Genomic DNA, 107,083 nt, shown 5'->3' with positions numbered 1-107,083 from the left:
CATCGGGCTCTCTGCTCGGCAGGGAGCCCGATGCGGGACTCGATCCCAGGACCCCGAGATCATGACCTGAGCCGAAGGCAGCGGCTTAACCCACTGAGCCACCCAGGCGCCCAATAAATAGAATCTTTAAAAAAAAAAAAAAAAATGTTTAAAGGAAAGGGCACCTGCAGCAGTGCCCTTTTTGCAAATATGCCAGGCATATATGAAGAGAGGTGGATTCTCATTCTGCTCCTGCGTTCGGTTTGTTGGAATTACAATATGCAGTTTGGGTTGAAGTATATGAGGGAGACCTGGCCTCACCTAGATGTGGAGTTGGGAAAGGGAGGAATGTCTTCACAGCCTTCTCAGGTAGTTCTGAGACAATGGGGGTTTCATACTGGTGAATTGCAGTGAGAAATCTGCAGCCTTAGCAATGAACTTTTTTTTTTTTTAAGATTTTATTTATTTATTTGACAGAGATCACAAGTAGGCGGGAAGGGGGGAGCTGGCTCCCTGCTGAGCAGAAAGCCCAATGTGGGGCTTGATCCCAGGACCCTGGGATCATGACCTGAGCTGAAGGCAGCAGCTTAACCCGCTGAGTCACCCAGGTGCCCCTTGAATGGATCTTTTTACCCCTGCACAATTTTGTAAAAAATTGGTTCATTGAGTTATAAAGATTTCCTAAATGTTTATCTATTTTATTATACAACCTAAAAAACCCACTTTGATCATCAGCTTCATTAGGTAGGTAAGTCTTTATTTGGAAGCTCATAGTGGCAGATACATGTTTTTAAAACTAGAATTTGCTTAAAAGCTCCTATTTTCATTGGCAGTGAGCACTGTCCGTTGTCTTTATTGACATGTAACAGGCTCACCCCGTTCGTTTTTGAGAAAATGTCTGCTGAACACCCAAATCTAAGTAACCATAATTTGTGTGTCAGTCATTCAAGTAAAAACGGTGTTTTGTGAAAAAGTGGCTGGTTCTTTCCCCACATGTGGTGGGAAGGAATACAGTAATTACTGATACAATTTGCTGCCACCGCCTGGTTTATGCTGAGTTGTCAGTTTTACCCACTGTGTTTGCACCATCAGTGCAACGTGGTATTTCAGTGAGAAAGACAAATAGCGTGTTAGTGTTACTAGCAAAGTAATTTTGACCTCATGCACTTCCTGAAAGCAGTGGCCTTGATGAGTAGCTGCTGCTGATAAAAAGGGTCATCTCAGTAATCTCAGGTGTCTTGGAACCAACCAAACAAAAACCTGCCCATCCCCCGCCCGCCCCCCCCACAACTCTTGGTAAAAGATTAGTGTGAGGCCAAGGATACCTGGCCTGTTAGTCGGTATGGGGGTTGTGAGTTCGAGACTCATGTTAGGTACAGGTTACCTTTTTTATTTTTTTATTTTTATTTTATTTTATTTTTAGGATTTTATTTATTTATTTGACATAGAGACAGAACACAGGTAGGCAGAGAGAGAGGGAAGCAGGCTCCCTGCTGAGCAGAGAGACCGATGCAGGACTCAATCTCAGGACCCTGGGATCATGACCTGAGCCAAAGGCAGATGCTTAACCCACTGAGCCACCCGGGTGCCCCAGGTTACCTTTAAAAAAAAAAAGGTCAGGCATGCTGCTTCTGGGTAGTCCTCTGAGGGCAGTTAATCCCCATTGCGGGAAGCTTCAGAGGCCCGTAGAAGGTGGAGAGTCAGCTGAGTGGTATTCGGGGATTAGGCTCACCTTCCTTCACGTGTCCATGCTAGAATGGTCACAGTGTCTGTTTCTCTTAGGTGACCCCGAGAGTGTGGCTGGCGAGTACGGACGGCACTCCCTTTACAAGATGCTTGGGTATTTCAGCCTGGTGGGCCTTCTGCGTCTGCACTCCCTGTTGGGGGACTACTATCAGGCCATCAAGGTGCTGGAGAATATTGAACTGAATAAGAAGGTGATTACCTGTTTCCCCCTGCCCCCCCCTCCCCGCCCAGAGCCAGAGTGTGCGTTAAGAGAATGATCTTGAAGGACAAATGTTAGGGATCAGAAAGAGGAGTCTTCCCCAGACCAGTTGAAAATTGAGACATGGAGGGAAGCACTGTAGTGAACGTCTGCGCATAGGCAAGGTGCTTTCTCTTTGTTGCTTAGTAACACTCGAAGTGTTTGGCAGTCTTTGGTTCTGTTTTCAAGACCGTGATAATGGCAGATTTTTACTATTCACATCTCACTACTTAAGGAGTGAGATTTAGTTCTGAGGTGGTATAGACAATGACGATTAGCTGTGGTGGTTTTTCTTAGCCACAGAAAAATCGGTACTTTTTTGTTGTGTGTGTGTGTGTCTTTTTTTTCAGTCTTGTTATCTGTTCCTTTATCGGGTTTATATGGAAAAGGAAGGAGTAGAAATCGAGGAAGAGTACACAGCTGAGGTGTGGAGGGATTTGGAGTGGAAAGAAATGTTAGGGTCACCTGGTCTAGTCTCTTCCTGTTATATCTAACAGTGTGGAGCTCTCGGGTCACACGACTTAATCGGTGACTGGTGTGGTCTGCGCTTGGAGCCTCTTAACTCCAGAGGGCAGCACTTTCCTGCTGGGTAGTTCGGGGCATCTGTACGGGGCTTCTGCTCGGCTGACACTGGGCCCTGCCGGCTTGCAGATTCTCTCCGGGATGACTTGGTTTTGGGACTCACGGACGCTTCCATCCACAGAGCATGTACTCACGGGTGCCCGAGTGCCAGGTGACCACCTACTACTACGTAGGTTTTGCTTATCTGATGATGCGTCGCTACCAGGATGCCATCCGGGTCTTTGCCAACATCCTCCTCTATATCCAGAGGACCAAGAGCATGTTCCAGAGGACCACATACAAGTATGAGATGGTAAGGAAGCCTCTGACCAGCTTGAACCCTTGGCACATGTGCCGACAGTTTTTGGTAAATGTTCTCCCAAATTTTGCTTTTTGTATGTCTTTTCATTAGGGCGATTTCTTAATGGCTGGACTACTCTTAAGTTTCTTTTGTTGTGCCTGTTACTTCAGATCATTAATTCCTTAATGATAAAGACAGTATCTTTTGTTTTACTTTCTCCCTCCAGCAGTGTCTACATTTATTCAGCAAGTTTGCTGAGTGTTCACTGGGCTCTGGGTAGTTAAAACTGAGGGAGGTAGAGGTACCACCCTCAAGCAGTTTGCCATGGAGGAGGGGAAGGGTCCAAGACGTGCCTAAAATTGGGAGGTTTCTAGCAGAGCAAAGTTTCTAGGCAGAGACTTGGAAGCGTGATGATGTAGCAGCACAAGGAACAGCTGAAGGCTGTAGGGCCGTAGAGTAGTCAGACTGGGGTGCTAGGTTCTGGGGTAACCTTCACTGTCTGGCTCAAGTATTTAATCTTTATAGGCCTTACAGTGCCATCTAGAATTTCTGGGTGACTCAGTCATGACGGTGTGAGAGGATCGATCTGCCGGTGAGGATGGGGTAGACCAGGAGGAATGAGGAGGCCCTAGTGAAGAATCCAGAAACCAGCTGAGGAGGCCCTGGAAGTGGGCTGGAAGTTCAGTAGAGCTGGAGGGCAGATGCGGAGGGACTTCGGGAAAGTTAACTGACGGGTGCAAGACCAGGGAGAAACCTGAGGCCTATGCAGCATGTACTTGGGAGGGTGGTGGGGACCTCAGAAAGTCCATCTCGTTTGACCCCGCGCCAATTGGTCTCATGCCCGCAGATTAACAAGCAGAATGAGCAGATGCACGCGCTGCTGGCCATTGCCCTCACCATGTACCCCATGCGCATCGATGAGAGCATTCACCTGCAGCTGCGGGAGAAGTACGGGGACAAGATGCTGCGCATGCAGAAGGGCGACCCGCAGGTCTATGAGGAACTTTTCAGCTACTCGTGCCCCAAATTCCTGTCGCCCGTGGTCCCCAACTACGACAACGTGCACCCCAACTACCACAAGGAGCCCTTCCTGCAGCAGCTGAAGGTGTTCTCGGATGAGGTGCAGCAGCAGGCGCAGCTGTCCACCATCCGCAGCTTCCTCAAGCTCTACACCACCATGCCTGTGGCCAAGCTGGCCGGCTTCCTGGACCTCACGGAGCAGGAGTTCCGGATCCAGCTGCTGGTCTTCAAGCACAAGATGAAGAACCTGGTGTGGACCAGTGGCATCTCCGCCCTCGATGGCGAATTCCAGTCGGCCTCCGAGGTTGACTTCTACATCGATAAGGTACGGCTGCCTTCCGGCCTGGGCGGCTGCGGCCTCTCTCTCCATCTGTTCAGCCATCAGGGTTTCCTCGGCGCCCACCACTTGGAGCATTCGAGACTTGGTGGTGCACAAAACCAGCAGAGGTTTCTGCCCTCACGCTGATCTTCTCATGTGAGAGTAGACAGCGCTATAGTGAAGCAGACCACGTGGTAGGCGTCAATGCAAAATGAACAAGCCTTTAAAAACACTTAAAGGGCGCCTGCGTGGCTCAGTGAGTTAAGCGTCTGCGTTTGATTTGGGTCATGATCCCAGAGTCCTGGGATCCAGTCCCACATCGGGCTCCGTGCTCAGCGGGGAGCCTGTTTCTGTGTCTCCCTCTGCCGTTCTTCACCACCCATGCTCTCTTGCTCTCTCTCCAATCTTATAAATTTATTTATTTATTTATTTATTTAAGAAAAAGAGTTTCATTCTAGTCCGAGTTAAGAGAGCTGCGTGGGGTACACAGTCAGTCTTCACAAAGAGAAGAGCGCTGCAGGGGAGGGAGCGCTGGTGCAAGAGTCACATACGGTTTTGCTTTTGTATTTGTTCTTGTTTTACGTAGAGTTACAAGTTGTGATGAAAAACTTTCCAGAAAGGCTGTAAGACTGGAATCTTACGGGAATCAGTGAGGTTTTTTTTCTTAGGTTTCTGTTTGGAATGTTCTTTTTTGGTGGGTTTTGTTTGTTTTTTAATGAAACATGTACAGTGTGTACTTGGGGCAGGAATAGAGCCCATGTTTGAGGTTTTGCCAAAGTCCAAATGACTTCGCCAAGTCATTTTGACCTTGAGTAAATGTTTTGCCAGGAGTGGGGCCTACAAACACGAAAAGTGGAACGTTTTCTTTATCATAGGTTAGAAATTGCCAAGTGCTGTGCAGTTAAGGGTAGTGGTGGTGGAAGGCAGAGGTGGCAGTATTGCACAGATGCTCAGGGTAGCCTTTGTTGAGGAAGTGAAATTGCAGCTGAGACTTGAAGCAGGTGAAGAAACTAGCCAGACACACGTTTGAGGGAACAGCGTTCCAAGGAGTGGGCGCTATAAGGGCAAAGACCCTGGGGCAGGAGTGAACCCAGTATGTTTGAGGGACAACTTCATTGTGGCTGCAGTGACCTCAAACAGGAGGCTGTGGCAGAAGAGAGGATCAGGGAAGAAAGTGGGAGGGTGTGGCGTAGAGTGTGGGACATAGTTTAGCCAGTGAGAGCCATTGTCCTGACTTGTCGCACTCTGGATGAGTGCTGCCTACTTTTGGACTTCATGTAGAGGACTGACACTTCGTGTCTGGCTTCTTTTATTTGTGTTACATTTAAGACCAGCACCATCCAGCATTTTCGTGCACAGCAGGAGTCCCCTTAGGCGCTGGGCCAGCTGCTGCTGCAGGAGTTGGCTGTGATTTTCGCATTCTAATGCAGATGCGCTTTTCAGTGGTTTTGTGTATTACAGAAAGTGTCCATGGTTTTGGAGAGTGGCTCTCAGTGGTTCATTGAAGTTTTTCTTTTTTTTTTAAGTGATTCATTTATATCTGCTTGTGAATGCAGAGTTATTTCTGGAAGGAGGCACAAGTGACATCCTAGGCTCCTCTCAGGAGGAGGGCTAGTGTTCGTTTGCATTGCTGGATTTTAAGTTTAAGTTAACATTTTGGTGTCCTAATGAGGTTTTTAAAAGAACTAAGTTCTGTTTTTTAGGTGAGTTTTTTTCAGATGTAAAATATGCTAGACTCCTAGAATTGCTTTTTCCTTGAAGTCACGCCCTCTCATCCTCCTTAATGTGCACACACTCAAAGATGATGTTCTACTTAATATACCTGGAATGCTGATAGGGACTTAACAGCAGTCTGTTAAAATGAATAGACTGATGTCTTTCATCTCTTCTGGAATGTTCTTGGCTAATATCTTTTACTTTATGTGCTTTGTTTTCCTTCTGGAGTTCTTACTTGATGTATATCAGACCTCATTCTGTTTTCTGTGTCTCTTAAACCCTTTCTCCATCTTTTTTAGTCTCTGTTCTGGGTAATTTTCTTTTGATTGATTATTCTATCCTCGTTAATCTCTTCAGCTATGTTTTTACTTTCTCTGATTTTTCTTAAATTCATGGTGAAGTGTTTCCATAAACATCCTTCGTTCCTTTTTTTTGTTTGTTTACTACATAGTTTATTGTCCTTGAAAAACTTTGTTGACATTTTTTGAAGTGTAGGATGAATATTCATTCTTCTAGAAGGGATTTGCTTTTGCCTCTTCAAGGTGCCTGGGGAGATTACTGGTCTGGGACCACCATAGACTCAAAACTTCGGGTCCCCTGGACCAACCAGGAAACAAGCCCAGGCTATGGATTGTCAGAAGAATCACCTTGTGTTTATAACGTCCTGGGAATGTGTGTCTTTCCTCTTGTATGTCCCTCCCGCAACTTGGTGAGCATTGCTTGGTGTCTGGAGTAGGGTGGCTGCCCAGTCCCCCTTTTGCCTTCAGCTTGAGGGTATAGCTCAAGGGATCCAGCAGTGCAGGGAGCATCTTCTGTAAGACTGACCCTGGCCTTGGTTTGTCCCTCTGTGCAAGTGTTCTGGGATAGAGGAGCGAACGCACTCCCTGCAGAGCAGGCTTCTGTGTTGCGGTTGGAATGGTTTATTTTCTCTTAAAGTAGCTCTTTATTCTCTCATCAGCTCTTCGATGCGATGAGGAGATGTTTACAAACTATTTATTTTGTATTTCTAGTTGCTTTGAGAAAGTATTGGTCTACACATACTAGATTTTTTGGCATTGCTTTAAAGGTATAACCGGGTAACATAAACTTCACCATTTTAAAGGATGAAATTCTGTGGTTATTGTTATATTCACAGTGTCACACAGTTGGTTTCCCCTACTTCCATGACATTTCCACAGCTCCCTACCCACGGGCAGTCATTCCCAGGTCCCCTTCTCCCCTCATCCTTGGCAAACCAGTAATCTGCTCTCCATCTCGGTGGATTTGTCTGTTTTCGATATTTGCTATGATAAACATGTGGCCTTTTCGTGTTTGACTTCTTTCACTGAGCACGTTTTCAGGTCTCGTCCAGGCTGTGGCGCATATCTGTCCGTTTTCGTGGTGGCAAAGGACCGCGCTTGTAGGGGTGCGCTGCTTTGTTGACCCAGTCATTAGGTGATGGACAGTCGAGTTTCCACCTTTTGACTATCGCGGGTAATGCTGCTATCATGAATTTTTGTGTACAGGTTTTTGTGTGGATGTCTTCTCTTGGACATATACCTACTTGGGGATTGCTGGGTCAGTTTGGGTAGTTAGTTTTGAAAGCTCATCTTGCTAAACCGAACCCTCTCATTTAGAGTGGTTTTTGGAAGACTTGATGTTTGGCAGAAATTGGCTGTCTCTGACACGAACGGGCTCACTGAAAGTAGAGTCACTAGGGAAGTTTTCCAGTGTTGTTTTAAAAATCAGAACTGTCCCTTGTAGTATCACTTCTACTACCTAAAGTCCTTTTCGAATTTGTTCTCAGTGCGTGCCTGATATAATGTTTGGCAGTATCGGTAACCTGCTCCGTCCCCTGTCATCACTTTGTAACCCTGCTGAACTGGTCCCAGTTATCTGGATGGTCTTTAACAAAACACTTCTGGGAAGCCTGGTGGGTGCAGTTGGTAGAACATGAGATTCTTTTTTTTCTTTTAAAGATTTTTATATTTTTATTTATTTACTTGACAGAGAGAGAGATCACAAGCAGGCAGAGAGAGTGGGAGAAGCAGGGTCCCTGCTGAGCAGAGCGCCTGACTTGGGGCTTGATCCCAAGACCCTCCGACCTGAGCGGAAGGCAGAGGGACAACCCACTGAGGCATGCAGGTGCCCCAGAACATGTGATTCTTGATCTCAGGGTCATGATTTCAAGTTCCACCTTGAGGGTGGAGTAAAAGCTTTACTTCAAAATAAATAAATAAAACATTTCTCCCAAGAATCAACAACTTAGTTATTACAAAAAACTTACATGAAGTTACAGTAATGTATTAATTAAATTATAACATAATTAAATACTTATAATATGATTTAAAGTCTGTACATGAGAAAGTGTTTTGTTTTGTTTTTTAGATTTTATTTATTTATTTATTTATTTATTTATTTGACAGAGATCACAAGTAGGCAGAGTCAGGCGGGGGCCGGGGAGCAGGCTCCCTGCTGAGCAGAGAGCCTGATACGGGGCTCGATCCCAGGACCCTAGGATCATGACCTGAGCCGAAGGCCAAGGCTTTAACCCACTGAGCCACCCAGGCACCCCTATTTTTTCTTTTAAAGATTTTATTTATTCATTTAAGAGAGAGAGAGCCAGGGGCAGAGGGAGAGAGGGAGGAAGACGCAAGCTCCCCCCTGAGCAGGGAGCTCGATGTAGGGCTTGATCCCAGAACCCCGGGATCATGACCTGAGCCAAAGGCAAATGCTTAACTGAGCCACACAGGCGCCCCATGAAAATGTTTTTGATTGCATCTTTTTGGGGCTTTTTAAAAAATTATTCCTCTTACTGGTTCACTTTTGTCTTTGGCAAAATGTTGCTTTCTGGGTAGTGGTGGTGGTTCTTTTGGTAAACATTGCATTTTTATGTAACTCATGACCCAGGGATCCAGAGTCGCATGCTCTGCTGACTGAGCCGCCAGGCATCCCTGCTTGCTTTCTGGCTTTTCTTTTTTCATCCTTGACTTGAAAAAGTCCTTTCAAAGAGATCCAGAAAATTCTTAGGCCTTGACCTAGATTATGCAGGAATTTACGAGTAAAATGGTGTTCAACCACATTTGAGTTAAAAAACAAAGTTTAGAATCTGGATTCACTTGTAGCTTCACACTCCTAAACAGTGTGTGAGAATAAAATGCTGTCTGAAATGTTTCTATTGCTGAAAGATTCGTGTTCGTTACAGAAGACTTGAAAATAAAAATGGTGCCTGGGTGGCTCAATGGGTTAAGCCCCGTCTTCAGCTCTGGTCATGATCTCAAGGTTGGGATCAAGCCCGCTTTGGGCTCCATGCTTGGCGGCGGAGGGAAGGTCATCTGTCCCTCTTCCCGCCTCAAATAAATGAATTAACAAGGAAGCAAAAATCAAGCATCTAGAAAGAGCGAGCTGCCATCAGCTGGTAATGCTCTTCTGTAGGGTGCCCCCCCGCAACGTTTGCATTTGGAAGGCAATGGGGGACTTTATGTACTTGCAAGTCTAAGTGCCCCTGCCTCCCTGCTCGTCTCTGACTCTGCTTTTCTTCTCCCATAGGACATGATCCACATCGCAGACACCAAGGTCGCCAGGCGCTATGGGGATTTCTTTATCCGGCAGATCCACAAATTTGAGGAGGTGAGAAGTTGGGGAGCGGTGTGTGGGTTGGAGACAGAGGTTTGGAACTGGTGGGGAGTTTTTGCTTTTTTTTATTTTTCATTTCAAGAAAGCCCGGAGTTGGCCCTTTAAAAAGTTTTTGAGCAAGACTGGCTGGCTGCTTGGGGTTTGGGGAATGGGGTTGGGCCTGTAGCAGTTGCTGTGTCAGCCTTCTCCAGAGCATCTCTGTCCAAGATCTCTCTCTGCGGGTGGCCAGCTCTCCTCTCCCTCCCTGGTATTTCCTAATATGGGTGGCTTCACTGCCTGCTCTTACCCATCCCTCCCCATTTGGCAGTTACTCTCCGATGTAGACAGGTCTGGCCGGTTCTTGCAGGCAGAGGACAGGAAGCTGGGTTTTGACAGACTTGGTGCATTTCACATCTTGCCCTGGGAGAGGTCCTGGGGGCTGGGGGTCACGCCGAATACTACGAATACTACGAGGATGCAGGGTGTGTGAGGATGCAGGGTGTGTGCGTGCTTTCTGCGTGTGGCCGTAACTGGAACCGCTTCATCCTGGTGTTCTGAGTTCTCCAGCAGAGGTCACTGCTCTGCTCTGGGCCAGCCACAGGGCTCCTCCTGCAGGAGGAACGCAGCCCTGTGGCAAGTTTGGCTTCTGTGAGCCGCGTGTCTTATAAAACGGACAGAGCAGTGTGGGTGTGGCGTGTGAAGGGCAGGTGAAACAGTCCGTGTGAATTGTGCAGGGCTGTGGGAGTGTCGGGGGCGGGCACCTGACTGGGGCTTCCTGCACACAAGGTGGACTCCGGTGCCTGCGTCAGAGAGACCCTTCCCGGACTTCAGAGCGGTGGCCCAGGGGTCGGACCTGGGGATCGTGCACACTGGGGACATGGGTTGGTGAGATCTCCGTATCTAACTTGGCTTTTCTTTTTCTCGTAGCTCAATCGAACCCTGAAGAAGATGGGACAGAGACCCTGAGTACCTTCACACTCTCGTTAGGAGCCAATTCTGGGGTCTCTGCAGGCGGGGCGTATTTTTGTCACCATGAAGCCTTTACCTAGATCAGCCATCCAGCTGAGTTGAAGTTTATTTGTATTAAGGACTGAAATGTTTTAAATAGGTCTCAGTAAAAGATCCTTGGAGCCAGATTTGTCATCTCATCATTGTTGGGGGTGGTGGGGATCTGTAGTCGGGGCGACAGTGTGTGATTTCCTGTGACACTTTTTCCCGATGCATCTGATCGATGTTGGTGTTTCATTTGAATTTGCAGTTCGCAGGACATTCTCACATTAAATATCTTATTTATACCTCACCAGAATCCTGTGAACATTAAGTGACCTGCCGTGATTTCCACGCATGTTAGCAGAGTGCTGGGTCTCAGGCAGAAACTTGAACCCCTCCTGCAGCCATGAGCTGCGCTGGGAGGAAGCCAGGTGCGCGCTGACACCTCCCGGCCTGCGGTTAGCCGTTGGATCCCCACTTGCTGAGGAGGAGACGCGCTCAGGTTATAAAGTGACTGCTTGAGGTCATATAGTTCTTTTTTTTTTTTTAAGATTTTATTTATTTGTCAGAACGAGAGAGAGTTCTACAAAAGCCAAGACTTGGCTCCCAACAACTACTTACTTTTGCTGCCCGTGTCTGCGATGCCTCATGCTGACAGCTTCACGAGGCCAGTCACGACAGTTGTGTGCTTCCCACTCTCTGCTACTCCTTCCATAAACGCCCCGAAGGGCTCTGCCATCTTGGGGACTTCCCTGGGAAGAGCCACCTCAAAACCTAACAAACCCGCACTATGTACTGTCACAGCCAATTTCTAACCTTCTAACAAAGCACAGATGATCCGGATCTGTGATGCTCGAAGCCGTCACTGACGCTGGTTGCCTCAGGCATCTCGCCGGCCCTGCTCGCCCACTCAGCACGTCCGCACATTCCTGGTGCTGCAGAAGCTTTGTGTGCAGAGGTACGTCCCCAGCAGGGTCTGCATGAAGTCTGCGTGTTTCCGCATTTGTTCTGGAGCCTGGTGGACTTGGTATCCTGATTTTATGGATGAAGAAATCAAGGCTTGGGCTAATCACATAGTTTGTCCAAGATCAAGGTAATAGTGAAAACAGTTTCCCTGACCTACTTGGACTTTAGAAAGTCCTACCCTGAAACTGTCAGGAAGAGACAAGGCAGCTGTGGATGGCCTGCACAAATCCGCACGGCTGTGAGCCCTAAAGCGAAGGTGTATTTCCTGGAACTTGGCAAGACGGGACTGGCAAGGCTGCTCCAGTTGCTGCTGCCAGTTGGAGTGAGTGAGCCAGGGAGGGAGGGAGAAAGGGGCCAGAGACTGGTGAAGCCCCCAGTCATCTGTAGGCTACAAGGACTGTGACTGAGTCTGAGTCAGGGGAGAGACCAGGCAGGTCATAGAACTTGGCCAAGAGCTAGAGTGGAGCCAGGATTGGAACCCAGGTCAGCCCAGTGTTTGAGCCCGTGCTGTCTGTGGGACAACCATCCTACGAAGGCGGAGAAAACAAAAGCAGCCTCTGTTCGCATGTAATAAGTCCAAACATTCACGGAGCTCTTGGTAGCTTTCCAAGCACTTATGCATCTCTTACCTTGCTGGAACCTGAGGAGTGGCAGAGTCAGGATCCTGCCACACGTTTTGATTGCCAGGCCGGTGCCAGCCAGACCGTGTCCCTGTGGTGCCAGTCTGTGGTTCCCCGGCCTCCCAAAGGCTGGTCTGTCCAACACCTGCTGTTAGGCTGTTCCCCTACCGTGAGTCCTGAAGTTCAGCTCTGATGGCTCAGGAATTTAGACCCACGTGGGCGGCCCCCTGGGCTTAACTTGTTTTAAATCCAACTCCAACGTCTCCTGGTTCGTGTCAGTCTCTTGTCTCCATCATTCAAACCCTGCCAGGTCAAGGTGTGTTGTGTCTGACACAGCCTCTCAGCATCTCCTTACTGTGCCAGAAGACAGGCCATTTCAGAAGCTCAAGGTCACACAGACCCAGTGTGTGAGTGCCTGGCTTGGGGCCACTTCCCAGTAGCTTGGTCCAGGCCCAGCAGCAGTGCTGGGCAGCCAGCAGTCCCCGGGACGGGGCAGGCAGAGCTGAACTCTGCCTGGTACGGCTCGAGGAATGCCGGGCATTCAGCAGCTGCGGCCAGCCTGCCGGAGTTCTCATGCAGTTTGCCTAGAATGGAAGAAGAGAGGTTACGATCCTCCCACACAGAGAGGGAGTGCAGGTTCTGTGAGGGAATGGGCAGCTCTGGCTGGTGGCCGTTACCAAGTTCTGCACCCACAAGACAAGGCGGTGCAGCAGAGTGTGTGGGCTTGGGCTTGGATCTGGGTTTGAATCCAAACTCCACATACGGGCTGTGTAGTCGCGGGCCAACTTACTTAGCACCTCACTGTCTCAAACACCTGCCTGAGGACTGTTCTGTTGATTAACTCATACAAAGTTCTTAGCACAGCACCTGGCCATAGTGTGTTTAGGGATTAGTTGGCCGTGATCTTGGAACTCAGGGTGCTAGATGACAGATGCAAAAGGTCCTGTGTCAAACAGCGTGGCTAGTTCGGGGCGGAGCCGAGACTCCCAGCCTCCAGATTCACCTGGGGATTTTCTCCACTGCCTATTCCTCCGTGCCCTCAAGGGCAGGCCTGTGTACAGACACCCAAGATAGGTTCACAGAAAGGCTGAGGCATTTGTCTAGAGGAGCAGGGACTCGTGCAGGGGCAGCAGCAGGCACGGGGGTGGGGGATGGGGGGAGTGGGAGACTTCAAGAGCTAATTGGGAGGTCACAGACGACAGGACTTGGTAGTTGGCCAGAGGTGGAGGTGGGAGAGATGCCCAGTCCTCTGGCTTTTGCAGCTGGGGTGATGGTGGACTCAGTTGCGGGGTAGCAGGTGTAGCAGGTTTGGTACAGGAGGCAGGTGCAGGTAGGTAGGGAACTGGGTTTGGACATCAGTTCAGGGGTCCTGTGGGGCATCCGGGTGAAGATGGCCAGGGTGTAGGAATTTGGGCAGAGGTAGTGAACAGCTGGGCCTGAGCCCTGGTCTTCAGACCCCAAGGCTCAAGCTGGTTCCTCGGTACAGAGACCATCCTCTGGCGGCCTCGGCTGCTTCTCCACGGTGTCTCTGTCCGGCTTCCTCTACGCTGGGCTGCAAACCAAAGATAGGGCTTCTCTTCCCAGCCCAGCCTTGACCTTGGGTGGCTACTGATCCCCTCCTCATCTGCCAGGGGAGGTAGTGAGACCAGCTGTCCGAGGGCTGCGGCATTCTGGGTAACAACCTAGGATCCACACGGGCCAGGAGTCCCAGGAACACTTGAGGCAGGAGAGGCCGCCCTCAGGTGCCGTGACCTTGGCAGTAGAGAGAACGAGCTGCATGAACGATGAGTGGCTGAGGGAGGCGAGTGAGAAATGATTGAACGAAACAATGTAAGCATATGAATAAGTGCTGCAGTGGGCCTAAGTCCTTTCTAGAATGGAGAGGCAGAGAATGAATAAGTGATGAGTGTGTGCACTATCTAGCTGGTGAAGAGCCGTGGCTGGGCCTAGGCTGGCTCCTCACGGCGACCTCTCAGCCCCTCCGCCAGCCAGTCCACCCCGCAGCCTGGACATGGGCTGGAGGGAGCCACGCTCAGGATCAGGGTGGCTCCTGGGTTAGGAGTGCAGCTGGGGGAGGGGGGCGCTCTGGAGGTCCAGAGCCTAACCAGCAATTTGCTGATGTTTTCCGGAGGGCAGGGGCTATGGGAAGCTTGCAAGTCATCCTGGTTCCCGTGGCTCCACATTACGGTCAAGCCGGCATCTGGAAGTCCCAGCTTGTCTGGCCCCATCCTGTCCCCATCCAGCCACTCGATTGAGATCAAAGTACCTCCTTTCTGCCCTCACCGATACCCCCTTAGGTTACCCTAGGGCCAGTGGGCAGGGGCTCTGGTCATGGTTTGGAAGTGGCAGGGAGCCTAGGTCCCAGTCCTGACACCGCCCGCCCCCCCTTACAAGAGGAGACATTTCTGGCACGTCACTTAATTTGTCTGAGCCTTGGCTTCCTTTTCAGCCAAGTGGAGAGAGTCACTGTCCCCCCACCTGCCTCCCTGGCGCTCTGTCTTAGCATATAGAGCCGGAGCGTGTGCCAGAAGTGTTGGGTGTTACTCCTGTCGCCGGGCGTGCTGTGCTGTGTCACCTGGCAGAGAGGTGCACCCTCTCCAACCCCTGTTCTAGTCAGAGGAAGAAGCAACTGGTGCTCAGAGCTTCAGCGGCAGTCTCACTTTCTGTTTCAGACAGGAAGAGCTGCCCTGCTCGCAGTTCTGCGTAGATAGTCAGGTGAGCAGGAGACCAGCAGTCCTTCTCAAGGGTCCTGCAGCCTTGTCAAGTGGTTTGACCCCTGGTCAACCCAACACTCTCCAGCTGACAGCCCCTCCCTTGTTGCTCGGTCCTCAGAGGAGAGGTGACCGTCCAGTGTCGGAGAGGTGACCGTCCAGTGTCAGAAAGGCTCTGAGACCATTTTCTGCTCCACTTTTCATGGGCGGAGCTGGCCTGGGAGATAAAGCGGGGTCACGGGGAGGGTTTTGGCGTTCCCGTACCCACCCGTACCCTGTCATCCTGGGAGAGTCAGGGGATAAGCAGGGCGGGATTTGCAGACTCAACCCTGAGCCAAGCCCTCTAGTCTTCCTCCTGCTCCTCCCTGTCCGCTTTCTGCCCCAAGCCCCTCCCGCAGGCTGTTAGGATCTTGAATTCTGCATCAGCAACGGAGCATGAACCCTGCTAGAAGAACCTCAGTACCAGTCATGTTGATCACAGCTGGAAGTCAGATGGGAAGTCACAAGTGCTGCAAGGCCGGAGGCCCGGGGGCTCCCTGTCCAGGGTTGGCCTCCAGCCTGGTGGACAGGGCCTCTGGAGGCTGCAGAGCTAAGGCCCCGGGGAGGGTTCCTGCTCACCCAGCTCATGGGGAGAGAAGAAGGAGCGAATCTGTAGTACAGACGAGGTGTGCGGGGGTAAATGGAACCCATGGCCTGCTTCAGGATACCGGTGACGCATCTTTGTGGTGAGAGGTCTTTGTGAAGTCAGAGCTAGGCAGAATGGCTTCAAACAGGCTTTAACCTTGCAAAGCCTTCTCTTTATCAGTAAATGGGGATCCAGTGACCGTCCCTAGCCCACGGAGTTGCTGCGAGGAGTCAAAGAGGTAATGCACTCTAACAACAAAAACGTGTGTTAAGGATCTCACAATTCATTGGGAAGGGTCATAGATACACAAATAAATGCCACACCACCTGAGCAACTGTTCAGATGCCACCTCCTCCATGCAGCCCTCCAGGATACACCCTGAATCCCCAGGCAGAAGATGAGAAGTTCCTTCTGGAAGCCCTGTTGCCCTTTGCTCATTTCTCCTTAGCATCCCTTGTCTTTCTGTGAATGTTTATTGCAATTGTTTACATACCTGTCTTCCACACCTGCCAGTCCCTCCAGGGGAGGCATGTGGAAATTCCTTCCTAAAATCGACAAGGATATCCCCTCTAGGTTCAATCTAATGGCAAGGGTGGGATTCTGTGAGAAGGCCTAGAGTTGTGTTTTCTATCTGGACCTATCATGGAGGGCTTCAGGGAGGAGGTGATGTCTGAGCTGGGCCTTGAAGCCTGTGCAGGATTTAGAACAGCAACCATTGGCATTTCAGGGGCAGCTGAAAAGGGTGAGGGACCGGGTAGCCACCTGTAGCACAGAGAGTGAGGATCAGGGAGATGGGGTTCAATCCGTTTCCCCTCTAAGTGGAGCCATCACCCTGAGCCAACACCTTGTCTCCCTGGGCTCTAGTCTCCCTTGTCAGTATTACCAGGGGGCTGTGCTAGCTAACCCCAACAGTCCTCGCCAGCTGGGACTCCCCTCCTGGGATAGCCCCAGATGGCAAAGTAGGAGTATGTCCTGGCTCGGAGAGCACCCTCCCAGTGACAGGCAGCTTGTGGCCCTGTCCCGAACTCTGTTTGGGAGACTTTAGTGGGAAGGTTGTTTGGTTTTAGGGTAAGAATACAAGTTCTTGTGCCCAGTCCCGGATGGGTTTTGCCATACGCGTGTACGTGGGGAGAGGCACAGCCTTTGAAGAACGATCTGGGAGAGTTGCCTATCCTCAGACATATCTGGGATTCCAGGGGACTGTGCTCACCCTGGCGAGCCAGGGTCAGGGCTCAGGATGCTGTCCCGGCTTGCTCAGGGCAGGCTTCTGGCCCAGTGGGGATGAAGAGCAGGGAAGCAGCTGCCACTTCTGCCACCCGAGCCTCCCACATGCCTCCTGCTGCTCCCAGGCCCCAGCTCTGAGGTCCCACAATGCTCTCATTGTCCACCAGCCCTGCCAGGCTGCCCCCAGGGAGCAGCTCGGAGCCAAGGGCCTGGGCAGGGCCCTGATTCCTGGGGGCACAGCCTGGACAGAAAAGCACAGCCGACAGACCTACATGGAACTTGGAGAATCATAGGATCTGGCAGAAAAGCTTAGAAGAAGGAAATCCTAGAGTGAGAACAGCATGGGGGCCGAGGCTCTGCGCTCAGGGAGGGATGGCCCGGTTCCATCACCTCACTCCCGTGCGTTATTTTAGTTGTTCAACTCTAAAGGAGACTTGCTCCACCTGACCTACCCAGATCTCTCATCTCTCCTGTGATCTGCCCTGTGGCCTGGTGGGCAAATTTCGTCTTGCTCACCTGTTTTGCTTTAAAATCCGAGCCCGATTTTCCTCTGGCAGGGTTGATCCCATGGCAAACAATGTTGTGTTGGTATGAGAAAGTTAAAGTGAGTTTTTCCAAGTGATTGGTTAATACTGTGACCAGAATAGAAGTTTAAAAATTAACCCATGTCGTATGACCCACTTATAAGAGGTACCTAGTGCAGCCAAACGCGCAGAAAGTAAAATGGAGGTCGAGTGCCAAGCGGTACAGACTTTGGGGCATGATGAAAATGTTCTAAATAGGGACGACCTGGCTCAGTCAGTTAAGCACCTGCCTTTGGCTCAGGTCATGATCTCAGGATCCTGAGATCGAGCCCCATGTCAGGCTCCCCGCTCAGCAGAGAGCCTGCTTCTCCCTCTCTCTCTGCCTGCCACTCTGCCTACTTGTGCTCTCTCTCACTGTCAAATAAATTTTTAAAAATCTTTCCAAAAAAATGTTATAAATAGTGGTGATGGTTGCACAACTCTGTGAATGTATTAAAAACCACTGAACTGTACAGTTGAAGAGAGTGGATTTTATGGTATGTGAATTCTATCTCAGAGCTGTTATTTTAAAGTTATACTGGCGGTTGTCATAAATTCAAACCATAATGATTTATAAAAAGTGAATCTGCCATACCCCCAGTCTCACTCCCAGAGTTAACAGCCCCAGCATTTGGGCTGGTACCCTCTCTTCCTGATGTTGGCAAATTCCATAGGTAGGTTTATGTCAACGTTTCGATATGTAAATATACACGATATGAAATATCTATCACATGCATATGAATTTTGGTTTGCAAAAATGAGATCCTTTTATACCTACTACTCTGCAGCTTGGTTTTTTCATTTCTTTTGAGAATGTATTTCCAGGACGTTCTTTTTACCAGTTGTGTGGTTTTCTGTCCTGTAGCTGGTGCTGGAACGTAATTACCCAGTCCTTTACTAATGAGTGTTTAGGATGTTTCCAGTGCTTTGCTGTTAGCAAACAAAGACCATATTTGTATGTGCATCTCAGGGCCCCTGGGATAGTATTTTGGAAGACGGAATCCTCCACCTTTTATAGGTGTTGATGTTGAACTTGGGCAGATGACATCTTTGTCCAGGATCTTCTAGCAAGTCTGAGGCGGAGAGGGGTGGGGTGAAATGGGGCCAGCCAGGTCTCCTGTCCTACCCCCGGGAACGCACATACATACATGGAGCTCTCTGGCTCTGAGACAGAAGCAGTCCACAGGCCTCTATCCACTGGCCTCTGAGCAGGTGCAGAATCAGAAAACTCAACAGCCAGAGGTGCCTCGTGGTCCCGTCTGGGGCAGTCCTTCTCCTTTTTTCCTTTTTTTTTTTAAATCTCTCTGTCCAACATGGGACTCAAACTCAATCACCAAAGATCAGGAGTCTCAAGGTCGAAGGACTGAGGTAGCCAGGGGTCCCCAACCCCTCTCCCTTTTGTCTTTCTGAAACTGACCTTGAGATCTGCGTGGGAAGGCAAACGTAAACCTTAGGTCCTGGTCAGTCCCTCACTCTTTCATTCCCACCAGTGTTCATCCTCTGTTAGTGTCTCCTACCCCAGTCAGTTCTGGTTTTCCATCCAGTGTTTACCTCATACCTCAGCCTATTGCAAGACAGCTTGGCAGAAGAATGGCCAGTGGAGAAAGCAAGGCTCTCTTTTTCAAAGGAGCCCAGGAGCTCCCTTGGACACCTTCCTTCCCCTTGCCCTTTATCGTGTTCACTCACCAGACTAGTCTGGCCCTACCACTGGGCTCCCTGCAGCTGTTACCCTGGATTCAATCAGAAAAGATTCCACCTCTGCCTGCAAGGACATCTCTCAGCAGCTTGCATTCAATGTGCTTCCTGGAGGGATGGTTTTTTTTTTTTTTTTTTTTTTTTAAGACTTCTTAAAATTTATTTGACAGACAGAGATCACAAGTAGGCAGAGAAGCAGGCAGAGAGAGAGGGGAAACAGGTTCCCTGCTGAGCAGAAAGCCTAATGTGGGGCTCCATCCCAGGACCCTGAGATCTTGACCTGAGCCGAAGGCAGAGGCTTAACCCACTGAGCCACCCAGGCACCCTAGCTTTTATTTTTCAATTTTTGATGAGAATGTGATCCCTTAATTGGTAGTTTAAGAAAAGAAAGAAAGAAAGAAAGAAAGACAGACAAACACTGAATTAAGGGCCCCAACCCCTCAGTCCTAATCCTGAAATTATTGTAGGATTTGGGGTCAGTGACTTGACTTGCCTAGCTCTCTGTGGCTTCTGACCTCACTCCACCTGTAAACACAGTACCAACTCCCTGTCCCTTCCCTTCCCTTCCCTTTTATAAAGCCCACAAATGGGCTAATGGGAATGCTGAGGGCTGTGCCATTTAAGTTATTATTATGGCGGGGCACCTGGGTGGCTCAGTGGGTTAAAGCCTCTGCCTTCGGCTCAGGTCATGATCCCAGGGTCCTGGGATCGAGCCCCGCATCGGGCTGTCCACTCCGCGGAGAGCCTGCTTCCTCCTCTCTCTCTTTCTGCCTGCCTCTCTGCCTACTTGTGATCTCTGTCTGTCAAATAAATAAATAAAATCTTTAAAAAAAAAAAAAAAGTTATTATTATGGCAACAGGGATCAAGGTCTGATCAGGAACTGTCTTCAGGGACCTGAAGGGAGCCCCTTAGGCTATTGAGGACAGAAGTATAATCCCTCTTGGGTTTTAAGGAAAGAGTCCTGATGGTCTTTGAAGGCCAAGGTGGGTCCTGAGGCTGAGTCTTTGATTTAGAGAAAGAAACCTTCGTTTCCTGGAGTGGCTTTCGCTCCAGAGACAGGCCGGTGAGGTGCCAGGAGGGCTCACTGGGCCACTTGGCCCTTGGCAGCCACTTCCTAGGTGGCCGGGGAGAGTCCACATTCTGGGCCAAGAATGTGCCTTCATGCCTTGAACAGATCTAAGGTGGAAGGCTGGCCCGGTTGGGGTCATAATGGCATTCTGGGCTGGGGCTTGGTATGTCCTTTAGGAGGTGGGAAGCCCCAAGTGGGCTTCTCTCCTCAATCATTTCCTCAAAAGGCCCACGTGAGAAGCCGGTACAAAATGTTTTCAATCCATTTTGCCTCATGTTTAAATACCAGGTTACCAGGTAACCAGAGTTAGAATTTGTGGAGGATGACTTCAAGGTCAGGCACATTATATCTTAATCCTCTCAGCCACTTCGTAAAGCTAGAATTATCCCAATTTTTTTAATTGGAGAATAATTAACATGCGGTGTTATATTGGTTTCAGGCGCACAACAGGTCAACAATTCTATACATTATTCAGGAAGTATCCCTATTTTTAAGGCATGGAAACTGAGGTTCAGGGAGCCACAAGATCCCACCGCTGAGGGAGTGGGGAAAGCCAGGATTCCAGTCTGGGTGCCTAGGACTCCCAAGATCCTGCTCTTTCCGACCTCCAAGGGCTGAGGGGTGACAGAGGTGACTAAGATCCTGCTACTTCCCTCCGGGGAGGGGGAGGAGGGAGGTGGAGCTACAGACCCATCCCAACTAACTATTCCATCGGTCAGAGTGACGTCACCACCGGGAGAGTGGAGTGGAAGGCTGATTCATCTGAGGTCAGGAGGGACCTCTGGGAGGAGTGGCTGACCCAGGTCTTGGAGAGGGGAGCAGAATGAGGCTTGGGGGTTCAAGGGCCTGAGTCTCAGATCCCCAGCAGAAAAGGGCTGCTTCCTATGGGTTCTGCCCCCAGGGGCCCCACCCACCACCATTCTGATGGGGAGATCGCTGAGCCTGCAGTGGGGGCAGAAACCTCTGAAAGACCAGTTAGCAGGCTCAACACTTCAGTGGCTGCACACCTGGACCCATGGGGGTGGGGTGAGAGCATGAAGTCTCCCTGGCAGTAGATGGGGGAGGGGCTGGTGGCAGAACTGTGGAGGTCAGGGGCGTTTTGGAGTGGTGAGACTGGGTCGGGGAAGCTGGTGGCCCTCTGGGGGTGCTTTGGGGGTCAGCGGGGGAACTACCTGATTGGCCTGAGGCGCGGGAAATGCCTGTCCAAAGTTTCAGGCAGGAGAGGTGAGTGGGTTTAGAGAAGTCAGGGTGGGGGATCTGGAGGTCCTTAGGCCAGAGTGGGAAGAAGGCGGGCTGGGAGAAAGGAGAATTCCAGGTGGGCGGCGTGGTGGAGAAGTCATTGTGGGACGGGCGAGTTGGCAGTGGGTGAGGGATCCCGGGGCTGTCCCGGAGTTCTTTGAGAGGTTCCAGAGGGAGAGCGGTGACCGCGATCGCCCAGCAGGGGGGCTGCGCGGTGTCTGGCCCTCGGGCGGGCGGGGGCGCGTCTGGGGGCGGAGCCGCCGCTGGGTGGGGCGCCAGGCCCCCGCTCCCGGCGGTGGCGGCGGCGGCGGTGGCAGCGGGCGGGGACCGAAGCCAGCGGGACGCCCGCACCCGCGCCCGCGGCCGGCCCACAGCGAGGGGGGCGGGCGGCGGTGAGTAGGCGGCGGCCGGGCCGGGCCGGGCCGCGCGGGCGGCGGCTGCTCGGGCAGGTCCGGGCAGCGCCGGGCCGGGAGCTGCGAGCCCAGCCGGGACCCCGCGCCGGAGCCGGAGCGCGGACACCGAGGCCGCGGCCCCGCCTCCTCCACGCCCTGCGCCCGCCGCCCGCGGGTCGGCGCCTACAGCTCGGAGCGGCGCAGGAGTCGGAGCTGGAGCCGCCGCCGGAAACCGGACGGAGCCGGGTCCGGGGGTGAAGCCCGATCCCGGCGGCGCCCGGAGCCGGTCCCGAGCCCCGCGCGGCTCATGGCGGGGCCGCGGGGCGCGCTGCTGGCCTGGTGCCGCCGCCAGTGCGAGGGCTACCGCGGCGTGGACATCCGCGACCTGAGCAGCTCCTTCCGGGACGGCCTGGCCTTCTGCGCCATCCTGCACCGGCACCGGCCGGACCTGCTGTGAGTGTCGGGGGTGGGGGAGAGGAGGGGGGAGGTCGGGCGAGCCGGGGCGCCGGGGGGCGCGGGCCAAAGCTGGGGACCCCCGCCCCCCTCAGTGACGCGGAGCCCGGGCTGTGGGAGGCGCCGCCCCCCGGAGACCGAGACGCCCACCCTGAGGACGGGCCCTCAACGACTCGCTTGGGTCACCGAGCGCCCGTCCCCCGGGGGACCCCTCCCCCACGAGGCCCCGCCCCTGCCCACTGGGACACTGAACCTGCCCCCCATACTGGTCCATGCACCGAGGGCCCTGGCCCCGCCCACAGGGCGCCGATTTCCGCCAAAGGGACACCTAGCGCTCCTTGGGGACCGTGGGCCTTTCCCGCACGACGGTGCTCTTAAACAGGCGCACTGAGCAGCCTCCTCCTCGCGAGGCATTGAGGCCCGTCCCTCTGTGTGCGTGTGGGGGGGGGTCCTCTTGCTGACTTCTCTGATTCCCCCATGTGGACTGGTCTCCAGGGCGCTAGCATGGTGCCTGACACAGAGGAGATCTTAGGTTAATAGTGGTTGGATGAATGGATAGACACCCCCTGCCAACCTCTCACCCCAGTTAGGATACGAACCTGCCCCCCAAATGTGTGCCCCACAGCCCTGCGGTCCTCAGTGGGCCACGGAGACTGAGTGAAGGGTCCCAAGGTCTGACTGACAGCCAGAGTGCCCCCCCCCCCCCCCCCGCCCCGCGTGTCTCCCTGTGTGAAATGGGCCCTTCTCGCCGCAGCTACCCAAACAAGTTCTCTTGGAAAATTTTATTCAGACCCCAGAGCAGTGGACTTGGGGCTTCTCTCTCAGCTCCCCCGCCGTGGGCTCTGGAACCTCTCACTCATTCACTCATTCATCCAACACAGACTGAAAATTAAGCGGGGGCCCACCATTCCTTGGGTGCCTGTCTCATTTGCAACTTGAGACTCAGAGACCTGGTCCTTGCCTCTCTTGCCAACAGTGCCCCCGACAGGGCTCCAAGCCTGGCTGGGTCTGCGGTCTTTGGGGGTCTATACTGTGTGCTAGCATGTCTGGGTGCTGGGGCGGGCTCTGTGTGGGGCCGTGGAGGAGAGGGTTTTGGAGGATGTGGCTGCAGAAGAGAAGGGGACAAGGTGGAGACATTCCCTGGGCTTCCACCTGCTGTGGGGCAGGTCACCGGCACGGGATGGGGATAGGACAGCCCCGGAGTGGGAGATGGAAGAATGGAGAAGGGTGCCCAGGTTGGACCCCTGCTTTGGAGCAGAGGGCTCAAGGGGTGTTCTGTTTCGCCTGGGGAAGCAGGCAGTGAGGCAGGAGGCTGGAGGCAGGGGACAGGGCCAGTGTTTGAAGGGACCCCCGTGTCCAGCTAAGGGGATCAGTGGGCCTGAGCTCACCAGGCTGTTTGGCTTCGTTCAGCTCCTTCGTGTTCTAGATGTGCGACCTGGGGTCAGTCACTGGGCCCCTGCAGACATCAGTTTCCTCATCTGGTCAGTGGGGTTAATAATAGGATCTAGGCCACAGAACTGTTGTGAGGGTTATATGAGGCAACGAGCATTCAATTAACCTGAGTTATTGTAAGTTGTGTGATTAGACAGTCGGGTGTGATGAGTGTATGTTAGCCCTTTCTTTATTCAGCAGTATTTACAGAGTGGCTGCTGTGTGCTGGGCCTGGCACGGTAATGGAGAGAGCAGGAGCCGGGTGCTGCTGGAGGAAAGGGTGGTCCCGCGGCTGGAGGGGGCCACCTGAGCCGAGCCCTGGGAGGGAGCACTGCTGGGGCCCATGGCTCAGGGCAGGGAGGACTGGGAGAGGCCGATGGCCCGGAGCTACTAGCCCATTGTACAGAAGACAGACTGAGGCCCAGCTGCCACAGGAGGCATAGGGAGGCTCTCTATGAGGGCGGGGACAGCGGCAAGAATCATCTGAAGAGGTTCAAGCTGTGGGAGCTGGGGCCTCACCTCTGCTGGAGGGGTGGGGTTTGCCAAGCTGGAGGGCCTGGTTCATTGTTTGCTGGCCCTCCCACCCCCAATCCAGGCCTGTTTAAGCTCCCTTGAGGGCAGCGACCATATGGGTTTCATTTTTGTGTACTTCATCTCCCCCAGGGCCAAACAGAACTTCCCCGGCTTTTGAAAACTCTCAGAAAATATCTGTGTTACCAAAGCCCAGATGTCCATTAGGGACAGGGATGGGGGAGGGGAAGAAGCTGCAGGAAAAACCAGTGTCTCTGGGGTTTTTGCAGTTTTCACACTGTTTCTGGAATTTATTCATTCAATCAACATTTGTTGAGCACTTACTAAGTACCAGGAATTACATAGGGTGTTGGGGGCACTGGCGAACAAAACGTGACACCCAGCCTTCCAGAACACTGCCGGGGAGACTGAAATTATCTGCTGAGACAAGTTGCCTTTGTCTCCTTTGGTCTCCAAACTAGCCTTTGTTGGGGCTGGGCTTGTGTCCCCTCATCTGTTCACAGTGTCACAGACCAGGAAGCTGAGGTTTAGAGACTAAATAACTTGCCTGTGGTCACACTCTTGGGCAGTGGCAAAGCGAGAGGGCTTAGGGTCCCAGCTTCGGGTGAGGTAGGGGCGGGGGTGGTGGTGGGGGTGTGTGTGGAGTGGGGAGGGAAGCAGCTTGGCCAGAGGTGGCAAAAGGGCTCATACTTAGTCAGCTCCTCTGTCCCGGTCCATCCAGCCTTGGGGCACCTCCCTCTAGGGTTCTCAGGCTACCCCCTTTCCTGCTTCTGCCCACCGTTCCTACCTGGACCATTCCTGGAGCAGTGTGGGGGCAGGAGGAGGGCAGCGAGGCCTGCCCTTCCCCAAGCCCAGACTCAACCAGCCCTCCCCACTAACCTGGCGGTGGGTGCTAGAGCTCCTCCCAACTGACATATGGGAAGATGAAGGCAGAGAAGACTGCCGGCCTGTCTAAGGGCGCACAGCCAGGCCTGGAAGAGCAGAGGCTGAGACCCTGACCTTGGACTCCATTCTGCCTGCTCAGGCCTCTGGGCCCTCCAACGATGTGGGAGGGTCAAGGCTTCAGTTTGCAGCCATAGAAGGGCAAGGCGTTGGCTGGGTGCACCCAGCAGGCTGCCAAGCCAGAAAGCTACCTTCAGGCACTTGAGCAGCCTGTAGCACTGGGGTGGGGGGAAGGGGGTAGGGGACTAGGGGTGAGGGTAGGGGATTAGGGGATGGGGGTGTTCGTGGTAAATAGAGCCAGGAGGGGAGTCAGCTATCTCTGGCTGGGGTTCCCTGCGGCAGGCTCTGCTGCCTCTCACCTGTCCCAGCTTAGACACTGGGAAACCCTTTACTGCTCCCCCAAGGAAAGTGGGCCCCAGGAGCAGCCGAGCTGGTTGGCCAGAGGGTTAGTGTCCGTAGCTCTAGAATATGTACAATTGCCAGTCGGTTTCAAACTTGTTCCTTCTGTTCTTAGCCCCATTAAACAACATTCGTCTCTGTGCTGGGTTGGGGATTGGGCAAATCGGTAACCCGGCTTCTCTGGGTTTCTGATATGCACTGGAAGAGCCAGAAATGCGGATTCTCAGGGCTAAGTGTCTTCCCCTGTCTGGGTCTCAGTGTTCCCATCTGTGAAATGGGGTCAGTACCTCCCAGGAGAGTTGCTATGAGAACAGACTCCTGGTAGGAGCTCAGCACGGCGCCCAGTGTGAGGTCAGCAATCCAGGGCCGTCCCTGTCATTACAAACCTTAGTCCTGGTCTCAGTCTTGTCTCTGCCGCTGACTCAGGACCTGGCTTTCTGGCTGCTGGAGAGAAGGGATCTTAAACTTGAAAGCTTGGACTTGAGTCCCGCCCCTTCAGAGTGATTTCGAGCCTCTGCGAGGATGCCTCAGGGGGCCCTGAGCTCATGCTCCTTCCTGCACCTGGCAGACCCGGCTTGTTACCTCAGTTTCCTCGTGGGCCGTCCACAGACCCCTCCCCCAAGCCTGCTGAGGGGCTGGGATGAGGTCAGCTCCTTTCCTCCCAGACTCCACACCCCTGCCCCAGTCACCTCCTCAGTGTTCCTCCCTCCCTTTACCTCTTGCAGAGATTTTGACTCGCTTTCCAAGGACAATGTCTTCGAGAATAACCGTTTGGTGAGTCCCCAGACAGAGGGAAGCCTTGGAGGCTGTGAGTGCGTGTTGGGCGGGGCGAGGGGGCAGGGGTGTTGCAGAGTAGGAGCTGAGGCCAGAAGCTGCTTTGCACTGGGGCCTTGGCTGCCCCTCTCCCCACCCCCCTCTTCCTTCTGGCTCCTTTGTGCCTGGAACATCAGCCCACCCCTTCCCCGGAGTCACCCTGTGGCGCCAGAGCTGAGGGAAGCCCCTAGACCTGGACCCTTCATCCCACTGCTGGAAGCTGGGCCTCTGCTAAGGGCCACTCACCCTAACCCTGCCTCCTCCTCTTCTCCCTGTTCTGACTGTTTTTGCACCCATTCCTGCACCTTCCCCACCCCTGCACCTGCTCCCCTTGCCCACCCCTGCCTCTACCCCCCCACCTTTCCCCACCCCCACTCCTACCCTTGCCTGCCCCCCACCCCTACACCTGCCCTCACCCCAGGCCTTTGAAGTGGCCGAGAAGGAGTTGGGGATCCCCGCTCTCCTGGACCCCAGTGACATGGTCTCCATGAGTGTCCCCGACTGCCTCAGCATCATGACCTACGTGTCCCAGTATTACCACCACTTCGCCAGCCCCGGCCAAGGTGAGAGGGGGCAGAGCTGTTCTGGGAGGCCGGCACTGGGGGTGGGGCTGGGAGGTGCCTGGCTGGGTTCTGAGCTCCTCAGCCCAGGAGGCAGCATGGCCTTTATTCACTGGATCATTCATTTAGTCCTCATAATACCTAGCGAGGAAGACAGCACTGTGCTGGGCCCCCGGGGGTGCAGCTGGGGCCTTCGCTGCGCTTGTGCCACCCACAGTCTTACTGGCACAAAGCCCAAAACCCATCACTGAAGGAAATACTTGTAGGGAGACAAAGCGGGCAAGTTCCCCTCTGGCGCCCACCCCCTCACTTCCTGTGTACAGACACTTCCCTGGGGCTTTTCCCCCAAAGCCAGCGAGTGGCCCTGTGGGGCTGTGGTGCAGCGGTCTTCCCCAGAAATGACCTTCAAGGTCTGAGAACTGAGAGGCTGGGGAGCGGGCGGAGGCATTGAGGGAGCCACAGGGCGCTTCTCTGCTCTGAGTCAGGTCACTGGGTGGCTCCTGAGCCTCCCGCCTGGGGCATCCTTCTGCAGGAATCTTTCTTGGGGATCTCCTTCTGCAGAGAAGAAATGGGTCCAGAGGGGAAGCAAGAAGGTCAAGGTCACGCCACAGGAAAGCTGAATGGTGGGGCCAGAATTCAGGTGTCCTGACACCTGTGCTGGGTCCCTGGGGGCCTTACCGCTACCCTGTCCCTTTTCGGTCCTCCCTCCTGCCTTGGCTCTCTACCTGTGGACAGTCTCCGCCTGTCTCTTTAAGAAAACGTGTTCTACAAAGTCATTTTTTTCTTATTAAGGGCAAAACATGCTTACTATAGAACATGTAGAACATAGCAAAGAGCATAAAAATTAAGATAATCTGTTACCTGCCCCCCCCCAGTGATACAGGTCAGTATTATAGTTGAACAAATAACATTATATGTGTGTGTGTGTTTTTTTTTTTAAGATTTTACTAATTTATTTGTCAGAGAGAGAGAGAGAACAAGCAGAGGAAGGAGCAGAGGGAGAGGAGGAAGCAGACTCCCCACTGAGCAGGGAGCTCCATGCAGGACTCGATCCCAGGACCCTGGGATCATAACCTGAGCTGAAAGCAGACACTTAACGGACTGAGCCACCTAGGCATCCCACATTATGAGTGTTTTTTTTTTTTTTTTTTAAAGATTTTATTTATTTCACACAGAGAGCACAAGTAGGCAGAGCAGCAGGCAGAGGGAGAGGGAGAAGCAGGCTCTTCACTGCGCAGGGAGCCCGATGTGGGGCTCAATCCCAGGACCTTGAGACCATGACCCAAGCCAAAGGCAGCCAATTAACTGACTGAGCCACCCAGGCACCCCACACATTATGTGTTCTAACAGAAAACAAAAATGAAAGTATTTCCCATCCGCTGATTCTTTGGTGAGAGGCAGTAAGGTGGAAATTAAGAGCATAGGCTGCTGTTGACTGTCTGGGTAACAGTGGGCCACCGTGGTCACCTGTCTGCCTCAGTTTCTCCTTTGTGATGCTTTGAAGAACAGTGCCCACCTCTTAGGGTTGATGTGAGGCATAAGCGAAGAGATGTGAACCTGTGTCTGGCCCTTACTTAGGACTCAGGGTTAACATTATTATGACTTCTTTATTTCATTGGTTAGAATGTAGCTTGCTTACCTAGAATCATGGTTCAGTCTTACCTTCAGGAGGGTTGCCTGTCTCCAAACCCTGATCTCTTCCAACCCACCCTTTTTGGAGGGCCTACCCTTCCGGGGGCCTGTGAGGTGGGAGGGTTGGGGAGGGGCCCCCACAGTACTGTTGATGGTGCCCGCTCTGTTCCTGGGTCCTTGTAGGGCACCCTGGGATGAGGGTGGCCCTGGTGGGCCCAGCTTCTCTAGCCGTGCCGGGGAGGAGGGGGCACCCCCTGGGCTTGCGGGGGTTCTTATTGATAAAGGTACAGTCTGTGCTTCTCATACAACTTGGCTTCTAAATACGAACCGTTTGTATTCTGCCTGCTGTTCCGCCAAAGGAAACAGCAGCAGTGCATTCCCACCCCGGAGGCAGAGCTGGCTGTTAGACTCCCCCAGATGGTCCTGTTCTGTGCTTTCTGGGCCACTAGAAGGATTTCAAGGGCAATTTAAACCAGACTTGAGTTTCCCTGGACTGGGTGGCTCTGAAGCCTGACCCTGGCTAAGACACAGCACTGTGCTGTGTTCGCTTGCGCCAGGCTCCATGGTGCCCGTGACCCTGGGCCCAGCAGCTGACCCTGCCCTTCAGGAGCCACAGCATGGTCTGGAACCAGAGTGAGTGAAGGATGCCCAGCGGCTGTGTGAAATCGGCCATCACAGGGGCAGGGCTACTGTTACCTGAATAAAGTCCAGCTTTTTGTTTTTGTTTTTGTTTTTGGGTAGGCTATGTGCCCAAGCTGGGGCCCAGCGTGGGGCCTGAACTCACAGCCCTGAGATCACAGCCTGAGCTGAGATCAAGAGTTGGGCGCTTACCACCCCCCAAGTCCAGCTTCTTAGTGGGGCCCCTGAGGGTCTCTCCCCACTTAACCTTGAGCCACTCATTGCCCCAGCTGTAGGCATACTGAATTTTTTGTGTTTTGAATATATCTCATTCCTTCTGCACTCAGCCTTTCTCCCTGGTGATCCTCTAACCCCACACTCTATTTTCTGCTCCACGTCTTCCACTCACAAACATTCTTTCCTACCCATCCTCTAATCTTCACATTTTGCCTCCTCTATGCAGCCTGCCCTGATTTACCCCAGGTGTTCTGGTGGCCTCCTGCCCTGTGGTGAACACAGGTCATAGGTGTTCATATGACAGGTCATATGACAGGTGACTCTGGTCATAATATTTGGATCACTCTTCCCTTTTCCCCTGCAGACCATCTGTGTCCGGTTCCCAGCTACATAACCCCGGCACCTGGTCCTTACTCATTTAACAAATATTTATTGAGCCTCTACCATGTGCCAGGAACTGTGCTAGGTGCTGGGGAGAGAGCCGAGAATAGGAGGGAGAGAGCGAGCGAGCACAGATGAAGAGGTAGTATAGTTTCAAGGGAGTCCAGTGAAGGAGACAAAACAATGGTGTAAAAAGCAGCGGGAAGGTGAAGTGGCTGTTCCAGGTGAGTGGTCACGGAGGACCTCTCTGAGGAGGTGACATTTGAGCTAAACCTTGAATGAGGAGAAGAAGGAGGCCATTTGAAGATCTGGGAAGGAATGTTCCAGGCCAGGGCTAGCAGGGGGCCCGTGTGCTTCAGGAGGGGATGAGGACAGAAGGATGGTGGGAGTGGTCCTTGATGACAAGGTCCTGAGCTTCCAAAATTTCTGGCTATGACTCATCACACACATTCCCATCAGAGGCCAAGTTCATGCACATGTGTGTCCCTGAAACAAGTTTCAGGAAACGATTCTTCCCCTTACAACATGTGACACGCAGGGGTGCCTGGTTGGCTCAGTAGGTAGAGCGTGCGACTCTTGGGGTCGTGAGTTCAAGCCCCACGTTGGGCGGAGGGCTTCCTTAAAAAAAAAAGACAACACAACCCCTTGTGATGCGTGAAGATATTTTCTCTTTCACCTTTTAAATGTGTTGCTTGTAACCACTAAATGGATTTCAGGGTCCACTAACTAGTTTGGTAAATGATATTTTAGACGACAGTAGGGAACTTGGATTTTATTCCTAAAATCATCGAACAGTAATATTGGGGTCTATGGCTTTCTGGATTTTCATTTTTTAGTTTTATCACTGGGGACACAGGAGGTGCTGCGTGAATATTTGCTGAAGTAATAAGGGAGCGAGTGGGGTCTCCGAGGGGGCTCGTGGGCTGGGGTGGCTGAGTTTCTTCTGCTGTGAGGGAGAGCAGCCACACCAGCCTGTTTTCCCGAACCTTCCGGCCAGCACCACGTGGTTTCTCGCTTTTCTTTCCCTCCCATCCCCTTACGCTGGTGGGAAGGAAGCTTCTGGTCCTGCCACATGCTGGGCACCTCCTTCCATGACTGTACTGTTGGCCTCAGCCTTTCCATCACTCCTGTGTGGCTGGACTCACGGCCCTACTTTATGGAGGTTCGGGGAGGTTAAGCAGCCTGCCCTTGGCACTTGGCTTGGAAGGGGAGGTGTCTTCTGCCCTGTGAGGAGGGGGGAGCCAGCTCTGGTCCTGGCTGTTGAATACTCTCCCCAAAAGCCATAGCTGTGGAGTTCAAGTGGTAGGCCGGCTGGGGGCCTTCTTGGCCCCGGGGGTCTCCACCTTTCTTAAGGTCTCTTTCCTGTTTCTTGGCAGCTGGTGTCTCATCACCTGGAAAGGCCCAGGTACCCTCCTCCCCGCCCTCCGAAGCACCTACTCCAGCAGAACCAGGAGACAGGGCTCAGGTAGGCAGGTGCCCAGGGGCTGCGGGGACAGGCTGTGTGGGTACCCTTGCAGTGTTCATTCTAGGTCCTTTCCCCTTGGCTTCGGAAGTAGAGCCTCAGTGGCAAGGGTGGCTGAGGGGACATGGGCCAGATTCCGGCCCCATTCTGTGGGCAGGGGGCTCCATTCTTTTCTCTGGGGCTTGGGGCGAGATCAAGAGCTTCCAGGCCTGGGAAGGGGGGCATTGGACAGTCTGTCGCATTGACTTTGTCACCCTGGCCTTGACTTGACTGGATTTACACATGGAGTGTAGCAAATATTCCCCTTGATTCCTGTGCACACAGAGCTTTCAGCTTCCCCGCATGATTCTGTTCTGTCCTCTCAACAACCCTGGGAGGTGGGCAGTAGGAGTCCTGAGAGAGAGATGAGAATCCCGAGGGTCATTTGTCCAAGGCCAGTGCCCCGCCCCAAGATGCTGAGAGGACAGACTCCAGCCCTTCATATCGGGGTAGCATGTCGCAGGGTGCAGAGGGCTTTTCCCACCTGCTCCCCCGCTTGTCCTTGCTGGAGGAGCTCCTGAGGGCCGGGGATCCTGGCCGGTGTGGGTGCCCAGTGACGTGGGGCTGACACAGGCAGGGGTCAGAGGAGTTCATCGGCAGGTGGGAACCTAAGGTCCAGAGATGTGAGCAGCTTGCTCTGGGTCGCAGAGCTTGGAAGTGGAAGACCTGGGATTTAAGCCCACCGCAGCTCTAGGAGGGGAGGCAGAGAAGGCAGACGAGGTGGGTGTAAAAGGAGGTCACCCGTCAGGGGCCGACGACCTACAGGGGTGGCAGAGGGGCAGGGAGGTTATACAGCCAGGAGCCGTCTCGGGCAGAGAGGGCCCCAGAAACTGGAAGTCAGGACTTTTGTTTCCATTCTGACTCAGTGACCTTGAGCAAGTCTTTCCCCTCTGCTCTGGGCTTCAGTTTCCTCATCCGCAAAGTGGCGACTGCGTCCCTTCCTCTGCTGCCCTGGGGCTCCTGGGGCTCCGATGACGTGCATTAGCACCGTGGAGCTCGTGTGCACTCGGGGGAGAGTGGGTGCTAGAGGGGGAGGGGGCTGTTCTAGAGCAGGGAGCTTGGTGAGCACAGCCCCACGCCCCTCTGCTCACCCCGTTCCCTGCAGGGCGAGGAGCTGTCATCGGGCAGCCTGTCTGAGCAAGGTGCCCAGCGGACCCCCAGCAGCACATGCGCCGCCTGCCAGCAGCATGTGCACCTGGTCCAGCGCTCTCTGGTCGAGGGCAAGCTCTACCACCGCCACTGCTTCCGGTGAGTGGCTGTGGGAGCAGGGTGGGGAGGATGGGGGGCGAGCCCCACCTAACACCCTATTACCAAGGAAGGGAGCTTCTGTGGACTCAGCATCACTGTCTGCCAGGCACACTACGGGGCCCTTCCTTCCAGAGCATCGTGCTTATCAACCCATTTTACTGATGAGCCAACTGAGGCTTAGTGAGGGGAGAAGCCTCGTCAGTCGTGGGATCAGAGGAGCTGAGCTCAGGGGTTCTACCTCCTGCCCCAAGCTCTCTGAGGCGAATGACCTCATGAGATTAAGGAGCTGCTTTAGAAGCCCTTGAAAATAGAAAGGATTTTTTTAAAAAAATTAAAATAACAGCTTGCTTTCCATGTGTGGCTCCCAGAAGAAGCCAGGTTTAAAGAAAATGGAATGAGAGACAGGGAAAAGACAAATAACTTAGAACATGTCTGAAAACCTTTTTTTTTTTTTTTTTAAAGATTTTTTATTTATTTATTTGACACAGAGAGATCACAAGTAGGCAGAGAGGCAGGCAGAGAGAGAGGAGGAAGCAGGCTCCCTGCTGAGCAGAGAGCCCGATGCGGGGCTTGATCCCAGGACCCTGGGATCACGACCTGAGCTGAAGGCAGAGGCTTTAACCCACTGAGCCACCCAGGCGCCCCTGAAAACATTTTTATAAGAGATTTTATTTCTTTGAGAGAGAGAGCGTGAGCAAGAGAGAGTGTGAGAGAGCAGGAGCAGGGGGGCGGTGACAGGGAGGAGATGCAGGTTCCTCACTGAGCGGGGAGCCTCGTGCAGGGATCCGGGATCATGACCTGAGCCGAAAGCAGACACTTAACTGACTAATGTGCCCCTGAAAACATTTTATGTGTTGCGAAAAAGCAATCAGAAAATAAATAGTTGGGGCGCCTGGGTGGCTTAGTCGTTAAGTGTCTGTCTTCGGCTCAGGTCATGATCCCAGGGTTGTGGGATCAAGCCCCGCATCGGGCTCCCTGCTCCTGGGGAAGCCTGCTTCTCCCTCTCTCTCTGCCGCCTCCCCTGTTTGTGTTCCCTCTCTCGCTGTGTCTCTCTCTGTCAAATAAATAAATAAAATCTTTAAAAAAGAAAAGAAAAGAAATAGTCAAGGGAAGCCAGCAACTGAGTTCCAACATGCATTAGATTGTGGGTTAGAGTGTGTCTGTGTGTCTGTCTGTGTCTCTGTGTGTGTGGGTGTCTGTGGGTGTCGGTGTGTGTCTATGGGTGTGGGTGTGAGTGCAGGGTGGCCAGGCCTGGAACCCCAGGGGCCTGACTGCAGACCTGAGGGGTCACAGCCCAAGCAGGGGCACCATTGTACTAACACACTGACATCTGGCCACGAGGACAACGTTTTAAGGACTTTTTCCAGGGACCCCCAGTAAAAAAATGCCTTGGACCCTGTGAGCAGTTGTGAATACAGACCGGAATAAGGCCCCGTGGAAACAGACACACAACAGGAATTAGAATTTCCTGGAAAAACAGCATATTCTTTCTTGTGCAAGACATTCTGTTTCATACAAAACAACACCAAAACACCTTGCTTGGTTGACAACCTGAGCTGCCGGTGGCCGACTGCCTCGGCACTGGCTCGTCCCCCCGCGCAGGGGCAAACCTTTGCTTCCTCTTGCAGCACAAACCAGAGGCTGTTTCACAATTTATGTTGCTTGATTTCATGTGATTTTATTGTTCTGTACTTCTGGCAGTTACATTTGCCTCCTCCTGTGGGAAGGCCCGGGTGCAGGATCTGGGCGGGCAGGTGGGAGGAGGGCGGGCCGGAACAGCCCTTGGGGAGGAGGAGCCAGTGTCCCGGGCGCCCGTTGAAGCCCCCTCCCCACCTTCTCCCTGGCAGGTGTCGGCAGTGCTCCAGCACCCTGCTCCCTGGGGCTTACAAAAGTGGGCCTGAGGAAGGCACCTTCGTGTGCACGGAGCACTGTGCCAGGCTGGGCCCCGGGGGGCGGTCAGGGGCCACGTCCGGGCCCCCTCTGCAGCCAAAGCAGCAGCAACTTGCAGAAGAGGTCAAGGATGTGGACGGAGGCGGTGTGGGTCGTAGTGCGCCCGCAGGGGCTGAGGCGGATGTCCCCAAGGCCAGCCCCGAGGCCCGGCCCCAGATCCCCACCAAGCCCCGGCTTCCAAGCAAAGCACAGGAGCTGCGCAGCAGCTCCCCAGCCGGCCGCCCCACGCCTGCCCCGAGGAAGGCCCCGGAGAGCCCAGCCCTGACGCCCCCCACACCCCGGCCCCGGTCCAGCCTGCAGCACGAGAACTTGGCAGAACAGGGTGGCAGCAGCGGCCTAGTAAATGGTGAGCACGGGTCTGAGGTGGGGGGGCACTTGCTGGGGTGCGTCTCGTGTTTAAATGTGTGTGTGGTTGGGAGTATCTGTGTGTCTGTGTTCTCTGAGCCTTGTTCAGTGCAAACACACACCGGGGAGGGGGTGCTGCTCTGAGCCCAGGCCCCAGCTGGGCCCTGGGGACAGATTCTGTTCAGGCCTGTTTGTGCCTTCAAGGCCCTGCCAGTCTTAGCGGGGAGACAAGCACAGACAGGGATGTCCATAGAATGTGGAAGTCTGTTAAGACAGGGGAAGCAGAGGCTACTGTGGGTTTCACGGAGGACACTCGGGGGGTCAGGGGAGGCTTTGAGCAGGAGGTGACACTGGGGCTGGGCTAAGTTCAGGCAGTGTTTCCTGTCCACGTTGGGGAAGTGTCCAAGGGACACTTGGGTTCCCTTTCTTGGCTGAAATGCCTATGGTGTGTCCGGGTATCCTGGCCTTGCGCACGTGACCATTACCTATCACCTTTCGTGCTTATCTAATCGCCCCAAGTGCTGAGAGGTACAAGGCGGCGGGGGAAGTTCGCCACGGCCACCTACAGTCCCGGCTCTGCCAGGAGGGCACGCTGCGGCTCGCTGGTGCCCACAGCTGCCCATGAAGAAGGCCTGTCTCACTCTCCTTTCCTATCTAGGAAGGTTGCATGAACCCCCCGTCCCCAAGCCGAGAGGGACACCCAAGCTGTCAGAAAGGTAGGCTGGCTCGGAGAGGATTTCCTGTGATGGAGGCCCTCGTGCTGGGCATGGGGGTGCCGCTGGCGTCTGGCGGGTGGGCAAGTCTTCCGTGGGCACCTGACTCACCAGCACACCATCCCAAGGTCGTGCAAAGCTCATTCTGGGTGGGTGACAGCAGGGCTGAGTGCTGTGCCCACATCTCCTTCCCCGAGGCTCCCCTGGGGTCCCCTACTCCTGTGGGGAGTAGTCCTGGTAGAGACAGGGCCCCTGGAGCCCCTTGACCTCTCCCTGCCCCCGCTGCTCTGTGACACGGGACACCTAGGCCTCCCTCATGGAGCTGTTGTGAGAACTGGCAGCTGAGTCAATAAAGACCCCGAAAAGCTCCGTCCGCTGTGTGCCTGGCCCAGGCCCTCCAGCCTGGGACCCTGCGTCCTGTGCGTGGACAGCTGTTTCCAGCTGTTCTGGAGCTATTCTTCCCCTGTGTGGTCTCTGAGGGGGAGAGTGGGCCCCAGCTGTGGCACTAGTTAATGCTCCATCAGCACTAACCCTTGTGAAGATTCCTGTCCCAGTGAATGGCTATGGTGAGGGGACAGGTGACTTTCTCAGCCTTACACAGAGAGCCCCTGTGCCTCCTTTCCTGGGCCGGGCTGATGGAGGCTGAGGGTTCACTCTCTCTGGGCCTTATGGGGCCCCGCTGGGTTGTGACCGTAACAGTCCACTTTAGCCTTGAGCCCAGACTGACCCCTCTGGACTCGGGGAAACGCGGGCAGTTTCTCATCCACTTTCTTTGAAATGGACTTAAAACTATCCAGGGACAGGAGGAGGCTGCCTGCCTCCCCCCCGCCCACCGCCAATGGTGTCTGCCTCTTCCCACCTCCCTCCAGGACACCAGCCCCCAGAAAAGACCCCCCATGGATCACACTGGTGCAGGCAGAGCCCAGGAAGAAGCCAGCCCCCCTCCCCCCGAGCAGCAGCCCTGGACCTCCGAGCCGGGAAGGCAGGCGGGTGGTGAATGGCGGCACGGAGGAGAGCCAGGGCCAGGAGGAGCAGAGCCAGGTGTCAGCGGGCCCAGAGCCCAAGCCCTACAACCCCTTTGAGGAGGAGGAGGAGGAGGAGGAGTCCCCAGCGGCACCCAGTCCGGCCGCGGGCCCTGCCCTGGCCCACTCGGCGGAGGTCACCCCCAAGTCCCTGCATCCCTGGTACGGCATCACCCCCACCAGCAGCCCCAAGACGAAGAAGCGCCCCGCGCCCCGTGCACCCAGCGCATCCCCGCTCGGTGAGTGCCATCTCCTGGAGCTTTCCTGATGAAGCTCTGGGCTGGGGAGGCCGGGGTCAGCCCTGGGCTGGGGACGGCTGTGTGGTGGTGGTGGTGGGGTCCTGCCAGGTCAGGTGCCATGTGGGTCCTTTCAGCTAATTCGAGAGCACACCTGCGGGCTGGGTAGCATGCACCTGTCTCGTGGGTGAAGAAGCAGGCCCAGAGAGGGCAGGGGATTTGCCCAAGGCCACGGAGTGCTGGAGTGGTGGAGGCAGGATTCGACAGGACAGGAAGGAGGCCGGGGGCTCCACACTCTGCACTCCCAGCCCTCCGTAGCCCTCCTCACAGTGAGGTGTCGTGAGGATCCAGTGTGTGTCCCACTGCTGAGGGACTCAGCACTGCCGCGGTTTGCTTCAGGCCTGACTAGTCACTACCCCTGGGCACCATGGGCCATGACCTGCCTGTGTGTGACCTTGAGCAGGTCCTTTCCTCTCTTGACCTTCAGCGTCCCCATCTGGAGGACGGCGGTGGCGGGTCAGCCTCAGGGCGCTGTGCCTCCCTCCACCTAGCATGCCCTCTTATCCAGGCTCTGTGTGCTTCTTTTTTTTTTTTTTTTTTTTAAAGATTTATTTATCTGGGTGCCTGGATGGCTGAGTGGGTTAAGCAACTGTCTTTGGTTCAGGTCACGGTCCCAGAGTCCTGGGATTGAGTCCCGCATCAGGCTCCCAGCTCCACGGGGAGTCTGCTTCTCCCTCTGACCTTCTCCCCTCTCATGCTCTCTCTCACTTTCTCACTCTCAAGTAAATAAAGAAAATCTTTTAAAAAAAAAATTATTTATCTATTTGAGAGAGAGAGACAGGGAAAGAAAGAAAGAGAGAGAGAGGTGGGGGGAGGGGCAGAGAGAGAAGCAGCCTCCCTCCTGAGCATGGAGCCGGATGCGGAGCTCGATCCCACCAGCCTGAGATCAGGACCTGAGCCGAAATCAAGAGTCAGACGCTCACTGATTGAGCCACCCAGGCGCCCCTCGTTGTAGGTTTTGTCTGTCACCATCCTGGGGGCTTCTTAGGCCTTAGGGCTGGTCACCTTCCATCATGGCTGGTGTACAGCTGCCTCCAGGACCTCAGCAGGAGCCCCTTGGACAGGGGGTCTGAGAGCGCATGAGAGATGCCTGGAAGCAGGTGCTCAGGTGGCCCCTGCTGGAACCCCCGTCTTGTAGCTACGGCGGGTGGGCAGCAGCGGGACGCCGAGTAACGAGTCCCACAGGGCTGTGTCTGCCCCAGCCCTTCCCGGCCAGCCGAGTGCCTGCCCTCTGAGCCTGCTGCCTCATCTAGAAAACACAGACGGCAAGGCTTCGAAGCATGGTGTCTCCGTCACCCACAGGATCAAAGCGGCATAGGGCGGCGCCCGGCCAGGCCCGGCGGCTGCTTCGAGGCCTTCCAGTTCCTCCCCTGTCCCACCAGGCCGAGGCCCAGGACGGGCCAGCCCGGACTCTGTGTGTCCTCCCCTCCCCTGCAGCCTCGCCTCCTCCACTGGGTTTGGCATTGGATCAGATCAGACACGGGAGGGGAAGTGGAGGCAGGGAGGGAACCCAGGACTACAGACGTGCCCCGAGGTGGCGCCCCGGGTCTCAAAGTGTGGGGGCCGAAGGCTGATGATTTGGCGGCTGCGGACCTTGGTCCCATCATGCCCTCGCTGTTCTCTGGGCCTCAGCCTGTGGGCACATGGAAACTCCCTGCGGAGAGGGGAGGGCGGTAGGTGAGGCTGTGCCTCCTTGCGGGGCGCTCACATGCTTACTTGTTCGTTCAGCTTTGCACACCGCCCGCCTGTCACACTCAGAGCCGCCTTCCGCGACCCCGTCGCCGGCCCTCAGCGTGGAGAGCCTGTCCTCCGAGAGCTCCAGCCAGACCCCCTCTGGGGAGCTTCTGGAGCCACCAGCTGTGCCCAAGAGCTCCTCAGAGCCTGCAGTCCATGCCCCCGGCACCCCTGGGACCTCTGCCAGCCTCTCCACCCACTCCTCCCTGTCCTCCTCTGGGGAACTGGTGCAGCCCAGCGCAGACCAGATACCTCAGGCTGGCCCTGGCCTTGCCCCCAGCACGAGGGGCAGCCCGGGTCCCCAGCCCGCCAAGCCCTGCAGTGGCGCGGCCCCCACCCCTCTCTTGCTGGTTGGAGACAAGAGCCCCGTGCCTTCCCCGGGAACCTCGTCCCCGCAGCTCCAAGTAAAGGTGAGTCCTCCTTCCCCTTGCTAAGAGCCGCTGGCCTGTCTGGTCTCAGGGCAGGAATGTCCAGGGTTTTCCGTCTTTGCTGGCGTCTGACTTGGCTGTGTCTTCCTGCCCATTTGTGGCTCCACTCACTGAGGCACGCATTCATCCGTCCGTCCTCCCTCCCATCGAGTCACCCGTCCACCTGCTTAACCCTTTATATAGTGATGGTCACCTGTTTACTTGCCCATCCCACATACGTGCCCGTCGGGGATCCAGTCCCCCAGCCACCATCCAACTCCACATCCTTCTGTCCACCTCTCTGTTCACGAGGCTTGTTTATGCCAGAGGGCCCCCCCACCCAGGCCTCCTGGCACTCCATCTCCTCTCGGGGGCAGAGGGGACTGGGGTACCCATCTCAAGGAGCTTGTTCTCCAGGTGACCTTTGTGGCTCTTCGTGTCATTGCTTCTCAGTCCCGTGCCAGGAACCGGGGGTCGTCAGGGGTCAGGACACTCCTCTGGGCATCTGGTTCCCAAGGGCCTCTCTTGTAGCCACAGTCCTTTTGGGCCACCTGGTACTGATTGTCCGCATCTGTGCACGCTCTGCAGCCCCTGAGGGCCCAGGGCTCGTGCGGCCCAGCTCAGGTGGGGTGGCTGTAGTCTCGGGCTGATGGACCTGACAGGGGATCAGTCTGGGGAGCAGGCTGAGCTATGGGTCTAGCTCCTACCTTTCAGACATCTCCCTTGCCCCGGCCTGGCCTGCACCCTCCTGTCCAGCTCTGCCACCTGCCTGCTGTGTGACCTTGAGAAGGTCCTGCCCCTTCTGGGGGCCTCAGTCTGCTCTGAGGGGGCCCAGGGTTCCCTGGTGGTGGCAGGTTGGGCAAGAGATCAACTTTGGACACCCTCCCCTCTACCGTCAGGCAGTGCCTTTTAAACATCATTTTTCTGTCCTTGGGTGTGTGCCCTGGGTGGCTTGACAGAGTCTGTGGTGAAAGGCTGAGAACCCTTGGGGACCTTGGGTGCCTCGGGCTGTTTAACACCCTGCTGGGTCCCCTATGGGTGCGGCCCTATGGGAACCAGCCTCTGTCTCCCTGCCCTGCCTGGACTCAGGCCCTCGTACTTACGCTTCAGAAACCCCAGGGCAGCCACTGCCAGCCTGAAGGATTCTTTCCATGGGCTGGTGCGGTGTAGGTGAGCAGGGCTCCGCCAGCCTCCCTCACCTGCTTAGGAGAAGGTTGAGTGAACACTCCTGGGAGCACTGCTGGCCTTGAGTGAGACCTTTCCTTGGGGCCCATCACCACATCTCTGTGTTGGACGAGCTGGAAAATGCCGTTGGAGGACATTTTGCCCGCATGGCGGCGAGGCCCAGTCCCAGGGCTGGGGCTATCTGGCTGTGCTTGCCTCAGAGGGGGCGGGGTCTCTGTGGAAAGCTGGACTGAAGCAGGGCTGGGGGGGTGGGGCTTGCAGTGGGGGGGAAACAGACGGGAGGGGTGTTTCCTGGACAGGAAGGAAGGAAGCTACTCTTTTCCTCCATCTCCTGGCCAGATGGAAGGTGGGATCCCGCTTTCATACTTCCTGGCAGGGTGACCCAGGCCAGGAGCTTCCTTTCTCTCCCTGAGCCTGAGAGTCCCTGCTTGAGAGCGGGGGTTGTGAGGCCTGAGTGAGCGAGCATAACTGTCTGGCCCTAAACTCCACGTCCTGACCACTGCCTCTGGTACTAGATGGCTGTCCTGGCCCTAGCTTGGGCTCTTAGGAAGTGCATGACCTTGAACCAATTAATTAACCTCTCTGGCCTTGAGTATACTCAGCTATAAAACGGGCATTACAGTACCCATTTTGCAGAGAGCTTGGGAGAACAAGAATGTCTAAAGGGACCCAGTGTAGGACGGGAGGTGGGAGGTCCTTGGAAATGAGATGTTTGTCGAATGCCCCAGTGGACCAGAGACGGAGTGCTGGGAGGGTCTCTCTCTCTCTCTCTCTCTCTGCCTGGGCTGCCTCCTCCCAGGCTCCAGGCCCCAGTCCCATTTAGTCAGGCTGCCCGGGCGGGGGTGGGGGTGTCTCATTGCCCCCTCACCAGACTTATCCTTTGCCATTCTCCTTGCCTTTAGTCTTCTTGCAAGGAGAACCCTTTTAACCGGAAGGCATCACCCACAGCATCCCCAACCACAAAGAAGACCACCAGGGGATCCAAGCCGGCCAGGCCGCCGGCTCCAGGACATGGTTTCCCGCTCATCAAGCGTAAGGTACTGGCCGGCAGTCCACAGGCGCTCCGCTGCCTCAGGTGTAGGGAGGGTTTAACTTGCAGCCAGCGGATTTTGAGCAGACTGACATTTCACTTGTTACTAATAATAGTTCAAGCATCAAAGCACTCACATGATACACTTTGAGTTAAACAGATTAGAGTGTTCTCCAGTGATATCCTTTCTGGAATGGCAGAGGAGGGGGAGGGGATGCCACAGGAGGCAGGAGGTTGATCCTCCCTCTGGGTGTGCCTTTCCTGGCTGGGGCCAGGGGCCTGGAGGGGTAGGGGCGCTCTCTACAGTGGCCCTTCCCCGCACCGGGGTCCTGCACCTGGCCGGGCTCGGGTGTGGGACTGCTCGGGCCGGGCTCAGTGCTGGCCTGAAGAATGGCAAAACTCCTGGCAGCGGGCAGGTGGGAGGGATGGGCCGTTCTTCCGGTGACCGGGGCGTTGTCGGGCAGGTCCAGGCCGACCAGTACATCCCCGAGGAGGACATCCACGGAGAGATGGACACGATCGAGCGCCAGCTGGATGCCCTGGAACACCGTGGAGTCCTACTGGAGGAGAAGCTGCGGGGCGGAGTGAACGGTGTGGTGTGGGGAGCTGCTGGGAGGGCCTGGTGGGGGGGCGAGGCTTGGGGGGGCGGGACCTTCCCTCCACCGGGGGCTCCTTTGAGGGCTGCAAGTCCTGCCAGCCCTGGCCTCAGTGGGCTTCTGGCTTCCAGAGGGCCGCGAGGATGACATGCTGGTGGACTGGTTCAAGCTCATCCACGAGAAGCATCTGCTGGTGCGGCGGGAGTCCGAGCTCATCTATGTGTGAGTGCAGACCCCTCGGCCGTCTGCTCCCCCGGAATCCGTGGACTTCAGCATGGATATCTTTCCTGCCTTCCCTCCTCTGACCGCCTGGGGCAGGGAAGCCGTGCGAGGGGCGGGGCTTCCTCTGAGGGGCGGGGCTAACACCTGGCTGTACCCACCCTCCAGTTTCAAGCAGCAGAACCTGGAGCAGCGCCAGGCGGACGTAGAGTATGAGCTCCGGTGCCTCCTTAACAAGCCAGGTGAGCGTAGCGCCACGCGCTCCTCTGGCACCTGCCAGGGGCTGTGACATTGACTAGTGGGCCCAGTTCTTACCCTCGCGGCTGGGGAGGAGACAGAACCCCAATGGGGACGCATAGGCCAGCTCTGGGAACAGGGCCCCGCCGCGGGGAGAGGTCCAGAAGGTGCTGTCTGGGTCATAGCAGGTGATAAATAGGCTTGAATGATGGCAGGAGCAGAAACAGCGTGGCCAGTGTGGGGGTGTGGTCTCCTGTGGCATCAGGGATGACAGGCTTGCAGAGAGTGCCAGGCCCAGGACCAGACTGACATGTTTTGGCTTCTCCCTCTCTTGGAACTTGGGGGTAGATGGGTCCCCAGTGGGGAGAGCCTTCAGGCTCCAGGGCCCCAGGCTGCCCCAAATGAGTCAGTGACAACAGAGGCACCTCGGGGTTCATGGCTATGAGGCCAGAGCGTGGTCAGACTTTAGCAGTGGTGGGAGAGAAGGTGGAAGGATCCAATGTACAGTGTGGCTCAGAAGGACTCTGGGGGTGCAGGGTGGGATGGGCTCAGAATGGTGGAGCTGCGGCTGGAGGGGTTGGGTGTGGAGTCGTATCATCCCGTGTTTTGCGGGGTTCCGCCACAAATGTGTTGGAGGCAGAGGACAGGGTGGGGTTGGGGTAAGGGGGAGCTAGGCAGGTTTCTTAGCCTCACTGAGCCTTAGTGGATTTAGGTGTAAGACAGGGCGAAAGTACCCACCCTGTAGGGAATTCCTGGAACAGGAGATAGAGGATGTGGCAACACCTGGTGCCCCCGAAGGGGCTGGTGGTTGATGGTTATTACGTGACTGAGGTGGGGTCTGTGGCCCTGATGTGTAGTTGAGCCACAGCTGGGGTCTGTGGCCCTGATGTGTAGTTGAGCCACAGCTGGGCAGAGAGACCACAGGAGCCAGGCTTTTGACTACTTCCTCTGCCTGGACAGTGGGTCTCACTGTATCCATTTCACAGATGAGGAAATGGAGAACCAGAGGTTGAGTCTTGCCCATTGGTGGTGGCACTGGGCTTCTCATCCCTGCCTCTGACTTGGCCTGTCCCAGCTCACACCCCCCCTCCTGCCTGCTGGGACAGTGGCCCTGTCTCTTCACTGACTAGAGAACTTGGGAGGCAGGATAAGACCCAGAGGCAGAAGTGTCTCTGGAAGCCATTCCACTGTCCCCTGTGAGTCATTCCTACATCTGGAGGCTGGGCACGGCCCCCATGCAGAGAGCGCCACAGCGACGCCATGTGGCTGGAGTTGGTGCAGTCCCCTGTACCCCAGGCCAGCCTGGCCCTGGGTTTATTGTGTGGCTTCTCCAGCCTCCTCTGTGATGGCTGCATGTCCTGGGCTTGTCATCCTGTCCCTGAAGTTGCTTTTGCATGGTGAGGCTGGTTTATAAGGCCCCAGGTCGGTTAGGGACCCATAAGATACCATAAGGGCTGTAGCTTGGGGCTGTCAGGCTACCCAGGATTAAAGGCTGGCTCCACCGTTGCTGTGTGACACTGGCTAAGGCCCTAACTTCCCTGAGCCTCAGTTTCCCCATATAGTATAGGGATAGGACCTCCCCAGGCCCCATATTTGGGAAGTAGCCGAAGGATGTGAATTGGGATGATGACTCCCATGCTGTCCCCAGAACTGTGCTGGGCCACCTGCTCCCGAGCTCTGGCAAGGTGAGGTGTAAGGACATTGGAACAGGACTGGGGGGGCTCAAGATAGGGAGGCCTGTGGTGGCAGATGGCGTGGAGGGAAGGCTGGGTGTGGACACCCTTCCCCTGGGAGCCTGTGGGCTGGGTGCAAGGGAAACGAGGGTGCACGTGGGCCCTTGGATGGTCCCGTGGGGTGGCTAGGGGTCCCGAGAGGAGGCTGGTGGGGCAGCAGGTATAGGATACGTCAGGGACACCCCCTTGCTGGGCTCACCACCCCCAGGGTCCTGTCTCCTCTAATATGCCTTCCTGTATGGCATTTTATTAAGGTTCCAATATACCTTGGGTTACCTTGTTTCTACTGTGTAAAGCCCCCTGGGGTCCCCTATTATCTCCCAAGCTCTGCCCCGTCTGGCCAGCCCACCCTTGGAGGCTCTCAGCAGGCCTGGCCTGAATCCTGCCTCCTCCAAGAAGCCACCTGGTGAACATTCATTGAATCAATGAATGAATGAGCAGAAGCAGGAGCCTCTTTGGCCACAGCTGGTCTCCGTTCGCAGAACATGTGTCGTGCTCGCCCTCCTGGAGCCCCCTTGAAGAGTTTTTCAGTAGGCAGCCTAGTATCCTCGGTCTCTTAACCTTCATTTCGCCCCAAAACTTGTCACCACCCCCCAGGTGGTCCCTTCCTTCGTGTCCTCGCAGGACTCAGCATGAGCTGGTCTACAGCCACCTAAGCAGTCAGGTGTTGGTCCCTGGCTTCCTGGGAAGGCAGGAGGGTTTCCCCCTCGCTCAGTTCCCCAACTTTTCTCCTCGGGCAGAAAAGGACTGGACGGACGAGGACCGGGGCCGAGAGAAGGTGCTGATGCAGGAGCTCATGGCTCTCATCGAGCAGCGCAATGCCATCGTCAACTGCCTGGACGAGGACCGGCAGAGGTGAGGGAGGGGGTGGGGCTCCCCCACTCTGGGGAGTCGGGGGGTCCTTGCAGGAGGGGCTCAGCGATCCCAGCACACCCTCCCTTAACTTGGGGGAAGGACTCGGGCTGGAAGGGACTGAGAGAATATCCGGTCCTTTCTCCTCGGGGACACCGGGCTTCCCTTTCTCATTTCAGGGAGGAGGAGGAAGATAAGATGTTGGAAGCCATGATCAGGAGGAAAGGTGAGGCCCCTCCTGGCTCTCTGGTCCACCCGAATCTTGGGAGGGCAGCCAGGGCAGAGGGTCAGAGCCGGAGCTCCAGGGATGGTATGTGCAGGCTCTTGGCCTCTTTCTTGAAGAGAGGGCCATGTGTGGCGAGGCAGGCCAGCCTAGAGCCAGGAGTGCTGTGGCCTGGGCTGAGAGAGTGGGCTAGAGGGAGGGCTCGGTGGGCGAGGAACCTTGTGCCAGGGCGGTTGCCTGAAGCCAGGAGTTCCTCCTTGACATCTGCATCTGATCTTGGAGAAGTTTGTGGGCTAGGGGCACCTGGGTGGCTGAGTCAGTGAAACCTCTGACTCTTGGTTTCAGCTCTGGTTATGATCTCATGGTGGTGGGTCGAGCCCTGTGTCTGGCTCTGTGCTTAGCGGGGAGTCTACTTGGGGATTCTCTCCCTCTGCCCCGCCCCCACTCTGGGTGCTTGTGCATGCTCGTTCTCTCGCTCTCAAATAAATAAATCTTTAAAAAAAAAAATTTGTGCGCCCAAATAGCCGTGCCTACTGGAGACGGTGCCCAGAATAGCTAAAAGAGCACTGGCCTGGGAGTCAGGAGACCTGCTCTCATCTTGGTCCCACCAGGGACTCATGTTGTGGCCATGTGGTTTGGTCTGGACTCTAGTCAGTCTGCTCAGGCCCCTCGTCTGCCGCAGGGGGGTGCCGAGTGACTAGGGATGGCGCATGGAAGGCTCCTCACTCCGGGCCTGGCCCCCGCAGAGAACTCAGCTGGCCTTAAGTCCATTCCAAAGGCCCACAGTTGCCCATAGCTACCTCGTGAAAAGTAGGGGTGAGGCTGATATTTTTGGGGTTCCTTCCAGCTCTGTCAGTGTCCATGTTGTGGCACCCAGAGCTGTGAACAGTGGCTTAGGGAAGTGGGGCCTTTTCACAATAAACCTGTACTGTGTTTCCAAGCTCCAGATGGCTTTCATGGTTGTTTATTTCTGGATCCTTGCCAAAACACTGGGACAGAGGCACAGTTCCCATCCTGCAGGTTCACAAAGCTGAGGTGACATGTCCAAGACCCCAGACGAGATGGAGGAACGGAGCTGGGCCTTCGTCACTGCTCCTGGCCCACCCCGATGTACTCCCCTTCCCACATGCTGAGTGCGCCCCTTTCTCTTCTGCAGAGTTCCAGAAGGAGGCTGAACCCGAGGGCAAGAAGAAGGGGAAGTTCAAGACCATGAAGGTGCTGAAGCTGCTAGGAAACAAGCGGGATACCAAGAGCAAGTCCCTGGGGGACAAGAGCTAACAGCGAGGGCAGCCAGCTGGGACTTTCCCCTTCTCCTGGCGCACACAGGAGGAGCTGTGCTCCGCTGCAGGGGGCACCCTGCTGCCCATCAGGATCAGTCCTGGGGAAAGATGGCTCCCGGGGAGGGGGGCCTCTGGGTGACAGCCTCTCCCTCCTCAGGGTCCTCTGGCTGCTTTGGGCCAAAGAATTTTCTTCCCTTTTCTCGGGGCTGCAGGCAGCTGTGGGTCAGCCCTGCTCGGTCTGGTTCTGATGATTCCAGATGCTGGGATGGACCCAAGGAGCAAGGAGGGAGGAGCAGGGACGTAGCACCCCTGCCTTGCATCCTACCCACCACCACCTGCCAGGATGGGCAGCCCCTGGGTCCCTCTTCCCCTCTGTACCATGTCCAGATGGGATTCTTAGCAGTCAGAGTTCTGACCCGAAGGTCCTTCTACCCATGTGGTCGGCCCGTGGTGGACCTCTGGCCCAGGTCTCCTGCCTTCAGGGCCCTGCTGCTCTTGGCAGGCCAGCAAGCCTGGCTTGGCCGCACCGGCTTCTTCCCACCCCAGCCCTGGCTCCGAGTCCCTATTTTCCTTTCCAGTGCAGGTGGCCCCGAATCTGTTTCTCCTCACTCAGGAGCTCTATTTATGAAGTCTAATTAAGTTCGAGCTTGTTACTCTGTCCTCAGACACGAATGGGCCTGATGGACAAATTCTTCCCTCTGTCCCTCAGACCTCTAGCAGGTGCTTCTCTCATCTCCCCTCGGTCCATGGGAAACCTCGCCTCCCAGGAATTGGAGCTGGGTGGGTGCCCTGGAGCTGAGTCCCCAGAGAGGGCCTCTGGGTGACAGGCCCCAGTGGCAGTTCTGGTCCCCAAGCATTAGCGGAGGGAGCTGTGTGCTTCACGGAACACACGGTAGTCTGACTCCTCCTTCAGACTTGCCCGGCTGCCCTGGGCTGATCTTGGGTGTCTTCCTGGGTGCGGTCATCACCTTTCTGTCTCCTCACACCTGACTGTTGTCCGTTCTCTCCCGACTTGTTCCCCCAAAGGACTGATGGCCACTCACCGCACTGTGATGGCCATGGGAGAGGAGGAGCCGATGGGGACAACGGGCTTGTGTCCAGCAGCCCTCAGTCAAAGCACTGTTGCTATAAGCTATCTCTGGGGCTCTCTGGGGCACTCTAGGGCCCCCTCCCTCAGCACACCTCTGGGGAAAGTACGGACTGTATTAACTCCTGAGGATTTTCCTCACCAACAATAAATGGAGACAACCTCAGTTGCCAGTGCCCCCGAGCCTTGGGCACTTTGCCCTTAGCTGGCTCTGCCTTCTTCCCTGCCTCCGCCATGTCCCGTGGTCAGGCATCTCTGGTCACCTAAGAGGGGCAAGTGGGGTATCCACAGCCGGGGACCTTGGCCCCCAGGGCCTGGTGGTGGGCAGGACTCTTCCCCTGCCGGGAGTGGTGGTTCCTGTGCCTGCACAGCCCCTGGGGTCTCCTTCCAAACATGCCTGTTGATCAGAAGCTGATCACCAACTCCAAAGACTTTTAGGGGCCTGGTGGGTCACATACCTGACGAGGCTGTGTGTAACCCAAGGGGTGGCTCTGTCAGGCTGTCTTGGTGGCTGAGACTCAGGTAGTGGGGACTGAGGTGAACGAGGTTGTTTGTCCCAGCTCTTAAGGGGCAAGTTCTTCCTTCCTTAAGTCAACCGTAGCCTGTGGGAATGTGGGCCCAGTGTGGCCAGACCTTTCCATTTTTCAAAAGAAGCTGGAAATCCAGATTGTGTGTGTGTGTGATTTGTAAATATTGGCAACTAGTCTGCATTTAAATCAAGGGTAGGCTGTGTTGTCACAGGTGGGCCAAAGGTGTCCTGGGGTTCTCCAGTTTGCTGTTTTGGGGCTACGTGAGGGGGCCTTTGGGGTGGGGGACAGCTGTCCTTATCATGGTATACCCTCTGTGCTCAGGTTCTGGAGGGTACGTGGACACAGGCTTCCCACAGAAATGTTCCAGAGCCAGCCCTTCCTTGAGCTCCCCCTTCCGCTAACCTGTCTGAGGCTGTGGAGCCATCTTTGTTCTGCTACCGGAAACTTGGGTCATGTGGCCTGTAGGATTATACGAATCCCTCCAGGTGGAAGTGTTGGTTGAATTTTCCAAACTGTTTTGATGTATGGGGACAGGAAAGTGACAAGAGTCCTGGAGAGTGCAGGGCTTGTGGTTGTCAGAAGATGTGAGGACTTTGTGTGGTTGGTGGTGCCTCCAAAGGCTTCTGAGGTGGGGCATCACCCTTGAGCCGTGGGAGCTGAGGCCATGGTCCTACTCGGGCTCCCAGTGCACAGGCTGGAATCAAAGCTCCCAAGCCAGGCTCCTTTGGTCTAGCTCTCGCCTACCCTTGTGTTTCTGTAGGCTGTGGGGTTCGTGGAAAGCCCGAGAACTAACATCTTATCCTGAATGACCTTGGTGACAGTGTCTTGGGGAGCCTTAGGCTTCACACAGGGAGAGTGATCCGTCTTCGCACAGTTTTATTGAGAGAATGAACCAAGTGAAATTCAGTCCCTGACACAGTGCCCTGGCCGTGGGGTGTCCGAGAAGTGTTGGTTCTCATTTCCACTTGAGATATACAAACAGCCAAAAGGCATCTGTACTTGAAAAATTCGAACTCCTTGAACAAACAAGCCCATCCTTTTGAAAACAGAATGGTGTATGTCATGACCTATGTTAAATATGTCTTACCGGCCAATTAATCATAGTGGTTAAACATTTGCCTAAGGCTGTGAGAAGTCAGATAAGTAGGTCCTAAGGCAGGTAGGAAGGAAGGAGTCATTCATTCCGCAGGTCTGAAAACTGGATGTGGAGGACTCACAGTGGGCGTTGGGGGAGGGGGAGGAAGAGGCCTGTTGGATGTCCTCAGACACACGCCCAAGGTGGTGAGATTGGGCCTTGCCTTCACTGTGTATGGGCTTTTTCCCCAAGAAAAGACTCGAAGTTTGTGTGTGTGTGCATATGTGTGTGTGTCTGTGACTGTGGTCAGTAGCCCAGCTGACCCAGGCCCCCTGGACAGAGTCTTGTGGAGAACGAGCCCATTCCCTGAGGTTGGTCTATTTTCTAGAGTGCCGTGTGTGCCCAGGGTCCCCTAGGCCAAGGCAGGGCTGCATAGCCATCTGCTGTGACTGAAGGCCAGGGTAGGTGGTGATGGCTCTGCTTGGCCAGGGGGTAGGCTCCAGTGGTCCAGGATGGGCTACCCTACCCCTGTCTCTGGAGACAGGTCAAGGGGTGACAAGAGCCTTCCTAAGGTCCTCACTCCTCTTGTGGTCAATGTCTTCCATTTCCCGTAGTTTCTGCAAAGGACATCAGGGAAAGCTGGGGATCAGGGAGGGAACTTGAGGAGCTGCTGCTGATGTGAGGCTAGAGAAGACTCCCAGACCCGGGCCCGACCTCGGTGCCGGCTGTCTCACCCACTCCTGTCTCCTGCCGCACGCTCATGGCGGGCCTCCCCCGTCCCCTTCCTGTTGCTTCTCCTACCTGGGAGATCTCAGTGAGGATGATCCCTCGGTACTGTTTGCCCTGTCCCAGAGCCTCCATGCCAGCCAGGAATTCTTTCCTCTCCTGGATTTCCTTTACCACTAGATGGGGGAGAAGGGTTGTCCATGTCCAGGGCAGTAGGGAGCCCGCAGGCTCCTGGGACGGGTGGCGGGGGCAGCAGGTTGCCTCTCTCCGGGAGAGGAAGCAGTTCTGGGGTCAGACAGTGTTTCTCACTCTGGCCGCTGAAGATGGGGCCCCTCCACGCCCCCCACTCCAGCGTAAGTGGCCCCTCAGTGGCTTACATTCTTCAAAGCGGTCCAGCTCGGGGGCTGAGTCCTCCTGTCGCATGGGAGGGGGCTTTCTTTTCCATTCCTCAGAGTCCTTCCCGGTAGCAAAAATATTTTGGAGTCTTCGCTTCTCTTTGTCCAGATCTCCTGCAGGACCCAGAAATGGCCTCATTAAGGCAGGCAGGGCGCCCCATTCATGGCATGCTTCGCCCCAGGGTCCTTGGCCACATGGAGGGGGCTTCTGCAAACCGGGCGCCTTCCACCCTGGGAGCCCCTGAGCTTGTGTCAAGACAGACCTGCCTTGTCCCAGGCAAGAAGGCTGGGAGAACGAAGGTAGAACCCACACACGGCTCTGGTGCGGAGCGAGGCTAAGAAAACCGTGCCTGCCGTGACGGCGGGCTGGGCAGAGAGGCTGCGTGGAGTTACCTCGGACGCCAAGCAGGAAGGGGGCCAAAGGCTCCACGGAGTAGGCTGGCATACAGAGGAGCTCTGGATTGGAGTGACTCTGTCACCTTAAGAGAGCAGTGGCCATGAGACCAGACAGCCAAACGCTCCTCAGGGACTGGTGGCCTCCAGGTAATCATTACAGAGTTCTCAGAAAAGAAAAAAGGATCACCTAACCGGTTTTCCCTGGACCCTGAACACCCCAAGCGAAGGCGTGCCAAGGCTCAAGCACATTCGTATAAACAGCAGAGAATTTCCTTAGACACTTGCTTGCCTGGCCCGTGGGCTGCTGGGCCCTCCGGCCCCCCTGGAGGCCCTCTCACTTACGGGTGGCTTGAGGCTTGAATGGTTCCCGGCTGTAGGCCCCGTTGGCTTGGCACAAGCTGGCAGGCCGGAGGTGGGGCCGGGCCGCCAGGATGGGAGGCAGGTAGATGGCTGAGGCTGGCTGTTTGGAAGGCAAGACCCTCTGGCTGGACGTTGGGCTGCACTGTAGGGGCAGAGTGTCTCCTCCTGGGGAAGGAAGGTTCGAGGTGAGGTGCGGGGGGCGGGGATCCCCCTGCGTTGGGTTGGGTTTCGTTTTGTGAAATTATAAAAGTGATACCACCTGTTACAGCAAGTCGAAGAGTATAGAAGTCTTCCCTTCTGCCCTCCAACCCCCACCCCCACCCCGCAGTGAGCAGTGGTTAGAATTTGGTGGTCTTGTTCCAGACTTTCTGACATTAATACAAATATGTTCAAAGATGTATGTGCGTATGTGACCTCCGTGTTTCAAACACTGGCTCCTACTGTGTTACCTTCTGTAAGAGACTCTTAACAAGTTATCATGGACAAACTTCCAGGTCACTCCATTTATATATAACTTATTTTTATAGCTATATACTAGTTTCTAGAATGAATACATTATTTATTTTATTCAACTAGTCTAATTTCAGAAAATTCAAGCTGTTCCTCCCCCCCTTTTTTTACTACTTCAAACCAATGCTGCAATAAACATTCTTGTGCATCAAGCCTCTATCCTGGTGCATTTATTTCTACAGACGGATTCCTAACACCTGCTTGGTCCACAGGCGGAGGGATGGTTTGGGTGGTAATACAAACCAGTTCCTCCTCCTGTCCATCCCAGTGGTCTTGGCCCAGGTCTGGGGCTCCTCCCCCAGGCCAGCCAAGTGTGTCACCTCCTCTCTGGTTGTCTGGTCCCTCCTGTCAATCGCCCCAATGCCCAGCTCAGAGCAGGCCCCACCTGTTGCTCTGGCTCCCAACTACCTCTTCTAACTTTTCCAAACTTCTATCATCCACTCAGCAAAGATGTACTGAGCATCTGCTCTGTGCTAGGCCCTGGACTCAGGGGTAAAGTAGTAAAGTAAGACGAAGTCCCGCTCTCGGGGCACTTATATTTGGGGTTGCAGGGGTATGGGTGAAACACACAGACTGTGACCATAGAGGGATGGGCCAGACTAGGTCAGAGCGGCATCTACAGTTTTCAATAGGGGAGGCAGGGAAGGCCCCATGAAGAGGCTAACGTTTGAGAGAAGACCCCAGTAGCTCTGCTGTGTAGATACTTGGGGAAGAACATTCTAGACAGAAGGGATAGCTAGGGCAAAGGCTGTGAGGCGGTAATGTGTCTGGAGTGTTCGAGCAACAGTCCGGAAGCTAGGGTGGCAGGAATGGAGTGAGCAAGGCGGGGGTACAGTGGGAGTAGAGGTCAGAGGTCAGGGAGGGCAAGAGAAGCATAGGGCCTTGTAGGCCTCTGGAAAGACTGGCTTTTACTTTGAGGTGGGAAGCCATCAGAGGGTTTTGGGCAGGGAAGTTACCTGGTCCTCTGGCTGATGATGAAAATGCAGTGTGGGGGCCAAGGGCAGAGATGGTCAGAATCAGGAATGGTTTGGAGGTCAAGCAGACCAAAGCAGATGGATTGGATGTGGGGTCTGGGAGAAAGTGAAAGAGGAGCCAATGTGTCTGTCCTGAGGGCCTGGAAGGATGGAGGCGCCATTACTTCCCACTAACCTTCCCCTTCCCAGAGCCTCTACCTAGAGCCCCAGCAACGCCTTTCCTACTCTTCCCTGAAGAGATGCTGTGCTTCCTCGAATGTCCCTCCTGCTCCCTCCACGTGCTATTTCCACATGCCCAGGGCCATGTGCTGCCTCCTGCTCGGGCCCAGCCTCAGCAGATGATTACAGCCCAAGTAATTCTGGGAATTTGGGGGCATTTGTGGCCTGCCACAGAACTCGAATGAAGCCTCAGAACAAGTAGTAGGATTTGGTTAAGAGGAGAAAAAAAAGAGAGGGGATTCCAGAAGAAAGCCAACTCAACACCAATGGTGGGAGGCAAGTTTTGAAAAAAGAAAACTAAGAGGGCACCTGGGTGGGGCAGTTGCCTGAGAGTCTGACTCTTGGTTTTGGTCCCGGGTCGTGAGCTCAGGGTCTGGGCATCGAGCCCGGTGTCAGCCTCCACGCCGAGCGTGGAGTCAGCTTGAGATTCTCTCCCTCAGCCCCTCCCCCCACTCTCTCTAAAATAAGTAAATAAATAAATCTTTCTAAATAAATAAATAAATACATAAAAAGAAAACTTCAGAGAATAAAACTGTCTGGCAAACCTGTTCCTTACCTTGGTTTTTCCACTAATGAAATCAGCCCTTCAGTAAATATCCAGCGTCTGGCTGCTGGGGGTACTGGGGTGAACAAGGTCATAGTCTTTCCTCTCCTGGAATTTACATCTAGTGGAATTTCTAGGTCCTTCTCTTTGTTGTCATGCTGCCGGGGTGCACCAGATTATTCGTGGACTGCTGAGTGCAGAGGTGGGAGTGATGGATTGGGCATGGGTTAACACGCCAGGCTCTGACAGCCTGAGCTGTCCTTGTCCCCAGCGAGGAGGCTCTGACCCGGTGCGGGTGTGGCAGAGCCTGCCTTGGCCACCGCTGGACCTGAACTGCCGGTATTCGCCTCCCTGGCCCTCCCTTCCCCTTGCTTCCGTGGCTGCTCCGGTGCCCTCCCATGAGCTTGTTCTCTGGCACATAAGGCAATCGCTTCTGGTAGACTCAGAGAAAAGATTCTGACATTCTCTCTCTTCAAGGCCACATCACAGGTCTCTGATCCATTAAATGCTGATACAGGTGAACCTCAGGAAGCACGGTAGGGTTCAAGATCTTCGTGAGCAGCTTGCTGTCGTGCCTATGTACTTCCATGGTTTGGTTTTCCTTCAAAACAACTAATATGTTGGGTGGCCAAAGGTAAGGTGCGGACAGCCTTTGCACATTCCTCCTATGCTGGAATTCTGCCAAGTGTTTTGCTTCTGCTAGCTAAGCTGTGACTGAATAAAACTATGAGTAACACACACACACACACACACACACAGTGCTTTCCTCTGGAGAGCTCCTGTGGGATGTGTGTAACGGGGAGGGACAGATGGCAGCCACCACCACGTGGAGACTGTTTTGGCTGGGCAGCACGTCTTGATCAGGCTGTGTGATCTCTTAGAAGGCTGGCTAGAGATAGATAGACTGCAAGAGGCTTGCTGTTATGCTAGGACCCATGTCCCAGGAAGAAGCTAAAATCCTAAAAGGTCAATTCCCCAGGAGCAAGGGTCAGAAATACTATTCACATTTTTTTTGTCTTTTTATTTATTATTATTATTTTTTTTTAAAGATTAATTTATTGGGGCATCTGGGAGGCTCAGTGGGTTAAGCCTCTGCCTTTGGTCCAGGTCATGATCTCAGGGTCCTGGGATCAAGCCCTGCTTTGGGCTCTCTGCTCAGCAGGGAGCCTGCTTCCCGCCCTCCCCCACCTACTTATGATCTCTGTCTGTCAAATAAATAAATAAAATCTTCAAAAAAATAAAGATTTATTTATTTATTTTTAGAGAAAGAATGAGAGGGAGGGAGGGAGGAAGGGAGCATGCACAGGAGAAGGGGCAGAGGGAGAAAATCCTTCAAGCTGACTCCTGTTGAGTGAGAGCCGTCATGGGCTCAATCTCACAGCCCATGAGATCATGACCTGAGCCAAAACCAAAGAGTTGGATGTTCAACCGACTGAGCCACCCAGGCGCCCTTTCTTTGGTCTTTTAAAATGAGGCCCCCTACCCCTTTGTATGGAAGAGCATTGAAAGTGTGGTCTGGAGTCCCTCCGCCCAGGAAGCCTGTGTGGACTGCCTCTTACTTTTCATGGTGTCCATGATGTGGCGCTGTTGGAAGTTAGTCAGTTTGGATTCCTTCATCATCACTGCAAAGATAAAAGCACCTCTATGAGGCCTCCCGAGCCACAAGCAGAGCCCTTCATCTCATCCTACGCCAGTGTAAAACTGAATCATCCCCTAACCCCATTCTGCACCTGAGTACTCCTTCTCTCCCTTTCCTGCTTTATTGTCTTTTCCTGGAGCACTTATTACCATCAAAATTCTTGAGGCACGTGGGTGGCTCAGTGAGTTAAACCTCTGCCTTCAGCTCAGGTCATCATCTCAGGGTCCTGGGATCGAGCCCCTATCGAGCTCTGCATCAGGCTCTCTGCTCAGCAGGGAGCCTGCTTCCCCCTCCCTCTCTGCCTGCCTCTCTGACTACTTGTGATCTCTGTCAAATAAATAAATAAAATCTTAAAAAAAAAAGAAATTCTACATATTTTACTTACTGTACCCCTCCTACTAGAATGTTAGTTCCATGATACAGCAAGAATGTTTGCTTTCTTTCTTTCTTTTTTTTAACTGCTGTATCCTCAGGACTTAGAGCAATGTCTAAAGCACGTTAAGTGGGTTTAAAATTTTTGTTGTTGTTGAGTGAAAGAATGAATGGGTAATATTTACTAAGCATGTGCCAGGGGCTGGAGCTACAGTTGTGAGCCCAAACAGGCATAATCACTGCTCTGATGGAGTTCATGGTCTAGAGTGGTAGATGAATATTAACCCAATGGGAAAGAACTAAACATCTGACTACAGGTTTTGCCGTCCATTGAAGGAAAAGGTATTTGGAGTTGTGAAAGGGCGGAACTGTTGGTTCCACCGTGGTGGTGGCAGGTGGGGAGGCTTCCTGGCTTCCTGGGAAAATTCAAAGTGTGGTCTATGGGGTCTACAAGAGTTTTGCAAGTTGTAGGATCCTTGAACTTTTCTGAACCCTAGGCTTTTTATCTATAAAATGACTAAGCAATTGCTGAGCCGCAGGTCATGTAAAGGAGAACTAAGCTGCAGAGGGTTAACTGTTACCACCACTCTTCTCCTGTCCTTTACAAATACTGACCTCTGAGCAGCTCGCAGGTCCCCGGGGTGTAAGTGGCCGGCCTAGGGCAGCGCCAGAACTCTGTTCCTTTGGTCACCGTCTCCACCCTTTCCTGGGAAGCCATGGGAGGGCTCTGAGGAGGGAAAAACGCAACGGCACAACTCTTGTTTCCCAGGTCCAATCTCTGCTCGCGCACCCCACAACGCCACCCAAAGTCTGGCGGGGGGTGGGGTGGGTGGCTGTCGAGCCATAGGAGAATCGTGACGTCGCCGTCAGTATCGCGACAGTGCCTGATCCCCTAACCCCGAACAAATACAGAGGCAGACCCACACACACACACACACGAACGGAGACCTCATCATGACCCGACGCCTGCGGCAGGGAAGCGGTCTCCGGAGGAAGGGGGCGTTAGGATAGCTGTGGTCCGGACAGTGCCCGTCGGGGAATACGCCAAAATTGAAACCTCACCCTAAAGTAAGACCCCGGCTGGCTACCCCCAGCCACAGAGAGCGGCTGGGCTCCGGAGACCGTAAACACGGCTCCGCAGCGGCACCGTGCCTGGACCCCGCACAAATATTCGCAGACCTCCGCGACCAGAGCCGCCACTAGCGACTCTGGCTACCATGGTAACGGCCACACGGCTCTCGGCGCGTGCGCACAGTTACGGCTCCGGCCTGCCTCCCGGAAGTACTTGTCTCTGGGTCACGGCGCAGGCGTAGAGTCCGCGGGTCACCGCGCGGGAGTCAGGCTCCGTGTGTGTGGGTCTCCGCGAGGGTCTACAGCGCCGGGCCGCGTCGCGTCGCTGCGGGCGTCATGTCAGACAACGAGGACAAGTGAGTGCGGGAGCTTCGGAAGGGGCGGGTGAAGCGGGAGCCTGGGCCGAAGGCGGCTGTGGAGCCAGGCTCCAGGGGCAGTCTCTGAGGGGACTGCGGGTACTGAGGGGGCGCGGGGCTGGAGAGGGGAAGGGCGGGGAGCCCTGAGTAAAGACCGGGCGAGAGGCTGGGCACGGAAAGGCCCTACTCGAGGGTCCAGAGAGGAGCAGTGAAAAGGACTTACAGCAGACTTTCGGCGAGCCGGGCTGTGTGTTTTGTATTGGGAGTATTGAGGTGAATTAGGCATAGCCCTGCTCCCCGGAGAGGGGACAGGCGCTGAAACAGATAGTACGGGGTCGTGTGAGAGTACGCGCTAGAAGCGTGTAGCCCAGAAGTCATCCAGGGGACAGTCTGGCGAGCCCCGGGGGTGTGTGTGTGTGTGAATGTCTGTTAAGGGTTGCAGTAATCTCGGTGAAAGGAGGTAGTGGCTTGGACTGGGGTGACACTAGTAGACGTGGTCACAAGTGGTTTTGAATTCTGGTTTGATTAAGAAGCTAGGGCGTGAAGATTTCCGGATGTGCGTGGTCGGAGGAGAGTCTTCTCTGAAGATAAAAATAGTGGAATCAGGGGTGACTGGGTGGCTCAGTGGGTGGTGAGAGCCTCTGTCTTCAGCTCTGGTCATGGTCCCAGGGTCGTGGGATCAAGCCCCGCATCCGGCTCTCTGCTCGGCTGGGAGCCTGCCACTCTGCCTACTTGTGATCGCTGCCTGTCAAACAAACAAACAAATAAATAAATTTTATAATAAAAATTTACAGTAAAATAAAGAAAATAAATAAATAAAATCTTAAAAAAAAAAAAAAGTGGAATCAGCAGCCTAAGTTTGTTAGTCAGAACTAAGAACCAGGTGAGATCACCAGGGGAGTGTCAGTAGGGAAGAGTAGATGGCTGGTGACCCAGGTGTTAGAACATTCTAGCATTGAGTGCTCCTGGTAGAAGAGGAGAAATCAGCAGAGGAGACCGAGATGGAGCAGCCAGTGAGGTAGGGAACCCCAGGAGAGAGAGGAGGCCTTGCAGTCAAATGAGGAGAGTATATTGAGGGGGGGGGGGGGGAGTTGTCTAGTGGTCCAACTGATAGATCAACTAAATGAGAACAAGAATTGTCAATTGGATTTAGCAGTGTGGCAGTCATTAATGAACTTGAGAAGAGTGGTTTTGCTGAAACTGTGGGGGTGAAGGTCTTACTGGAGTGAGATTATGACAGAATGAGAAGAGAGAAATTGGAGACGGGGAAGATAAGCATCTCATGAATTTTGCTTCTAGGAGAAGCATGGAACTAGGACTCTGCGGGAGGTAAAAGAGAAGTACATTTTTTGTTTTTAAAGAGTATTTATGTGAGAGAGAGTGAGAGAGCGGTGGGGAAGGGCAGAGAAAGAGGGAGGGAGAGACAATCTTAAGCAGACTCCGTGCTGAGCGCAGAGTGCAGATTGGGTTCCATCCCACAACCCTGAGATCATGACCTGAACCGAAACCAAGAGTCAGATGCTTAAGTGACTGAGCCATCCAGGCACCCCTGTTTGTTTTTTAAGGTGGGGAAATAACTACATGTTTATACATTCATGGGAATGACCCAGTAGAGAGGGAAACAGTGATGGAGTCCTAGCAAAATTTGTGGGCTGATGGAATAAAGATGAAGGAGTAAAATGGAGCAGAGGTTTGATTTGCTCATTATGTAGTTACTTATTGAGCCCTTTCTACATATCAGATGAGACACAGATCTCTTCTTTCTTTGATTCTAGTGTGATGCTCCAACTAACTGATCTCTTCTTCTTGTACAGTTTTGATGGTGACGACTTCGATGATGTGGAGGAGGATGAAGGGCTTGGTGACTTGGAGAATGCTGAGGAGGTCAGTATTTAGCTGTGGGCTCCCTTTCTCTGCAGCCCAAGCTGCCAAATAAGCCATTTGGTGATAATTGCCTGAATGAGTGAGCAGTGTCCTAGTCCTGGGTGGTGGAAAAGCCCAACAGGGTGGGCCATAGCCTGTGGCTTTGGGGGCATTTGGTTTGCTGATGGGTGAAATACCGCCATTCATGCAGCAAGCCTGTGTTGAATGTTTGTTACGTACTAGGTGCCCTGTGGCAGGGTGTATGTAAGGAGCCGGGGGGGTATGGCCAGGATAAAGCTGGAGAGGTAAGGGCCCACATCAGGCAGGATTTTCTAGCCTAAAGGCACTGGAAGCCCCTGACAAGTGTTGAGGCAGAAAGGGGCCCAATCCAGTGTACATTTTAGAAAGGGCGTTCTGGCCTCAGAGTGATGAGTGAGTTGGAGAGGTCCAGGAGTAAAAGAGACCTTTAGCATCTCTCCATCCAGGTGAGAGACCTGTGGCTTAGGCTTGTAATATAGGTGATGACAAAATGGATGAAAGATATTTTGGTGGATTGCATACAGAGCTAAGAAAGCGGGAGATGACAGGGGTGACCCCCAGGTTTCTGGCTTGCATAACTAGGTGGATGGGTTCCTAACTTCCTGAAAGACATACAGCTTTCTGTCCTGTGATTAATGGAGGAAGAACTGCTTTATGGCTCCTGGAAAGGGAACAATCCCTCAATTTTTTTAGACTTGGAAGCCAAAGCCCCCCTTTTTGGATTTTCTCTTTTCCGCATGGTACTCCCAGCTGCCTGTTCACCGAGTCAGAAACCTCCTCTCCATCCTGGTCTCCCCATCCCTGTTCTGTTGGTTCTGCCTCCCACACATGGTCCAGCCCTGGTTCTCTTTCTCTGTTCTTAGTGCTTCCGCCTTCATTGCTTTCACTCACTTTGTTGAGGAAATGTTTTACTGATTTTCCTGCCTTCAGTCTCCCTCCACACTGCTTAATTTGCCATCCTGCTGCTAGAGTCTTCTCTCTTACCTGCTTGATTACTGCTGGTCTTCCTATAGGGTCTGCTGCTGCCCTTAGCCCCTACAGAATAGTCTCAACAGAGCATCCATAGGGATACCTTTAAGTTTTTTTTTTTTTTTTTTTTTTTTAAGATTTTATTTATTTGTCAGAGAGAGAGAGAGGGAGAGAGAGCGAGCACAGGAAGACAGAATGACAGGCAGAGGCAGAGGGAGAAGCAGGCTCCCCGCCGAGCAAGGAGCCCGATGTGGGACTCGATCCCAGGACGCTAGGATCATGACCTGAGCCGAAGGCAGCTGCTTAACCAACTGAGCCACCCAGGCGCCCCATCCTTTAAATCTTAAGTCAAATTGTGTCTGTCCTCTATTCAAAACCCTCAGCCAGGGGCTTCCCATCTCATACAGAATAAGTGCCAAACAGAAGTACAAGGTCCTCCATGCTCTTGCCACCTGCTTTCTCATCTCTTCTTACTGTCCCTGTCATACTAGGTTGACTCCTGCTCAGGATCTTTGATCACCCTGTTCCCTCTTACAGGAGTGCTTTTCCTGTATGTATGTACACGACGTATGGCTCACCTTCCTCAGGCCTTTGTCCAAGTGTCCCCTCGGTGAGGCTTCCGTGACCATCCTATTTGAAGTGGTAGCGTCCTTCCCCTCCTCCCACACACCCATCCTGGCACTCCCTTTTTTCACTTTCTGTTCTTAATTTTACTTATTTTTTTCTTTTGTTTTTATACTATAAATTTTACTTGTTAATTTTGTTACCTCTTCTCATAATGTCAGCTCTATAGGGGAAATAATTTTTTTTTGTCTTCTTCTATTTAAAGCACTTAGAATACTATCTGACACATAGGTACTCAATAAATATTTGTTGACTTAATTTTTTGTTGTTGTTGTAATTTAAAAGTTTCTCTTTATTTTAGTAATCTCTACACCCAGCATAGGACTCAAAGTCCTGACCCTGAGATCAAAAGTCACATGCTCTACCCACTGAGCCAGCCAAGGGCCCCTATTTATTTTAGAATTTATTCTTCTGCCTAAACCGCTATGCACACCTTTTGCTCTAATCATACTTCCGAAGTAGTACATTCTCTTTGACCCCTGTGCTTTTGTGCATGCAGCCCGGCCTGCCAGAAATGCCCTTCTCTTCCTCTTGGCTTGGCAGCTCCTCCTCATTCTTCTAGTCTCAAGTCTCCTCTCTGGACGGTCTTCTGAACCCCCAGCATGAGTTCGATGTCCCCCACCTTCTTCTTTTTTTTTTTTTTTTTAATTTTTTTTTTTAAAGATTTTATTTATTTATTTGACAGAGAGAAATTACAAGTACACTGAGAGGCAGGCAGAGAGGGAGAGAGAAGGAAGCAGGCTCCCTGCTGAGCAGAGAGCCTGATGCGGGACTCGATCCCAGGACCCTGAGATCATGACCTGAGCTGAAGGCAGCGGCTTAACCCACTGAGCCACCCAGGCGCCCCTGTCCCCCACCTTCTTGTTAACTTCTTGGCACCCTTGCCTTCCTTTGTAGCACCTGCTGTCTTGTTTACTCATGTCTCCTCTGCTGGCTGACTTCTTTGAGAACAGAAACGCTTAGCTTGCTGTCTTACCACGATTGTGATGGTGTCTGGCATATGACAGGCGCTTAAAGTAATTGTTGAATGCGTGAGTACGTGCACATTCCTGTCCTCACTTTGACTTCTTAGCCATCCGACCTGTTGATTCAGTTACCCTGTCTGAAGGATGGAGTGCTTGCTCTTTGCCTCCTGCTTAGAGAGATCTGTTGTCTGTGCTCCAGGACCTGCCCACCCCCCACCCTCATCTCCAGGCTGTCTGAATCCCAGTCGTGGTTCTTCTCTTTCACTAAGCCTGAGCCTTTGGCTAAGTCAGCCCCTACTCTGAGCCTCTAAAATGGTCACTGTCACCCCAACCATGTGACGTCATCGTGAGGACTAAATGAGGCGTCACTACCTGTAGCGGCATGAGTGCCGGAATGTAATAAGTGGTGATGGCGGCGGTGATTGTCGTCATTGTCACCAGCGTCCTCCCCCTCAACCCAGAACATACTCCCTGAGACTTTCCATGCTTTCTGTCTTTTTGCCCAGGAGGGCCAGGAGAACGTTGAGATCCTCCCCTCTGGAGAGCGACCACAGGCCAACCAGAAGCGAATCACCACGCCGTATATGACCAAGTACGAGCGAGCCCGTGTACTCGGCACCCGCGCCCTCCAGATCGCGTGAGTGTATGCCCCTTCACGGTCTTTTCTGTCAGTCACTGTCCCTGCTCTCACCTGCTAATCAAGGCTGGTGTTGTCTTTGTGTGCCGGGCACTGTACTAGATTCATGCCCTCAGGGAGTTTGTGATCCAGTGGGAGAAATAGAACAGGAACATCTGAGAAGCTGAATAACAGTACAGTAGCAACATAAAAATACAGAAATTGAGTGCCTGTCACATTAGTGAAGCAAAACAAAGAAAAAAAAAGTGTGACTACAGGGAGCCGTAGACTCTTGTGGCTGGTTAGTCAGGGGCACTGTGGGAACACCCGTCAGGCTTAAGATGGTTCTTGACTCAAGGTGGACTGTGGCCAGTCCTGAGAAGAGGGAAGGCCCTCCATGTAGAGGCCAGGCCAGACCTTTCCTTTCTTCCAAGTTAGGAGACGGGTGAAGAATGACAAGATTCAGGAACTAGCCGATAGACAGGTGGAGAACAAAGCTTCCGATGATTGCATATTCACCCTCTCAGCCATAGGCAGTGCAGGCCTCCAGGGCCAGTGTCTTCAGGGGTAAGCCTGCCTGCCAAGGTGGTGAATGAAGAGCCCTGAAAACAGCCTCCCTTGTAGGCAGGTGGCTTTGAGAAAGCAGGAATTGTCGACCCTGGGCTCCAGGTAAAAGCTTTTTCTCCCTGACTCCCCTCTTGGGAGTTATTATTCCTCCTTCCTGGGAATGAGTGAGTTAGGGGACAGAGAGAGGGCAGATACATTATTGGTGACTCTAGTAGAATGTCCTCCCCAGGGAACACAGGCTGAAGGAATGAACCCCTGACCCCAAACATCTTACAAGCTGGTGTGGGAAATGGTGGGTATCTGGAGGAGTGGGAGCTATAAGTAGGGAATAGTGGGAAAATGTCTAGAAGGAAGAGCTGGGGTCAGCTTTGTGGAGTCCTACATGCTGGAGGAGATTCTGATCTGTGTTCCCTTCTTTGTTTTCAAACAGCGTTGGGCTTTATCGCCTCTAGTTCTCTGGGGTAAAGATGACCACCATATCCACTTTGTGCAGGGTTTTATGGGTGGCCCATACTGTTCCTCACCTTCAAAGTAATAGACCTCTCTCTAGCCTGGTTGTACTCCTGGCTGGTCTGGGTGGAATTAGTGCTGCACTCAGTGTGATGATTCTGATTATCTGTGGGTCAGATCCTCTGGGTCTGTACCATCAATTATGGTAGCCACTAGCTACATGTGGCCATTTTAAGTAAAAAAAAAAAAAAAAATTAATATTTTATTTATTTATTTGTCAGAGAGCAAGTGTGAGCGCAAGCAGGGGGAGCAGCAGACAGAGGGAGAAGCAGGCTCCCTGCAGAGCAAGGAGCCCGATGTGGAACTCAATTCCAGGACCCTTGATCATGACCTGAGCTGAAGGCAAATACTTCACTGCCTGAGCCACTGAGGCATCCCTAAGTCAAATAATATTAAGTGAAATTTAAAGTTCAGTTTTTCAGGGTCACCTGGGTGGCTCAGTACCTTCGGCTCGGGTCACGATCCCGGGGTCCTGGAATTGGGCCCCGCATCGGGCTCTCTACTCAGCGGGGAGCCTGCTTCCCCTGCTCTCTCTGTCTGCCTCTCTGCCTACTTGTGATCTCTGTCTGTCAAATAAATTAAAAATTTTGAAAAAAAAAAAAAGTTCAGTTTTACAGTCTAATTAGCCACATTTCAGGTGCTTAGTAGTCACACGTGGCTAGGGTCTCCGTAACAGTGCAGATAGAGGACATTTCCATCACTGCAGAACATTCCAGTGGGCAGCGCTTGTCCAGGCTAAAAATGATCCAGCGGAAAGAATAACTCGTAAATTATTTTTCAAACAAGTAGAATGATTCTTTGCCAGCTTACAGTCTATCAGCACTGAGTGAGGTATCGGGCTCGCACCTGTTGGGGAGGGGAAGCTGACCGCAGATGGCCCCATCTGACTGCAGATGGTCTGCTGGGGGAGATGGCTCACAAGTCACCAGAACCCGCAGTAGCCGGGTACCGTGCTTTCTAGAAGGCACGAGGAAGGAGAGAAGGGAGTCACTGCGGGTCTGCCTGGGAGAGCCCAGGAGGATGGGGAGAGGCAGGCGGTTTTGAGGGTATCCCGGGTGCCGGAGACAGCACAAGGAAGGGCTGACAAGCATGGATGGTGGTGGGCGAATGGCAAGTAGCTGGGGGCACAAGGCTGGGAAAGGTGTCACCGGTGCCTCGAGTGACAAGTTCACAAGATCAGCATGCATTTGGTGGGCAGCGTGGGGAAAAGTTGGGAGGCGGACATTCGGTACACCGCCGGTCCCAGGGTCTTGCTTTGCTTTGGGAGAGAAGCTTGGTTCAGCTTAGTTGGGTCTATTGTGCTCCTTCTCTTTATGGGCTGGGATGCTGTCCGGGGGCTCCCTGCTTGCTGTAGGCCCTCCGACAGCCAGGGCTGTATCTTGTCACCTAGTACCAGGCATGGGACCCTGCACCTTGAAAGTGCTGAACATTTCTTTGAATTTTTTGGATGAAGTGTCGCTCTGGGTCATTAGCACCACCTGGTGGCCGATGTTTACCACAGCCATTTCTTGAGGATCATTGGCAAGTTTGTGGGGTCGTTGGTGCAGGACAAAATACCTAAGGGCACACTCGTGATTTGCACATTGTATGCACAAGGCTGGATGAGTGGACTTGAATTATTAATATCTTGAAAGGAATAAGGTGTTCATGGATCAGGAAAACCATTTTGCTATATATTTTAAAGCTTTAAATTAGTGGGAAATTTAAACACTTGAAAGGGGATATAGGGAAGGTTAAACATTTGGTCTCTGCCTCTGGGAAATTTTCAGGGAACAACAAATCAAAGTCATAATAATATTAGTAAATGAGGGGCGCCTGGGTGGCTCAGTGGGTTAAGCCTTTGCCTTCAGCTTAGGTCATGATCCCAGAGACCTGGGATCGAGCCCCACATCGGGCTCTCCGCTCAGCAGGGAGCCTGCTTCCCCCTCTCTCTCTGCCTGCTTCTCTCCCTACTTGTGATCTGTCTGTCAAATAAATAAATAAAATCTTAAAAAAAAAAATCAGTAAATGACGTTGTGTAAACTGGTGCCTCTCAGACTGGCTATGATCAGAATCACCTGGCGAGCTTTGCAAATGCAGGTTCTCAGGCTTCTTCACTAGCTATTCAGAGGGTCTGGAGCAGGCCCTGGGCTTCTATTTTTAGCGTGTTCTGGTAATTCTGATGATTGTGGGGTTTGGGATCCATTCATGTAAACTTGTGATGAAATCATGAATGGTGGCTTCCTAGAGGATAGAATTGGTGTTCCTCCCATTCATTTTGAGAGTCTCTGCTGCCGGCCAAGTGTTGTGTTAGGACGTGTGGTCCCAGGCCACCAGGTGCTTATGGTCTAATGCAGAAGACTCCAGATAAGCAACTACCATCCAGTGAGATTGAGAAGCTTATGGAAATGCGGCAGGGTGCCGAGCAGGGATTTCCGGGGCAGAGGATTGCCGGAGAAGAGAAATTTGAGCCTATCCCTGGCTTCTGGGGAGAGGAAGAGCTTATTGGAGGGTGCAGAAGGGAACCCCCAGGGTGTGTCTGGGACCCGTGGGAGTTTAGTATGGCGGGAACGTGGGATGAATACAGGCAAGTAGCGTGAGAAGGAGCTCCTAGAGAGGTGAGCGGACTGGGTTCTGCTGATGGCCGAACCCAGTGCCATAGAAGGGTTGGAAAGAAGAGAGCATCTGCCCGCAGGCCCTGTGTGGAGGTTGAAGAGCAGGATCCTGAGGGGTGTTGCTTGGGCAGAGAAGGAAAATGAGTTGGCTGGGCCCTGAGGCAGGCCTGAGGAGTTGGGTTAGAACTAGCCTTTGGGTGGTCGTTCCTTTGTGCTGGAACACTCTGCTGAGGGGGCTGGCCTCGGGAGTCTGTGGGAGGCCCTTGTCAAGGGAGCCAACAAGGATGTCTTATGGCCCAGTGAGGAAAGCCTACATGTGCCCTTTCACAGTACCTTTCTTAAGTTTATGGACATTTACTTTTAAGGATTTTATTTATTTATTTGACAGAGATCACAAGTAGGCAGAGGCAGGCAGAGAGAGAGAAGGAAGCCAACTCCCTGCTGAGCAGAGAGCCCAATGCAGGGCTCGATCCCAGAACTCTGGGATTATGACCTGAGCCGAAGGCAGAGGCTTTAACCCACTGAGCCACCCAGGCGCCCCTATTTTTTTTTTTTTTTTTTTAGATTTTATTTATTTGATAGAGCACAAGTAGGCAGAGCAGCAGGCAGAGGGAGAGGGAGAAGCAGGCTTTCCGGTGAGCAGGGAGCCCGATGCACGCCTTGATCCCAGGACCCTGGGATTGTGACCTGAGCTGAAGGCAGATGCTTAACTGACTGAGCCACCCAAGTGCCCTATTTTTTTAAATTTTTATTTTCTAAAGATCTTGTTTATTTGATAGAGCGCAAGTGTGAGAGTACAAGCAGGCAGGGTGGCAGAGGAAGAGAGAGAAGCAGGCTCCCCGATGATAGGGAGCCTGATGTGAGGCCCTATCCTAGGACCCTGGGATCATGACCCGAGCTGAAGTTAGATGCTTAAACGATTAAGCCACCCAGGCGCCCCCAAGTTTATAGATCTTTAGCTTATTAATGGGAGGTGTTACAGCATAGTGGGTAGGTGCATGTGGGATTCCAGTCTTGGCTCTGCCACTTACTGGCTGTGTGAGCTTGGGCAAGTCACTGATGTCTCTGTTCTTAGTTTCCTCCTCAGTAAAATGAGAATTATAGGCGTCCTCACCTCAAGTGAGATCCTCTGTGGAAAGAGCGGGAAACAGCAGACAGTACTAAGTGAGCCAGTAGTATTTTTGTATCATTGTAGGCAAGTCAGGGCTCTATGTCTCCCATGTTTGAGTGAGGATACTGAAATTTGGAGAGAAATTCAGTGTCTCTGGAGGTAGAATTTAAAGCCTGTCTCCTGGCTCCCACTTGCTTATTATAGTCACTGTGGCAGTGCCTCCAAACCCCTTCCCACCCCCCATGCTTGCCTGCCTCCCTAGAAGGTGACCTTTCTTGGGGAGGACTAGGGCGCTGATCTGATCCGATTTGTGAAGTGAGCCTCCATCTTCCTGCTGGGCCCTACTCTCCCAACATGTGTCCCTATACCTACAGGATGTGTGCCCCCGTGATGGTGGAGCTGGAGGGGGAGACAGATCCCTTGCTCATCGCTATGAAAGAGCTCAAGTAAGTCACCCAGACCACCCAGAAGTGGTTCACTTCTTCAGAGCCCTGGGAGGTGTCCCTTAGGTTCTCTGCTGCATACCCCGCCCTCTCCCCCACCCCTGGCTCGGGAGATGTGATTCTTGTTCCTATAGGTCCTTAGTTTGTTCAGGAGTCAGCCCTGTAGGAAGAGGGTTGGGAGGGAACAGGCGAAGGGGGGTGGGTTGAATGAGACACGGTCTTCTCCTGTCTGTCGAAATCCCCCTCTTCCTGCCGCACTTGGCTTTACCAGTATCCCTCCACACTTCTTTCTCTTTCTCATAAGATGGCAGACCCACTCTCATATGATTTCCAGACCCACTGTCCCCTACTCGAGAAGTTTCTTTTTATGGTAATTTCTTTCCCACAAAGTGCCCTCATAGTGCAAAAAGGCTGCTGTCCAGACTTCTTTTTCGTGGCATTCTGCACACAGTCTGTCCCATCTGCTGTAGAACCGGGGCCACCAACCCTCATATACTTGTAACATCCCCCTGCCACAGGGCCCGAAAGATCCCCATCATCATTCGCCGCTACCTGCCAGACGGGAGCTATGAAGACTGGGGGGTGGACGAGCTCATCATCACCGACTGAGCTGGAGTCGTCTTCCTGACTGTGCCTCATCCTATTTTCACATTCTTTCTACGTGTAAATAATAAACTGTTCAGCCTTTTAGCCCACTCTGCCTCCAGCTCTCTGATACCCGTTTGGTCCTTCCCTGTTACTGCCCCACTGCCTGGCAGGGACACCCATTCGTGTGGCCCCCTGACCGTCTGCACTGAGGAGCACCAGGGGCCTCACTCCTCGTGGATCCCCCGCGTCCCTCCCTCCATCTCCCTGTTCCCCAGTGCAAAGGCTGCTGCGGGGAGACACCTCAGCTGCCTTCCCAGCAGACAGACGAGTCTTTGTGCCCAGGGAGCTGGTTGCCACGGAAACCCCCAATTTCCTTTCCTGTGGGGACTGGCTGCAGGGGCTTCTCCCTTCTCAGGAGTATCACAGAGCAGGTCTCATCAAGCCACCCATTGTTTCCTGAGGACCTGCCTCGAGCCTCTTATCGTGGGCTCGGATCCCCTTTCAGGAGCTAGTGCCCCAGCAGGAAGCTTAGGGATGCAGTGATCTCCCGCCCTCCCCAGGCAGAGCCCTGCCGGGCAAGGCAGCAGCTGGAGCAGGGACCAAACACCTGCCCAGCCCTGTCCCCACTCTGTCCCCACTCCTCGGGCCACTGTCCTCCATGGCCTTCTGGTCCACCACACCCATCTCCTCTCCTTCCCTACCTCTGCAGGATGTCCCTTCCCTTCTGTGTAGGGCCCGTGCTCCTGCGAGGCCTTGACTAGGATGACGGTGGGCAGGGAAGCAGGGCTCCCGGGTTCCAGGTGTGACATGAAGTCGACACCAGTGCTTCCTCTGTCCTTGGTTCTGGGTCCTGCTCTCTTCATCCTGCTTTACTCAACCTGCAGTAAGACCAATCTCACTGCTTCCTCCCTCCCTGGGGGGACAGGGAGAGGGTGTATATCGATACCCACAGAGAGGGAAAGTTGGTTCCCTGAATATTCCAGCCTTGACCTCCATTCTGCTGCCAGCTCCCCTTCCAGGAGGAAGAGTGGGCTTGCCCAACCTCTGCAAGAGGCAGGACCTTCGGGCTGTGTGTGCCGTGGACAGAGTGGGAGTGACAAGTGTCCCCAGGAGTGGGAGGGGTGTCTGCCTCTCTGGAGAAGGGTTAATCCAGGGAGCCCTGGACTCAGTACCCTTCCTCCCTCCTCCAAGCCTGTGGAGTCCTTTAATCAAGTAGGGTGCTGAAATTCCAGCTCTGAAATGCCGCCTTTGTGCTGGCGTCCAGGCGGCCGCCCCGGAGTGCGGGGTCACTTTCTCGGCCCCGATTCTCTAAATGGTCTCTTTGTTCCTGCTGGGCCGCTCAGTATCAGATGTGATTAAAGGGAGATGGGGTTTGGGCGGGGGAAGAGAAAAGGGGCTGAGAGAGGGAGTAGGGGGTTAACCCTTAGGGGATAGGGCGTAGGGGAGATGGAGGAAGGGGTGGCTTTCTTCCCGTCTCTCCCTTCCCAACCTGCTCCTGTTTCATGGGAGTCAGTCCCTTGCTGCTCAGCTGGCCAGGCCTGGGCATGGCTTCTTCAGTCCCTTCCAGAAACATCTGGCCCCATCTCTCCACACACAGAAGCCACTGCCCTACTGAGGCCCAAGCACCTCCAGAACCTTAGGTCTAAGGGCGTGAGCACAAGCCAGGTCTTCCGACTTCTCCAAGGTCATTTGTCCTCTCTGGGACCATTTTTACCTCCTTCCATATCCCCAGTGACTTCCCAGTCCATCTCCATCTCTTGAGAGGCAGGGTCCTGGAGGGGGTGGTTTCATCTCCATGGAGCCCCTCCCTTCTGCCCTACTGGCTCTGTCCACAGCTCCACGGAGAGCAGGAGCAGTGAGCATCTGGAAATGGACTAGCAACCTGCATGGCAACAGAGGGGAACGGCTAGGTGTAAAACTTAGGAGTACCGAAGGTCAGTCCTCATCCGTCCCTGACAAAATTTGTAGAATAGGTGGTTTCCTATTTGAGAACACAGAGGTAAATAAAGAGGAGATCCCGGAGCTAGCAGAATTTCTAAGAATGTTGCCACATGAATCCAATTTCCGTTTCTCAAAGGTTAGTAGTCTCGTTGGTCTGGTAGGTTGGAGGAATGCCACAGAGCAAATCTTGATTTCAGCAAGGCATCAGGCAGTCTTTCCGAATAGCTATGATGGAGGGGGTTGTACTCGTGGTGATACAGTCAGATTCGGAGTTGACGGTTTAGTCCTTCCCTCAGAGTGTTGATAATGGAACAGATGATGGAGAAGTATTTGGTGGTGGCTATGGGCCTCTCTTCATGTCAACCTCTTTTATTTGTGACTTGAATAGGGATATTCAGGTTTGCAGATACATAAAACTCAGAAGGAGGATCAATAAGTTGGATTCAGAATTCCAGGACTGAGTATAGGTGGGAAAACAGTCAAATCCAACAAGACGAGTTCTGTCAAAACTCAGTATAAAATCCTGCCTTTCACTACAACACAACAAAAGAAAACACCAGAAAATAACTTCTATACAGTTTCGGGTGATCTGACTTGGCATCAGTTATGTCTGTAAGAGCAGGGCTTTGTAGTTACAGCTAAGCCTCATAGGAGCCGGTGGCTATGGCTGACATTGCCAGAAGAATCCGCGTGACACAGCTTCCAGGTGGGAGTGTGGCCAGCCTGGGGGACTATACTACTTGGTGCTCCCTGCCCTGCCGTAGGTCCTGACGAGGTGGTGAGGGACTGGAGCCCACAGGTGGAAGAAATGGAAAAGGGAGCTGGGGACGCTGGTCTAGAGCCGGAGGAGAAGCATCACTCCCGATGACAAGCAGAATTGGGGCCTGCAAGCCGTGGGCAAGGTCAATGTCTCATTAGCATCAACGTCTCCAAGTTTCAGCCGCCCATTTGGAAAACAGGGATAACGAGTGGACCCACTTGGTCCTAGGCCTGAATGACAAAGCAGTCAGCAGAGCACTTGGTCAGGGAGCACTCAGAGCACGGGGACTGTACTGTTGTTAGGAGCCTGGCCTAAGGAGGACCTCCAGCCCCCAGAGCCATCCATCAGTGGAAGATGGCAGGAAAGAGGTTTCCCTTGTCCCTGACATGGAATGGCTTCTGCCCCCGAGCACAGGGTGGAATCCCACCCAGGGAAGAGCTTCTAGGGAATGAGCACTGAAGGATGAGTTTGCGTGTCTGCCATTCCGGGTTCACACACAGACCCATGCAGCTGCCATGAAGACTTGGCTAGATCGCGGAGCAGACCAAGGGTGTGTGTGTGTGTGCGTGCGCATGCGCGTACGCGCTAGGGGAGGGGAGGCACAAAGAGGGGTGCAGTGAGAGAAAGCCCGGTGACACATCCCAAAGGACAGGCCTGCTGGCCGTAGACGGCTGGACATCAGGCTTGACCCCCCTCTTTCAAATACCTGTCCCTTGAATGCTTCCAGGCCCCCACCCCTCTGCTGGGCAAGTAAAAGGGGCTGTTCCTGCTGAGCTCCAGCTGGAAGCGCAGGTGGCCCCACAACAGGATGAGCGCAGCAGGGCTGGGGGATAGCTCCCAGCAGGGGCCTCCAGCCCGGGCATCAACGGACCCCACTGTGATGCCACTTGTCCCAACACATGGCATGGCCCCTACCGTCTTACGGGAGAGAGGAGACCTCTGTATTATACGACCTTTGCATTCTGCCCCTAGCTACTTCCAGAAAGCATCCGAGGAGGTACAGGTGCGGGGATAAGAGACCAAGAGACAGGCCAGGTCAGGCCCACCAAGCAGGTAACCGGAACCTTTAATTTTATTATGTGGAATGCTTAATGCAGAGTTAATAGGGGCTGGAATACCTAGGAGGAGGGGAGAGGGGAGAGGGGTCTACTGAGATAAATAAGAGGGGGCAGTAATGAGTTACATGTGGACTGCGGGGCTGCAGAACAGGAAGATAGGGGCAGACAGAGCTACATACTTTATTCAGATACCACTGGGAGGCAAAGGGCAAAAGGCCAGGGCAGAACGTACATGTCCGGAGTCTAGTGTCTTCAGCCTGCTGCCAGCAACCTGGGTCCCGGGCCCTGTCCTGTGTCTCCTCCTGGAGCTAAGGGCAGAGGTCTGAGCAGCTGTGACCCTCTGGGAAGCCCGAGGGGCCGGGGCTGACAGAGCAGGGACCGCAGAGCCTGGTGAGGGGAGAGGGAGTTGGCAGGGAGCCTGGGAGGAAGGCTCTGTGAATTGTCTCTGAATCCTTTCCTAGAGCCCCTGCCTTCTCACTCCTCATCCGGGAGGTGCCTCAAGGTCTGGGGGGCTGTCATGGAGTAGGACCAGGACGCCCTGTCTCCGTGAGACAAAGAATGAGGTGGCTGGCATGGAAATGGGTCCGGAGGCCTCTGTGCCAATTCCTCCCTGTGTTCAGAAGGGGAGGGGGCCCTGTGGGGATGAGGAGTCCTCCCTCTGAGCACTCCTGCCCCACCCAGGCTGTTCAGAGCTGTCCTCAGCCCCCGAGGGGCAGACGTAGCCCACTGTAGGCACTGACGCAGGTCTCTGGCTGGCTTTGATCTTAGGCACGTGGCCCAAGTGGCATGGGTTATGTCAGACCCCTCACTCTCCACGAGAAAGCCAACACGGGCCCAGGCGTGGCAGGGCCTCCGATTCCCATCCAACCCTGGATGCCTCCCCGACTCCCAGAGGAGGGTGAATGGGTCTTTCTCAGGTCCTGGGATGAGGGTCATTCCTGGGGGGGAAGGTGCAGCCCCTCATCATTCAGTCTAGGGGCAACAGTCCTCTCCTTCTCTTCTGCCCAGCCTAGTAGCCCAGGGCTTTGCCTGGGCTGGAGCCAGGATAGGACGGGGTGGGGTCATCAAAGGCAGTGAGCCAGACAGAAAGCCTTCCCTCAGCTGTCAGCCTCTGCAGCCTCCTCTCCAGCCACCACCAGGCCTGAGATGGGTGAGGAACAGGGCACGAGGGCTGGGGGAAGGGGCATGCCACCCAGAGGGGCCGGGCAAGGTGGCGATGACAGGGCCCCCCCTTTAAGGCCGGGACAGCGTCGTATATACTGGCTGCTCCCAGTGTGTGGGGCTGTGGGACTGGGGCCCTGAGGGGCTAGGGTCAGAGATGGCCGTGTAGAGGGGCCGCTGCGAGGGCCCCATGTAGGAGAAGGCCGAATAGAGGCCAGAGGCCTGGCCTGAATGGCCGTAATAGGGTCCTGAGGGCTGATGGTCAGAGTAGTCAAACTGGGGGCGGGAGATGGAGGGGAAGGCGGAGCCGTAGTGGGGCAGGCTGAGGGAGGTGTAGGCGATCTGCGAGGTGGACGGCTGGTCGGTGTAGTGCGGCGGGCCCTGGGGCCCTGCGGTCTCCGTCTTCACCTGGGCTTTGGCGTCCACGCCAGGTGGCGAGACTGTAGGCAGAGCCACGCCTGGTGGCTTGGAGATCCAGGCGGAGTGTCCACTGGCCACAGCCAGGGCGCTGCCCAGCCCGTAGCCGGCTGCTGAGTAGCTGCCCACGTGGCCCGGGTGCCCGTTGGGTGGCAGGTACTGGTCCAACTCAGCCACATCAAAGGTCTCCATGTTGGACATTACCTCGTGGCTGATCTCACCGATGTCCACGTTGCCGAAGTCGATGTGAGGCTTCCCGCCCTCCCCCATGGAGCGCCCATCCCGCTTGGGGTCTGCCTTGCCCGACTGCAGCTCTGTCTTTGGGGTGGTCGGAGGGGTGGGTGGGCCATGGCTCTGGCCTGGGTGGAAGGGAGACAGAAAGAAAGTGGGAAGCGAGTCAGAGGCTTCTGGATTCTGATGGTTCACTGTCAGAGAAGATGCCTCGGGGGGCTGAGGATGGATCACGGCGTGACCTTGTACGCTTGACGTGTTTGGGCAGCCCAAGTTGGTGCTTAATTCTCTAACAGTCTAGGGCTGGTCTCCAGCTGTTTCTGAAGACCCCCATTTGGAGGGGTGCATCGGCCTCCCCCACCCACAGCAGGACTCTCCCTGTCACCCACCTCCTGGAGAGACTTGCTGCATCCTGAACGACCTTCCCTGTTGGGGAAGTTGTTCCTCATATCAGCGGAAGTCAGCTTCCTTCTCTGCCCCCGCTGCCCCTTAGCTGTCCCCTGGACGGGCACTTAGCTGACTCGTTCCACCCGTTCCTTGGTTTTCTCATTCACACATTCATTCACCAAATGCTTAGGGGGTGTGGTGCCAGGTGCAGGGCACACAAGAGGAAAGAAAGGGGATCCTACTTTATAAGCTCCCAGTCTTGGGGGAGGATCCAGAGACTCACACAGAACTGGAGGGCAGCTCAGAAGTGACGGGACGTGCAGGGGGCTCAGGAGACCAGAGGAAGAAGCTACCCGCCCTGCCGTGGGCACTTAGGGAAGGTCTCTCTGGGGAAAGGAAGCTGAGCTGGGCCTTGAAGGTTGAGCAGAGACCCAGGCCCATGGTTGTATTCCAAGGTGACTGGTAGTGGTCTTCTGCTGTGTGTATGTGTGTGTGTGTGTGTGTGTGTGTGTGTGTGTGTCCCTGAATCTTTGAAGGTAAGGTATGTAAGTTGTGTGGGAGAGACGGCTGGACTGGGGATCCCATTGGAGAGAGAACATGCCCTTGGTCTATGAGACTGGGGGCTCCTTGGGGGCCGGCCCATGTCTCTCACATCAGGCCAGAGGCAATGCCAGGTCCGGCACTGGCCAAGTGCTCTGGAGTTTGAGAGGCTCACCCGGGTTGGAATCCTGGCTCTATCACTTACTGTGTGATCCTGGAAAAATGCTCATCTTCTCTAACCTGTTTCCTTATCAGTAAAACAGAGATGATACTGAGGCACCTGGAGCCACTGGGTGGCTCAGTGGGTTGAAGCCTCTGCCTTCGGCTCAGGTTATGGTCCCAGGGTCCTGGGATCGAGCCCTGCATCGGCCTCTCTGCTTAGTGGGGAGCCTGCTTCCCTCTCTCTCTACCTGCCTCTCTGCCTACTTGTGATCTCTGTCTGTCCAATAAATAAATTTTAAAAAATCTTAAAAAAAAAAAAGCCCAAAGATGATACTAAGCAGCTCAGACACGGCCTCCTTCTGGAAGGTGCAGGCTTCATGCACACTTGTTTTGGATTCGTTCATTTGTTTTCATCCCTGCTCCTCCCTCTACACTGTGGACCTCGTAGACCAGGGAGCTTCTCTTGTTGGTGCCTCTGGTGTCTGCTCCTGGGTCTGGCACAAAGGAGGACTCGGGCGTGTCTCCTGAGGGCAGAGCTGTGCCGACAGAGACTTCCCATATGCCTGACCCCATGTACGGCCTTCTACACGTTGTACGAACAGAAGCAAGGCAGCACTAGTGTCAGCAGGGGCCCCGGAATCCAGCTGCCTGGGCTCAGACTCAGCTGTGTCCGTTTACTCATCCGTGACATGGGCGTCATTTGCCACACAGCTGAAGTAGGAGCCCAGGCAGTGTGGCTGCCTCATCACAGCTCAGAGTAATTGAATGATAATACACATAAGGTAATTCGGGTGCCTGTACACAGTAGGTGCTCAATTAATGTTAGCTGGTATTTTCATTAATAAGAATGCAACGAGATGCCCTATGTCTGGCCTCTCCATGGCACTTGCTCAAGATCCCCTGCTGTGGCTCCCCCATCAGACTGGGAGGCGGGAAGGAGGCAATGATCTCTCCTCCATCTGATCACCCATCTCTCAAAATCACCCTGTCTCTGCTTTCCCTGTTGTAACTCACCCCTTGGCCTCCATGGCCTCCACAGCCTCCTTAACTGGCCTCTTCACTTAGTAGCTGTGCCCGCTTCCATCCACCAGAGCCATCTGGCCCAGCTACTTCCTCGGGGACCTGAGTTCCCACCGAGCTCCCTCCCGGACCCTGCACCCCAACTGGGGCAACTGTGCAGCTGGGTGAGCCTCCCCAGCGCCCAGGCTCTCCCCACCCATAGCTCATCAGCCCAGCGCTCACCTGAGGGGTGCTCGGGGTTCCCATCTGACATGGGGGAGCCCTCTCCCGGGTGCCGGTGGTCCAGGTGGGCACTCTTGTAGTGGGCCTGGATGGCAGCAGCGCCGCCCTGCTCAGCCTCCCCGCCGGGACACTCTGACTCCCCCTGGGCCGCCTTTCCGTTCTTCCGCCTCCGGGGTTGGTACTTGTAGTCCGGGTGATCCTTCTTGTGCTGCATTCGGAGCCGCTCAGCCTCCTCGATGAAGGGGCGCTTGTCACTCTCATTCAGCAGCCTGGGGCGGTACAGTTGGGGGAGATAGCCCAGCGGCCAGTGTGAGTCTCTGCCCTCAGACAAATGAGGCCTGGGAGTGCGGGGGTGGGGGTGGCAAGTGCAGAGGGTGGGCGGGGTCCAGGGCAGGGGGAGTTGGTGGGGGTTTGCTCTTTGAGTCACAAACTAGGAAGTGAGGCCGGAGGATCCACAGGCTCAGAAGGCTGTGATCATCCCTAAACTCTCAGGGGCTCCTGGCAACCCTGAGGATGGAGTTAGACGTATGGATAGAGCTTTTTTTTTTTTTTTTTTTTTTTTAAGATTTATTCATTTATCCTAGAGGGAGAGAGAGCATGAGTGTGAGCACACAAACAACGGTGGGGGGCGGGGAGGTGGTGGGGAAGGGGGTTGGAGGGGAATGGGGAGGGGCAAGCAGATTCTGTTTGAGGAGCCCAAGGCAGGGCTTGACTCCAGGAGCCAGAAGAAGCTCACAACCTGAGACAAAACCAGCGGTCAGATGCTCAACCGACTGAGCCACCCAGGTGCCCCAGGAATAGGGCTTTTGAGGGATATGGAACTTCATTTCAAGGAAAGAAAAAGCTTTCCCGTCATCAGATCTGTCTGGAGGTAGAGCTGGCTGCCTTCTTAGGGGATGAGCTCCCTGGGGCTGGAGGTATGCAAAGCAGAGTGGGGGGAAGAACTCAGTCTCTGCTACTGGCTAGCTGTGGGACCACGGGCAAATTGCTCCTATGGGCTTCTTTGCTTGTCCCTAGAGGATAATGCCTACTTCACTGGGTGTCAGATTGGCTGAGGTCCTGGGTGTGAAGCCCCTTGCACGAGGCCTGGGGGTGGAGGGCAGGCACCTTGAGAAACAGGTGCTGTTCTCATACTGCTGGGGGTGGGGGCCTGGGCCAGGAGGACCTGGGTTGGGCCCTCTCAACTCTGGAATGTTCCTTTTGTGAGTCCCAGTGTGGTGCAGACAGGATGAAAGTCCCCTTTGCTCTCTGGGGTCACAGCATCCCAGGGGAGATCACATCTCCTTGTCCAGGGAGTGACAGAGGGTAGAGGAAGCTAGACTTTCTTTCCAGACCCTGAGACAGAGGCAGATAGACCCTCTCCCCAGCCTGAGACCAGCCCTGAAGGCAGTGCCTGGGGCCCACTCAAGTCCAGCCTCAGGCCAGGGCTGGAGGACAGTGGAGGGGGTGATGTTTAAGGCTTGGCTGCCCCCAGGGCAAGGAGGGCAGAATAGAGTGCCTCAAGTGGAGTGGGCTGAGGGCAAAGAACAGACTCAGAGAGTCCTAGACATGAGGGACTCTGGGAGTGTGACTCTGCTGCCCAAAGGGCCTGTCTCCGCTGCCCTCCTCCCCCAGCCAGCAGAAGGCCTAGCCCTCCTGTCCAGGATGGGAGGGGGTGGTCATACCAGGCACCTCCTAGCCGGAGGCAGCATTCCTGTGCAGCTTAGCCTGCCCAGCCGCCCCCTCCCCCCACCAGGCTGCCAGAACCCAGCCCTAATGTAGCTTTCTCCAAGGATCCCTCCAGCTGAGGGATGGGATGGAAACCCCAGATCAGCACCTCCTCTGGGACGAGGGAGTGGGCTGCCCCCTTTCTCCCCCAGCCATGCAGGCTATCCCCCTAGCCAGGCCTCAGGGAGGCTGGGCCGCAGATTTGTGTGTGTGTGTGTGTGTGTGTGTGTGTTGAGGGCGCGGAGAGAGAGAGGCACTAGAGGACTCAGCCACTTCCAAGGGCCCCAGCTCAGACGCTCTGCAATGGCTGGGGACACTGAGCTTCCTCTCCTACCCAGATCCTTGCTTGTGCCCTCTATCCAGCTGGCAACTGGGTGTGAATCAGCAAGAACACAGTGGGGGCATGGAGTGGGGGCACAGGCCACAAGACAGGGAAGAATCCAACACGATACACTGTCACCACCCTGCTAGGTCCCAGCAGTACCCTAATCTTGACAGGATCCTGACCTCTGGTCCCCCCACCTCCAGCCCCCACCCCAGCCCAGCTGGCTAATGAGCCTCCAAGCCCCGACCCCAGCCTTACTCCAACCTCAGCTCTGTTCATCTTGACCCCCGCACCAGCCTTGCATTGTCCCCCAGACCCCCCCATGTACCCACCGCTCTAACTGCAAACCCGATCTTCATTTGCATTCCACCTGGCCTCTGTCCTCTAGATCTCCCGGGTCTGGAATAGGGGCCAGGAGAGGGTAGGCTGGTTCCCCCTGCAAACTGGAAATCCCAACTTGGTGGTGGTGGGGGGTGCTCCTAAGGTGGGGCACGGGCTGCTGCTCCGTCTGCTCTCTCTGTCAGGGAAGGGGCCTGTGGACTTGGGGGTCAAGAGAGGCTCCAGCCTGTGACCCCCTTTTCAGTCTCTGGGGTCTAATTACTCTTTCCAGCAAGTACACCAATGTACAACCGTCAGCATGTGACTATTAGAGCTCACACAGCCACTTAGGAGCCAGGACCTGGACGCTGGGTGTCCGACCCCAACCCATTTCCAGCACCCTAAGCAGTCTGTCCTCATGTCTTCCTCTTTTTGGGTTTAGGGCCCTGTTTTCTAGTTCTGCCTGTTTAGCCCATACCCTCCCTGGTGGCCTGGGAATTATGAACTGGGGAGGGATTTCGGTATGGGCCCCCACCCAGGATCCAGGTAGCTCGCCCACCTATGGGGATAGCCTTTGATCCTTGTCCTTTTCCTGCCACCCTCCTACCCTGGGCTTGGGTCCTGAGCAAGCAGTGCCCGCTTTCCTGATGGCCCTATGCTAGATTGGCCCTTGGGGCCAATCACGGATGGCCAGGAACTAGTCCTCTGGAGGGAGCCCAAGCCCAGGGTTCTGGGCTGGAGGAACAAGAACAGGGACAATGGAGGGTCTAGTCTTAAATCCCCTGCAGTGGGTTGAGGGACAAGTGGGGGTCCATCCTTGTGTTGATGCTGTCATTGAGCTGGTGCTGCGGTCTGTTCCTGATCCCCAGGACCTGCTCCTTCTGCCTGTCTCCCTCCTGGTTTCTGTCTCTCATTTGCTCTTCTCTGTCCCACGACACCAAGAGTATTGGCCTGGGCTGTGCCCTACCCAGTGCAGATGGACCTTGGGCGGACGAGCTAGTTTTGACCCTGCTCTTGGGCAGAGCTGGAGCCTCTGAGTCCTTACAGCAGGCTGGTCACTAAGCCCAAGGCCTGCCTGCCCGGGATGAGCAGAGCGCTGACGGCCAAGATGGGGATGTGAAGGGGCACCAGGCCATCAGCAAACACATGGGGCCCTGGGGCTGGATGCGAATCCCTCTTGGTCTCTTGGGGGGGCCTTCTAGCTTCTTGTACCACCCTAAACTTTTGGCCTTCTAGGCCCCATCTCCATTACACTGGGGCCCACCAGGGGAGGGCAGCAGCAGGAGGGAAGCCCGCTCCTCTGAGAAGTGCCGACTTTCTGGAACTGAGGTGTGCTGTACTTCCACTCTCCCCTTCTCTGTCCCCCCACCTCCTAACCACGCTTTAGAGCCAAGGGGTGACCCGCCACTGTCACCAAGGACAGTGTGGAGGACGACCAGTAGACCTGGATTTGACCCTGCTCTGCCACCAGCTGGGATGTGGACTTTGAGGTCCCTTTTCCTTTCTGGACCTGTCTCTTAGGCAGTCTGGTGGGGGCATCAGGGGGCCTCTGCAGGCTTGCATCTCCTGGATCGCCTGTTCTTTTCCTGAGCTGCCCAGGACGCCTGAGGTGGGAGGTGGTTACCCTGCTCAACATATCCCAAGGGGCCAGGCTGAGCCCCAGACCTGAGGGGAGGGGTGGCCGGCTTCCTCGTTGGGGGGCATGTTTTCCCCCAGAGGTTTGGGCTGGCCCCAGGGGACCAAGGACTCTGAGGGGCCAAGGTTTCCTCCTGGCCAGGGCGCTCGGCTCCAGCTCTGGGGCTGGAGGGGTAGGAGGTTACTCAGCGCTGGGTGGGGCCCTGGAAAAGAAGATGGCGCCGGACGTCGGGAGGGAGGGAGAGAGGGGCAGGCCTGGCAGCACTGGCACAGGGTGGGAGGGGATACTTCTCTCTGTGTGGCCCTTACCCTAGAGGATAAAGACAGGAGTCCCCCCTCCCCCAACCCGGAAGGAGGGGAGGATAAGGAGGGCACGATGAAGGTAGTTGGGACAAGACAGGATCCTGCAGTGACAGATTTGCCCTTGGCCGTTCTCCATCCCTCACTCTTTCAAAGGCTCCTTCTGAGTTCCTTATTTTCCTTGAACTGGCTGCCTTAGTTTCCCTGCTTCACCAGCCAGGCCTTCCGTTCTGTCCCAAGCATTTCTCGGGCATCCCCCTGACTAGTGGGGCCGGTGGCAGTGGCACCCTCCAGTGCGCCGGGCCGGCGGAAGACGTTAGTGAAGGTCTTTGGTGTGGGCCCCCCGGGATCCTCCCCCCTCCCCCTCCTTCCCCCCCCCCCCCCAGGAAGAAGCTCAGGCCCTTCGCCTGCCACCGACGGAATTCCAACCACGAGGGGGCGCCCTCCTGCCCGCTGCCCCGGGTGGGGAGCCTTGCCTAGGCCACTGGAGTTCTAAGGCGGCGCAACCTCAAGGGGGTACTTGTGGGGGAAGGGCGGGCCCGAGCCCCACACCTGGTCTTCCAGTCCCATCAGAGCGGTGGCTGCCCCCCGCGAGAAGGGCCCGGGCAGCGCGCGTCTGGCCTGAATCCACCCGCAGCTAGGGGGGCCCGCGGGAGCTCCCCGGAGGCGATTCGGGGGCGCTCACCTCCAGAGCTTGCCCAGCGTCTTGCTGAGCTCGGCGTTGTGCAGGTGCGGGTACTGGTCGGCCAGCTTCCTGCGCGCCGCCTGCGCCCACACCATGAAGGCGTTCATGGGCCGCTTGACGTGCGGCTTGCTCTTGCTGGCGCCGTTGACGCGCACGGGCATGGGCACCAGCGTCCAGTCGTAGCCGCTCAGCACCTGGCTGACCGCCTCGCGGATGCACACGGGGAACTTGTCATCGTCCGCCTCGCCGTCCTGCTGCTCCTTCTTGACCTTGCCCAGCTCGCCGGGCCCCGGGCTGGCTCGCAGGCCCGATCCGCCGCCGCCGCCGCCGCCGCCACCGCCGTCGGGCCCCAGCGAGGGCGCGCTCCCCGGGGACAGGCAGCGGGGCTCCTCGGAGCCCACGGGGCTCAGCTCCACCTCGGATAGGTCCTGCTCCTCCGCCATGTCGCCCCCGGCCGCCGCCGCCTCGGCCGCCTCCCCGGGGCCCGCCGCCGGGGTCCTCGCGAAGAGTCCAACGCCCACCTGGATGGGAAGGAGGACGCGACGGAGCGGCGGTGAGCGCAGCCCCGACGGCAGCCGGAACGCGACGCGGGCACAGCCCCGAGGTGGGGCCCGTGCACATGCCAGACCCGGGCTCGGCCTCCGAGCGCCCGCCTCCGCGTCTTCCCACCACCTGGTCCCAACCGTCTCTTGGTGTGGGTGGGTTTGGGTTTTTTTAAACCTCTTTTTGGGTGGAGGTTTGTTGATGGAAAGGAAGAAAAACGGACTCTTTATTCTACTCTAATCCTGGCTCCTGGAATTTCCCACCTTTTCTCTCACCTTTCCGTCTTCCCTTCTGCCTGCCCCCCATGGAGTCTAGAGGAGCCGGCGGGGGCGGGGGGGGGGGCAGATGCGGGTGTCATTCTCTCTCCACCCACGCCCCACCGCGGGGTCCCAGGCCCGGGCCCAGGAAGGCAGGAGCAGAGGAGCGGACTGCGCACTCACTCACCTCCTCGGACCTCTCCTCCAGTCTGGGGCTCGTCCTTAGGAAGTGGAAAACCGTGTCCCAAGGTGTGCGGTCCAGCTCGGGGCTGGGGGGTGACGCTGGTGGGCTGGAAGGGAGGGGCTGGGGGGCCCTGAGCCTCAGGCCACGGCCTCGTCCCGACGGAGCCTGAAACCTCACCACCAACCACCCCGGCCGGACAGCCTGAGACTGACTGAGCACTGAGCTGCTGCCGAGGGCTGGGAAGGAAGGAGGGGGAGGGGGGGGAGGGGAGGGAGGGAAGGGCAGAAGGTGGAGCCTCCAGCGCTGTCCTTCATCCCCAACACTCAGGGCTCCTCCGCCAGGCCCCCCCACCCCAGCTCCAGGCGCGGCTGTCCCAGGCGGGTCTTGGGGCCTGGGCATAGTCAGGGAGGTGTAGGAGTGGGCGTGGTTAGGCCGGGAAAGCCAAAGGATGCAGGTGGGCAGGGTCGGACCTGTCACCTGCAGGAAAATTGGGCCCAACTGGGACCCCCAGCCTCTGCCTCAGGTGGCGGGATGGGCAGGTGGCAAAGGATTGGGGCTGGATGAAGAGAACACAGGGGAAGGTTCTGTGGACATCTGAGGGCGCCCGGCCTGCGCTGCTGGTTTAAGACGCTTAGGGAGGGCCTACTGTGATCCGAGGGACGCTTCTTCTCAGCCTGCCTCACCTGCCTCCCAGCCTGACCCAGGCTACCCTCTGCCTCAACTCATATGGGAGAGAAAGCACACGCGGGTCCGTACCTGGAGAGGCAGGGGTGGCTGGATACCTCCTGCCCAGGCCAGAGGCCCTAGCTCCAGCCCTGGGCCCTTCTCACCAGACACGCAGCGCTTGGAAGGGCTGGCCTGGCTCAAGGTAGAGGGAGGCAGGACTGAAGTTCCTAGGGGAGCTGGCCGTGGGGCTGGGCTGGGGGGTCCTCTTCAGCTAGGTCTGAAAGGCTTCTGGGACCCCAACTCCCTCCACGCTGGGTTCATGCTCTCTTGGTCTGCGGTGGGGAGATTCTCATTCAGGGCTGTCGTGAAGTCCCGCACTCCCCACCCTTTCAGGGTGTCTCCCTCCCTGCCCGCCTCCCTCTCCCACCTCTCTGCCCACTCCTGTCCTCGGCCACCTCCCCAGTGGGGTCACCTCTCTCCCTTTTCTTTCCCGCCCATCATCCAAGGCTCCTTTTCCTCTCCCCTTTCCCAGGGGCCGGGTGTGGAGGCAGAGGTTCGGGTGGGCGTGGAGGGGCACATGGAGCCTGGGCCCGCGTGGGCGACCACGTACACTCCTGAGCTCAGCGGCTGGGCAAGGCCTTAGGCCCAGCCCAAGGGAGTCTCGTCTGGACTGGGGCTGCTAAGGGGGTCTAGGCAAGGCCTCATGCTTGAGAAAGGCCAAGGGGGTGGAGGGGGGTGGGTAATGGGACACAATGAGGTAGTCACACGAGGCAAAGGCATGTTGGGGGTGGGGGGAGCGGACATTGGAACACACACACACACACATGCTCGCACACACAACCAGTCAGACAATCGGGCCAGTGTGTCTGGGGCCTCGGAGCCCAGTGAATTAGGAGTTTGATAAGGGTTTTCTCTTTCTCTCGCTTGCCGGCCTTGGACAATCTCCCCCCAGTTTTCCTCGACGCCACCCCCGGCGCTGCCAACCCTCCTCCCCCCGCCTCCCTTCTCTTCCCTGTGCCCAGACTCTTGTTCGGGGCCTTGAAACAGTGAGCTGTCTTTGTTCGAAATACAGGTGAACGGCAATCATGTGATTAACACACACACACATAAAAAGCTTTTTAACAGCGCCCGCCCGGCCTCAGAACCGCCCAGAGAGGAGCCGCCCTGGATGGACAGAGGGACGGAGGGACGCGCATCCAGCCGGTCGTGTCCAGCTGCCCGCAGCAGTCTCCGACACCCGCTGCTGTCCGCCCGCGGCCCGCCTGCCCGGCATCTCTCGATCCCGGTGGGTCCCCACTTGTCCTCCCATCCCTTGGTTCCTCCTCTTGGAGGGAAGGACTTCCCTGCTGCCTGTGGCGTCTGAGACCCCCCTGGGGTGGGAGGGGTGGCCGTAGAGGGAGAGGGCCCAGGGTAAGAAGCCTGGGCGTGGGGTCCCACAGCGCCCCTCTCCGGCTCCCCTCCTCCCTCACCCTCCTGGGCCCAGCTGTGCCAGGATGGGGTGGGTGCGGCGGTGGGCGCTCTGGGTCCACAGAGAAGCCATGCTGGACAGAGGGGACCTCTCTCTTCCCCTCCCTCTGTCTGTCTCTCTGTCTCCCCCTCTCTCCTGTTTCCTCATTGCCGTGCTTGGGCTTTCTGCTGGGAGGTTGCTGGATGAGACAGGTGGGCCTTCAGGGGTGTGGGGAGGGGCTGCCTGATGCCCAGAGGTGTGGGCAAAGGGGCGGGGGCAGGGGGGACCCCTGCTGTGACCCCCCCCCCCCACTGTAATCCCCTCCATCCCATTCCCAGGCCCTGGGGGCCCCAGCTTCCTCCAGCAGAGAGGGCAAAGGCCCCAGGCATCCCTGGAGTGCAGTGAGTTGGGGGGGGCAGGGGTGCCGGAGGAAGGTACTCTGGGCTCTACCCTTAGCAGGACAGCCACACCCCCATCCAGCCTGCCCCTTCTCACTGAGATGTGGTGGCCACGGACCCCATGGCCTGCCCTCTCTCCCCAGCAGAGAGGGGCCCGCCATGGGAGTGTGAGCATAATGGTGGAGAGTCAGGCTTCCCTCCCTGGGTGGAGAGGCCTTTCAGGAGCTGCAGACTTTTCCTGGGACCTCCCCCCACCCCACCTGGGTTCTGTTGCTGCCAGTCCCAGCCTTACTGCTCAGATGGCCCTGACAGTGAATTATGGCCCTTGGCAGTCAGAGGTAAAGTCCACTGAGGACCCCGCCTGGCAGAACTGCTTCCGTCAGCAGTGACCCTTAACCCCTTAGCTCCCTGAGTCCTCTTCCTAGGACACTGGGCCCATTCCGTGGAAGGCTCCGCCCTTGGTTCCCTGCCCTGGGTCTCAGTCCCTTATCTGTCACCTGGGCAGGGACCCCCAGTGCCTCCCTGCCTGCCTCCTAGGACGCACTGAGCTGAGATGGGGGGGTCTGCTTTTCAGTGGAGCAGGGGCTGCGCCAGGGTGAGGGGTGGTGCTGGTCAAGTTGGGCCTCTGCTCCAGCCTCAGTTTCCCCAGCTGGGCATGAGACTCTTCCTGCCTGAGGACCAGATGAGGGGACACTGGGAAAGCACTTTAGCACCTCGAGGCGCCTGGTCTAGGCTGTCACTCCCTCATTCCCTGGGGCCTATGGCCCCTCTCAGTGCTTCAGACACTCACCTGTCCACCTGTCCAGCGCCCCGGGGGCCAGGGGGAGGGGATTGGCTTTCCTCCCTACCTGCTGGTTTGTGCAGAAGCGGGGCTTGGCCGAGGGCAGTACTTTTCAACATAAAGGTGTGCAGAACACTGGCTGGCATTCTTCGGGTCTGGGATGGGAGCTGTGGTTCTGCATTTCTCACCAGCTCCTAGGCAGGTGTCTGAGGATTGATTGTAATTCTTGCTGAACTTCAGAATCACGTACGAAGTTTTTAAACAATACCGAAGCCTGGATCCCACCACAGACTGGCTGACTCTGCATCAGGGATGGGGGTCCAGATGTGCTTACTTTTTAGCTCTCTGGGCCCTGCTTTCCATCACTGGGGGCCTGGAGCCCGCAGGCTGTGACGAGCCCACGCAGAGCCCCGCATCTCTGGGGAGAGGGCAGGGGGCCAGGGCTCTGGAACCCAGAGCTGGAGGTCGGAATTGCAGTCACACTGGGGTGTCTGCGGAGTGGGGGGCTGTGGCAGGGGAGCGGCTGCACAGTGGGGTGAGGGAGGGCTCAGGGGCACAGGTCAGGGGTCAAGGGTAGGGTAGTGACCGCTGCAGAAGCTTAGTCTGGGTGAGCGTATGGGGATTGTGAGCACCTCCTCGAACATTTCCTAGGCCCCCGCCACCTCTGGACAGGCTGTGTGGTTCGTCGTTTGGAGGGCAGTGGAAGGAGCACTGGACTTGGAGTCAGGAAGTCCTGCCATTAGCATCCACGTGGCCTTGGGCAATTTGTGCTCTTAGCTTCTTGGGACTTGATTTTTGCATGTGTAAAATGCTGATAATATACATCACTGCACGCGGGAGTGGATGGGAGAATTCAGAAACCGCACAGACTCACATGCACGCACAAGTGCCTAGCTCAGCGTTTGGTTCGTAGTAGTAATTTACGTGCTGGGAGGTTGAAATGCTCACATCAGTTCAAGTGCACAAGCGTTTACTGAGTAGCCAGTGTGGACCCGCCTTCAGGAGTTTTACCGTCTGCCCCCCGAATCCCAGCATCAGACCGGGCTGGTGCATGATAAGCCCCTCAGCACTGGGCCTCCCCTCCCTGGGCCCCCTCCATAGCAGAGGCCCGCACTGCCAGAGCCTCCCGTGGGCTCTGAGTGCTTCTGTCCTCTCGGCAACCCAGCGAGTGGGTGCTGTTGTTATTCTCCTTCTAGGAAGGAAACTGAGGCACAAGAGGTTCAGCGACAGGCCGGAGCTCAGTGATAGGTGGGAATGCATCTGCGGCTGCAGTTTACCTCCGGAGCTGGACCTCTGACCATTCTGCCCCGTGCCACTAGACCCCAGGGGCCGCCATGGGCCAGTCCCCTCCTCTACGCCCCCATGGGCTTTTGCACTTTCCTCGTGCTCCCCATCACCGCTCAGCTCTGAGGCCCTCTCTTCCAGGGACGCACTCCTGGACGTGAGCTCGGCTGGAATTCTCTCCCTGTATTACTTGCTGGTGGAGTTGTTACTTGCACCCCCCTTCCTCTCACAGCGTGGTGTCTGGGCCAGTCTCTACCTCCTACTTGGAGCCCCCGAGAGGGTAGGGCCATGCCTTCCTTCTTGGTGTTGGCCCTCCCCAGGGCACAGCATGACCTCAGGGAGTCTTTCCTGAGTTGAGCTGCTGTCAGGGTTCCAGAGCGGAACAGATTGGCGAGGCTGGAGCAGGCAGGACTGGCTTCCTGGAGGTGGAGGGCCTGAGCGCTTGTGGAGGATGGAGGACCGCCGCGTTCCAGGGCTTGTCCCAACAAGGGCTCTCCCCCGTCCTTGTTTCTGGTCCAAGCCGAGGGTCCCACCCCAAGCCAGGAAGACAGCTCCAGGGACTGGAGTCTTCCTTCCCTGGCCCGCCCCACCCTCTCTGACCACAAGGAGGCTGGGCCAGTGCCTAGGGCAGCCTCAGGGCAGCTGGCCTCTGCCCTCTTCTCAGAAGCCCTCCCAGAAGGGCTTGTTCTTGTTCTCCAGACCCTGCTGCTAGAAACCCCTTCCGGGTGTCTGCCCCGAAGCTCTCACGCTGAGCTGAACTTTCGGGAATGTACTCTGTATGGGACACAGGAGCTCAGAGTTTGAGGGGAGAGGCCTACGTGGATACCCAGCGCCTTGGGCTATGTGGGCCACAGGGACCCCGAGGGCTGGGCTTGTGTCCCGGCTGGGCTGTTGAGGCCCTTTGTTGCCTCGGCTACCTCTAGCCTCCCGTGGCCTCAGTTTCCCATCCCCTGAAATGAGGGGCAGACTAGGTTATCTCTGAGGGTGTTTCCAGGTCGGATAGCCCATGAATTCTATTTCAAAACGAGGGTCCAACGCCTGAGCTTCCAAGCCGTGGTGTTGCCAGACATGGAGCGGTGTCTCTTGAAAAGGCAGTTTTGTGGGCAAATAAGTTACAGAAACCCTGCTTTCCACTTCCTCTTTCTAGAGACGCAGGGCCTGTCTAAAGCTCTAAGTTCTGCAGTTAAGAAATGGATCTTTGTTTAAATACTTATCCCCAACTCCTCCTCGGCCGTGAGCACTCTCCCCGGCCCCACTCTGTGGCCCAGCCTTGCTCTGGACACCTTGCCTGGTGGCTGGGCCTGGAGCCTCGTCCAGCTCCTGTGTCCCTCGCCTTTCCAGCAGGACCTGATCCCTGCAAGGCGGGTCTTTCCGGCCTTCCGACATATGCCCGGCACTTGGAAGGTGCCCAGCAGTGCCGATGAACGAAGGAGTCCTAAGGAGATGACTTTGCAGGTAGCAAGCTGTGCTGCTCTTGAGTCAGACAGCTCCGGGGTTGAATCCTGGCACCCCCACTTATTAGCTGTGTGTCCTCAGCAAAGGACGTGAGGTCTGAGTCTCCCTTTCCTTCTAGGTTGTGGGGAGGATGAATCCGGATGTAGTATGTAAGCGCTTAGGATTGTCCCTGGCACATTACGGGACTAGGTCAATGGCTGCTGTTGATCTCTGCATCTAGGGGTCGGCCCCCGGAGGGTGGCTGTCAGCTGACCTTGGGTTTGATAGTCGTCCTTGCTCCTTTCCCCGTCCACATGCTATCGCTGTCAGCGGACGTTCTCTGTCCGCCCCTCGCAGCCAGGAGCTGGCGGAACACGGGCAGGACCATCGTCCCATGGAACAAGAGCAGGAAGCGGGGCGACTAACTGGCCGAGGTCACATGACTGCTTAGTCTCAGAACTTGACCTCTGTGCCCTGACTTTTTGCCCCAGGTTTCCCGAGGACCCACTCCTAGGCAAGGCTCTGCTGTCTGTGGGGTCCTGAAGAGCGACGAACAGTTGGCTTATCTTCGAGGAGCTTGTCAATGAGTGGGGAAGTTGGGTCATTCATTCATACATTCCCACGCGCTTATTAGGGCAGGGGCGCGGACAGGTGTGAGGGTGGCGAGAGCGGTGTGGGGAAGGCGGAGGAGAGACAGAAGGGCAGAGGAGGGCCAAGGGTGGCTTTTCTCAGAGGGGACCCTGGTTTTGACCGGGTTGGGGCTGCTACTGTCACAGCTGAGTGGGCTGTGTGTGGCTAACAAGGGCCTCTGAGCCTCCATTACCTGGGCAGCTTGGAGCGAGGGGCTTGTCCAGGTGGCCCGGTGTAGGGGTGCCTGGAAAAACCCCGGATCTGCCCACACCAGATACCCTGTCATTTCACCCCCATCCTCCGGGGCATGACCAGGGACCAGGGGGCTGTGGATGCTGAAGGGGGCCGGCTTGGGCGTGAAGGTAGTCATGGTCACCGGGCTTGGCGTTGTGAGCGCATCTCTGCTCTTGCAAAGTTTCCCCTCTGTCCCCTGAAAGTGAACACAGGGTGATCTGGTGGGATTTCAGTGTTTATATGAGCTTGAAGGGGCCGCTCCACAAGAAGGTTACCGTGTTCTGTGATGGTGTCACTTTATAAGGACAAGGGAGCCGAGTGACGAGCCTGAGATCCAGAGCCAGAGAGACCAGGGTTCAAATCCTGTCCTGCCCCCACTAATCTGTGGGATTGGGCTGCTTACTTATCTTCGTAACGAATTACTTCATCGGTAAGATGATGATAGCAACACTTGGCTCCTGAGAATGTCACAAAAATGAAAAAGCAGAGAGAAACAGTACGTGCCCAGCAGATTGCTGGAAACAAAAGGTAGACATGGCTGTTCGCTTCTCTCGTCTGTGTCCAGCATTTTCCAGGCAGGACGGCCCACGTATTGGATATGATAATATCTTGGCTATAATACACCCAGGAAAATCTCTTCCCTTTGCAGGGGGAGGAGGCGCACTTACCGTGATAAGACCAAGGGACTCGGGCACAACCCGGCGGGGGGGGTGCTCACGCGTCCGGGTGCTCCGGTCCAAGGAGAAGTGAAATGTACCCGTGAGGCTGCCAGACACAAGGATTTCACATGTCTCACCCTCCCCCCACACCAGGTGGCAGGTAGAGAAGTCAGAGAGTTTGGGGCTAGAACCCTAAGCGGAAATCTCAGCTTTGGCAGGTACAGTGGGAGGAACTGTTCCCAACGCTGCCAAAGTCCAGACTCTTGCTGTGTGACCTTGGGGCAGTCGGCTGCCCTCTCTGGGTTTGCTCAGCCATTCATCTATACGATGAGAGAGTTGACCTCTGATTTCAGGGGAGAGGGGGCTCCTTCAGATTTACTAGCAGGGGTTTCAGGGTTCTGTGGGAAAAGGCCCACACCTGGTTTTGTCTCCCCGACTCGGCTACTCAGGGCTGGACATGGGAGTACACAGCAGGTACACACAGGACAGTACTTGTCCAACCTCGATGACCAGAGAGAGAACCCACTAAGAATCTTGGGCTGCTTCTCCGCTCCCCAGGCCCGATCACATCATTAGTATCGGTCCCTCTGGGGCAAGACCCACGAGTTCATGCCACAGTCAGCTGCTTGCTCACTGGGTGAGCAAACGCACGGATGTAGCAGACACATGTGCCCATTATGGAAATAACACTTCACATCAGAGACATACTTGATACAACATAGTTCCTTCTCACGGCTCTCGGGATCAAAATCCCAAATCTTCAGCCTGGCCCTCACGTCCTGGCCCCACTCTCATCCCGAAACTCCAGCCACAGCGGCTGCCAAGCTCCACGAATGCCATCCTTCCACTGAACGCGCTTTCCGCGGTCACCTCGCCGGCCTCTCCTGTGGGCTCAGCCTTGAGGTCGGGTCTGCAGACACCGCCCGATTCTCTAGCATCGGTTACGCCCTGGGACCGCACTCTGACCTTCTGCTTTACAGCGCTCGCGTCGATTCACGACTTTATGTTTGTTGTGAGATGAGTTATTCGTTGTCCGTCTTCCCACAAGGATGTCAGCTCCGTGAATCCTTGGGGATCCGTGGAATGCCTGGCATGCCGGAGGTGCCCGATGAACGAATGAGTGAATGAATGAATGAAGGGGGGTGACCAGTGGAGGAAGGGGCGGGAGGCCTGGAGAGGTGAAGGGAGCAAGGAGGGAGGCTGAGTCTGAGGGCCAGAGGGAGGAGACGGGTCCGAGGTCTGTCACGTGACTGAGGCAGGTGCCTCGACCCCTAGTCCCGTATTCTTCCTTCTAATGCAGCCGGGGCCCCTGGAGCGACAGGCTGGGTTTAGTGAGACGCCAAGGCCCTGAGGACCTAGGGAAGGGGGATCTGAGCCAGCTCCCCAGCCAGCCCCACCCCTTCCCCCAGCAGGCAGGAAGGACGGGGCAGATCTGTCAGCTTCAGAAACACCGCCCCAGGGGACCCAGCCCTGAGTCCAAGGAGGCCAAGGGAAAGAGGGGGGGCACAGGAAGCACCCAGGTCTCCCCCTCCTCCCTCCTGCCCCACCCTCCGCCCCCATATCTGGCTAGAGCTCGCAGCCCCGGGCCTTGGCACTCGGGGGACGGGGGCGGGGAAGTGGGGGACAGAAATCCTCTTCCTTTCCCCCATTTGATTTCTGGGCCTCAGGAGGGTGACTGACCTGGCAGCCCCCGAAGAGCTGGGCCCTGGCCTCGAGGCTGGAGAGATGGCGGGAGAGGGAGGCGGCACTGCCCACTGAGGCCCTTCCTGTGTGCCACCCGGGGCTGGGACCTGGGAGGCCTCACTGTAAGACTTTGCAGGGAACCCTTGTGTGGCCGTCGGTGGCCCCCTCATTGGTTAGTCTGGTTCACCCCAGAGCCACACGTGGCTACAAGCTCGCTGGAGAGCTTGCTGTCGGTGCTGGTTCCCAGGTCCCATTCCAGTCATAGATTTAGGTGGGAATCTCTCTCATTTTTTAAACTTTTTTTTCTTTTTTAAAGGTTTTATTCATTTATGTGACATAGAGAGAGAGCATAAGCAGGGAAAGAGGCAGAGGGAGAAGCAGGCTCCTGCTTAGCAGGGAGCCCATTGTGGGGCTCGATCCTAGGACCCTGGGATCATGACCTGAGCTGAAGGCAGACCCTGAACTGACTGAGCCACCCACGCGCCCCTGGGTGGGAAACTCTTTTAAAAGCTCCTCTGTGGGGCGCCTGGGTGGCTCAGTGGTTAAAGCCTCTGCTTTCGGCTCAGGTCATGGTCCAAGGGATCCCTGGATCAAGTCCCGCATCGGGCTCTCTGCTCAGCAGGAGGCCTGCTTCTCTTCCTCTCTCTCTCTGCCTGCCTCTCTGCCTACTTGTGATCTCTGTCAAATAAATAAATAAAATCTTTAAAAAAAAATAAATAAAAGCTCCTCTGTGTCTATGGTGCGGCTAATGCGGAAACTACTGGACTGGGTGGCCTCTCGGTTCCCCTCCCCAGCCTCCAGCGCCCACCTCTGGGGCAGACCATCCCTCCGGGCTTCCGCGGTGCCCTCCTCATTGCTGTGCGCTGAGCTCTGGGAGCTCCGGGTCCTCCTCCTGTATGCTGCTGGAGCGCCGTGTGTGCGCCCCGCGGCGCGGGGTGCCGGGAGGGGGCTGCGGGGACCTGCCTGGAGGCCCCCTTTCTCCTCCCTCCTCCGCCGCCTCATCTTCCTCCAGACCTTTGCCTTCGGTCTTCTTTTCCATGCCTGGCTCTGCCTCTTGGCCTACTTTCCGCCTGGTTTCCTACTCTCTGCCCATTGCTTCCTCTTCCCCTTCTTTCTGTCTGCAGCCTCCTCTCTCTGGGAGGCTTTGTAATTTTGACCCCACAGCTGGTTGCTTCCATGTCCCCGCGTCTGTCCTCTTCTGGCCCGCTCCGTCTCTGGCTGGCCGTCTCTGTCCCTGTTCTCCCCCTGTCTCCAGCCCGGCCTCTGCTTGCAAGGCCTCCATCTCTCTCGGTCTCTCTCCTCAAATTTCTCTGTCTTCGCCCTCCCCCTCCCCCCGCTCCTCCCCTGGCCATCCTTCACCTGCCCTGGCCCCGTCTACCTGGAAATCTGGGGAGGCTGCCAGGGGGTGGAGGGCCCCAGGAAGGTGAGAGAGACGGCAGAGGTGACAAGGTAGAGCAGCCAAGATGTGTGCACATGATTGCCGAGCAGCTCTCGGGGCTCAGCGCCCAGTGCCGCCTGTCCTGACCTTCCAGGTCCTCCCAGCCTGGCTCCGGTCCACATTTCAGCTTGCTGCTCCCTAGGCTGTCCTGCCTCCGTGCCACCTCCGCGCCACCTCCACGCGCTGGCTGCACTGCTGCTGCCTTGGGCCTGTGCCCCGCACCCCACCTCCCTCTGCCTCTTCCCGGCTTAACCGCCATGGCCTCTGGGGCCTTCTCCCTGAGCTCCCACAGCGCTGTGATGGCAAGAGGCAAGGTGGGAGGGTGGGTTCAAGTCTTTCTGGAATGGTCCTCACTGAGCTGCAGATGGAAGGATGTGTGCCTTGTCCTGGGGCAAGAGGCAAAGGTGGCTGATGCGGACTGTGGAGCAGGGGTTCATGTCCCCTTCAAGGACGAGCTCTCCGCCACCGAGGGAGCCAAGGTGATGGGCTCAGGGTGGCACAGCAGGCTTGCAGAGTTGGGTCGGTGGCAGGGAGACGTGGAAAGTGGAAAAGGAAGGATGGAGAAGGAGAAAGTGTCTTGGTTTAGAAACTGGGTCCCCGGGCTGTGCCACCAACTTGCCTGGAGGGACAGAGGCCACACTGTCCCCCTCTCACATTCCCCATCTGAGCACAGAGGGCCCGGCCTAGATGGCCTCTGAAGCTCTTCTCACTCCCATTGTCTAAGTTGGAGGGGTGGGGACAGGCAAAGAAGAGATGGTGTCCTTTGACTCAACAGACCAGTTCCTCCTCTGTCTCCAGACTCCAAAGGCTACGCACCTCTTGTCTCTCGTCTGTGACCTACCTGGACAGGTGGCTGCTGCCTCCGGTCCTATTAACCCCCTCAGGACCGGGTATGGCTGAGAGCCCCAGCCTGCCAGGTGTCCCCTGAAGGACCTCCCTGGGGGTCTGAGGCATCAGACTGGCCCTGGCGAGTCTGTAGGCCCTGGGCCTCCCGCACGTAGTGGTGAGACCTTCTGGCCACCAGGGCCTGGCTGAGAGAGGCTTAGGCAAGGAGCCAGGCTCAGGGTCCCTGGGAAGTTTGGGTGGTCCTGCTGTCCTATCCTGGGGACTTTGTTCCAGAAGCTCTGGGCTGGAGGAGTCCCTGTTTTTCCCAGACTCCCTCTCTGCATCCCTCCTGCTGGCCCTGTGGCCCTGGGTCTGGGGACATGCAGACGAGCAGCCGGGAGAAGGGTTAAGTCAGGAACTCTTGGGATGGCTTTGGCCACGGCGATTCCTCCGGGAGAGGAGAACAAGAGGCCCATTCTGTGTGTGGGAATTAATAGCAAAGAGTCATCTGGGGTGTCATTCAAGCCCTGATCAGCTCCCAGAGGAATGCAGGAGAGAGAGAGAGAGAGAGAGTTGCTGGTGGGGGTGGCGCGGGGAGAGGCCCGAGGCAGAGATGTCAAAGGAAGGGCATCAGGGTCTGGCTGGTAATGGGAGCCCGCCCTGGCAGGTGGGCCCACAGCCCTAAGATTGGAGGTATGCTTTTCATCACAGATGGACCCCCGTTCCCACTTGGGATGGGGACCCCCTCCTGTCATGCCTTCACCAAGGGTCTCCTTCCGTCTTCCCTCTTTTCCCAGGATGGCGACACCCTCCAGTCCCTTGTGATTGTCTCCCCTGAGGCCTGGAGCCCAGCCCAGGCTATGGGCCTGTCTGGGCGGGCCCACGGGCCTGCTCTTCTGGGAGCCCCGAGCCTGTCCCCATCTTTGCCTAGGGGTCCTTGCCGGTCCCCTAGAGAACAGTCCTGAGGCTGGCACCAGAGAGTGCCGGCTCGGGCTCCTGAGTTGGACCCTCTGTCCCCGGGTCTGTGGCTTGGCTCCAGGTCCAGCTCCGACACATTCCTGCCAGGGGACCACAGACACCTTCAGCTCCCGGCACGTGGGAGGCACTGGAGCACTCGGGCCCCCACTGGGGCACGGCCCCCATGGGGGTCAACCTCAGCCAAAGGCCCGGAGCTCTGCAGGCCTCTGGGGACATCCTGGATGTCACAGGCTGAGGAAGGGCCTTGGCGAAGCTCTCGGTCAAATTCCTGGTTTTTGCAGACGTGCTGGCTGAGGCCCCTGGCAGGCGCCCACCTGCCCCTGGCTCGTTTGCCTCTCAGCCCTGTGCCCCGACTCTGGCCCAGCCAGCACCCCCGCCCCGGCCACTGAGCGGTAAGGCGCCTCCACCGTGGGGGGCAGACAGATCGGGGATGACGGGGTGGGTGGAAGGATGAGGGCTTCCAGGCTGACAGAGCAGGGTGACCTAGGGCCAAGTGAGAGCCGGGGAGCGGGGGATTCTCTCTGTAAAATGAGAGGAGCTGCTTGGTGGGGGAATGTGGGGCGGGGGCAGGGAAGGTCTGACGCGAACCCCGGAGGGTGCTGTTATTTTGATTGTGTTGCTCATTTTTACCAGAGGTCTGGGCGCTCGAGGCGGACCGTACGGTACGTACCACTTGGCAATCTGAATCCGTGCCCAGCAGCCTGTGCCCGCTCCGGTGGCTTTCAGGAATCTCATGCCTGGTTTTGGTGGGGGTGAGCTCCCCGGCCCCCCATCCCCTTTGGTGCCAACAGTGTTTCCACACGGTCTGACTCCTCCTGCCGGTCCTGGTGGCAGGTGGCATGTTTCTCCCTGACACAGCAGTTCCGGGGACCACCATGTACCACCTGTCGGGGTTCTGGAAATCTCGGGGCCTTAGTGCCCTCCTGTGTCCCAGGGCCAGCCTTCCTCCCCATTGTGGACTCTGGGCATGTTGAAGCCCGAAGGGATCTCAGAGGTTGTCCAGCTGAGGCCCCTCAGAGCCCAGATGGGGAGGTGAGTTTTAGGAAGGAGAGGGGACTTTCTGAGGTACCAAGGGACACCGGGGTCCCAGCCTGAACTCTGCCTCGAGGAGCCAAGTGGCCCTGGAGGACTGCTTACCTGTAGGCAAGATGGGGACAGGATGGACTGAAGGAAAGTCGGTGCAGGCTTCTGCCAACCGAAAAACGCTCTGCATTTAGGGCGTTTGAAGAGGGTCCATTTGGGACCCCTTGTGAATGTGCCAATCCTCTGGAGAGGCTCTGGGGAGAGGGAGGCCGGGGAGGCCAGGCCTGTCTCTGTGCCATGTGGTGGGGGAGGGTGGCTGGTGCCTCCGGGGCATGGCTACCCCACCCAGGGGAGCAGACTCAACACGGCTGAGACATGGGACAACCCAGGGGTTCCCTGCCTGGCTTGAGAGGCGGCAGGTGCATGAAAGCGACATTCTCCAACATCCTCGAGGTAGAGGATGGGCTGGCTCGGGCCTGCTGTCTCTCTGCTCTGGGCTCGGTCCCTGGCCTGCAGGACCTGGTAGCCAGGTGACCTCGGCGTTCTTCATTTTAGCTCTGGTTCCCTGCACGGGGCTTGGCACGCGGTGGGTCGGTGGGATTGAATGGAGCGATGGTGTTGAGACAGCCCACTGCTGGCAAGACGGCGCGTTTGGGCGCAGGTGAGGGCCGCGTCTTGCCTGGACGCAGAGGAACGGACGAGGAGCAGACGGGGAGGGATGGCTGGCGGTGGGACCCGTGGGTGGCAGGAGAAGGATGTTGAGGGGGCCTGGGGGACTGGGAATGGGACAGTCCTTCGTTCTCTTCCTCACTCTGCAACCTCTTACTTGCAAGCTCGTTCCCTACTCTGAACCCCAGTGTCATTCTCTGTGAACCGGTGATAACTGGATCTACTTCGTGAAGTTGCCAGGAGGCTCAGGAGAGGTAACGTGTGGGCTCCTGGCCGCGCACATGTGATGTGAGCAGAGATGTTTGGATAAACTGTAGAAGTATTTTATAGAGGGGCCCTGGGGTGGCTCAGTTGGTTAAGTGTCTGCCTTGGGCTCAGGTCAGGATCCCGGGGTCCTGGGATCGAGCCCTACATCAGGCTCTCTGCTCAGAGGGGAGCCTGCTTCCTCCTCTCCCTCTGCCCCTCCCCCTGCTCATGTGCTCACTCTCTTTCTCAAATAAATAAATAAAATCTTTTAAAAAAGAAATAGAGAGACACAGTTGACAGATACAGGAATAAATACGAGTTGCTTTTTATTAGATTCATAGAGAAGAAAAATTCTGTGGGCACTGCCTGAACACTGCACTGTGCTACCCGGCTGTTGGCCACCAGGGGCACAGAGAGGAGGCGAACTCTGATTCTTGAGGTCACCTGGTCCCTCAGAGGAGACAGGTCGATAAACGCCTGATTTGTTACACCCAGCAGTGGTCAGCTCTGGGTGCAGTCTTCTTCTTCTTCTTCTTCTTCTTTTTAACATTTTATTTATTTATTTGACACAGAGAGAGATCACAAGTAGGCAGAGAGGCAGGCAGAGAGAGGGGGAGGCAGGCTTCCTGCCGAGTAGAGAACCCGATGTGGGGCTCGATCCCAGGACCCCAACACCATGACCTGAGCTGAAGGCAGAGGTCTAACCCTCTGAGCCACCCAGGCGCCCCTGGGTGCAGTCTTCTTAACCTTTGGCAGGGGGAGCTTAGGGCTCAGGGCCTAGAGGCTTTTCATCACCCCACAAAGATGTTTGAGAATGAAACACAAAAGCACTAGCTGCGAAAAGAATTTTTTTAAGATTTCATTTATTTATTTATTTTAGAGAGAGAGCAAGATGGCAAGTGTGGGGAGGGGCAGAGGGAAAAGGAAAGAGAGAGAATCTCAAGCAGACTCCTTGCTGAGCATGGAACCCCATGTGGGGCTTAATCTCATGACCCTGAGATCATGACTTGAGCCAAAATCAAGAGTCGGGCATTTAACTGACTGAGCCACCCAGGCACCCAAATATGGGTACCTTTTTTTTTTTTTTTAATTTATTTGATAGAGATCTCAAGTAGACGGAGAGGCAGGCAGAGAGAGAGAGAGGAGGAAGCAGGCTTCTCCCCGAGCAGAGAGCCCCATGCGGGCCTCCATCCCAGGACCCTGGGACCATGACCCGAGCTGAAGGCAGAGGCTTTAACCCACTGAGCCACCCCGATGCCCCAATATGGGTACTTTTTAATATGCTTGATAGGGTGTGGGGTCAGTATGGTACTTACAAGGATCTTAGGAAACGATCCTGAGCACCAGGGTCTGAGGGTGCTCGGCAAAGGGAACTGCACTGGGGCAATCAAAGAGGGCTTCGTAGTGGAGGAGATATTTGGGACAAACCTTAGAGGAAAGGGTCTGAACAGAAGGAAAAGTGGCCTCATGGTAATTGAGGAAGAAGCAGATATCCGAACAAAGTTCGGGGGAAAGCAAGCATCTGGAGAATTCGAAAGAAGTGCCAGATACGTGGAATGCAAGCTATTTTGGACTTAGGGTATGGAGAACAGGGGAGGGATCAGAGTGACACTAGAGAGGTTGGCAGGGGACTTTATCCTAAGGACAATGAGGAGCCATGGAGAAACTTTAAGAAGGAGGAAGTGCGGCAACATGGTCAAACTTTCTGGCAGATGTATGCGGGGCTTGGAGGGAGGGAGGTGCTGGAAGAGACTGGAGGTGGGGAGGCCGGTTAGGAAAGATAGTAATCTCAGTAAAAGATGGTGGGACCTGGGCTGGGACAAGGTCAGAGGGGAGAGAGGAAGAGGAGAGGCTTGAGAATCCGTCTGGCAGTGGCTGCATTGAAAGACCTGGAGGAAGGTGGGAATACCAACACAGCGCAGGTCCCTGGGTGCTCAGTGTGGGCTCTGCACGTTCTGTGATGTGTCTTCTGGATGATGTGTCTTCTAGATGAATCTTCATCACCTTCCTCGTGCAGGGAGAGACAGGAGGCAGGCTTTGCTATCTGCAAGTCTGTGTCAGTGAAGCCTGGGTCATGTGAACTTTCAACGAATCAGTCCTCTGTGCTCTGCATTGAGAAAACAATGTTGGAAAATGATGTACATTCATTGTAGACAAATTAAAAACATAGAGAAACAAAAACAAGTAAAAACTCCTAATATCATTGTCCAGAGAGTGGTAACAGTTTGGTGAAATGTTCCAGAATTCTATCCGTAAGCATCTGAATGTGTTTGTCAGAGCCCTTGAATGTGTAGCTGATGAACTTGTCTCTAGGTGGAGAGCAGGGTAGATGTTTGGGGTGAGTCCGAGTACATATCTGAGCATTGGGTTTACAGCAGCTTCACGATTCTAGATTCTTCTGCTCATTTGATCTGAGAGAAGAGGGTTCAGTTCTCCTGTCCCCCATGGGCTTCAGTTCTGCCGAAATCACCTATGTTTTCTGCTTTATGGTTGTTGATGCTATTATTTGGTGCATATGTATTTATATTTTAAAATCTCTTTATAATGTTTCCCTTTATAAAGTCCACATCCTCATCATTTTTAATGCTTTTGGCCTAAATATAATCTTGTCCTATTACAGGGTTGCAAGCGCTGACTCTCTGCGCTTGCCTGATGTGACTTTACCATCAGCAGAGAGATATATTTCATGCAGCTATTTAAACATTTGAACTCCAGAGGCCAGCAGTACTGAGTTAGAATCCTGACCCTGACATTCTCTGGGTGTGTGGCTTTGAGCAAGTCCCAAATATCCATTGTTGAAGAAAGAGGCTAATAAACCACTCTACAGAGATGTTGATGATTAAGAGTCTTGCATTAAAAATTAAAGACAGAAGCGCCTGGATGGCTCAGTGGGTTAAGTCTCTGCCTTCGGCTCAGGTCATGATCCCAAGGTCCTAGGATGGAGCCCTAGATCAGGCTCTCTGCTCAGTGGGGAGCCTTCTTCCCTCCGGATCTCTGCCTACCTCTCTGCCTAATTGTGATCTCTCTGTCAAATAAATAAACAAAATCTTAAAAAAAAGATGAAAGATTGCTATGAGTGGGCACCCACGACTGCAGGGGAGGATGAAGAAGTCTGCACATTCACTTAAAGGGTCTATGGAGGGAGAGCGCGTTCGTGTGCAGAACCGGTAACAGTGCCGGGTGGGGCACCCGGTTCTTTCTCTGTGGCTGGGAGAGGGGCCGCTGGAGCGTGGAGGATGGAGGCCCACGGGTCTTCCTGGAGAGCTTCTGAGGGAGGAGAAGCTGGGACTGAGAGCATGGGGAGGACAGAGCTGGCCGAAGAGGAGCTGGGGCCTGTGTGTTCCCAGAAGGAGAGTCCTGATGCACACAGTGAATGCAGACCAGCGGTCTGTGGGGATCCCAGGTTTCGGGGAGGGCATAAGAAGTGATGGGGCAGGGGTGTGTGTGAAACTCTAGCCTATGGAGGGAATGTTAGGTTCAAGAGCTCGGGTCCTAAAGGGGAACCACAAAGGATTTCAGTTCATAAGGGACACACGTCAGTTCCAAATCTCACCCTGGGTGGTGTTGGGGGGCCAAGACCGAAGGCGGGAGAGTGGGATTCTGGTCTGGGGTGCCACAGAGGAAGGGCCCCACCAACGAGACATTACGATGGAAGGAAGTTCATGACCAACTGGTCCGCGAGGGCGGCAGGGTGAGGGGTTGCCAGGCACAGTGGGGATGGATGGGAGCTACCGTCACTGAAATGAGGAAATTCAGAGCAGCACTCCTGCAAGTGAGGTCCATGGACGGGAGCCTTCCCTGAAGGGGTAAGTGCAGACTTGAGACACTCCTGTAACAGCCTGACCTAGCTTGCTGTAGTTTCCAAGGGAGGGATCGACATTTAGTTATTTATTTGTATTGTAATTTACAAAAGTACTGGTCCACAAAGGATTGGATTTAAAAAAAAATTGTTTGTCCTCCTGTCCAGTGAGCGGAAGCACTGACCTAGATGGACAGCTGGTGTCCAGGGAGGGTAGCGAGCCGTCAGAGGAGCCAGTCGGCGGGCCTGGGGGAGGCTCCGCGCACACCCGAGGAACCTTGGGATTATTCGCAGTGTGCGAGGTCCAGGGTGATCAGCGGTAGCAGACCGCAGCTGGCTATCCCACAGTGAGGGATGCCAGTCCCACAATGACTGTTTATAGAGCACAGGACAGGTGCCATAGCATTTAAATACAGAGCAGAGGGAGCCTGATCTGTCCTTGTCCACTTGGAGTTGACACCCTCTTACTCCAGGCCCACCTTAGTGGGTTCAGCCCAGCTTTTAACTCAGCGGAGAGGACAGTGGGCTGCCTTGGGATCCCTGTTGGAGCTCCCGGGGTGCACCCTGCGCCTGGCTTCCCGGTGTTCTGGGAAGCTGCAGGCTCACAAAATCTGAAAGGAACCGGGTCTTACTGGTTATAAGGGCTCCATTTCTCAGTGAATAAAAAATCCAAGAGGTCCAAAGAGGGCAAACTGCATAGAAACTTGACCCTGATTCCTGACTTGAGGTCCTGCCGGCAGTGCCGGGCACCCTGGGAGCCTGCGGGGGCAGAGGGGCGGGCAGGATGGGTGCCCACCTGTAGGGAGGTATGTTAGGGACCCCTGGGCTGACTTGGGAGGATGAACCAGAAACAGGAAGGCCTCGGCTCAGAGGAGGGGCCGAGGGGTACAGGAGCCGTGGGAGGCTGTGGGTCTGGGGGCTCAGGAAGTAAGTGGAAGCTGGAGAATCTGCTGGCCAACAGAGGCCGGAGGCTGGGCTCAAACCAAGGAGCAGCTTCCATGGCTCCAAGACCTGCGTCCACATTTACAAGATGAAGGAGGGAGCCATGCTCTCAGGTTGTCCTTCCCAAGGAGGTGGGCCGAGGCGCTCTGCCCTGATTGTGCCTGGTGTGGGCCCCACGGGGAAGCACCCCTGCCACCCCGTGTTGGGAAGTCATGGATCGTGAATGAATGAATGCCTGAGGGAGAAAACAACTAGCAGTAGCCACAGCTGGTTTCTGTCCTGAGGACCCTGGGAATCATGGCACCATTAGGGCTGTCCTGGGACCTGTCACAGGACTCGAGCTCTACACAGCAGGAGTGTGGTCTGTGTATTGTCAGACAGGTGGGGAGGGGCAGAGGGAGAGGGAGAGGCAGATTTCCTGCTGAGCAGAGAGGACCAACACAGGGCTTGATCCCAGGACTCTGGGATCATGACCTGGGCTGAAACCAAGAGTCTGGCACTCCCCTGACAGGGCCACCCAGGCGCCCCCTGCCCTGCCCCCTTTTGAAAGAAGCCATTTGAGTTTTGTGTACCCTTCTCTTCCTCACATGCCTTTTGGACCAAGGCAGCGAGAACACCTAGAGGAAACCAGGAAGGGTTGTTGTTCCTGTGGCTGTTATAAGATCGGGATTGGGGACCTGCTGGGAGGAATCTGGTTGGAGATGCCAGGTGTGACCAGAAGCTGTGATCAGGGGACCTAAGCACTGGGGAGATGGTGGAGCATGCTGGCTAAGAGCACAGGTTCTGGAATAACCCTGGGCATGCTTAAAAAAACAAAACAAAACTCTGCATGCCTCAATTTTCCCATCTGTAAAGTGGGCAGAATTACAGCACCACTTCCGGGGACTATACTATGATCTATGAAAAGCAGTCACAACAATGCCGGTATGCATCGAACATTCCTTTATTTCTTTTCTTTTAAAGATTTTATTTTTATTTTTTTTATTTGACAGAGAGAGACAGCAAGAGCAGGAACACAAGCAGGGGGAGTGAGAAAGGGAGAAGCAAGCTTCCCGCCAAGCAGGGAGCCGGATGCTCCCTGAAGAAGCTTAAGGACTGAGCCACCCAGGCGCCCCTTAAATATTCCTTTAACAACATTTATGGACACCTACCTGGGGCTCCCAGACTACAACACTGAATTATAACAAAAGTACAAATTCCAACTGAGGGAAACAAACAAAACCCAAAGGAAGTTGATTTTATTCGGTGTGGTATGGGAGGGGGGAACCCAGGCCCTAAGGCGGGAGCAGTGAGCAAGGGAGATCAGGGAGGAGAAGCTACTGAATTCCAGCCCAGGTGGTGTGGATGGTGGCCCCAGGTGGCCCCAGTGTGACGGCCAGGAGTACCTGGTTGCGTTGCTGACATACAATAAATTTAAGATGTGCATTTTATTTTATTTTTTAAAATTTAAATTAATTTAATTTATTTTAAAAAATAAATCAAAAATTTTAAAATAATTTAATAACTATTTAAATAATAACAATAAAACAATGAATTGTTTATTGTTATATATAATTAATAAATATATTAATATATAATTATATATTATATAATTGATAATAAAATGATTTAATTAAAAATTTTATTAAAATATAATGTTTTATTTGCCCCAGGGGTACAGGTCTGTGAATCATCAGGCTTACACATTTCACAGCACTCACCATAGCACATGCCCTCCCCACTGTCCATGACCCAGCCACCCTCTCCCTACCCCCCTCCCCCCACCCCCAGCAACCCTCAGTTTGTTTCCTGAGATTAAGAGTCTCTTATGGTTTGTCTTCCTCCCCAATCCCATTTTGTTTCATTTTTTCCTTCCCTAACCCCCAAGCCCCCCACTGTACCTCTCAAATTCCTTATATCAGGGAGATCATATGATAATTGTCTTTCTCTGATTAACTCATTTACCTCAGCATAATACCCTCTAGTTCCATCCACGTTGTTGCAAATGGCCAAGATTTCATTTCTTTGGATGGCTGCATAGTATTCCATTGTATATATATACCATGCCTTCTTCATCCATTCATAAGATGTGCATTTTGTTTTATTTTTTTAAAAAGATTTTATTTATCTATTTGACAGAGAGAGAGAGTGAGCACAAGTAGGCAGAGAGGCAGGCAGAGAGAGAGGAGGAAGCAGGCTCCCTGCTGAGCAGAGAGCCGATGCGGGACTCCATCCCAGGACCCTGCGATCATGACCTGAGTCGAAGGCAGAGGCTTAACCCACTGAGCCACCCAGGCACCCAAGATGTGCATTTTAAAATTGACATTTTAAATCTTCAAATTAAGATGCGGATTTAAGATGTGCATTTTGTTGAGGGTTGACCCATCTGTAACCACTGCCACAATGGAGAGAACGAACACCTCCATCGCCCCCCAAACTTCCCTCCTGCCCCTTGGTCATCCCTCCTCGAGCCCCACCCCTTTCCCCGGGCAACCACTGACCTGCTCTGCGTCACCGCGGATTAATTCACATTTTCTGGAATTGCAGCTAGATGGAATCGTACGGTAGGCAGTGCTTTCTGATTTGTCTTCTTTCGTTCAGAAGACTTGCTCTGAGACTGATTCCTGTCATTGGGCATATTAGTAGCTTATCCTTTTTACTACCAGAGAATATTCTATCGTATGAATAGCCCACAATTTGTTTATCCATTTGCCTGCTACTGGACGTTGGGGTTGTTTCCAGATTTGGACTGTTGCAAAAAAGCTGCTGTGAACATTCGTGTCCAAGGCATTGTGTGGACATGTGTTCTCATTTCTGCAGGTCAGTGTTTAGGTGTGCAATGGCTGGGCTGAACACAGGTGTGTATTTCACTTTTTAAGAACCCATCTCCCTCTTCTTGGACCATTTTTCATTCTCACCAGCGGCACACAAGAGCCTGCTTCCTCCACGGGCTGGACAACACTTGGTAGGGTCAGTCTTTGTGATGATAACCATCAGACAGATGAATAGGGGTTTGAATTTGCACTTCCCCAATGACCAGTCATCCCGAGCATTCCGCCACGGGCTCCTTTGCCATCTGCATATCTTCTTTGGTGAAGTGTCTCTTCAAATTCTTTGCCCATTTAAAAAACTAGATTGTGTTCTTATTGAGTATTGAGAATTTTTCATGTATCCTGATTACAGTCCTTTTATTAAATAGACCCTTGGCAAATATTTTCTCCTAGTCTTTGGCTCGTCTTTTCATTCTCTTGCTTGTGTCTTTTGAAGAGCAAATTTAAAAAATTCTGATGAAGTCTGATTTATTAATTTGTTCTTTTTAAAAAAAAGATTTTATTTATTTGACAGAGATCACAAGTAGGCAGAGAGGCAGGCAGAGAGAGAGGAAGGGAAGCAGGCTCCCCACTGAGCAGAGAGCCTGACGTGGGGCTCAATCCCAGGACCCTGAGATCATGATTTGAGCCGAAGGCAGAGGCTTAACCCACTGAGCCACGCAGGCGCCCCTTAATTTGTTATTCTATGGGTTGTGCATTTTATGTTGTATCTAGGGAATCCCTCCTTAACTAGGGCTCCCATGATGTTCTCTTCTAGTTTCTTCTAGAGGGTTGTTTGTTTGTTTTAAGATTTATATATTTATGGCATCTGGGTGGCTCAGTAGTTTAAGGATTCCCTTTCAGCTCAGGTCATGATCCCACATCCGGGGATGGAGTACGAGGTCGGGATCTCGGCTCAGTGAGGAATCTGTTTCTCTCTCTCCCTCTGCCCCTGCCCCTGCTCACGATCTTGCTCTCTCGTGTGCGTGCTCTCTCAAATAAATAAATAAAATCTTTTTAAAAAGATTTATGTGTTAATTTGAGAAAGAGAGGGAGAGGAAGAGAGAGAGGATGAGTGAGTCGGTGGGCAGGGGCAGAGGGACGGTCACAAGCGGACTCTGGCTCAGCGCAGAGCCCGATGGGCACTCTACATTTTTTTTTTTTTAAATTTTATTTATTTAGGGATGCCTGGGTGGCTCAGTTGGTTAAGCAGCTGCCTTCAGCTCAGGTCATGATCCCAGCGTCCTGGGATCGAGTCCCACATCGGGCTCCTTGCTCGGCAGGGAGCCTGCTTCTCCCTCTGACTCTGCCTGCCACTCTGTCTGCCTGTGCTCGCTCTCGCTCGCACTCTCTGACAAATAAATAAATAAAATCTTTAAAAAAAAAGAATTAAAAAAAGATTTTATTTATTTATTTGTGTGTGAAAGAGAGATCACAAGCAAGAGTTGAGGAGGGGGAGAGAGAGAAGCAGACTCCCTCCTGAGCAGGGAGCCGGGTTTAGGGCTCGATCCCAGGACCCTGTGGTCATGACCTGAGCAGAAAGCAGATGCTTAACTGACTGAGCCACCCAGGAGCCCCCCTACTTCTCCATTGATCTGTATGTCTGTCTTTATGCTAATGCCACGCTGTCTTCATTATTATAGCCATATCATAAGTCTTGAGATTAGGTAGTATAATTCTTCTGACTTTATTCCTTTTCAAAATCGCTTTGAGTATTCTAGATCCTTTGCATTTACCTGTAAGTTTTATTTTTTAATTAAAAAAAGATTTTTTTATTTATTTAAGAGAGAGAAAGCGCATGTGACTGGGAGTGGGGACGGACAGAGGGAGAGAGGGAATCTCCAGGAGACTTTGGACTTAGCACAGAGCTCAACAGGGGCCTTGATCCCAGGACCCTGAGATCATGACCTAAGCCAAAATCAAGAGTTGGATACTTAACCAACTGAGCTACTGGAGTGCTCCAAATTTTACTTATTTTTATTTTTAAATTTGTCATCAAAGTATAGTTGACATAAAGTGTTCTATTAGTCTCAGGTGTCCAACATAGCGATGTGATAATTCAATACATTACTCGATGTTCACCATTCATGCAAATTTTAAAATCAGCTTGTCAGTGTCTCCCAAATAGCCTTCTGGAATTCTTATTAGGCCAGGATTCGATCTATAGAACAATTTGGGGGAGAACTAATATCCTAACAATATTGGCTTTCAGTCAATGAATGGGTTTCATCTCTACACTGATGTCTTCCTTAATCGCTCTCAACAGTGTTTTATGGGTTTCATCTTTTGTCCAATTTTCCCCTAAGTATTTATGTTTTTATGCTATATTAAGTGATAGGGCTTTTTTTTTTTTTTTTTTTTTTTTTACTTTTTAGTTGGACATAATTTTAGACTGACAGAAGGGTTGTGAGGACAGTACAAAGAGTCCCTGTATACCCTTCACCCAGCTTCCTCTAATGTTCTTTTTTTGTCCCAGGATCCAAGCCAGGCTCCCAAATTGCCCTCATTTGTCATCCTTAGACTCCTCCCCTCTGTGACAGCTCCTAGTCATCTTCCCTTATGTTTCATGACCTTGACATTTTTGAACAGTGTGGGTCAGGCATTTTATAGAATGTCCCTCAGTTTGAGTTTTTCTGGTGTTTTCTCATCACTAGACGGCAGGTCTGGATTTGGGGGAGGAGCACCACAGAGAGGATGTGCCCTTCTCACCGCATCGTATTAGGGACATGTGATATTGATATCCCTTCACACTGGCGTCAACCTTGACTACTTACTTGGCTCGGGTGCTGTTGGCCAGAGTCCCCCACTGTAAAGATTCCCTTTTCATTCCCTGTTGGAAATGAGTCAGCGCACAATCAAGGAACGTTCGAGGGAGTGAAGGTCTGGGGCGCCTGGGTGGCTCAGTGGGTTAAAGCCTCTGCCTTCAGCTCAGGTCACGATCCCAGGGTCCTGGGATCAAGCCCTGCATCAGGCTCTCTGCTCCGCAGGGAGCCTGCCTCCCCCCCCCCCCCCCCCCCCCTCCTTCCCGCCCTCTTGGGAATTTGCAAAAAAAATAAAAAAATCCTTAAGAAAAAAAAAAAAGGGGGGGGTGAAGGTCTACCTCCAGCCCCACGGGGTCCATTCTAGTCTTCCCCCATTGCTTCTTTGTGATTTCTTTCTCTGACAATGAGAAACCCGGCTCTCATTATCTACAGTGTATTTACCTATTTGTTCACATTTAGTATAGCTGTAAAATGGCCTCAGAGTTGCTAAGCCACGCCTTGTGGGAAACACATAGGCCAAAATACAGCATTTGTACGTGGTCTATGCCTCTAGCTTTACAGCAGCTAGTAAAAACACCACTGTGCAAAGTTACTTAGGTGGGTCCTTTCTTCTCCCCCTCCCCAGCATCCTTATGTCGTGCATTTGTAATCCAAATTTATCCTTAAGTGTTTCAGATTTTGTGGTTTTGTTTTAAATGAGATGGAACAATTTTAAATTTCTGATTGTTTTGGCGAGTATACAGAAAGAGAATTAATTTTTTGTATTTATTCATTTTTTTAAAAAGATTTATTTATTTATTTGACAGGCAGATCACAAGTAGGCAGAGAGGCAGGCAGAGAGAGAGAGAGAGGAGGCAGGCTCCCTGCTGAGCAGAGAGCCCAATGTGGGGCTCTATCCCAGGACCCTGGGATCATGACCTGGGTCAAAGGCAGAGGCTTTAACCCACTGAGTCAACCAGGCGCCCCTATTCATTTTTTAAAAAAAGATTTTATTTATTTATTAGACAGAGATCACAAGTAGGCAGAGAGGCAGGCGGGTGGGGGGGGGAGAGGCAGGCTCCCTGCTGAGCAGAGAGCCCAATGCCTGGCTAGATCCCAGGATCCTGGGATCTTGACCTGAGCTGAAGGCAGAGGTTTTAACCCACTGAGCCACCCAGGCGCCCCATGTATTTATTCATTTTTTAAGTGTATCTTGCAACCTTGCTAAACTCACTTATTTTTCATCATATATATATATATATATATATATATATATATATATAT

At 54.7% G+C, this 107,083-nt stretch overlaps 5 protein-coding genes across 7 annotated transcripts in view; 3 read left to right on the top strand and 2 right to left on the bottom strand.

The window, feature by feature from the left end:
* Positions 1–10,610, top strand: part of EIF3L (eukaryotic translation initiation factor 3 subunit L) — a 27,790-nt gene extending 17,180 nt beyond the window's left edge. For both annotated transcript variants that reach the window (XM_059402035.1, XM_059402036.1), the window contains 5 exons: positions 1,762–1,916; positions 2,667–2,837; positions 3,673–4,170; positions 9,409–9,489; positions 10,402–10,610. In XM_059402035.1, the coding sequence (XP_059258018.1) occupies positions 1,762–1,916; positions 2,667–2,837; positions 3,673–4,170; positions 9,409–9,489; positions 10,402–10,440 (944 nt within the window). In that variant the 3' untranslated portion in view covers positions 10,441–10,610. The remainder of the gene's footprint in view (positions 1–1,761; positions 1,917–2,666; positions 2,838–3,672; positions 4,171–9,408; positions 9,490–10,401) is intronic.
* Positions 10,611–21,632: 11,022 nt separating this feature from the next.
* On the top strand, positions 21,633–47,889 carry MICALL1 (MICAL like 1). The gene is made up of 16 exons (XM_059402032.1): positions 21,633–22,022; positions 26,051–26,099; positions 26,560–26,701; positions 30,943–31,031; positions 32,173–32,315; positions 34,163–34,611; positions 35,269–35,326; positions 36,193–36,584; positions 38,370–38,785; positions 40,870–41,004; positions 41,462–41,588; positions 41,725–41,815; positions 41,981–42,054; positions 44,523–44,637; positions 44,814–44,860; positions 46,014–47,889. The coding sequence occupies exons 1-16, from the start codon at positions 21,877–21,879 to the stop codon at positions 46,133–46,135; spliced, it is 2,595 nt and encodes an 864-aa protein (XP_059258015.1). The 5' UTR covers positions 21,633–21,876; the 3' UTR covers positions 46,136–47,889.
* A 724-nt stretch (positions 47,890–48,613) lies between these two features.
* Positions 48,614–56,198, bottom strand: C6H22orf23 (chromosome 6 C22orf23 homolog). Of its 2 annotated transcripts, XM_059402034.1 has the most exons (7): positions 56,027–56,197; positions 55,580–55,691; positions 54,513–54,575; positions 50,689–50,871; positions 49,933–50,064; positions 49,631–49,731; positions 48,614–49,446 (listed from the first exon to the last, which is right to left on the bottom strand). In XM_059402034.1, exons 2-7 carry the CDS (start codon positions 55,680–55,682, stop codon positions 49,375–49,377), a joined length of 654 nt encoding a protein of 217 aa, XP_059258017.1. In that variant the 5' UTR covers positions 55,683–55,691; positions 56,027–56,197; the 3' UTR covers positions 48,614–49,374. The 2 variants fall into 2 exon arrangements, with proteins under 2 accessions (XP_059258017.1, XP_059258016.1); XM_059402033.1 differs by having other exon boundaries at positions 48,614–49,731; positions 56,027–56,198.
* Positions 56,199–56,251: 53 nt separating this feature from the next.
* On the top strand, positions 56,252–67,382 carry POLR2F (RNA polymerase II, I and III subunit F). Its single transcript, XM_059402031.1, has 5 exons — positions 56,252–56,391; positions 58,206–58,275; positions 61,358–61,488; positions 66,624–66,695; positions 67,211–67,382. Exons 1-5 carry the CDS (start codon positions 56,372–56,374, stop codon positions 67,299–67,301), a joined length of 384 nt encoding a protein of 127 aa, XP_059258014.1. The 5' UTR covers positions 56,252–56,371; the 3' UTR covers positions 67,302–67,382.
* A 3,648-nt stretch (positions 67,383–71,030) lies between these two features.
* On the bottom strand, positions 71,031–81,363 carry SOX10 (SRY-box transcription factor 10). Its single transcript, XM_059402030.1, has 4 exons — positions 81,137–81,363; positions 80,150–80,670; positions 75,180–75,448; positions 71,031–72,976 (listed from the first exon to the last, which is right to left on the bottom strand). The coding sequence occupies exons 2-4, from the start codon at positions 80,590–80,592 to the stop codon at positions 72,273–72,275; spliced, it is 1,416 nt and encodes a 471-aa protein (XP_059258013.1). The 5' UTR covers positions 80,593–80,670; positions 81,137–81,363; the 3' UTR covers positions 71,031–72,272.
* Between the last annotated feature and the right edge of the window lie 25,720 nt (positions 81,364–107,083).

This window comes from Mustela nigripes, chromosome 6 (assembly GCF_022355385.1).
Source record: "Mustela nigripes isolate SB6536 chromosome 6, MUSNIG.SB6536, whole genome shotgun sequence".
NCBI lineage: Eukaryota > Metazoa > Chordata > Mammalia > Carnivora > Mustelidae > Mustela > Mustela nigripes.
This window is presented reverse-complemented; position numbering and strand designations above follow the sequence as displayed.

Excerpts from the sequence above, each read along its gene's own strand:
- POLR2F (XM_059402031.1), top strand. The coding sequence starts at position 56,372 with ATGTCAGACAACGAGGACAA. Across the intron at positions 56,392-58,205 it reads ATGTCAGACAACGAGGACAA|TTTTGATGGTGACGACTTCG; the intron begins GTGAGTGCGGGA and ends CTTCTTGTACAG. Across the intron at positions 66,696-67,210 it reads ATCGCTATGAAAGAGCTCAA|GGCCCGAAAGATCCCCATCA; the intron begins GTAAGTCACCCA and ends CCCCTGCCACAG.
- MICALL1 (XM_059402032.1), top strand. The coding sequence starts at position 21,877 with ATGGCGGGGCCGCGGGGCGCGCTGCTGGCCTGGTGCCGCCGCCAGTGC. Across the intron at positions 26,100-26,559 it reads TCTTCGAGAATAACCGTTTG|GCCTTTGAAGTGGCCGAGAA; the intron begins GTGAGTCCCCAG and ends CCCTCACCCCAG. Across the intron at positions 32,316-34,162 it reads TACCACCGCCACTGCTTCCG|GTGTCGGCAGTGCTCCAGCA; the intron begins GTGAGTGGCTGT and ends TCTCCCTGGCAG.
- C6H22orf23 (XM_059402033.1), bottom strand. The coding sequence starts at position 55,682 with ATGGCTTCCCAGGAAAGGGTGGAGACGGTGACCAAAGGAACAGAGTTC. Across the intron at positions 50,872-54,512 it reads CATCATGGACACCATGAAAA|GAGGAGACACTCTGCCCCTA; the intron begins GTAAGAGGCAGT and ends TTCCTTCCCCAG. Across the intron at positions 50,065-50,688 it reads ATTCAAGCCTCAAGCCACCC|GAGATCTGGACAAAGAGAAG; the intron begins GTAAGTGAGAGG and ends TGGGTCCTGCAG.
- SOX10 (XM_059402030.1), bottom strand. The coding sequence starts at position 80,592 with ATGGCGGAGGAGCAGGACCTATCCGAGGTGGAGCTGAGCCCCGTGGGC. Across the intron at positions 75,449-80,149 it reads ACGCTGGGCAAGCTCTGGAG|GCTGCTGAATGAGAGTGACA; the intron begins GTGAGCGCCCCC and ends GTACCGCCCCAG. Across the intron at positions 72,977-75,179 it reads GAACCCCGAGCACCCCTCAG|GCCAGAGCCATGGCCCACCC; the intron begins GTGAGCGCTGGG and ends CCTTCCACCCAG.